General features: G+C 31.6%; 9 protein-coding genes, 1 non-coding gene and 1 pseudogene across 22 annotated transcripts; 4 read left to right on the top strand and 7 right to left on the bottom strand.

Moving 5' to 3' along the window:
• Positions 1-1,648: 1,648 nt before the first annotated feature.
• On the bottom strand, positions 1,649-7,416 carry LOC100810033 (F-box/LRR-repeat protein 3). 4 transcript variants are annotated; one of them, XM_006604735.4, is made up of 7 exons: positions 6,183-7,416; positions 4,866-4,991; positions 4,649-4,753; positions 4,148-4,547; positions 3,918-4,047; positions 3,522-3,816; positions 1,649-2,130 (listed from the first exon to the last, which is right to left on the bottom strand). In XM_006604735.4, the coding sequence occupies exons 1-7, from the start codon at positions 6,804-6,806 to the stop codon at positions 1,885-1,887; spliced, it is 1,926 nt and encodes a 641-aa protein (XP_006604798.1). In that variant the 5' UTR covers positions 6,807-7,416; the 3' UTR covers positions 1,649-1,884. The 4 variants fall into 4 exon arrangements, with proteins under 4 accessions (XP_006604798.1, XP_006604799.1, XP_040868650.1 ...); XM_006604736.4 differs by having other exon boundaries at positions 1,649-2,102; XM_041012716.1 differs by having other exon boundaries at positions 4,148-4,544.
• Positions 7,417-12,999: 5,583 nt separating this feature from the next.
• On the bottom strand, positions 13,000-13,095 carry LOC113000607 (small nucleolar RNA snoR69Y). Its single transcript, XR_003265939.1, has one exon. It is a non-coding gene; the product is annotated as a small nucleolar RNA snoR69Y (small nucleolar RNA).
• Positions 13,096-13,155: 60 nt separating this feature from the next.
• LOC102666331 (F-box protein PP2-B10-like) lies at positions 13,156-16,379 on the bottom strand (annotated as a pseudogene).
• A 955-nt stretch (positions 16,380-17,334) lies between these two features.
• LOC100809502 (F-box protein PP2-B15) lies at positions 17,335-18,608 on the bottom strand. Its single transcript, XM_003554581.5, has 3 exons — positions 18,184-18,608; positions 17,991-18,109; positions 17,335-17,907 (listed from the first exon to the last, which is right to left on the bottom strand). Exons 1-3 carry the CDS (start codon positions 18,466-18,468, stop codon positions 17,448-17,450), a joined length of 864 nt encoding a protein of 287 aa, XP_003554629.1. The 5' UTR covers positions 18,469-18,608; the 3' UTR covers positions 17,335-17,447.
• An 8,416-nt stretch (positions 18,609-27,024) lies between these two features.
• On the top strand, positions 27,025-29,652 carry LOC100800072 (cation/H(+) antiporter 15). The gene is made up of 3 exons (XM_003553662.4): positions 27,025-27,216; positions 27,308-28,312; positions 28,405-29,652. Exons 1-3 carry the CDS (start codon positions 27,025-27,027, stop codon positions 29,650-29,652), a joined length of 2,445 nt encoding a protein of 814 aa, XP_003553710.1.
• A 2,532-nt stretch (positions 29,653-32,184) lies between these two features.
• On the top strand, positions 32,185-37,954 carry LOC100305519 (uncharacterized). Of its 6 annotated transcripts, none has more exons than XM_006603556.4 (6): positions 32,185-32,413; positions 32,496-32,581; positions 34,952-35,157; positions 35,974-36,109; positions 37,244-37,397; positions 37,561-37,954. In XM_006603556.4, the coding sequence occupies exons 4-6, from the start codon at positions 36,006-36,008 to the stop codon at positions 37,681-37,683; spliced, it is 381 nt and encodes a 126-aa protein (XP_006603619.1). In that variant the 5' UTR covers positions 32,185-32,413; positions 32,496-32,581; positions 34,952-35,157; positions 35,974-36,005; the 3' UTR covers positions 37,684-37,954. The 6 variants fall into 6 exon arrangements, with proteins under 6 accessions (XP_006603619.1, XP_006603618.1, XP_006603617.1 ...); XM_006603555.4 differs by having other exon boundaries at positions 34,947-35,157; XM_006603554.4 differs by lacking the exon at positions 34,952-35,157 and adding an exon at positions 33,438-34,095.
• Positions 37,955-46,114: 8,160 nt separating this feature from the next.
• Positions 46,115-49,482, top strand: LOC100808955 (probable protein phosphatase 2C 34). Of its 4 annotated transcripts, none has more exons than XM_014772165.3 (6): positions 46,115-46,563; positions 47,440-47,747; positions 47,951-48,262; positions 48,604-48,721; positions 48,819-49,042; positions 49,169-49,482. In XM_014772165.3, the coding sequence occupies exons 2-6, from the start codon at positions 47,505-47,507 to the stop codon at positions 49,379-49,381; spliced, it is 1,110 nt and encodes a 369-aa protein (XP_014627651.1). In that variant the 5' UTR covers positions 46,115-46,563; positions 47,440-47,504; the 3' UTR covers positions 49,382-49,482. The 4 variants fall into 4 exon arrangements, with proteins under 4 accessions (XP_014627651.1, XP_003554628.1, XP_040868667.1 ...); XM_003554580.5 differs by having other exon boundaries at positions 46,117-46,384; XM_041012733.1 differs by lacking the exon at positions 46,115-46,563 and adding an exon at positions 46,652-46,959.
• An 8,924-nt stretch (positions 49,483-58,406) lies between these two features.
• Positions 58,407-67,847, top strand: LOC100808421 (topless-related protein 3). The gene is made up of 25 exons (XM_006604733.4): positions 58,407-58,757; positions 60,150-60,329; positions 60,430-60,543; positions 61,181-61,339; positions 61,688-61,862; positions 61,970-62,099; positions 62,374-62,489; positions 62,635-62,767; positions 62,851-62,960; positions 63,121-63,190; positions 63,261-63,334; positions 63,406-63,501; positions 63,582-63,674; positions 64,059-64,186; positions 64,304-64,538; positions 64,622-64,789; positions 64,878-64,961; positions 65,348-65,500; positions 65,587-65,697; positions 65,797-65,976; positions 66,062-66,190; positions 66,282-66,377; positions 66,726-66,908; positions 67,001-67,179; positions 67,310-67,847. Exons 1-25 carry the CDS (start codon positions 58,678-58,680, stop codon positions 67,524-67,526), a joined length of 3,393 nt encoding a protein of 1,130 aa, XP_006604796.1. The 5' UTR covers positions 58,407-58,677; the 3' UTR covers positions 67,527-67,847.
• Positions 67,848-83,179: 15,332 nt separating this feature from the next.
• LOC100807886 (probable protein phosphatase 2C 5) lies at positions 83,180-86,583 on the bottom strand. Of its 2 annotated transcripts, none has more exons than XM_041012727.1 (8): positions 86,361-86,583; positions 85,651-85,912; positions 84,971-85,142; positions 84,676-84,893; positions 84,491-84,598; positions 84,260-84,385; positions 83,939-84,174; positions 83,180-83,798 (listed from the first exon to the last, which is right to left on the bottom strand). In XM_041012727.1, the coding sequence occupies exons 2-8, from the start codon at positions 85,858-85,860 to the stop codon at positions 83,579-83,581; spliced, it is 1,290 nt and encodes a 429-aa protein (XP_040868661.1). In that variant the 5' UTR covers positions 85,861-85,912; positions 86,361-86,583; the 3' UTR covers positions 83,180-83,578. The 2 variants fall into 2 exon arrangements, with proteins under 2 accessions (XP_040868661.1, XP_006604795.1); XM_006604732.4 differs by having other exon boundaries at positions 85,651-85,852; positions 86,352-86,575.
• A 3,543-nt stretch (positions 86,584-90,126) lies between these two features.
• LOC100799535 (kinesin-like protein KIN-14I) lies at positions 90,127-96,170 on the bottom strand. Its single transcript, XM_003553661.5, has 19 exons — positions 95,728-96,170; positions 95,100-95,266; positions 94,855-94,998; positions 94,460-94,693; positions 94,300-94,371; positions 94,073-94,141; positions 93,893-93,970; positions 93,596-93,778; positions 93,421-93,502; positions 93,237-93,332; positions 92,955-93,131; positions 92,750-92,856; positions 92,494-92,669; positions 92,235-92,396; positions 91,835-92,088; positions 91,583-91,746; positions 91,307-91,492; positions 90,518-91,005; positions 90,127-90,414 (listed from the first exon to the last, which is right to left on the bottom strand). The coding sequence occupies exons 1-19, from the start codon at positions 95,840-95,842 to the stop codon at positions 90,291-90,293; spliced, it is 3,078 nt and encodes a 1,025-aa protein (XP_003553709.1). The 5' UTR covers positions 95,843-96,170; the 3' UTR covers positions 90,127-90,290.
• A 6,016-nt stretch (positions 96,171-102,186) lies between these two features.
• On the bottom strand, positions 102,187-106,520 carry LOC100807346 (exonuclease DPD1, chloroplastic/mitochondrial). The gene is made up of 4 exons (XM_003554577.5): positions 106,368-106,520; positions 104,622-105,255; positions 102,593-102,798; positions 102,187-102,514 (listed from the first exon to the last, which is right to left on the bottom strand). Exons 2-4 carry the CDS (start codon positions 105,188-105,190, stop codon positions 102,300-102,302), a joined length of 990 nt encoding a protein of 329 aa, XP_003554625.1. The 5' UTR covers positions 105,191-105,255; positions 106,368-106,520; the 3' UTR covers positions 102,187-102,299.
• Between the last annotated feature and the right edge of the window lie 1,438 nt (positions 106,521-107,958).

Raw genomic sequence — 107,958 nt, 5'->3', positions numbered from 1 at the left:
TCTTCCTTCTCCTTGTTTTCATTATTAGAGACTCTCACCTTTTTATTTCTCATATCCCTTCACTTTTCATCTCTTCTATTTCATCTTCCTCCTCAGCATTTTTATTTTATTTGAACGCTAACAAAGAATGGGAAATGTATTCTCTTATAAAGGATTCATATACTTTAACTCCTAAAAAATTGAAAAAAATACATTCATAATTGGAAGTTTTAACAAATACAAGGACATAATTGAACTATTTAAAAAAAATATATAAAATCTGATTGAACAACTTAATAATAAGAGGATTAAATTAAATTAGAGAATTAAAATAATAATTAAACCTATTGATAAACTACACGCACATCTTCACCATATTGATGGATGCCAAACATCAATCTATCATATGCAGTTTGTATATTATGTGTGTGTGTTTGGGTGGCCGGTGGAGATGCAATAGTGCGAAGTCCAAGGCACTTTCACTGCAAAAGCAAGGGGATTCATGCTTGTGGGAAACGAAGGTTGGTGCAAACGGATGTTAGGACCAGAAATCCAAACATCTACTACCTCTTTTGCTCCATCACTATAAAGAAACGCGACTAGTGACAATGTGGTAAAAAATTTAAGTTGGAATAAAACAAATCTGCAGTGTTTCATATAGCTTTAAGTCTGCAAGTACAATATTTCCTTGGGAGGGTAAGCGTCAACTTATATTAAAAAAAGAAAAAAAATTCCATGAATAAAATTATGATTTATAATAAATTTCAACTATTAATTAATAAAGTGTGTGTTACATAATAGGTTTCTAACATTTCTATGGTTCATTTATACTTTAATAGTCAAATTCAAATTATATTACTTGTGGATATCAAATTTTTCTAAATTTTTTTAGTAAAGATTAATCATCAGTATAATTAACAGAGATTAATCATCGTATTTTGTGCGTTTAGAAACAAGTATAGCTAGGAACAATAAGCAGGGTCTCTGCTTGTTTTGTTTGTTTCTAAACTTGCTGTATTAGTTTACTGCACTGTGATTGGGGTACCTCTTATATCCCCCGTTTTTATTTATAATAAAACTTAACTTGTTTGCTGATAAAAAAAAAATAGCAAATACTTTACACCAATAGAGGATGATGACCCATAATTATATTTACACGCCATTTTAATTATAAGTTCGCATACTAATTTTAAGAGACAAAAAATATGCATTCCAGTTCACATTGTCTTTCTCTCCTTTACTAAAAAGTTTAAAAGTGTTTAGTTATACGCTGTGCCAATACTACTTCTAAATTTTGTAATCGCGGCCAATGCCTATATATGAAAAATATTATTCTTCAACTTGATTTTATACGTCCACATTTTAAACCTCCTTTTTGCAGAAAAGACGAAATTAAATTTCTTTTTCATAAAAGGTGAGTATAGAAGGAAAATGAATTGAAAAAAAGTTTAGAAACAATCTTATTATTGTAAATATATCAGTTCCTCAAGACTCAAACATCGCATTTATTTAAACAATAATTTTCTCACCTAATTTATACAAGTAGAATACCTAATCTTAAGTTATCTACTATCAAACACGCTTTAGTTTAGATTCGATACGTGGATCGGCAAAAGTATAAGCCTTGCAAGTGTAACAGGTAAAGTTGAAATCAGATTAAATTCGAAGATAAGTAACCTTATGCTTTATTGGAGAGAATGTTAACTTTAGAAGGTGAAAAAAATACCTTCTCTAGAAATCTGTCAATGTCACCTAATTGAACTCGTATGCATCTCACTAGGGTAACAGAGTTTAAGGAAAAGAAAATGCAAGAGAAATATAAAATTTTGAATAAAAAAGATCTTAAATGAAGCAGCATCAGCTTCCAAGAAAAGAAAGTATAACTGATTAATAGCGTGGCTCAGGCTAATCCCATCTGATCTTGCACCCTCGTGCATGCATGGTCTCGAGCATTTCTGAGGAAAGCGAGAACAGGAGGGACCTCTGCAGTTTAACCTTTTTAATCCGACCACAGCAAGCTCTAAGGGCAACTTCCAATCCTTTAACACTCACTTTAGAAAGACACACCAGTTTGGCATCTTGCAGGCGTTTCAAGTTACCCATAAGCATGCACAACACCATATCTGACACAATACAATAGCTCATATTTATCTGTCATCATCACCACTATATTTAGTTAGAACATAGAATTAGAACACCTAATCTTAACGGTTATTCTATCATTACAAGCCGTTTTCATGTAAATAAACATCAATGCTTAACCTATTTGAAGAATAATTAACACATGCACTCCTACAAAATATAAGTAGAAGTTTGATTATAGAAAACAAAAGAAAATACTCAGGTGGTGTGAAGTAAAATCCGAGTATTAACAACGTATCAAATTTTCTTAAGTTCAATTTAGGTTAAACATATAATATAGCCCCTATAATTGTCACAGATTCTTAATTTGGTCCTTATATGTAAAAACTTATCAAATCTGTGTCAGTCCATTTACATGCAAAAGTTATTAATTTAGTTCCTACCCTCATACGTTGACCATTAACTCTATTACACATTCTTAATTTGATCCCTATACATGTAGTGCATTCTTAATTTAGTCCTTATACGTGTAGCACATTCTTAATTTGGTCTCTGCATATAAGGGACCAAATGTGTTACATGTATAGGAATCAAATTCAAAGTATGCTACATGTATAGGGACTAAATTAAGAATGCAAAAGGAGGTTAACAGTGACAAGGACCAAATCAGTATATAGGAACCAATTTAATAAGTTTTTACGTGTAGGGACCAAATTGAGATCCATGATACGTATAGGGACTAAATTGTGTGTTTAACCTTTAATTTACTAAGAGCACATATCACACTGTCAATTTGAAAGGAAATAAAAGATCACTGAAGCCAGTAAGAAACATCAACTTCTTTTGAAATGCAAGACTAATATGATTTCTTCTTTTCGACAAATGCTTTTCCTTTCTTCATTTGTCTAAAATAAAATCTTCTATACAACAGATATTATCTTTAACATCCACCTTTATTTGTTATTCCAAAATGGAGCTGAATAAGAGTAACATTTGTAGCAGAAACTTTAATCTAAAGAACAAAAGGTTACTAACAATACAAAAATACTATGTATATATTCTTTTTTTGTGTCCAGAGCAGAAGATAGATCAACAGGGTGACTGGAAGTACAAGAACATAAAAATCAAATTTAAATGCAGACTTACAAAAGCAAGGAAAGAGAAAACAAACAACACAATTGAAGAAGGGATTGCAGTGAGCCCAGATAAGCATCCAATCAAAGTTTCTTTGATCTTTGGAGAATTATAGTTTTAAATATGTCAATTAGATCAAGCCATACCACAGTTTATAATTGATAAAGTAACAAAGCCAGATGAGTGTCAATTATGTTCCTTGAGGAAACACTTATAATTTTCAAACAATGTTGAATTTTTAATTTAGAGACCAGACTACTCTGTTGGTCAGAATGCAGAGACTCAGAATATTAATAACTTGATTGAGTAAAAGTAGTACAACTGACCTGCCGCAGGTTTTGTGAATAAAAAGCAAGGGCCCAGAAACCTGAATCATCAATTTTTTCACAATGTTTCAAATCTAAATCTGCCAATCTCTTACAACTTATTGCAACTTCTTTTATACCAATGCTTGTGATATTTGAAAGCCCACGCAACTCCAGATCAGATAGTTCACCAAGATGGCTGATATATTCCATCCCTCTGTCTGTAATTCTATTGCAATATGACAAGTTGAGCTTTGTCAACCCCTTGCATCCACTTGTTAGCGCTGCTAGCCCATCATCTCCAATACGTACACATCTGTGATCAAAGAACAAAATGAACGAAACAGCATCACGACATTATCCATAATTTCATTGAATCATTAGCAATTAACCACGTTGACTATAAAGTTCAATTACCGATAGAGATCAAGTTCAGTCATTTTTGGGCAGTTACAAGCAATGTGTGCCAATCCTATGTCTGATATGTTTGTGCATAATCCTAACTTCAATCTTACGAGTTCTGAACATCTTGATAGATATCTTAGAGCTGCACGAAACAGAAAGTTGGAAATAAATTAATTAGAACCATTTGCAATTTTAAACAAGACGGATATATTATTTAAAAAGATAGAGATTCCATAGTTTACCTATGTCATCGATGCCAGAGCAATCAGTAAGATCAAGCTCTTTGAGAAGTGAGCAATTTAACCCAAGTTGATAAAGACAATTCTCAGTCACCATATCACAAGATTCTAGCTTCAGACAGACAAGGTCTGGACAAGAGTCTGCTATAGTAGAGATGGCTGTATCAGAGATGAACTGACAACAAGTCAAATCAAGTATCTTCAAATTGCCACAGCCAGATACTAGCTGCATAATTCCCTTGTTGGTCACCCCAACGCATTTGCTTAAACCAAGTTCCACTAACAACTTGCAATTGGTGCCAATTGTCTGGAGGATAAAGTCAGAAACTCGAACACCATCAATTCTAATTATTCTCAGCTGCTTTAAATTCTCCAAGCATTTAACAAGAGGTGCTGAAAGCTCCTATAGAAAATGCCAGAGGTGTTAGTGTATATAAAACTTATCACAATAAAACATGGTTCACATTGATATCATATACATCACAAATTATAGAATAAACTTACAAAGAGGCAATATCCCGCATCCAACTGCTCAAGACCTCCATGTCCACTAATTACAGATATTAAACCGGATGAGCTAACACAATCACACCTTGATACATCAATTGCCTGCAATGCATGGAAATATTTTATGTTTATGCTCCACAGAATCCTTGTGGTCAACTTTATTAATTTCTCAACCATTATTGCCATAGCTTACAACTTATGAGAAATAAATTACCTTAAGTAGTGGACATCCTTTTTCAAGAAACCGTAATCCAACATCATCCACTAAAGAGCAGCCCACCATAATGAAAACCTCAAGCTTTAATAGAGAAGCTATTGATCTCAAAGATTCGCTTGCTACCTAATGATGAAAGATTTTTAAATTACTTAAAAAATGTATAATTTGAAGAAGAAATAAGAACACAAATCAAATACAGTCTGTTTGTTAGCTAAGGTAATGATGTAAAACAGAAATGTCATTGAAATATGTTGTTCTTGGGAATGGTGTTGAAAACAACACCACAAACACAAGTACTGTAGTGTACTGTCCATAGTCAAGGAGCAATAGTTACAATTTATAAACATAGACTCATTTTCTATTTCATCTCCTTTCCACTCCAATTTCTTCCTATATGTCTCTCTTTTTCATCACATTACTTATGACATGTAATTTTCCCTCTTTATCTGTTTTTCTTTCTATCTCCTCTTTCTACCTCCATACATCCCAAGCAGAGTGTAGATTTATCATGAATCATCAAGGAACATGTTTTTCCTACTCTATTGATTCTGCATTGCTCTCAACTTTCGCAAACCAAAAATATAATTTCTATCTCTTCTTCAGACACCATAAGCAAGAAAGAACAAGGGAGATTCATTCAAATTGTAGTACTAACTGTTCAATGATAATGATCCAAAACCTCACACCTCAAACATCCTTATTAAAGTTCTACAAAAATCACATGAAGAATTTAGTCGGTGCTTTCCACAAAAACACTTAAGAATCAGGAATTGGATTTAAAAAAGCACTTTTCTACCATCAATAGTGACAAAGGTAGGGAATGAAGTGGTTTGCTGAAGTCACTAACCCCTGTCGTCAACTGTGTGCCCTCAACCTATTTCCAATACGAACAAAGGGTATAAAGTTTCTCACATGACTCTAATCTGTCGACCAATATGGTGTGGCATATATAACAAATAATCATTCCCCTTAAGCATGTAGTCAAAAGTACAATCTTCGGGACGGTGTGTATAGAATAACAAACAGATCTTAGCATCTCGAGAAATTGGTGTTTGAGTGCAGGCCAAGGATACTCCGAATTCACCCAAAAATAAAACTCTAACCTTCACCCATTTTTTATTCCATATCATTTTCATCCCATTTTATTTCTGTCTCTTCATTTTTAAATCACATTATTTATGACATATTACTTTCCATCTCTACCTTGGTTCTTTTCTCCCAATCTCTTCTATCCACCCCAAAATGAGATGAACGTTAATCAGCAATCAGCAATGATATACAATCCTTTATGCGAGAGAAAGCAACAAAACAAACCTTGAGATAGGACACGTCGAGAAATTTCAAGTCCAAGCACTTCTTGCAAAGAAGATCAATCCCCAGATCAGAAATCTCCAAGCACCACTTCAAACTCAGCCTCTCCAATTTGCCACACCCGACAGCAATCTTGGCCAACCCAATATCAGTAACTCCCAAACACTTATCCATGTTGAGTTCCCTCAACCTCCCGGCGCACGATAGCGCCGCGGCCTCTCTGTCCCCATACCCCCAACAATGGGACACATCCACGGCCTCCAACACGGGGCACGCGCGAATCAGCATCTCCAAGCCCACGTGGTCCAACCCGGTGGCGCGACTCAGCACGAGCCTCCTCAGTCCCCGAGTCCAACTCGCCGATCCCTGACTCAGCACAACCGACACAACCCCGTCTTCGATCCGAGGACAAAGCGACAGGTCCAGCGTCTCAATGTTGCAGAACCTCTCCAACAGCCTGAGCAGAAACTCGATTCGGAGGATCCGAATGCTCTTCCGGGTCGCCGATTCGACCCGGAGAAATTCCTTGCACACCAGCCGCCACGGTTTCCGATCCGGCCCGAGCTTCTCGAGGACCCGGATGAGCAGGTCTTCGGTCAAGAGGCAGAAAACGGATTCAGACAACATTAAGGTTTCAGAAATCTCGTAATTCCTAAGTTTTTTTTCTTAAAAAAAAAAGGTTGTTATTGTGACGTGGAATTGAAGGGAAACAGTTTAGGTGGGAACGAAGAGGAACATGAGGCGGAGGTGGAGAAGAGGGTGGTGCGTGTGTTTAGAGAGCGTGCGAAGTGGTAACCTGCAACGAGATATCTCTGGATTCATTGTTTTTTCCTTTCTCTTTTGTCTAAGTTGAGTGAAAAAAACAGAGGAGAATACAATGTGAATAGAAACAGGGAAGGGAAGGGAAAACTGAATTGATTTGTTAGATTTCAGAGGGTAGGTGAGTGTTTCACACTTTCGCTTTCTTGGGGTACGGGTCTAGGTACGGCCATGTGAATTGAGTGTTGTGTTCCTCACCCCGTTCTCCTCTCGCAACTTGTTCAATGCTGCTGCTCTTTTTTGCCATAAATGTCCTTTTTTTCTTGAAGCGGAGGGAACAACAAATTAAAGATCCAAGGCTGACAAGGGAATAATAACTAACACGAATTAGGTTGTCTTCTCGTCCTGCTCAGGACAAAACATGGACATGAGAGAAGAATGTATTTAACTCGCAATCACATGGAAGAATCATTCTTTTTCCAATTGAACAGGTCATTGACACGTTTAGCGTCATAAAAATAAGATTATTTCTTCCTACTCTTAAATATTTTTTATTTTATATTATTTTTTAGTTTTTTAATTAGAGTAAATGAATATTTTGATCAGGTAAATTGTTCATAATTTTTTTCCTTTAAAAAAATCTGATTTCATTTTTAAATATGTAAAAGATTGACAATTGCAATTTAATAATAAATTAATTTTTAAATTTTATAATTTAATATTATATTCATCCATAAAAAATAAATTTTTATGTTAAATTAATTTTTTTAATATTATAATTTATTAACAAAATGATTACACAAAACTAATGTCAAGAAGGTTAATAAATTCATGAGACATAATTGCACACCATTTGAAGCACTAAGACCCATTACATGAAGAAGTTTTTGCTACTTGTTATTATGTTTTAGTTTGTTGTTGCTGTTACAGTTTGGTTTGTTTGTTTTTAATAAGTCCTAGTATGTAGGATTTAGTTGCTTTTGAATTAGTCGAATGAATTATGCAGTTATTCATGAGATATTTCTGGTTAGATTTGTAAAGGCTATATAATAGCCTCTTTGAATTCAATAAATGTAGCAATCATATATTCATGAGATATTTTCTTGTATTCTCCTCATTACAATTATTTTAGGATAAAAATTCATTATATTTCATAAAAAAATGTTTTCACATTAATATGTCAAACTGACAAAATTTAATAAAAAAAATTGAATATACAATATGTCAATTACATTAGTTTAACTATCACATACATAATACACATAAAATTAGTATAATGATATAAAATTTCATTATAATCGCATGTGAGGAAATAATTTATTCCATTCTAAGAACAACTTTGTTCTTCTTCCTTACAATTTCTTGTAATCAAATTCTTAGTCCTATCAACTTTGCATGTTCGCTCTAAAATTAATACTTTTATCTTTTGCACAAACCTTTACGCCACTTTCTACTAAAAGATTGTTGGTGACTTGACACATTACACATCTTGAAACCTTGTTGCTTCTGCCTCCCTCTCCTTTCTTTGTCATTGTTTTTCCACATTACCCCCAATTATGCCCTAGCAATCACCAACTTTCTTTAAGGATGCTAGCTACAACATGGTGGCTTGTTGCTTTGGGATTGCTCCATTTAAGGCATGTTTTACGTCATTCAAGTTTTGCAAAGAGATCATCAATATTTGGAGCATTTGTTTTAAGTTTCATATGATTTAAAAATGGTCGTGGAGAAATTTAATTAGAGTACGTTTCCAAATTATTTTGGGGTTTAATTTGAGTTTGGCTAAAATTGGCATTGAGGGTAAATTTTTTTATTAAAAAAATGGTAAGAGAGTGGAGATAATAAATTTTCATAAAGTTTTTTACATTTAGCTCTTTAATAAGTAATTAAAATATTTATTAACAATATTGTCCCAAAATGCATCAGATCATAAATTCAAACTCCTGAATGACTATTGTACACAAGAAAAATATATTTTACTAGTTTTTTAAAATTTAATCTTGTTGTGACCATTGTATACCCAGAATATATCTATTCTAAATATGTGTTAAAATGTTAAATACATGGACTTGATTTAACTAGTTGTTAAAAATATTTCTTTATTTTTATTACATTAGAAAATAAAAAATAAACGATCATTGTTTTTAAAAAAAATATACCACCCAATATGGACTAATTCCAAAAAGTAGCGTTAATTAATAATGCAATTCAAAGGAAAATTCCGGAAAAAGAAATGGGGAATATAGGTTGGAAGTTGGAAAGTGATAAGCAGGACACCGTTGTGTAGTGTAAGGTACGGTTGCTTGGTTGGTATGGTCCAGTAAGTAGAGTAGACCGTACCTATCTATTTATTTTACTTTTTTCTGTTTGGAAATTGAAATTTGAAAGGAATCCAACGGTACACATTGACTACCTCACTAATCACTATTGCTCGTATCAGCAGTAGGGCCCGCCACGTGGTGCTTCTTTAGATGCTGCATCCCACCTCATCCACTCCATCCAACGTACTACAATTAACTCAACAGATTATATTTTTATTATACTGGTATTAGTTCCACTGCACAATATTTAAAAAGATCATGCTTCAAAATCATGTAAGTTTTGATTTTTTTTCTTAAAAATATATTTAAAATATTATAATCAATGACAAGTTTATATTTAAAATATATATATATGAATTAAGAGATATAAATGATTATGCAAGTTACATAATCGATTATATGACTGGTTGAACTTTATTTATTGAATTGGAGATATATATTTTTAAAATGGTTTCACAATTGATTATGTCTTACATTTTCAACATATTTTCATGTTTATGTATTTCACAAGGGAAATGAGGTTATATTTGGCAACAAGCAAAATCGAGTCCTCCTAGGTTTATTTTATTACATTTCAGTTTCACTCCACTTTCAATCACTTAAACCAAATATAGTTTTAAAAAAAACATGAATTTAGTCCTTATTTTAATTTAGTGACGATAAAACCTGACACTAAATTTTAAATTTAAATATGGAGAGAAAGTAAATTCACATGTTTTTAGAAGTTGATATTAAAATGCAAAGAACATAATTAAGTTTAAGTGAAAAATAAGGAGACTCAAAATATTCCATTTTCATATAAATAATTGGGTAAATAGTCACTTTTGTCCCGCAAAATAAATGCGTCTAAAAATGAAAATACAAAATTTAATTCCTGAAAGTGTAAAAAGTGCTACAAATATGTCTTGTTGTTGACTTCCTTCCGTCATCGTTAATAGAATAGTCTACGTGTTACGTAGGGACAAAGTTGTCACGCGAATGATTGTCAACGTGGATTTCCAGCATAAGGACATATTTGTCATAATATTTTTTTTAACTTTTTATCTTCGCACTCCGCTGACAAATGCGTCATTGAAAGATAAAAATGTAAGATTTAATCCTTAAAAATATAAAAAATGCGACAAATATACCCAGACGTTAATAATAAATGGTGACTAATTATTATTATTATTATGTGTTTATAATTTACTGCTCCTATTTGTTTAGTATTTATATAATATATTTTTTAAATTTCCTTTTAATATATATATTTTTATTATTTTGATTTCATTGTCAAACTTTAATATTTGCTGTTAAAAAAAACTTTATCTTATACCTCATATTTGGATTGGAAATAATATATCGAGAATTTTGAGTAGAAAAAACACAACCTGTCACGGGACTAGATTTATTTATTTTAAAAAGAGAATTTAATAAACTATTTAAAAAAACAAATCTCACAAAATTTAACTAAATAAAGCTAAATCAACTATTTTTTTTAAAAAAAAACAAATCTCACAAAATTTAAACTAGATAAAGCTAAAGTGAAATTATAAGTCTTTTTCCTTAATCAATAATATATATATATATATATATATAAGGCTTTCAATTTTTTTATATCATAATTACCATTTTAAAAAATGTAAGCCTTTTATTTCTTAAATTTTTTGTTTCTTCAATTAATTATTAATTTTTATTACATATTATGTCATAATATGTCAAATAGAATGTAAGGTCACTGCAACCCCTAAATCAGTGAAAAATACAATTCTACATCCCAAAGACAAAGAATAAACCTCTGTATTAATTTTCTTTTTTGTTTTAAAGTTAACCTATGTATTAGTTTGAGCATTATTATATTTTTATTTAAATGTATTTGGATTCTTTATTTATTAGTAACTGTTTTCATTTTATTCATATTATGTATAATACGTGTTGTCTTGAATGGAAACACATAAGGTTTATCCAAAAAATTCTTTCATATTTGAGGTGTATATATATATATATATATATATATATATATATATATATATATATATATATATATATATATTATTGATTAAAAAAAAGACTTATAATTTCACTTTAGCTTTATCTAGTTTGAATTTTGTGAGATTTGTTTTTTTTATAAAAAAAGTTGATTCAATTCTCTTTTTAAAATAAATAAATAAATAAATTTGGTTCCGTGACCGATTGTATTTTTTTACCCAAAATTCTCGACATCTTATTTTCAATCTAAATATGAGGTATAAGATAAAGTTTTTTTAATAGTAAAGATTAAAGTTTGACGAGAAAATCAAAATAATAAAAATATATACATTAAAAGGAAATTTTAAAAATATATTATATAAGTTTTAAACGAATAGGAACAGTAAATTATAAACACATAATAATAATAATAATAATTAGTCATAATTTATCATTAACGTCGGAATATATTTGTTGCACTTTTTATACAGGGACGTATTTGTCAGTAGATTGGAAAGATAAAAAGTCAAAAAAAAAATATTATAATCAAATATGCCCCTATGCTGACAATTCATGTTGACAATTATTTCAGCGACAAATTTGTTTATCTGTGTCATGTAAGTTATTTTATTAATGATAACAGAAGGGATTTAACGGCAGGACATATTCATCGCATCGACTAAATTTTGTATTTTCATTTTTTAAGATGTATTTTTCAATGAATTACATGTTAAGGATAAAATTGGTTATTTATTCTAAATAATTTGAACAATTTTTGTTACATATAATAATTTGAAGAGTAAGGTTCTCCTTCAACTTGCTTGCATTTAATTAAATACCACCGTCCTACCGTTGTCAGTTACGAACCACCGCATTTAAAATTTTCAAGTGTTTTCTTATAAAACTCTAAGTTGAATTAAAAAATATCTTAATATTTTATTGATAACAGTATCCATTGTTTAAGAAATATTTTAAGAGAAAAATATTATTTGATTAACAAAAAGATCAACAAAGTATTCTTGACAAAATTAAGAAAAGAGACTATGACACTATGTATTAAAATATAAAATAATTTTATATAATTATTCAATCATAAATTATATACAAATAATAATGATTTGTATTTGGATAACTATATAAAATTATTAAAATTATTTTACATAATACACCACAGTTAAACTCAATATTTATTTAAAATATACAGACAGTATAATTCTTTTACAGCATTATTTAACAATGAATTATTATATATTTTAAAATTATTAAATTCCGAAATAATTAGTTTTTAGAGGAATTCTGAAATAATTAATTAAAAAATACTACTAATATTTATACACAGTTGCGAATTGATGCTAAACCAAACATGCGGCCATGATTTGCGTTTGGATATTTCCAAGTTCCAAACCAAAAATAATATAAATAATGCAAATTTAATTCAAAAGACTCGTCCCATTTTTTATTATTTTTTTGGCAAATAGATGAGGTAAACCGCCCCAACTAAAAACCTCTGTAGAAACTTAAATGAGCAGAATCCGCCAAAAGGAGGAAAATTGTAAATACGATCTTCCTCCAAACATAGCTAGAGAATCCATAGACATCATCAGATTGGAACATGGCAGGCAAAATGAAACATGCGAAATGCGATAAATTAAGAAATCATTGTGACTAATCATCCTTTTTTTTATTTGAGGGAAATATATTTTAGAACAAGTTTTTTGAAGAAGTTAGAAATTGAGCCACATCCTCCTAAAACTAAAGCAGTACTGGCGGGCTAACCCTAATTGGAGAGTAGAGAGAAGCTCAGATAGAAGTGGAGGATTCTATTCCCAGACCTTAAGACAAGGCCTCATAATGAGCTGGGATTCACATTTATCATCACTGCGATTGAAAAAACCAAAGTGAACGAAGTCGACACTATCGATCGTTTTATGTACAATAAACAAGAGTCGACACGGGAGCAACACAACCCAGGATCCACGTTATGCTATGCAATTGCTAGGGTTACACTGGATAAAATATATAAACACGTTACGGGCCTCACGGCCCATATGTGGAGGCTTTTACTAACAGTTAGGTTTGGGCCTTATTTCAATTCCATCAACTATGAGCCCACCTTTGGCTTCCTTGAGGCACATTTGAATCGCTGTAGAAACTCCCCAACTCAATCTCCGACCATTCTTCATCTTCAGGTTTACAATGGCAATGATGACAAAAGGCTTTGCCATTTATTTTGCAACGTCAACGTATGTAAACAGTGCTTTGTGATTTCTGATTCCAAACCTCTACCCACACCTCTGATGGTAACGAGTACGCTCCCTACAATGTTTTTGGAGATAATATTCAACTGTTTATGCTGCCCTTGATTTCTAGCCAGCAAATCGTTCTCAGCTCAGCAGCTTCTTCAAAACTTAAGATGACACATGTATGAAGTGAAGTTGTTAAAGTACAGGAACTTTTGATTTTATTATTGGGTATGAACTGAAATTACTATTGTAAAAGGAAAAAAAATATATTTGGAAATTAGGATGATGCACAAACCTCGACTTGGATGGGTTTCCAGGACCAATACAAGGTGCTGTTTCCCCATGTAATTGAAAGCTGCCTTGCGCTCAAGAGGTAACATATTTTGCCTGTTGTTTTCTCAATAGAGAGCATCTGTTTTCGTCACCAGGAAATGTTAATACTATCATAAGTGTCACATGTTGCTCTAAAACTAAATGCTTACCTTAATTATAGTCACCAAAATAAAATTTTCTTACCTTATTGTATCCTTCCATCAGAGAGTTCTCGCTTTCATTGAAATGATGATGAATTTGGTGATTATGGTAATATTTTGTACTTGAACCCAAAAAATCATTTTTTGGATCAATAGTTTTTAATTCTTCTGAATACGTATAACTTTTGATCTTTCATGTCTAGAATTTTTTTTCTTTATCACAACAATGTATATTTTTCTTAACAATTTAAGTTTATTTTTTGCAACCTTATAATTATAAATACAATCTAAATTCAACTTAGAATGTGATTTGAGCCTCCACAGACAGTCGCGCAAATATGAATTCACTAGTTGGAAAATTCATATTTGCTCCACCGCCTGAGGATACGCAATCAACCTTAAGCTAATAAACTGTATTTAGTTGCAATTTCTACACTTTGATGCTCTCTCTCTAGATCTATGTCGTTTATCCTGCAAATGTGTGCTGCATTAATTGATTTGTTAATACAATATTACTCTCCTAGTATTATATGTCTTTTTCTATCTTACACTAATTGTCCTTTTACAAAATTAAGAAAACATTAATTATTTTTCTATAATACCCTTGCATGTTAATATCTCACTTGAGTATGTAAGTAAATTTACAATTACATTTTAACTTTTTTAATAAAGATATTTTTTTCCAAAGAAGATCATTACCATAGTAACTTGTGTAATTACTATTTTTTCAAGAATTATGTAAATAATATAAGATAACGGGAGTATAGTGTTATAGATATTCCTAAAACTCCCATTAAATGTCAGCAATTTTATTAAGAATTTGTAAATAATAGGACGTATTCTCAGAATAGGCTTTTCGGATTTTAAAAGAAAACATTAAATACAAACATAAAATATAAATTGACAATTGTTGTTACATCATTCAGTGAAGCAACAGTTATTTTTCAAAATATAATATATCAATGCTGTTTTAAAATAGTCATATTCAAATATAAATTTAAGATTTAGGTTTTTAATTTCTCAATTATTTTAAGTATGCATTTCTCTACTTAAAAGCGATGAATCATTTATAATTTTAAAATGCTTTCCACTGTTTAAAAAAGAAAAAGGAAAAAAGTTCCCACAGAGCCCCTTGCCAATGCTAGTGGTCAACTGGCCATAATTATTCATTAGCATAGTCGAGCCCAATGGAAGTTGCAAGTAAAAGGGTCCCTGTATTGTGTGTGTCAGTGGGGTAGGATGCAGTTCATTTTATCCATCATTATCATAAGTAAATGACAATTGGGATTAAGCATACGGTCGAATATTCTGGTGTACTTTTGTGCACTAGCAACGTCTTGCATGATCATGATTGCCATTTCTGAAGACTGTAGCAAATGTGTTAGGTGTTGGCAGATTTTGTAAATTCTTCAAGACAGAGTTTACATTCGACCAATTTGTGATTTTGCTTTGAGCCTTCATAATTAGCAATCATGCTTTACAACAATGCAAGGCAATCAGAAAGTGTGTTTTGGTTTCACGTTCTGGAATGTAATTCTAAGAAGTTAATAATTATAACTTCTACATTCCAAACGTGACTTTTTGCATTTCAACAAGTTTCCTAAGAAAGTGACTATTCAAGTCCTTTGATAAAACAGCAAATATTAAAATTAAAAAGACATTATAAAAATTTGCCTTGTTACCGTCGTCAACTGGTCGTGGTTTACATAACTTGACAAACAATTCTTTCTTTGAGGAACACGGCAATGATAATGGAGGAGACTAGAGAGGACCTGCAAACGTCCTGAGTGGATGTGAATGATAAAATGTTCCATATTGTGAAGAGGAACACTACCAAATCAAAATTACAGTTGCTTCCACAATTACCAAGTTCTACTATCTATATATAATTTAACAATACTCAGTGGGGACATGCATGTTCCAATGAATCATATCGCTAATATGACGACATATTTTTTGGCTCTGAATAATTATGTCAACATGGAGCCCGGACATGAGCACATCCGAGAAACTAGAACAATTCCTTAATTTGGATGTTGATGTTGAATTCAACGTGAATCTCACGGACAGACACGGAAATGACTATATTTTAATTTTAATGAAACACCAATTAATTTTGACGTTTATAATTATGTTCTTTTTGGTAAATTATGAAATTAAAAATATTATGAATACAATTTGTCATCATTTTTAATATATCCTCGGCGTAATTTGTGATAAATGTTTTTTATTATTAATTTCTTAATTAATACTTTCATGCTTAAAATTGTATTATTAAATTATGTAATTAATTTGTTGGAATACAGATATACAACACATTTTATATATGCACTCCAAAAAGTGTGGACCAATAAATTCGAAACTTCATGGCATGTAATGAATTGAGCTGGAGATCGCCGCGGTCCAAACCTCACAAAAGGAACGAAAACGCATCATGGCCAACGGAAACGCACACATCTCCTTGTAGTAGTATACAAAAGAAGAAAATTCTCTTAAAAAAAAAGTATACAAGAAAAGTCCAAACGCATCTAACATCTAAGAATATGGTTGGTTATCCCTTTAAAAAGTTTTTTTTTTTTTGTGTTAAACGTATTTTTAAAAAGTAAACTCAATTTTATAATATGTTTAGTTATTCTCAAAAATATATTTATACATAAATTGTTGTTTGAAAAATGTGTTTTTATACAAATAAGACTTGAGTTACTTTTATAAATTTAGTTTGCAAACTTAAGTTTAACTCAAACTTAAGTTTACAAACTTTAATTTAAATATGTATTAACTTGATAACAAAAATTAATATTTTCATTTCATTCTTTTATAGAAAAAAAGTGTAAAAAGAAGAAGAAAAAAATGTGATATAGAAATAAATAAACATAATATAGTTTTGGGTTCAACTTGTTCAGCATTAGATTCGAAGAGAAATGGTTCAACCTTTTGCACGTGGTATATTATACTTGGGATCATTTTCTAACACATATTTTACGTATATTTGATATTATTAAAAATTATAAAATTATGAATTAAGTACACAAAATTATTAATGAATCATCTTTTGCTTGCACTCCTAAAACATGATAACCAATAATATGATGCTTCTATTTCATTCTTTGTTTTTACAATATTTTATGTAAAAAGAACAAAAAGAAAGTGACGTAGAAATAAACAAACATATATAATATATTAACTAGTTTATTAGCGTTAGATTGGATGGAACCAAAAAGGGACTGGTTCAACATTTTGCACGTACGTGATTTGGATTGGAATCATTTTGTTTATATATACTGGTAAAAAAAAGATATTTCGTGTTTGTCCTTTTGAAAATTATTTATATATATAATTAAGTCTAATTTGTTTTAAAAGATAAGTTAAAATAAAATGTTAAACTGATTTATAATATTTGAAGATAAAAATATCGAAATCAAATAAGATTATTATTTTTTAGTTATAGATATTTGAAGTTTATTAGAAAATAGAAAATTATGAGGCAAGTACAAAAATCCATTAACGAGTCTTGCTTGCATTCATCTATGATGTTTTAGGTCTGACTTGGATGCCTTCAAGAACAAGCCCTCCTTTCAATTGATAACCCACTTCCCTGAGACTCATCTTGATCTCTTCATCTCCTTCACCACTGAAGAACTCCCCGAGCTCAATCTCCATCCACCCATCCTCTCTTTTCGATGGAAAAGGAATCCCCTCTTGAAACGCTGCGTTTCTCAATACCTCTGTTCTGTTCCCGTAAAACAGAGCCTCCATCTCACGCTTGTTCTCATCTTTATCCCCCAAATACGCCTTCCCTCTGTGCACTTTGTTTCCAACCATAACCGATACCTCCGACGGCGCAAAATCAAGCCCATAAGCTCGATGTGAAACATTCATTATCAGATAAGCCAAATATGACGTGTTTGGCGTTAGAATCCGCGTTCTGATTTTTCCTTCAACTTCTAACCAACTCACTGTTCTCAGCTCAGCCGCCTCTGCGAATCTGCAAGCAAATCAAATTTTCCCAATTAACTCAAATAAATATCTTACAAGTTACAATTTTTTTAACTAAAAAATAATAATTACCTTGATTCAGGAATTGGTTTCCAGCTCCACATCATTGGGTCGCTGCTCCATGCTATTGACAATTCCCTTGCAGATATGATATAAGATTTTTTACCCGAAGACTTTTCCAAGTTAAAGCTCTGTATAATCAAATCAGATATTAAAAAAAGATTAAACATTTCATTGATGAATTGAAAGAAGGTAGCGTAAGTACCTTGTTGCCCTGGTCAATGAGGAGGGGGTGGCAAAGTGAATAGAAGAGTTGCTTGTATGAAGAGAAACTGAGGGTGAAGGGATTCACAGCACGTGAAACAATGTCCTCGTAATCAGAGGGCAAGAAGCTTCTCCAAACGGTGTCAGAGTTGGCGCATGAGCAAAGGGAGGGGGAGACAAGTGAAACTATGCATGCCACTAAAGGTGATGTGTGTGACAAGATTTCAGAAACACAATCGTGGGGCAACGATTCTATGTTGAAGGAGCAAGATGCCATGTGGTTCATCAGATAAATTGAAGCTAGCTATGATGATGTTTGGTACAGTAAACTCTCTCACTGCGTCTTAAAAGCAGGGGATGAGACAGGGAGGTTTTCAAGAATGAAGGGTTTGTAAACAAGGGGCTTTTGTTTTCCTTTATATAACCAGGCATTTTTTTTTGCAAACGTGATGTGCGAAGCTGTGGTCAACTTTTAAAGCAACGAGACAAAGGGATTAACAAGATGGATGCCAAATGTTTCTGAGAAAAAAAGGATAAAATGGAAATTGGAAAAGCACGTAGAAACAATAATCAATTGGCCGTGGTCCAAGTCGTGCCAAAGGCAACTTGCGGCATATGTCGTCTATAATTTGGGAAAATCCTACGGAGTCACTCACTTCACAGCATTCACTAGGGCCTGCTTGAGTTGGATTTGAGTTTTTGATTTTTAATTTTTAAATTTTAAATGTAATTTTTAAATAAAATATTTTCGGTTAAAGTGGGACTAATTTTCAATACATTTTTAAATTTGTTTCTAAAAAAAAAAAATTATGTGAATTCAATTTTTAGCTTAAAAAAATATTCTTGTTATATTTGACAATGATTTTTCAACCCATTGTAATTATCACACCACCATCATTATTTTCATTCAAAGTATTACCACTATTATCACACTATTATTATTATTATTGGTACTATCTATCCCATCATTATCTTTACCTCAACTAGTTCACATCATGGTTGATGATGTTGTGATTATCACCACCTCCTTCATTATTACACTTTTAACTTCTACTATTCTAAGTTTTAATGCCAGAGGGTAAGTCTAGTAACTTTTCCCTTCTTCACGATAAATATTCACCTTCACAATTGTTTTAGATTTTGTCTATTATATATTAGAAGGACAGATTAGTATTAATATACTTTGTCTATTATGTTTAGCTATTATATTACGTTTATACTTTTGTCTATTATATTTGGCTAATGAATATTAATATAATACATTAATATCATATTATTTAACTTTTAACTTCTTATTTTTAAATTTTATGTTATTCATATTTTAAAATTGTTATCTTCGGCTTCTATAATTATTATCTGGTGTTGATTTATCAGATTACTTTTTTTAATATCATTTTTGTGTTTGGGTATGAATTTTTTTTTACAATAGTATTGTTAAAGTATATGAATTCAAGGAATTCTTCGTTCTTTGAGAAGAGAGAAATTAATAATTTTAGTTCATTTGGTTGATAGGGTCAATAATCCCTTTTTTCATTTTTTATGTATAAGAGTATAAGTTAGTTATTATTAATTTTACTTATCATGTAATATTTTTTTGCCTCTTGATATTTTTTTCTTGATTTCATTCCTGAATGTAGTAATTATCAAAGTTATATTGGTATAATTTAATATATATATATATATATATATATATATATATATTAATATTAACATTAACATTAATAATAAGCTTGATCATTCCTGTTTGTGTAGTTAGGCTCAATAGCCTACTTAAGCCTATAGGTTTATTGGCTAATTTGTTGACCTTTTATAAAACATTCCATGTAAATAAACATTTAAATCAGGTCAAACTTTTAGGTAGGCTAGGCTAAGGCTTAAAAAAAAACCTTAACAGATAAAAGTTAGACTCAAATTTGCCAAAGTGTGACTTGACCTAACATGTTTTCACCCCACATAAAATATTTAACATAGCAATATGCATACCTAAGACTAAAACCCAAAATCAATAATTAACATGAAATAATCCCACATAAGTTGATCTATATGGTTGGTGGTTTAAGTACTATTCAATTCATTTTTAGGATTATATAAATGAAAAATATTTTATCATAAAATAAGTAAATTAATTTTCAAAAAACTTTAAGTGCTTAGTAAAATTATACGTTGAAGTAATTGATAAATATAGATATGAAAAATATAGGATGATAGAAATAAATATGCTTTTATGAAATTTCTTTATAAGTTTTTAATTTATTTTGTTGATAAAAGCATATTTTGAAATATTTATAATTTCTGTTTTTTAGTTAATTTTAAAATCTTGTTTTTTTATTTGGAGACAAATGGTTTTTATTATTGGCTTAAATACAATTTTGATCTCTTATTTTTCTCAATTCATAATTCTGGTCCTTTAATTTTAAAATAAAAAAGTTATCCCCTTTTTTTAAAAAATTGTAATTTTGATCATATCATCAAAGTTTACCTTTTTTTTTCTTTTTTTTTTTGATACATCTAGACTTATAACATATTCATTTTAAAATAAAGAGAGACCAAATCTATGGATATGATAAAATAAGGCAACTAACGTCCAAGCCTTAATAATATTTTTTAGTATTCACCAAAACAAAACTATATTTTTAGTTTCAGTTATTATATTCTTTTTGAATGTGTATTATACTGTTAATCTTATTTTATATCTTAAAATATTTTCAATCAAATTTAAAATAATATAAAATCTAAACAACATACACTTAAATAGACATTGTATTTTTATTATGTTGATTATTATAATGGTTACGATATTTTGAAGTATAATGTTAACATAACAGAATAAATAATATAAATAATGTAATGGTTAACATAAACAATTTAATTTTACAAGATTATATATATTATTTTATATCCGTTAGATTCATCTAGCGGCCATCATTTACTTTGGTTTTGTTTTTTTCAAGATTTATTGTCAACCATTAGATACATGTAAGGGTCTATATTTTTGCTGGAGAGGTGCTGAGACAAACACAGCAGGAGAGGGTCCAAATCTGAAGGTCAAGGAAGCATTTCTCAAACATATTTATGCTTGTAGATTTCGAATATGATATTATACGGCCAAGGTGTAAACATTATATAAAGTACAAGAATTCTTTATTGACGAAAGGCTCCTAGGTACTTTAATGAAGCATGCAGCCACCAGGGGGAGAGGGAAGAAAAAGGGAGAAAGAAAGAAGAAGGCTTGGGCGGAGGGGGAGAGAGGGAGGTTGAGGCACCAATGGGAGCTAATTGTTATGACTACGTGTTTCCAGGCTTGAAGATAGAAGATATAAGATTGTAAATGGACAAGAAAAAAATAGATTCTAAATTAAAAGTTTTCATTAACAAAAATTAATAACTAATATTTATTCATAAAAAAAAGTGTTTACACGTGTGTTGTGTTAAGTGAGCATCTTTAAATCTTCAACTTCTTTCTCAAGCTTTATTTTGTATTTTCACAGTAAATATAATATAAAAATACTATAAATTCATCCGTTTAAATATCTATTAGATAAAAAATTTAAATGATGTTAAAATTCTATTTATTCACACAAAAAAAACAATAAAAAAAGAAAAAATCTTATAATTTTTATTGATTTAATTACAAGATATATTTCTACACAACGGTTATCAAATATTTAAAAGAAAAAAATGAATATAAGATAATTAAAGAATTTACGGAAGTAACTAAAAATTAAAGTTAACAATATTCCTTTTAAAAAAGTTAACAGTATTTGTAATTAACTTAAATATTTTCTGCCTAAGAAAAAAACTTAAATATTTTCTCATTTCTTATCTTCATACACTACTAAATATCTCTAATTCTTTAAACCTTCAAAGTTTTTATACAGGTCACTGTTTACTTCAATAGAAAGAGACAAGAATGATAATGTGTAGTAACCTCCTCCATTAAAATTTTGCTGCAAGTAACCAAGCTAGGAAAATCTGAGATAATTAAACTAAAATCTTGTTCCTTTCAAAATGCGCATTAGAAAAAAAAAATGCGACAAACCAAACACAGAATATACTTCTAGCTTTATTTTTTTATTTTTTCAGAAAAAGAACTTCTTGCTTAATATCTTACATAATAGACTTACAGTACTGTTTATATGTAATAATATAATATAATTTCTATCAAACAGGGCGTATATGCTGTAAAAAAAATTTAAACAGAGCCTGCATATGGAACAAATCTAAAGACTAATAAAATTTTGTTAGCATGCTACTTTTTTTGGTAGAAAAAGGAAAATCACCTTAAATCAACACTGATTATACTGATATTTTTCTTATTTAAAAATTGTGCTCATCTAGAGAAACTATGACTTTGTATGTTTTTTAAGAAGTTGCATATTTCCTTGCTGTGGATGAAAAATGGAACTTGGGTTTGAATCAAATACTTTTTAGTGAGCAACTTTGACAATGTTCAAACCACAAAGCGACGCATACGTTTCCCATTTTAAAGTACCATGCTTATGCTTACGGTAATTAACTTCACTCATTTGTTTATTTTGTTTCGTTATCATATTATTATATCCCGTTCTGATGACATGCATTTATATATTAATATGCAGACAACTCCAAAAGATTGGTCAGGAAGAATAAAATAGAGTTCCATACAATTGAGCCATACAATTGTTATCGTGTTGGCTTTATATAGAATACAAACTCAACTTCATGGGTTGACAATTTTTTTTGTTTTGTTTAGTTCTTATAATATATCTTAGTTTTTCTTTACTTCTTATATTTTTAAAATTGTAGTTTTAGTTTTTATTATTTTATAAATTAAATTTTTGGTCTTTATAGTATTAATATTTTTATTTTTATTCCTGTATTTTTTTTGTCGTTAGGTGTTGGTTATATACAAATCATTAGTCCAAAATTATTTTATAGAATTTCATTGACTAAATGAAATTGTCCAGGCGCAGTCGTAGCTGACAGCCCAAAAGAGAACAGGTAGCATGTTCTGCAAGCTGCAGCGTCTTATCTAATGTTGGTACCTATTTGAATTTTGACAATAGAATCTAAAGAAATTAAATTAAATAACCTAAGAAGGTTTCGGACAGTTCGATGTACTCACATATATATTTTTTTCATTTGTTATACATATACATACGTTTAATTATAATTTTCAATTGTTGGGCTTTTAATCTATAAATATTTTCTTACTTTATCTTTAAAATAAAATATCTCATTTCAAGGAAATGGAATAAGGGGTTGGGGGGATTGGTCGCTGGGGGATGTAGTTTTGCAAAGACGACAAAAAAAAAAAAAGGGTCTAAAATCTTATAGGACCAGATACACGTGACACCGGAAAAGTAAGGTTGGGTTCAACTTTGTTCAATGAAAAGTATTAAAAAAAATTGTCCAATGGATTTTTTTTAGTTAATTTTAGGTAATTAAAAATATTTATTATACTTTTTAGTTAAGTGATTTTTTTTTTATATTTTTAATTCTTAAAAATTAAATCTAAATGAATATTAACAAACTTATAAACAAATTAAAATAATTAAGCATTATTAAATTAATTAATATACTTCAAATAATTATTGTAATAATTGTAGTGTTATGGCAGAGATGAATAAAACTTACTTTTTCCCTTGTTAAAAAAATTGTAATAATTGTAGAAGAATTTACTATTTACACACACATGACGTGAGTATAATGTCATGAAAATGTTTGATTCTTTTAATTATCTGATATTTAGAATTTTTCAAAGATAAAATTTATATTATTAACTGTTGACGGTACTGACAAGTATAATACTTAATATAAATATTTTATTTTTAATATGGTATTATAATTTTTTAAGCGACTTACTTTTTTTTTGCAAATCTTTAAAAGAAAAAAATGATATTAAATAAATATTTATAGGACTAAAAAACTGTTTAATTTTTAAAAATGAATTATGACACTTTATTTATTAAAATATATACATGTTAAAAATATTGACTTGATTAATATTACATCCACCATGTTTGGATCTCGGAAGCATTTGGTTATGTGCATGATAAAAAAAAACGGTTAGGAAAATTTAAACCCGTTCTAACAAAGGTTTTTAAGACTCGTTCAATTGTACTGGCTTTATCTGATTCGAAATTAAATTTTAAATAATTAAAAGACTCAATATGTGTTAGAGGAATTTGAGTTCTACATAGACTCGTTCCAGTTTATCTGACATATAACATATTCTTTTAAAATTTTCTTATTTATACTATTAGTTTTGACACATTGGTATTATTATTGGAAAAACACGCACAACGAGAAATTAACATCTAGTAATTAAATAAAATTTAAAAACACCATCATGTAAAAAAGAAAAAATTCCCATTAGAAGAGATAATCATATTTAATGTACGACGGTGTCTTGTATGAAGGAAGAAACAAGTGGGATACAAAAAAAAAAAAAAAAAAAAATCCAACATTTTTTTATAAAAAAAAGACATGTTCCCTCTACGTGTTTTGAGTAAGCATCTTCTTCCTCTCATCTCTGTGGATCAATACTATTGTGACTTGTGAGTGCTGTCAGCTTGCTTCTATTTAAACAGGCAGTGTACGTAAGTCAGCCAAATCAACCATGAAAACATCGAAGTTGATCAATATAATTAGAGGAAGATGAACAGTGTTATGGTTCATGATCGATAGCAATGGAGGCAAACGTAGCGAAGGTGTTGATCGACTTTCACGGAGATGGGAGGAAGAATACATTTACGCAAAACAGAGGAAACGCGGGTTTCTCTTTTTTTTTTTTTTTAATGATTTTAGATTTTATTTTTGTTATTTTACATGTTAGTATTTTTATTATAAATCAATAAATCAGATGCAAAGAAAGTGACCAAGAAATGTAAACCAAACTACTTAATGAGAGTTGTTCAATTACTTTACGGTATGTTTGATTGCAAAGAAAGAAAATGAACGGAAGAATTTTTAGGTGACAAAAAAAATGAAAAATAAAATAAATATAAAGGTTGTTTGGTTGATAAAAATAGAAAAAAATATTTAAATTACATTTATTTAGCATGTAAGAAAAGAAAAACAAAACAAAAGAATTTTTATTATCATTATTATTATACTCTAAACAGCATGTATAAAAAACATAAATGTAAGAAATAGGGAACCTAATAGTTCATAAGAGATTCATAACCATTTAGTTATTATTATAATAATATATTAGTTTTAAGTTTTGCATTGCACAAAATAAATAAATAAATAAATATTTATATAATTAAAATTTATAATTTATGATAATTAAATAATTTTAAATATATAAATCATATTATAATTGAAAAGTGTAATAAATAATTTTTAAAATATTATATTCATCTATAATGAATAATTTATGTTGTAATATACTTTTGTTTTTAATTATTGATAATTTCTTTTAAAAAATATTTACATTCACAAGTTAAAACTAAAGATGATGAAAATGATAAATGGAAAGGGATAAGAAATTAAGATAAATTATTGAATAGGCATTAAAGATATAAGATGATATTAGATGCAAGTTAAGAGTATATTATAAATTTATATATATATATATATATATATGAAATTAGTTTATAATATTCAATTACAAATTGTTAACCATTCAATTAATATTAGAATTTAAAGCATAAGAGAACATATCATATGTATCACTTTATGAGAGGAAATTATTCAAATGAAAGAGAATGTAAGAGAGAGGGGAGAGTGAAGGTCAGAGAAAACATACAAATTTGGACATTTATACATATAAGGAGATAAAAAATGTGTGGGTATCTAATCAAAACATTATCTTTGTTGTTTATTTTCTCTTTTTTCTTCACAGGGAGAAGAAAGCTTCGGCCTCCATGAGAGGAAGTCTTGATTTAGGCATAAAAACCTTAATGTATATGAAAGTGCATAAAAAGGTAAATAAATAGTGTTAAATTATACAATAATACATTATATAACAAAAACTAATTAAGTTTATTTTCTTTTATCTATACCACATGTATTTTCTATTGGAGACAATCTTATCAAATCGTGTAGGATTTCTATGTTTAAGGATTTAACATGATTGTATATCCAAACTTAAACTTTAGATATTATTTAAGCTGAAATAATTTCGTATCAGTTGATAATGATTATGCTCAACTCAATTAAAAAAGAATGAAATGGGAGAAAATCAAGAAAAAATAATAAAAACAGCAATCATAAATATCTAAATTGGTAGAATGATTTTTACCAATTAATATTTTTATGCCAAGGGAGGTTGTATGTGTACAACCACGTACTTTTTATGGGTAGATAAACTGTTTAGCTGTTGTTAGTTAGAATAATGGTCCTGGAATTGTAGAGATGCCACTGTATTTGATAGGAATTTAGAATTTAAATGTTACAGTTAAAATTGTTGTATGTTATAGTTTGAGTATGCATGTCTATATGAAAGGAAGTATTAGATGTGGTTCAAATATAGAAACACCACAGATATTGGGTTGACTGATGGCAATGACATCGCATGTGAAATGATTTGGATAAAATAAAAAATAAATTGAAAAAAGGAAATTCCTGGCATTGTTCCTTTAGAATAGGGGAAAATATATAGCAACATAAGCTAGTAATAGGAAATACAACAACTTTTTGCGTGCAAAAGGGCATTACAACTAATAATAAGGTAAGTGCCACCTCAAATAGATATGTATAGCTGGAACTTGTGTTCTCCTCTATATTGTTATGATGCATACAATTAATTCAACATTTAAATCTTGGGTCTTGTTAGTGACAATTTAAAAGGGTTTTAAAGGAGAAAGAAGAAAAATTGAAAGTAGCATCTCTCTGATACAATATCAGAGGAACTATGGCGAATACGATACCAGCATGTTATGAGGTATACATAACCAATCCCAGTCGAATCTGGCGAACTGATAAAGTCCTACAAACACAGCTTCCTGTTCTCGCTTTTCAAATTGCCTTTGTCGTTGTGTTGTCTCGTATTTTCTTCATTATCTTCAAACCTCTCCATCAAACTCGTCTCATTTCACAAATCTCTGTAAGTATATATATATATAAATGAACAAGTTCTTTTGTTTATGATTTTCTCATCTATATATCATTCCAATAATATAAATTTGATTTTGTAGGTTGGTTTCCTACTAACTCCACCATTACTTGGGAGATTCACACCAATTTTTGAGTTCATATTTCCTGTAAATGGTGTCCTTAACGTTGAACTTCTTTCCCACCTTGGTCTCATATTTTATGCATTCCTTAGCGGTTTGGAGATGAACTTAGATACCATTCTACGAGTGAAAAAGAAGGCTGCTAGCATTGCGGTTGCTGGGATCGTCTTTCCGATGGTGTTGGCACCATGCTTATATGCTTTGTACCGAAAAATTTACGGTAGTAATGGAGTATTTCCCCTTGAAGAAGGTTCAGTTAATGCTTATTTACTTTGGACATTAATTCTCACCGTCACAGGTTTTCCTGTCATAGCTCACACACTTTCTGAGCTCAAGCTCATTTATACTGGTCTTGGCAAAGCTGCTTTAACAGCAGCCATGATCAGTGACACCTATGGTTGGATTCTTTTCACTTTACTGGTTCCATTTGCAATCAATGGTAAAGGAGCTATGTACACGGTGCTAAGCACCATATTATTCATTGTTGTATGCATCTTTGTGGTGCGTCCAATCATTCAACGGTTTATGGATAGCAAGACAGACAAAGATGAGTGGGAAGATAACGAATTACTATTTGTGGTGATGGGGGTTTTGGTTTGTGCAAACGTTACAGATATTCTTGGTGCACATGGCATTGTTGGGGCTTTTGTATTTGGATTGATTTTACCTCATGGGAAATTTGCCGACACGATGATGTCAATTTCAGATGATTTTACGGGAGGCTTTCTGGCGCCGCTCTTCTTTGCTGGCAATGGAATGAGACTTATCTTAACCTCAGTTTTCCAAGGAAATTGGCCCTTGACACTACTGATTATACTCTTGTTGTGTTCTCTAAAGATTTTAAGCACTTTATTCGCCACTTTCTTCTTTGGTATGCGCACTCAAGATGGTTTAGCCATAGGCTTGCTTCTCAATACCAAGGGCGCCATGGCACTGATTATGCTAAACATTGCTTGGGATAGAGCGGTATTGGTCTATTTATTTATTTATTTATTTTGATAAAATTCTTCTTTAGTTACTCGTATAATTTACAAGTTTCTTGTAATGTTTTATTGCAGATTTTTTTTGTACCTACCTATGCGGTTATTACTTCAGCTGTTCTTCTAATGACTGTAGTAGTATCTCCTGTCATCAATGCCGTCTACAGACCAAGAAAGAGATTCGAACAGAACAAGCTAAAGACTATACAAAAACTAAGAGTGGATGCGGAGCTTCGAATTCTAGCATGTGTCCACAATACTCGGCAAGCCACGAGCATGATCAGCATCATTGAAACTTTTAATGCCACTAGACTTTCCCCTATACATGTTTGTGCCATGTACCTTATTGAACTTACTGGACGTGCTGCTGCCCTTGTGGCTGCACATATAGAGAAGCCTAGTAGCCAACCCGGAGAACAAAATCTCACCAAATCACAGGCAGAGTTAGAAAGCATTGCCAATACATTTGATGCATTTGGAGAGGCATATGACGCTGTCAGAATTGAGACCTTAAATGTGGTGTCATCCTATGCAACCATTCATGAGGACATATACAACTCAGCAAATGAGAAACACACAAGCTTAATTATCCTTCCATTCCACAAACAATTAAGTTCAGAAGGTGCGCTTGAAGTAACCAATGCCGTATACAGAGATATAAACCAAAATGTAATGCAGCATGCCCCTTGCTCTGTGGGGATATTTCTTGATCGTGATTTTGGGTCAATTCCCAAAATGAACCTTCGTATTCTTATGCTCTTTGTTGGAGGCCCTGATGATCGTGAAGCCTTAGCTGTTGCATGGAGGATGGCAGGACATCCAGGAATCAAACTATCAGTGGTTCGGATTCTTTTGTTTGACGAAGCGGCAGAAGTAGATGGTTCAGTTCATGATGAAGCACGAGGGATATTGTCTTCTGTAATGGATAGTGAGAAGCAGAAAGAGTTAGATGATGAGTATATAAATTCATTCAGACTTACGGCAGTGAACAATAAGGAATCTATATCCTACTCAGAGATTGATGTCCATATTGGTGAAGATATTCCCAATATCCTTAATGAGCTAGAAAAAAATGGTTGCGATTTATACATAGTTGGACAAGGTAATTGTAGGAACTCTCGAGTCTTCTCAAATTTGCTAGAATGGTGTGAATGCTTAGAACTTGGAGTTATAGGGGATATTTTGGCGTCAAACAATTTTGGTTCGCGCTCATCTTTGCTAGTTGTTCAACAATATGGGTATGGAGGAATGGTTTTTGGAAAAAATCTCAACCAAAAGGCCACCAATAACGATGGATTTGAGTCACTTGTTGTGAAGACAGAGTAAGCATTGGGATTGGTAAGGAACAAACGTGTATATACAAGAAAGAAAGTTCCGGTTAAGTTTGCTTATGAAAATTCAATAAACTTTTGGACAATACCAGGTTTTTGTTTCATATTAGAATTAGTACCATGATTGGAAAATTAATGTAGCTGACTTTCAATTACATTTGCTCTCATGGCTCTATTTGAATGTAATCTAATAAAAACATTTGTGAACCAAAACTTACATAGCTGTTTTGGCATCATCGCAGGGCCAACCGACCACATTAACATATGAGAACTTAAAAGTTAAACAATTAAATACTTGAAGGTGTGTGCATTTTCAAAAGTTTTACAAGTGTATCTGTTGGATCCTTCATACTGTACCCACCAAGAACAACATAACTTTCAATTTTATTATAATTGACCGAGTAGCACATAATTAATATCGCATATCAGTACGCAAACCTTGAAGTCTTTTAAAAAAAAACTACACAGGCCTTGAATGCACGACCGTCATGATTTGGCAAATTTCAGTTTAACAGTTTAAATAGATATATCACACCATTACCAATCGTGGTGTGATATGTTGTGTTACGTGAGCGTGGTTGGCAAATTGAAGGTTGTGATTAATGCTTTGGGGGAAAACAAGACTACAAGAGTGTCCAGTTGAAAGAGTTTCATGTGTTCAAGTTGTTCGTGCTGAATGAAGAGAAGCAACTGGAAGATTGATGTCCTAAGGTTGAACATGACAAAGCTTCTCTAGTTCCTGAGTCAGTTGAACTTGAAAGTTGAAACACTACGCGAACTGCGAAGATCAACAATTCGATGAGGATAAGGTTCAGGTGATCAGAGAAATCAGAGAAATCAATATGCCAGAACAATTCAATATGTTTACAATTACTGTAGCTTGAAAATGAAGGGCTTGGTTCAAGTTGATTTTGTGTTGTATTATGCATGTGCATGTGATTTAATTAATGCACTAATCATACTTCTTTTCCGCTGCCTTTTTTTACTTATTTTATTGGTTAAAACATCCTATCTTTTTCCCTCCAAGGTTACAAATTATCATGATAAAACTTAGAGAATAATTCTTAAAAGAGTAAATTCCACTGGCATTTTTTTGTGTTTTTTTTTTTATCAAATTACATCCCATATTTTTTCATCTCTTTATATTACTTTTACTCCATTTTTATTGACGTTCTTAACTAACATCAATTGAAATATGTGAGTAGACAAAATTGTCTTAACATATTTGTTATACTTGTGTTTTTCTCAAATTACACTCAATACCTTTTCCTTTTTTTATATTACTTTTATCCTCATTTTCTTAATATCATGTCATTAATTAACGTCAATTGAAATATCTTGAGCAAACAAATTATCCTATCGTCCTTTGTCAAATACTTAATAACAAATAAACAATTTAACCTCTGAATGGACCTTTCTTAAGATAATAACAATTTTTTCTTTTATATTTGACTCTTACTTCATTATTGCAAACACTTGAAGAAGATGCAGATCTTAATTGAGACATTATATCAAACAATTAATCATAAAAAATAAATATTTTAAAGAAAGGAGTTAAAAACATAAATGGAGGAGCAAAATACTAAAATTTGAAGCAAAAGACTATATTCAATCAATAGGCATTGCTGAGAATATGTACAACAAAAACATAACAACCAAACGATCTAACACGCACAAAAAAAAAATTGAACTAAAAGAAGAAGAAGAAGAAGAAGAAGAAGGAAGGGTGTTAATACATGCATACTAACAAAGTGGATTCACGTCTAACATAAAATCGAATTCACGTCCAGTTAGAGAAAAATAAAAAGAAAAAGGAGTGTTAAAATATTTGTATATTGAAAATTGTGTCATGTCTTTATGGAGATAAGAGGAAGAAAATGAGAGTATTTTAGACATAAATTTTCATTAAAATTCATATGATCAGCATGTGTCTATTTGCTGTTAAATTATTAAGCGGTGTTTAGGAGGGAGAGGATATGAGTGTAATGTGAGTTAAACAATTGGGAAAATATCAGGTGTAACTTGAAAAAAAACACATGGGGGTGCGAGTGTGAGGACGAAGACGAAGATATTTTAGATATAAATTTTCATGAAAAGTTATGTGATTAACATGTGTCTAAATTTTGGTTAAATGATGTTTAGAGAGAGAGATTCTGGATGTAACCTGAGATAAAAAGATTAAGGAATTTTTTTAAGAGGGAAATGTATGTAATTTGAACAAACACAAAAATATGAATGTAACTTACTCTTTTTAAAAATATTTTTCATTAAATACATAAATTTGAATTTACAATATAGGAGTAGATATAAAAAGAATCATCATGATAATTTTAAGCTTTAAATATCTTTTTAGTTCTTTAATTTAATATTTTTTTTTAGTTTTTAATTTTTAATCATTATAAATTATATTTATCTTATTTTTCATCCTTATAATACTTAAAAATATATTTAAATATAATTTCAACTAAGAATTGTGTGGGATTTAAAATTCCACCTAAATATTTTAAAAAGGACCTAAGTTCGAGTTAGTGAAATATTCAGCCAAAAGGGTCGAAGCAAATCGTCTTATCTTCCTTTCCCTCGCCTCGCCTCGCCTCCCTTCTCAAGAGTGGAGCTCTCGTCCTGTGTATCTCACTGGAGCTCTGTGGCCCCTCTCACGGTCTTCGCTATCCAAATCTCTGAACGATTCAACGACGCCGTCTTTGAGAATCGCGATTTGACGCTTTATTACGTGATTCTCCCTCCTTTCTGCCATTGTACGTTTCTCTTTCTCAAACTCTTATGCTTTCGATTTTATTTTGGTTTAACCTAACCGCATTCTTTTCCTGGTTTCCTCAGAACTTCATTATCGGGTTTCTTCAAAGCGCAAGTTCTTTCAGCTAAACGATTGAAGGCCGTTAGCCATTAAAAAAGACCGAATCGTTGTGAGTTTTATTGTTAACGTTTCTTTGTTTGTTACATCAAAATCTTCATTGCGCAGTGGTATTTTATTTTTTCCTCGATTTGTGTGACTTTAGATTAGGAAGAATAAAGGGGATAGGAGGAAGCTTAACCTTGAATTGCAAGTTACTTAATATTTGTTCTGTTCTACTAGACAACAACCTTCCATCGTTGTGGTGCTGATTCTGTAATGTTGAATCTTTCTAAGCTCTCTCTTGTCGAGTGTTTACCTCTGTATGTGCTTAAAACTTGTTAGAATTTCAAGCATTTTAGTTTGAAGAAATTGTCTCTAAGGGAATGGAGTTGAATGATTTCCCCTAACTTAATTTGAAATCAGCTGGGGATTTTAGCCACTAAATTGGGTTGTAGGAGATATTGGTAGTGGCCTGAACTTTAGTCAATGGCTTTTCTTAAAACCTATTTAGTCCACACTGTTTGTATTGGTCCAAATTTCCCATATAGAGTACACTGTATATGACTGAAAAAACTCATCTGAGAATCTCACTTTTAAGCTAGAGATGCCATTTTTGGTTCTGTAAGTTGTACAATGGGAGGTGAAGATAAATGAATGAGAAATGATACTTGTACTATCATTTGTACAACAAAATATACAACTAAGAGAGAGAAATAGATAAAAGGGAAAAAATTGAATTTAAATTGTAATAAATGATAAGATTGAGGAGATACACACAAAATATGATGTTGAATAAATTGTTGTACAACTTGTATGTCTATCATATCTCTAAATGAATTGGTTGGTTGGAAATTTTATATACATTTCTTGATACTGGTCAAGTGTTCATTATATTAAATGTTAACAAGGAACATTTATTTGATTAGAAAAATGGGAATATTTGGGACTTGATAAGTGGAGTCTTGCATTTGATGCCAAGCATGGGAGATGTAGAGAAAGTGTGTTAGGTGAAAGGGTGAGTGTCTCAAGCAAAAAATCTTGACATTTTTGGATCAACTGGATGAGAGAATGAGGATAGTAGATGTTGGTTGCTTGCACATTGGGCCTAGCAGTACTTGTGAAGTATTGCAGGATTGCATGAGTTGAGTAGTCTTCAAGATTCACTCGAGGTTGCTTCTCTTCCGCCATGAGTGGTGTCTCCTCCAAGATAAGAGAGCAAGGAGGGAGCGAAACTGGTTGAGGTTGAAGAGAAGAAGACTCTCCTTGTCTAGCTTGCCTTTCTTGGTGCTTTTGTTTCTTCCTTTTTGAATTGTATTTTTTGCAAGTCTTTTCAATCTCCGGATCACATGGAACTGATTTCCCTCTTCAAGCTTTACCTCGCATACAAGAAACAATAGATACTAGAAGCACAAGTTAGAACAAAGAGACAAGAATTGAAAGCTAGAATTTTAAAGATAAAGAATGAAAGGCCTAAATATGGTCACACAAATGATTGGGCACGAGGAACAAAGTCTCTGACAACGGCGTCAAAAACTTGTTAACCGATTGACAAGTGAACCAAATCACGCAAGTAGTAATAAAATGGTAAGATCTAGTGTTGTGTCCATAGAGACTTCGTTTGTGCTAAATAGTTTGTGTAAACTAAGTTCTAAGCAATGGAATAAAATGAGTTGATTGACTTTTAAGATAAGAGTGCATAAATTTAAAGTTCAAGATTAAGCAAAGACATTAAAAACTGTGCAAAGTTCAACGAGGCAAAAACACAAACACTTTGAGGGCAAGAGATAACTTAGTGCTGAATTTGTAGAAATGTTGGGTGCTTGGCCTACCAAATGAACTCTTGACGTAATGTGAATGATTTTTCACCAATCAATGTTATTTCAACTATTATCTTAACCACTAATTTATTCTAATAATGATCTCTCATGTGAAAGAGCCTAAATCCATTGACTGCACTCCTAATTCCTTATAAAGTTAAACAAAGTGATTTGATTAAGAGCAAGGGTTTATAAAAAGGCTAATAAACACCATTCCATCCCTAGATATGAGTTAATTAGAAACCCCTTTTAGTTCTTAGTGTAAAAACATTTCTCAATGATCATTATTACTCTATAACATACATGCACATGGGTGATCAAACCTAGAAAGGAAACAATGATATTGAAATAACATTAAATGGATAGTTAAGATAATTACATCACAGGTTTTTTGGTATCCAAGTCCCCAACAATAGGTAAGTTAACTTCTCATAGGCATGAGAGACCCAAAACAAGAAGAAAATACAAGGGAAAATGAAGAACAATGGCACCCAAAGAGTTCTTAGTCAAAAATGCACATGCCCTAGAGTTCTCCCCCCTCTTTCCAATGAAACAATGCTTTTAAATAGGCCTAAGAGTGTTGTACTGTTGTTTTGGCATAATGGTTTGTGTGCTTAGCCCAGCTTTCGCGCTAAGCGCGCATACAAAAGCAGCACTTGGCTAAGTGACAGTACGCCGAGCATGAGGTTAGCCCAAATCTTTGGCAGTGGTTGTTCAGTGCGCATATGGTGTTGAGCACACACCAAGCTTCAAATTTGCCTCCAGATGCTTGCCATATGTCCTTCCAGGCTAGCTCTGCCGTGCTAAGCGGGCTGCCTCATCAACCCAAGTATTCTTCCTTCCTTATTGATGCATCAAGCTCTTTAAATCACAACCAAAACTACATTATTCGTAAGTTTTATTCATAGTGAACTAAGAACTAAGAAAAACTGTAAAACTTAAAAAAAGGCTCAAACTAAACATCAATTAAGGAAAATTTAAGATGAAGTGCTGCGTGAAACTAATGAAAAAGTAATGATTCACAACACTTATCATAGGGACTAAAATAAAAAATCATGATATTTTTGCGAACTAATAACTTATTTAAACCTAATAAAATTGATGGAGTAGAAAACAAACTTTGTGAAATTCTCATTGTGTGAAATGTTATACAATGCAATAAGAACATGTTTTTTTCATGATTAATTACTGCAAGAATAATTTTTATTTACAACTTGTGTCAATTAATCTCAATCCAAATTTATAGGTTAATTTAAATTAAATTATTTCATAAATATGAAATGTTATAAAAGGAAAGGAGTTATATATGTTTTCGTTCTGTCCCATAATGCTTTCTGCTGCCTATTGCACATTCAGAAATTGCTTGTCAAAAACTGTAATATCAAAAACATACACAGTGATGGAGAATAATTAATTGACTAGGAATTTCTTGAAATCATGATCAAGTATCATTCATTTGTGAAGGAAATAACTCCTTAAAATATATTATGTGACGCTGTCATATGGCACTATGTTAGAGTTAAAACCTTGTCTCGTGGTAGATGACGTGCTACAAAAGCTTTAGTAATATGAAACTTACCATTAACATGAATTTGTGGCTTGGGAAATGTCATCATTCCATATGTTATTTTTTTCCAAATTGCAGGCAAAAGTGGAAGTTTTGTTTGGTATCAGGTGATGGCATCTTTGGAAATAAAATCTGGTGCATTGGTTTCTTTACAAGACCTGCGCCCATCTTCTCCTTTTTTTAAGCAAGGTGCTTCACTCAGAATAACTGGAAAGTGAGTGCTGCCATTCTATTTCCAATGTATCTGACTTTTCTTTCAGTGAGATGCTTCACTGTTGTAGTGCCAATGTCGTATATAACATAATGTTAAAATTCCTTGCCTTTGGGTTTTGTTGCCAATCATGGTGAGTGAATATGAGTTGAAAGTTGAAATACTTCAGGGATTCAGCTAGCATTATGTTAGTTTAACCATCCATAGATCTGGTTATGCATGTATAATTTTATATGACTTCTAGTAGTGAAGGTCATGTGGATACCATTAGTAGTGATACTGTGCTTGGAAGAATTGTAAATGGCATGCTAACTCTAACAGGGTGAGCATAGCAGCAATTGGTTTTTGGCTTTGACAGAACACAAACTTTTTGGTTGTGACTTGTGATTCACTTCTTTAAATTCTGTTATTGTGTTTATTGTAATTTAATGCAATAATGTATTGTACTAACTACTAAGTACTACTAGTATTTTATTAGAATGCATCATCTATGCATTCATGGGTCAGTTTGAGAGGGGTGGCATTTATAAGTCTCTTTTATCTTCATGTAGCTGCATAATAGGAGAGTATTACTAACATATAAAATAGGTTCAAGTACATTTCTGGTTTTTCTAGTTTCACCAAAGTTTGGTTTTGGTCCTGCCAGTTCCTAATTCTTATTTCTTATTGCAATAAAGGGCACCTGTAGATTTTAAATGGTTGCAATTAAGTTCACTTGTTAGATTGCTGTTGACTTTGCCCGGTCCTTAGTCTTTATTGGTGTGATGCCTTTCTTGTTGGCGTGGCATTAAATTGATGATAAGTAATGTGACATTATCTTTTGCTGACATGGTAATCATCACTAGACTGACTGGAATTGCATCAATTTGAGAACTACTAGTATCTTCAACTGAAACTAGTGGGATTAAAACTGAATTAGTAAAAACAGAGTAATAACCATGTAAAATACTTCCTAATAATTGAAACATCCATACATATTGTAGTGATATTTAAATGCTTTATCTAATTGCCTATAACTGCTCTACTGGTACAAGCTGCTGTATGATTGCATTCTGACAGACTAAATTGCTCTATTATATATCTTTTGATGTTGGTGTTGCCCGTTATGAGTGTTGACTTATGTGTAGCCTTCCACAGGTTGCACGAATACTCTATAGAGACAGGCCTAGCAACAATTATCGATGGTGATGACATTCTAAAAGTTAGTACCAAACATCTGAGGGACCTTACTTTTCAAGTTGGCTCTGTCTACCAATTCATTGGTGAACTCCTTATCCAACCTGACAATGAGGTATGCTCTTGTCTAGAATTGGTAAAAAGGCTTATCTCTTCTCCCTGTTTTCTCTTGCAAACACTCTTAGACGCATAATTTTCTTTGTAAATACGCATTCACCCACAACATGCACAATGGTCTTAATAAGATGATTAAGAATGGTTTTTTTGTTCCTTGTTAGGGAGTTTTGCAAGCACGTGTTGGTAGAAACGTTGATGGGATTGATCTCAATCTTTATCATCAATCTCTGCTGCTTTTAAGACAGTTTCAAACCAATCATTTAAACAATCCAGCAACAATGTAGGAGTATTTGAACACAGAAGTCGTCATGCTAATATAAAAATACACTTCTCTCTGTTTTTCCCATAAAGACGGTGTTCTGCACTCTACAGTGTTCATTGTGTAAACAGAGTCTTAACAATGTTAAGATTTCATTTTATTTTATTCTCACTTTATTTGGCTGCAAATGGAACATGACATCAAAGATCTGTTAGGTATGAGTTGTGCTTAGCTGGGATGCTTTAAGGGGACATTTAGCTTTTCATGTGAAGCTATGCATCAAACTTTTGGTCTTCCTTTGTTTTGCAATCTGAAAAATGAGGTAAGGGAGGGGGAGGGATGGTGGTATATTTAAGGCAACATAGAAGATACTTTATTTAAATACATGTCAGCTGTCTCTTTTTTATGTTACACCACTATTTCAATTTTCAACTTCTGCAACATTTGTATGTTACACGGTCGTTAGGGATGGAAATGAGTCGAGCCGCTTGTCAAGGGTCTTTGGCTCAGTCTATTTAAGACTCGACTTAACTTGTTTATTATAAAGGTCGAGTTCAAGCTTCTTAAAAAGTTTTTTAGATAAAAAGGTCAAGCCAAACTATAAAAAAGCTTGTTAAGCTTGACAAATCGATTTGTTTAAGTAATAATAATAACTATTATCTATACCATTTTTATGACATTATGAATGACAGGATGAAGTGATATAAAGTGCTTAGAGAGTTTACTTGCATGTGACAAATTTTCAAAAAGAAAAAGACTAAAAGGATAATGCAATCAGATTAATACTTTCAAAGAAAAGAATGTTTTGTAAAGACATTTTCAGACAATTTAGATATTTTTATTTGACTATATTAGTATAAATCATCTCTAATCCATATATTTTTTAATATTATGCTCCTTTCATTTTCTTTTGATATACTTTGTGTTTTAATAATTTGAATTCAATATGATCTTGTTTATAAATTATTTTTGGATTTCTATTATAAGTTTCTTTTTTTAGTTAGTATTTCATTAGGTTTTAAAACAATTAATTGGTCAAAGACGTCTTGCATGCTTTTAAATAGTCTCGTAGGTCAAGTCAGACTTTTATATAAGGGAGTCGAGCCTCTAAAAAAAAATAAAGTAATGAGTCAATTTCAAGTCTTGCGTATTTAACTAAGTTGAGTTTAAGTCTGATAAAGCTTAGTTTGACTTGTTTCATTTTCACCCCTAACGGTCTTACATATTTTCATTTGTGGGAAAAATATCTATCGAGTTGGTAGGTCCCATCACTTATATTTGTGCTAGCGGTTGAGGTTTGAAGTATTTTCCATGTGCTACATTGTGATGCAAAAGGGACAACTCAACATACCAATTACCAAAAGTTTCTCAAATTACTATTATCCACCACCCATACAAAATTCTGGGTGTTGTATTTGCAAATTTATGTTGGCATGCAATGATTTGCAGATGAAGATGCATATCCATCTAGTAATGATGGAATATATGTTGGTTTTCATTCCCCACATATCACTCCATACTTATTTGATTTTGAACTTTGTTGGGCACGCGCTTGGATAATTTGTACGTCCATAGTGCTAACTAAGCACATCAATCTGTTTATATAAACACTCCACTTGTTTTAACGTAAAACTAACGTCAATTTCTTCGTCAAACTATGTGGAGCCTGCCTATCCCACTATTTGGTGTTAATTAATGTTCTGAGAATGATGTTCACGGTTCTTATTGGATTTAATGCATGGGAAAATTGAATAAATGAAGAGAGAACTATGGCTATTTGGCATTGGGCAAAAGTGGGGTCTATGCATCCGCATCCGCATCCACTGAGCCGAATAAATGATGACAAATTGAATATTGTTTGTTATGGAAACAAAGAGGCCAACAGAGGAAATTAGTAAAACGTTAGCATTGGTTTCATCGTTGACACTAGTAATGTTACATAATTGCAATATGATGGTGAGTAAACGTGTGGCCACCGAAAAGTCCATGGTCACGCGAAAATGAATTTTCTTGTATTACATTTGTAGTAGTAAAATTATACTTTTAATCTCATGTTTAAAGTTTTGATTTAATTTATCTTTTTTGACAATTTCGTCTATCTTGTTTTTTTAGTTTCATATTAGTGTTAACACATGAACATGATACATAAAGAGAACAAAAATAATTTTTTTTTAATAAATTATACATGTTTCTTTTGAGATTTAAGAAAATTTCACATGTCTTTTTTTTTTTTTTTTTAAATTCTACACATATATCTCCTGATGTTTAAAGAAATTATATGTCTCCATTTTATTTTTAAAATTTACGTGACCCTTATAAATGTTGTTTAAATATTTGACGGTAACAAATCATATACATCGATAATTTTGATTAAAAATGACTTAAGATATATTTTTCGTCCTCATAAATATGAAAATGATCGAAATCTGTCACTACAAAAAAAATAATCTATTTTTTATACTCGTAAAATTTAAATATGTTACTTTTTATTCAAAGTTAGGTTTGGATGCATTCGAACCTATATATATGTTATTATAGAAGGATCATATTATTAAACTTTTTTACATCATTTTTAATCTTTTAATAATCAAAATTATCAACGCACATGATTTAGTACTGTTAAATGTTTGGATGATATTTAAGAGGTTTGTGTACCTATTAAAATTGATTCTAAGATTCAAAATCATCATGAAAATTTTAAAAAGTAAAAATAACTATTTGTTGTTTTGACTTTCAACATAACTGATACTTCTTCGTAATTGATTCAGAACTGGTGAGTTTGTGATCCATTTCATTGTGTAAAAGGAATTATGTGTATTCATAGAAAGAAAATACTGGATAGCAATCTTATTAGCGATCAATGAATGAGTAGTTTTTATATTATTATTTTAGTTTATTTAATGATTATTTAAAATTTTTTATATATCACAGTAGTAGTTAAAAACAGTCGAGTATTTTAACAATGTTGCATACTACATGCTCTCTTTTTATTTTGTCATTGTCCTCATTTGTTTTCAATACCTAAGCACAACTGATTAGACACAGAAATTCTACCGACAGGGATGCTTAACCCATATGGCCATATAGATTATCGCAGGGATTTGGGTCCACCATATCTTTCCTGATACACTGACGCAAATAAGTGAACTTACCACTTACAAAGAGACATTGTCTGAAACATTTTGTTTAGATCATACATATTATTTGCAAAGAAACTTCTATTCAAGTTGGATAGAATTTCTATGGATCTAAAACAGTTTTTTAATATGTAATACAATTGTATACTCATAAGGTAAAATTGAGATCACTGTTTAAATTAAAATAAACTTGGACCATTTGATCCACATTGAATAAAAGCTGCAAAATCAGAGGTTATTTGAGGACATGATTGTAATTGTATAATTATATAAGAATAATCATATAATTGCCTCCTTAATTATAATAGGGAGAAAATATAATTAGAATAACCTGTTAATATAAAACTGATCACACGAGAGGTAATTTAAGTAGCAAACAAAACAAACAATTGGTTTTGCAAGATGAGAGGATAAATTTGCCAAAAAGTATTTGTAGGGAGGGACAATCTCAATAGCAAAAACTAATCTTACACCAACGAATCGAAAAAATTTAGGTAATATAAGAAAACTTTACTCTTGATTTAATTCAATAACAAAATAATGTTGAACAATGAACTTAGTTGCAAAACTAAAAATTTACATGCACATGCAATATTACTTTCAACACCATCATTATCCACTACCCTTTAAGAAGTTTATTTCGTTCATTGGAATGTAGGTGAGAGGGGACCATGAGAATTGAGATCTAGAAAACTCACCGAGCTTTCCACATTTTGCTTTGCATGAGGGTCCCATTACCTTTTTGGAGGGGTAATGTCAAAAACAACTAAGAAACCAGCATAAGAATTCGGTGCAAATTTATTTATAGTTGAGTGGGTTTATATTTTGATTTTTAACTGCAAATTGCAAGACACAACTGGAAAATTCTCACATGCCAAATGCCCAACGAATGCTAAATAACTTGACGTGTGCTACAAAGACTCAAACCTGCCCTACCCTGCCAATGTGTGTTGTTTTGTTGTTCTTGTTTTAATTTAACCTGTTTGTGTGTGTGTGGAACTTTTGGTTTGTCTTTTTGTTACCTAAAACACACCCTAATGGAATGAAGGTTGAACAAGAACAGCCATAGGATCCTTGGCATTAACTTGTACTGCACGAGGAATCACATTAGCCGTGTCTAGTAACTAGGTTAGGAAAAATAAAAAAGGTTATGCTCTGTGCTGTCCAGCCAAAAAGTAAAAGTTAATTCAGGATACAAAGTAAGTGGTGTACTTAACCGGGATAGAGAATAAAAGTATCAAACACGTTTCTGAGTGTGAAATCAGAAATGTAGAAGCAGATAGATACAGAGCTCCTGGATGGTTTTTTTTTTCCTTTTCTCATGAGGGACTTAATTGAAATTGGATTTCCAATTGAAGCAAAGGGTGGCTTTTAATTATATTTAAGGAAAGGATACTAACTTTTGTTGTCTTACTCTGCCTTTTGAAAAAACTCATACTACGGTAAGTTGGTTCTTTTTTCAGTTCAGATCCTAATCCGTGGGCGCATATTGATTATTAATTGCGCTTCGACTTATATAGAATGCGTTTATGTTTACGCCTAACAATTTCACACGCAAAGGGGAGAAACAGTAGGCGTAAACAAAATTGGTTTTCCTAACTTAAAGAAATACTAATATATTAAAAATAACGGTGTAAATGTACTTATAATATTAGCTATTAATTTTTATTTTATTTTTAATTCCTTAACTGGTAGTACTACTTTAAAGATAAAGATCAATGTTCCAGTTAAATTCTCTATCACTATTGTTCAAGTAATTAATGCGTTAATGACGTGCACTGCATTGATTATCCTTGACAGGATGACAGTAAGCATTATTCCTAGTTGAGTGAAAGAATTATTGAACTAAAAAGAGTCTAATTAACCAGTTAAAAGTTAAAACGTGTACGCCAATTATATAAACTGTGTCTCGGATTATTATGTTCAAAACTGTCTAATGCCCAGTGTTATCATGTTATATTATTGGATAATCAATGCATTGGAAGTAGGATTAGTTGATTAGTTTGTTACGGTATCAAACATTTATTAATTAAAATATCAGTTGTTTATAATTAAATAAATTTTTACTTAAATTCTTAACAATATATTTATTTATTTATACTATTAACATGATATTTTTTTTGAACAAACATTACATGCATTTATTAGTAATCATAATTCTTGACTTTATTGAAACTTTAATTTAGTACCCCATCTGTTTTATAATAATAGTAATGTAAGAAAAATAATAAATTCAAAATAATCTAGGATCACAATTATAATGATACGGAAAAATACTTGATTTTGAAAACACTCTATTTTACTTTGGATATGAAATTGGGACCAAAGATAACATTTTATCCTAAAGTGATATGACCCAATGAGAAAGAATTGGTTATAAATAGAAGTCTTAAATACCTCTTGGTTATTAAAAAAATATTCATTCCCTAATTTACAAAATATTTAATCTAATAAAATTTGAATTAAAATTTTGATGGTCTTGGAATTAAATAAAAAGAATTTATTACAATAAATATTATGGTTCTAACACACTTCCCCCTTGAAGCTAGCTTAAAGATATCTCCCATGAACATCTTGTCAATAATACTATCAAAGTGTAAGAATATCTGCAATTTGATCCCTACTTAGAATGTAAGGGATGCAAATATGATCATTTTTCTATTTTCTCCTTAATAAAGTGTTAATTAACTTCTACATGTTTGATTATCATGTACAATTAGGTTGTGAGCAATGAAAATTGTGTCTACATTGTCAAAATAAAGCTTTATTGATCCTAGACTATTATTAACTTCAAGACCCTCTAACAACTTATTAATTCTAACACTTTGTAAATATCCTGTTTCGTTGATCTAAAATTCAGCATACTGTGTGACACAAGTGAATAGACACAAGTGAATAGAGTAGTATTTGAGGGGAGATGAATTTTTCCCTTAACTAGTATTTTATTTCCTTAAAAATTAATCTCATTAATTTTTACTATAGAAATACTTTACTTTCAACAAAAAAAAATCTAAAATCCAGCATTTATATATTATAAGTCACGATATTTGATTTTACTCGATTTAAACATAATTATGAAAATATTACGTATCAGTTTAATGTTAGTATCTCCTTGCTAGAAATGACCATCACATTTTAAAAATTTAATGTAAAAAATTTGAAAATAAGTGATGCTTTATTTTTCAAAAATATAAAATAAGTACAAATAACGAGGAAATTACATGTCATAAAAAAAGAAAAATTCATAAAAATATTTTAATTATTTAATTAAGAATGATAAACAAATTTATAGTATAAAAATTAATCATCATTGTAGTGGGAAATATTTTCATATAAATATGATATTTAAAAAAGAGATATTCTTCCTCTTTGTGCAATCTACAGAACACATATATAAATAAATTAGTTGGAAGGGGAAAACATAGAAATAGAGAACATGTTGCTTTGTTCATTTTCAAGGAATATCCCTGTTGCTGTCAAGGAAGATCCCAAATCCAAAATTACAAACAAGGTTTATTATTAACTCCGGCTGTAACTCTGATTAGGATTGGAACTAAGTATACGGATGACGATTACGCATCAATATACTGTCCAAAATTCTATATCATTCTTCCTCCTGTTCTTTTCTCGACCAAATTGCACCATATTTTTCTATTGCAATAAAATAATTATTTCAGTAGTGATTTAATATCATTTATTTCATTTTCTACTAATGAAATGGTTTCCTATGATTGGCTTAACCAGTAGTCACCATTAAATTTTATTCCACTCCGGATACCATCTACTTTTTATATATTTTATATGTTGATTAATATCAATTAATCAGATGTTAATGGTAAATTAAGGTTTTTGGGTGGTATTGGTCCATATTAGGAGCCATTCAACCCTAGGGAGACGTGTGCGTGTATGAAAATTTTAACAAACATTAAGCCATCGCTGACATACTCTTTAATTTTAATTCATAATTTTACGCACGCAAATCTAGAGGATGAGGGAAAGCAGAATTTGATCTCAATAATTGCATTCAAATAAAAAGGATTTTATTATTAGTATAGCTTCTTTTTCTTTTTTAACCAATTCTTTTTGTATTATCTACTAAACAGTTTTATTTTAATTAAAAAATTAAAGTTCGTTGCTACTGAATATGATTGAGTAAATATATAATCATGGTCGCGACTCGCGAGCTACAATTTTTTTTTTTTTTAAATGAGCTGCAATAATATATGTTCAGAATTGAGAGGAAACGTTCCTTCATTTACCTGCCAATCTTATACTGTAGGATTTTGATTCATTAGAAACAATAATGCCCGAATCTGCAGAACGGTATAAGAATATTTCAATAATATAAACGTTATAAAAATGTTCAAGTTTCTTCTAAATAATTAAAAAGATTCCCACTGTTGGGGTGTCCATATTTTGTTTCAAAATCTGCATTATGCCTATCTTCCACCATGTGGGGGGGAAAAACACATGACTGAATAATTTCCTACTTACACGTACCTGGTCCAGAAAAACAGTCACATGTGTACTACATGAGGACTTTGTTGGTACAACATTATAGATTTTATATGTACATTTATATATTTTTTATCCTAATTGTATATTTATATTCTTTTATAAAAGAAATAACATTATGATATTATTGGGGGAACAAAAAAAACATTTTTTAACACTATAAAAAAATAAAAATTCAATCGTCATATGTATATTTAGGGTAAAAAAAAATAAAATTGGTAACATTCTACCCTCACCCTTTATAATAACTATCAGATATAGTAGAAGTGTAGAAATAGAACATAGCTTAATAGAGATCCATTTTCGGTAAAAGGAAAAAGGGGCTGCATAACGCTTTGGAGCCAAGAAACTTGTCTGTGACTAGATGAGGTTGAGAGAGGTGATGGATCACTCTGGAAGATTTCTTCTCTGAGTTAAACACGTTAATAAGAGTTATATTATTAGAGATACAATTTTTTATTTATTTTTCTATATGACGTTAATTATCTTATAACACATTTTTTTTCTTTCTTTTTTAGTTTTTTTCTCTCTGGTATATATATATATATATATATAAAACAATCATATTAGAGTGATGTGTATCATTATGTAAAATGACAAAGTGATCCTATTTGAACCAGGTGAATCATAACGAAAAATACTGAATATTTAAGGTAACTAGGTAAGTATATTCAGAAATTCGAGACTAATGATTAAATTAGAATAAACTATGTCAGTTGATGAACTTGGTAGTATTGTTAATTTGTTATATGTTTTTATTGAAGAAAGAAAATAGTAGTAATAGGCATAAATACAAAATTATGTGCAGAGTTAGCTGGTATTGTTTGTTTGTAAAATGTCTTTGTATTCGTCTCCTTAGGCCATAGTCATAGATAAAAAGGAAGTGAAGAGACTAGAACCAAACAAAAGAAAGGTCCATTATGGATTACTCTGATGATCTCTCTACACCTTTGCTTTCTCGAAGTCTCAGCTTGCCTTGTCGGAATTCCCTCCTGTTCCGGTCATCACACTTCTTTCTCTGGTCACTCCCTCAGATTCACCCTCTCTAGCTAGTTCCCAACAACAAACTCCAAGGTCTTCATCCTTTCATTCTTCTTTCTTTCTCACTTTCTTCTTTCAAAACTAAAAAAAAACAACCAAATGGGGAGTTTTCAAATTGAACCAGAACCTTAGCAACAACAAACTTCTCTCTTTTTTTTCCTTAGATATTTTGTTTCTGTCCTGACTTTGATGAATTTGGGTGGAGGTGTCAGGTGTGGGACAAAGTCCTCAACGTGTTTTCCCTTCTTTCATTATTATTTTGCAGAGTTAAAGCAGATTCTGGTCCTCTTTTAAAATTGTGTTTAAACATGTTCCGGTGTATATGGGTTGTGACCTGTGACATATCATGCGTCTTTGAAATTTTGTTTTTCTCAGATGTTGATATTTTATTGTTTTTTCTTTAATTAATGTGCATAATCTGTTTTTAAATTTGCTTCGGATGTTCAACAGAGCAGTATGTTTTTTTTTTTTTACATGACAATGAATCCAACTAGAAAGCAACCCAGAAAGAAAAAACAATTTTTATTTTAACTTTTATGTCCCAATTCAGTTACCAATACACAATTCGATTTTGATCTTTGCGTTTCTACATCATTAAATAAACCAATGTATGGGCATGTAATGGGACCTATATATTAAGGATCCTTACATTATTTCCTTTCTCTTTCTCTATTCATATTTACTTTGTTGTGTGCGAATATATTTTATTTTTAATTCCTCTCGGCATAGTGAATTAATTCCAGGTGCAACCCTGGAATTCAACGTGAGAATGAATATTCTTAGTTCTGCATAATCTGTAGTTTTAAGTTTAAAATTTGTCATAAATATTAAATTCTGAGATTCTCAGCTTTCTGAGTCAGAAATTGTCCTTATGTTCAGTCACGGCACCCCCAACTTGTTTCAAGTTTCAAATTTTATTTCATAAGGAAGTATATAGGAAAATGCAAAGATACAAATAAAGAAATTGAAACGGTTCCTTCCTATGGGCTGTTGTAGAAATTCTCACCTGCTTCTCATTCTTTTTGTGCCGTACATACGTGTATGTGTATATATAAGTTTAGTAATCGTTATCTAATTTCAATACGCAGGTTCCACACTACATAATACACTTTAACGGGAAAACCAGAAAAGGTGTCGTGTAGGGAATCACATTATGGGGCATTTTTCCTCAATGTTCAATGGGTTGGCACGGTCTTTTTCAATGAAGAAAGGAGGAAAAAATGGGAAATGTGGAGGGAGGGAAACTGCTGATGCAATGGCAAAGGAAGCTAAGAAGAATGACATGATGTTGTGTAGCTCAGGCATTGTTCATGTCGATGGTTCAAACAACTTTGCTTCCGTTTTCTCAAAAAGAGGCCAGAAAGGAGTGAACCAAGATTGCTGCATAGTGTGGGAGGTATGCAGATATTAGTACTGAAATATCTTTATTTTCTTTTTCATATTGTTATGGGAAGAATTTTCTTGTGTGTCATAAGAATAGTAACCTACTTCAATGAAATTCAATTCAAGCTTACTCACATGTTACTGAGTGGTTAAATGTTAACATCATTGTGGTCCCTTTGTTTATTGTGAAAGTGGATGTGTTGGTGTTGTTTATAGGAATTTGGATGCCAAGAGGACATGATATTTTGTGGGATATTTGATGGGCATGGACCATGGGGTCACTTTGTGGCCAAAAGAGTAAGAGAGTCAATGCCACCATCTTTGCTATGCAACTGGCAGGAGACACTAGCCCAAACTTCAATTGATCAGGCTATTGACGTAGAGGAAGAGAAAAGTAAACAATACAGATTCAACATATGGAAGCATTCTTACTTGAAGACTTGTGCTGCCATTGATCAAGAACTAGAGCAATATCGCAAGATAGACTCGTTTTACAGTGGAACAACTGCCCTATCAATTGTTAGACAGGTAAAAACAAAATAAAAAAAACCAAGGACAAAACTTAGATACAATTCCTTAAATGCTTTCAATGTTGATTTTTTATTAAAAAAAAGTAGAGTTTCTCGCACAACATTACATTAAATATCAACATGGATTAACAAGGTGAAACTTCAATTCTGATTGGCAAATAATTTCAAAAATACCTAAGGAATTGTATCGATGTAGTTTTCTCCTAAAAACAATCCACATTTTATAGTATTCAATGATTACTTGCAACTTCCTTAGTTAGTTTCATATTCTTAATAGACCAAGCAATGCTAGTGGAGTTGCTTTGAAAATAATCCATTACTATATTCTATGATGGCCAGGGTGAACTCATTGTCATAGCAAATGTTGGTGACTCTCGTGCTGTGTTGGCTACAACATCAGATGATGGAAGTTTAGTACCAGTTCAACTAACAATCGATTTCAAGCCCAATTTACCCCGTTAGTTTTGCTCACTGTGTTTCCATGATCTTTTGTTAATCTCTAGTACTATTTTGGCTTCTCATTGTGGTGATGTGTAACATTCAATTTCGCGCAGAGGAGGCAGAGAGAATAATTCAGTGCCAGGGGCGTGTGTTCTGCTTAGAGGACGAGCCAGGGGTGCATAGGGTGTGGTTACCGGATGAAGAGTCCCCGGGACTAGCCATGTCTAGGGCCTTTGGTGACTACTGCATCAAAGGGCATGGTCTAATTTCTGTGCCTGAGGTAACACACAGAAATATAAGTAGTAGAGACCAGTTTGTTGTGCTAGCCACTGATGGGGTATGGAGTCTTGTCCTTGAAACTTTAATTGCAACTGTTTTTTGTGTGTGTTTACAATTACATATTCTGATTGAAATTAACAGTTAGCAATATGAACACATTCTATTGGGTTAATTTGTGATGCAGGTCTGGGATGTAATCTCTAATAAAGAAGCAGTGGATATTGTATCTTCAACAGCAGATAAAGCTAAGGCAGCTAAACGTTTGGTGGAGTGTGCGGTGCATGCATGGAAACGCAAGAGACAGGGCATTGCCGTGGATGACATTTCAGCTATTTGCCTTTTCTTTCACTCTTCCCTTTCAACAGAGCAAGTTAGCCAGGTTGCCACATTAAAATAGATTATTATCGTGTAAAATGGGCTAGCCATGTCATAGTTGATGATGTTGGGTTGATGTAGCCTTTGGTCTAATTGATTAAAAGTGCATGGTAAATTTGTTTCCTCCTTAGTTATTACACTTATAGCGTGTTTGGGTAAATTATATCTACCATCAAAATCACGTCAAACAACCTAAGATACACAACGACAATAGCTTCTGCAGGAATGTGGATCGAGTTGAACGTGAGTGATGATAAAGCAAACATGTGCTTCTTTGATTAGTGTCTATTTGTTTGGTGCTAAAACTGAAGGTTACGAACACGGCAGAAGGTGATTTTTGGTAGGTGGAACTCGGACTAGAATGAAGAGTACGGTGATAATAACTTGTAAGGGTGTGTTTGGATTAATTTTATCACACAAGCCTGTATAATGGTAAAAAGGACGAAGGTTAGTAGGTTGAAAGGTGACTCGATAATTTGAAATTTGACAAATTTAATTTAATAGGATTAATCTTAGATTTTAAATATAATTAAAATGTGTTTAAATTAATTTTAACCACAGAATTTTCTTTAAAAAGTGTCACAATAAAAATAATTAAAGGTTTGGTTACTGGTTGAAAAGGGTAGTTGCTAGTTGTTGTGTCCAAAGAGATCACCCAATTCTAGCAATTTGGTTAACAATGGAAAGTGGATCTTGAAAGACCAAACAATTAAAAAATGGCACAAATGATGAATAAAACAAAACCGTTCCTTGTATATATCAATCTCATCTAGCGTGTTAAGCAAACATGCTACGGTAATATAAGTAGGTATAAGTTGTACCTCTGCAAAGTAAAGAAATTGCATTACACACAGAGCCTTCAAAACCTAACAGTTTCCAGTTATATAATATTTAAAAAAAAGGGTCTAAAATATTGTGGAACCAAGTCTTTGTGTTGATCCTCATGTTGTCTTAAATATGTCCACCTACCCCATGCAAAGACACTTACAAAAATTCCCCCGTACATAAACTATATAGAGCCAACATACATATGCATGGATTGATCTTCACAAACAAAGTAAGGGTTGAGAATACCATTAAAATAAAGATATCGAAAATTTCTTCCCCAATTCCTTCATCCATCTCCAAGAAGTTAGTTTAATTGATTCCAACAACTATTTCAAATCTACATTGTCATTGTTGAAGACAATCGCATTCCTCATATTCCAAAGAAGTCAAGCCTCGCAATCCAAACAATTCACCAATGTTGCCTGTGTTTTGAGCTTGAGATCATGGCATAATGCTGCCACCAATGGGTTATCGAATCCGCAGGGAGCACCATTGAGAAACCAATCCATTTGTACAATCCCATCCAAACCTGATACACGAACCCATAGGTGAACAAAGCATGGACAGATGTTTCAATCTCCAGGTCATGACACATAGGCCAACCAAAGCGAACTGATCAACAACTTGTGTTCCTTTGGTTTAGATTGTATTTGGACTGAATCTTATCAAGCATGACTTTCCAAACAAAGCCAGATGTTTTGGATGGAACTCCAACATTCCATAAACACTTAAAACCCTCCAAATCCAAGTTCTCTAAAGAGCTAGGTTGATGAGAAGCTAATAGCTCATAGATCTCATGAACCAAGTTTGAATCGTAGGAGCCATTTCTTCAAGTCCATCTGTCCACAATGAATTGTTTGTCAAGGAAGAGCTGGACTGTGGGGGCTAACTTGTACAAAAAGTCATGTTCCCACACAAAGAGTTCCTTCCTCCACCTAAGGTTCCAATACCATGAATCCTCCTTTATCTCACCCACCTCACATATCCACTTCCTTTTCTGAAGAGAAATAGAATAAAATATAGGGAAAACTTCCTTCAAAGGCCTCTCTCCTATCCAATAGTGTTCCCAAAACTTTGTAGACTCTCTAATACCCACAAACTTGACAATATTACTTTTAAACTGAGCCTCCTCATCCTCCCCTGAACACAAATGTCTAACATCACGCCAACACAAAGATTCCACCATTTGGGGGGGGGGGGGGGGGGGGGGGGGGGATCTTACTCAAGGGGTGCCCATAATTGGATAGGACAGGCTAAGGAGTTTTTCTCCTTCAATAGTCTCCAAACCCCATTTTCCCACTAGAGCCTTGTTAAACAAGGATATATCTCTAACACCTAACTCACCCTCTTTCTTTGATAGACGCACTCTAGACCACTTGACCTAAGAAATTTTCCTTTTTTCACCATTACCCCCCTCCCCCCAAAAAAGTTTCTTTGCAAATAAATCATCTTTTTCTTCACACTAACATGGATCTTAAAATAAGAAAGGAAGAATAAGGGTAAGAAAGAGAGTATCGACTTAAGAAGACAAATGTGGCCGCCAAAGGAAAGGAATTTAGAGCTTCGTCTAAAAAGGTTAGCTTTCAACTTATCGATCATCGAATTCCAAGTCTCTTGTCTCCTTGGATTTGCACCCACTAGAATACCCAAGAAAATAAAAGGGATATCCATTAGCTTGCAATTCAAGCAAGTTGCCAATCTACACAAGACATTTTGTTCCACTCCATCCCTAAGCTTGCTTTTAAAAAAGTTCACCTTAAGATCCGTAACAACTTCAAAGCACCTCAAAATTGCCTTTAATGTGAGGACGTTCATTAAAGTTGGTTTTCCTAGGAAGAGGGTATCATCCGCAAATTGAAGGATAGATAAAGAAAAGTCCCCTTCTCCTAAGGGAATACCTTCAAAAAAGATATTGTTTCACCGCTTCTCACATCAAGTCACCAAGACCCTCTGCCACCATGATGAAAAAGAAGAGGGCTATGGAATCCCCTTGGTAGAGACCTCTTTTACCCTTAAATTCTTCCGTAGGACTTCCATTTATCAAAATAGACTTATAAGTGAATTTCACGCAACATCTAATCCACTTAATCCATATTTCACTAAAGTTTATTCTATTCATAATATAGTTAAAAAAACTCCACCTAATGGGCCTTCTCCACCTAATCCACTCTCAATAAGATTTTCTGACATTTTTCATACATCTATCAATAATTCAAACTTCTCACATTTCAAAATTCAAACTCTCGCAAATTATTGTCGGCAGAAATTAATGCATGACATGAAATACGCCTTGCAGTTTTTGAAATGTGAAATGTTTACATGAATTTAATTCCCTCTAATCAAATGATTTTTTTTTTGGACAGGATGCGTACATGGGATCCACAACTTACTCCTTTGTTAAAAATTTAATTAATCTAAATGCCTAGTTTGAAAACTCGACACGTTGAAACTTCGGAGCTACGTTGCCTAGATATTTAAAAAATTAGTACTGTAATTATGAATATTTGGCATGATTGATGGAATTGGAATGGGAAACAGACAGACAAATGTTGATGTTAGACTGTTAGTAGATTGTTTGGGTATACAAATTATGTTTTTTTGCTACATATAAGTTGTGGAGCTCTGGGCCAGAAGAATCTGTGTATATAAAGATTAAAGGGAGAGACGTGGCCTCTTTTGATGAGTTTGGTGTTGGAAATAATCCAGCCTCGAATAGACCTGAGTGTAATAACGCCACAAATGGACTCAAAAACTATCATTGACCACAGATTCAACTGTGTTTACTTTATACTTTTTTAGCACTTAATTTGGCAGGTGAGGATTATGAATGGGTTATAGATACTGTCGGTAAATAAATTTTGTCTCTTGGTGATTGATTTAATTATACTTTTGATGTATTTGAGATAAAAATTTTATAATTAATGTGAATATTACACTTCTTCATTTTACTTTAATTTAAATATTTTATATTTTTTATCTTAATTTTCTTTTACATCTCTTTTATTTTTTTAAAAATCAATCGAATCCATAAGTTATGTTTGATTTAGGAAAAAAAAAGAATTTTTTTTGCAAATTTAATTAAAAAAATTCTTCTATGTTCATCCTCCAAGTACTTAGAGATTCAATTTTTAAGTTTGTGTAGATCGAAAAATACTTTTTTATAAGAGTTGTGAACATTTTAAATAAATGATCTTTAATTACCTTCAGTTCACTCAAAAGTGCGTCTACACATTATGATTAAGTAATAAGTAAATTTTTCTTTCTTTTCTTTAAAAATACTTAAATTATGTTATTTATTATTATAATAATTTTATTTTTCTTTTAAACCTTTTAAGGTTAGATTTTCTCTTTTATAACGATCAACATTATTAATAATTTTCTTTTAATCTTAATATATATATATATATATATATATATATATATATATTGGATTTATGAAGATAAAATTGAGATTTTAAGTTAAGTTTTAAAATGAGAGTTTTGACACAAATGACAGTTGTGGGTTTGTACATTTTTTTTAAGATTTTAATTGATACAATGACTGAAATAATCATGTAACTGACTAATTAGTTTTCAGTCAATTACGGGCAAGTTCAGAAATTAATTAACCGATCAAAACAAAGGGCCTATATTTTTGCATGAACTGGAGTTTTTGTTGATGTTATTAATTAACACAAAGTGTAATCTATTAAAATAGTGACTATGTATTCTTACACAAACATGTTTCTTTACATGATGTAAATGATTAGTTTGATAGGTGATCGATTACAACAGTAACTATGTTGCTTCCCAAAATTGATTTAAACTTAGTGTAATTGATTACGAATTATTGTAATCAATTATTAGCTCGATTCAATTTCGAAAATAAAGTTGACAATTTTGGCTTAGTTCCTCTTTGGTTTTACTATGTTCATTTAGAGGGCACAAAATTTAATCCGGCCCTAACAATCACACATACCTAATCTAAACAAACAATACATTATATATGCCAACATAAACCATAGTTTAGCATGTAATATCAAAGCTAAGATCAAAATTAAAACCTAAAGAAATATACAATCTTCAACTTCGTTGATTGTGTTCCTTTCATGTGCAACAATGTAGACAAAAGTTATTCCTCTTGCACCATGATTTTAGTGTGATCATTTGGTGGGCGACGTTCCTCGGTAAATTGTTAACCAATGGGCCCACTTGTTCAATATCCATGGTTATCTAAAATCACAACCATATGGACTTGTATTGACGTTGGATATGTCATTCATATTATGATTCTAAAAGGGTTGTGAAATCTCAACTTGTGTGTGCATGGGCATGAAAAGTAGGCACTACGTACATTCTACACAAAGAGGTCGATTACAGGTTTTTTTGTCAATGGCATTTTTTTGAGTGGTGGATTTTTCTAACACGACACTATGCCCCTAACTGAGACGTCATTTTTTTTATTTGACCTCCAAATTTTATCTTGATAAATGGGCTAAATATCGTGAGAGAATGTCCTTATTAAAATCAATATCATTTTCTTTATTTCTCATGTGACTTTCTTTGATAGGTCATTAATTATCGTATCACATCTTGCAAATACTCTTCTAAAGACATTGGGAAAAAGTTTCTTACCATTATCGAGTTCCATTCACATGAATTTTTGTGCAATCAAAACCACTTTTATTCTTGAATGGAAGAGGTTACATTTTGCATAGTATCTTAGACGAGTTTAAGGTATGAAAGACAAACTTCTTTCGTACCATACACAAGTTTTTTTTTTCTCCTCCTTCCCCTTCCCTTGTTTTTTCTATGCCGGAAAGAAGCTTCTCCTCCTTTCCCTTCCACTATTCCTCTATACCAGATCATGCACCCTCCACGCTAGCGAAATTGAAGCCAAAAAAATTCCCATACAATCGCCTTCGTATCCACTCCTCACTCTCCAAGCTCACTCTCTGGTCTTCCTTCTTCCTCTTCGTTCTATCACCATCGCCGCCCTCTGCTTCCCCCCATCGTCGCTCCCTCAACGACTCTTGGGACAGCTCTTATTGGAAAAAGTGTGTCGCCATGTCCGCCCGCCACTCTTTCCCCTCCAACCTCTCCCTCCTTGTCACTAGAGTCATTGCCTTCGTCGGCTCCCATGTCTCCCTCTCCCTCAAGCGTTGCGGCGACGACATCTTCAACCTTAACAAGGATGTAACAAGAAAAAAGAAAGAAAAATCAAAAGCAAAAAAAATATGGCAAACCAATCTCATCCATACATATTTTTAATTCATAAATCTAATGGTCAACTTTTACTCTTGCATGGTGCGAAAGAAGTTTGTCTACATGATTTGATACAATTTTCTACATCTAATAATTTATCTAATAGTTGTTGCATGTCATGCTCTAATAAAGAAAGCAAAACCCTCCATATACATTATTTATATATGTATCCAAAATATAAACTAGTTTAGAGGCGGAGACTAGGGTGTGTAAGTGAAACTCCTTACACACCGTGCAAAAGTTATCAGGATGCGATCATAACTATTAGAATTTTGTTGATTTTAAATCAATGGTTCAAAATTTTATTTCTTTTTATTTTATTTATTTTCGTTTTTCTTTCTTTTCCTAATTTACCCTTGTCTTCTCTCTTTCTCTTTCTTCCCTTTCTCTTTCTGATTCTCTCTCACTTCTCTCCGGCGGCGCTGCCCTCACCGTCAGCCTCTCTCCTCCATGTCCCACGAATCATGGCGCTTCCTTGAGAAGCTTCAACAGCGGTGGCACGCCTCCTTCTTCGATGATGAGTTTCCCGTAACGATCATTGTCGCGAGCGAGGGAGACGAGGAAAGCGGCTGCGTCGGAATGTTCGTCCAAGGAAGCGCCGGAGAGAAGAATGGCGACCTGTTCCTAGATGAGGCAGAGGATGGGCTCGTTGGCGGCGATGGGAGGGAGGCCGAGGTACTTGTCGTCGCGCTCGTCGGCGGAGGCATAGACGCGGAGGTGCGTGGGACGCTCGTAGAGGTCGTTGCTGTTCCTGGCGGCCTGGCAGAGGAGGCCCGCCAGCTTCTCAGTTTTGGATTTCAGCTCCAGACATTCCTGCCGGAAATTCTGGGCCTTTTCCGGAAGCTTCGAAACCTGATTCGCCATTTGTATTGGGCTCGCCAGGATCTCCTTGACGATGCTCGACATGTTTGCAGCAGACCCTCATTAGGTTGTTTCAGATTGATTAATGATTGGATTATATTGTTGGAGATTATTGTTCTTGTCTTAAATCAAATGTTATTATGGCATGCTTGGATTGATTCGTGGGACATGGAGGGGAGAGGCTGACGGTGAAGGTGGCGCCGCCGGAGAGAAGTGAGAGAGAATCAGAAAGACAAAGGGAAGAAAGAGAAAGAGAAAAGGCAAGGGTAAATTAGGAAAAAGAAGAAAAACGAAAATAAATAAAATAAAAAAGAAAGAAAATTTTGAACCATTGATTTAAAATCAACAAAATTTAACAGCTGTGATCACGTCGTCATAACTTTCACACGGTGCATAACAAGTTTTACTTACATACCCTAGTCTCCGCCTAGTTTAAATTATGATTGGATTTGGTCTTGTTGGATTTTTTATGGTCTTAATTTGAATGGATATAAATAGTAAAATAAAAGAGAGGGAAATTTCTATCCATTTTGTTTGAATGAATAAAAGAATAAGTAAAAAGAGATAAACACTATATGTTGAAGGCATTTTGTCTCCTGGATAAAAAATGGATAAAAATAAAAGAGCCATAAATTCACACACACTTGAATCTATTCATACAAATAACATTTTTTTAATGAATTCTACATGAACAATTTCTCCATTTCATTCTAACAAAATTAAAAGAGTAGAATGAATAATTTTCATCATTTCTTCATTTTTTAAATCTTATTTCAAGGACATAATCAGTAAAAGTTCAAACTATGCCTATATCTCTTTGAGAGAAAAGAAAATAATGAGTAAAAAATTTAAAATTAAAGTTAATTAAAAAATTGAAAAAAATGTTAAAAATATTTTTTATTGTTTTAATTATTTTTTATATTAATTTTTTATTATTTTTTTTCTTTATGCTAATTTATTTAGCATTGCAATATATTTGTTTTCATTTGAATTAGTGTTTCAGAAAAATAAAAAAGTAGATAGTATTCCTGAAATTATGTTTAGGTAGGAAGAAGAAAACAAAAAATATAACAATATATTTTTCTTTATTTAGTTAAAGAGAAAATAGAAAAAATATTGATTTTTAGAATTTTTTTCCTTTTCTAAAATTTAAATTTCAAAATTTCTACTCAGACTTTTTCTTCCCCTACCATAGTCTCTAAAGTAATTGTGATACTTGTGAGTTGATTTTAGGGTGAAAGTGCATATTTGTCGGTTATAAACGAATATTTGAATTAAAATGAAGTTTGCACAAACATCTAAATCTTTTTTTTTTTGCAAAATTGAATTTATAGACCACTAATTTTTTTTCCGAATATCATGCATTATATTTTGAATTGAAATTCATATATATTTATATATATATATATATTAAATATTTATTACAAAAATCATAAAAAATATTAAAAAATTATAAACAACATAATTTTGCATATTTTAATAAAAATATTTCTTTTTAATTTTTTAATGAATGTTTGTAGCATGTTGGTTAACATTTGCCTTTTGCAATAGATTTATCCTTTAATAAATATTTTTTCTATGAAATATTGTTTAAATGGTGTTATTGTTAAATAATGTTATTAAATTATTTTTTAATTCATGTTATTAAAACTTACCTAATATTAACATTGACTCTGGATTGGTTGCCTAATTTGTAGACCAGAAAGAGATAGCTTAAAGCCAAATCACCTGGAGCATTAAAAGAATAAAATAGTCACAAAACACGACAAATTGTAGCTGTGGTCCCCAAAATAAATACTTTTGGCGCGTGGGTATACCTTGTTGAAAAGACTCCAACTTATGGCAATAAAGAGACGAGAGACAAAGAAGAGTTGAGTTGAGTGGGTAATTAATTGCATAATTATAGCTTGAAAGGGAAAGCACAGTACTGAACAGATGGGACCTAGTGGAGGTGTGTTGCAAATATTCACCAAATTTGAATTATCAGTTTGGAATCTGCCACACTCGTCATTGCCTTATCACAAAAGGATAGCGTATTCTGATAAGTAATCGTACTTATCAAATAACTAGTTGTACTTATCTACGATGGGTCAGTAAAAAAAGATAGACCCCTCTGAACAACTCATCAAGATAGCGAGACCGAGTCTCTCCATTCTCTCTCCTCCTCTTATCAGCAGCTTTTCAAACCCTAGAATTTCTCAAACTCGGAGCTTCTGCAATCCTCAAGAACTTATAAATTCTTGAGGAATTTGAGGTTGTGGACACTCCGTGGCTTGATTTTTTCTTCTTTTTTTTCTATGGTGTATTTGCGTTTGAAGATCGGTGTTTGAAGATCGGTGTTCGAAGATCGAGATTACTGACGCGTTTCCGATTTGAGGAGCAGCTATGACTTCTTTGAGCCGAGAATTAGTATTTCTGATACTCCAATTTTTGGAGGAGGAGAAGCTGAAGGAGTCGGTGCACAAGTAAGCAATCCTTTATTTTACTTTGATGTTATTTTGTTTTTGTTTTCCTAATCTCTGCTACCTCTTTCCCTGGCAAGGTTTATCTGTGTCTTAAAATAAAAATTAATGTGTAGGAGTCAGCAATTCGTGCCACAAAATGGAGGGAAACTTTTGAAATGTTAAAATTTTACTGTTATTATTGTTAGTGGGTGGAGTGCTTGTTGAAATTGTAAGTGTCATTATAAATTAGCTGTCTGTTTATTGGGAAATTATTGTATGATATGGGATCATCCCATGTCTATGGTCTCGGTTAATCTCTGACATTACGAGATATAGTTAACAAAAATGTGCCATGTGGTTTTTGGAGATTAGCTTTGACCATGAGACACGAGGATGTCTCGGACCATATAATAATTTCTCTGGTTTATCCTAGATTTTCCAAATTAAAAACGGGCACGGAGTTAAAAAGAAACACTCTTTAAGGTTTAATTGTCACTTTTTAATTAGGGGAATGTCCGCTACAAGGGAACACGTGATTTCAATCCCTGTTTGTGTAATTGCTTTTGTCAAGGATTTAATTTGGGGTTGCAGTTTCATTGTGATCTCTAATATTGCAAGAAAATTGAGAACAAATGTAGCTAATACGGCTGCATTGGCTCCCAAAAGCTTGACATTGGCTGCTGAAGATCGATTTTAAAACCTTGCATTCAGCTTAAGCTATGGTGTTCTAGACAGTGAATTGTATTGGAAATGAAAAATTAGAGAAATGAGAGGAGGAATGTTTTCAAATTTAAGTCTTAAAGCAAATAGATATCCTGGTAATGATTTAATCCAAGAAGCTTTTAATTTGAATGTGGATAAATAATTACAGAACCACGTGACAGTGAATTATCTAGTTGACGATTGCATTATAAAAATCCTATTGTTTGTCTACTATCTAATTCTGTGTTAATATTCAATCATCCTGCTGGATTTACATGGTTACGGTTTTAAATTGTGATCTGCAATCACCATTGTGGCCGCAGTTTTTCAAAGTTTTCTGCATTCACATTGCAACCCCAATTGTGGCTACATAATTGTTGTCAATATTAAGGTTTTGGAAGTCTCTATAACCATGGTCACAACTGCAATTACCCTAAAAAGGGGAAGACAATTATATACTGCACTTCTTTTGTTGGCTGTTACTCTAGCTGGTTTTCTGAAGTGTGGAAAGTCAATGAATTACTTGAATATGAAAGCTGAACTTGTAAATATTTTCATGGTAATACTAATATGAGAGTTCCTTTCGTGTAGAAGGCTGAGATGCATTGGAATTTTGATGATAATAAAATTAATTTAAAACTCTTTCTCTTCCTTTGCTAAACATTTCCCACTTTTTACATTTTCATTGCTGCTTATTTTTTTCTGGTGCAGGCTCGAGAAAGAATCTGGGTTTTTCTTCAATATGAAGTACTTTGAGGAAAAAGTACAGGCTGGTGAATGGGAAGAAGTTGAGAAGTACTTAACAGGGTTTACCAAAGTTGATGATAACAGATACTCCATGAAAATATTCTTTGAAATCAGGAAGCAGAAATATCTAGAAGCACTTGATAGGTATCTATTAATTTGAATCTCTTTTGGATTTTCTAATTTTGTTTGTGCTTATGATGGTACTTCACATGTTGTTTTTGTCTTTGGTGCTGTTAAATTTTAGGCAAGACAAGGCAAAGGCTGTTGAGATATTAGTGGGTGATTTAAAAGTTTTCTCCACCTTCAATGAGGAACTATACAAAGAAATCACCCAGCTGTTAACTCTTAGTAATTTCAGGTAATATCTTGAACATATAGTCTAACACAATACAACATTGTTTTAGTCTCGTATCCCATCTGTTATGTTATGCTTAATTACTGTTTTATTCCTTGAATTTGGAGGTGTACTTTTTTTAATCCCTGAAATTTAAAAATGCTTCTTTTAGTCCCTGAATTTTGAAAAATTAATTTTTTTAGTCCCTGACATAATAAATTGACACTTTGTGGCGGTTTTTAAGCACTTTGTGGCGGGCTTTTTAGCACTTTGTGACAGTTTTCAAATACAAATTCAAGTGGCTAAAAAATTAAAACTAATTTAAGACAACTAAACCACCACAAAGTGTCAATTTATTATGTCAGGGACTAAAAAATGCAATTTTCAAAATTTAGGGACTAAAAATAGCATTTTTTAAATTTCAGGGACTAAAAAAAGCACACATCCCAAATTCATGAACTAAAACAGTAATTAAGCCGTTATGTTATCAGAAAAATTGAAGTCAATCTGATTTTTGATTACGTCAATATTCTTGAGTCTTCATTAAAATTCTAGAAACAAGAGAGGATGGAGATTGTGAAGAACTAAGTTTACTATATTGTGTCATGTTGACTTTTTATTGTAAGACTGTTTAGTTTTTCCTTTCAATTTCAAATGCCAGGGAGAATGAGCAGCTGTCCAAGTACGGTGACACCAAAAATGCTAGAGGAATTATGTTGATAGAGCTAAAAAAGCTCATAGAGGCAAATCCTCTTTTCCGTGACAAACTTATCTTCCCTACCCTTAGGTCATCAAGATTGCGGACATTGATCAATCAAAGGTACAGATGCTATAGTTGAAGATGAATATGCAGTTTATTATTTCTGTCATACCAAAAAAAGGGCAAGTTTAAGATTTTAATTGATTCTATTTCTCACTCTCCTCACCAGCTTTGCTGTGTTTTTAATTCATTTTTTCATAGTTAATTGGATTCTTTTTTACATGGCAAATGCAAGCAAATTGTCTGGCCTTTGCCTTCTTGAACGTACAAATATTATATCTCTTAGACTTTTGCGTATGGTTTTAATTGATTATATGTTATTTATTATTAATTTAATGTATTTGATTTTTAACTTGCTATGCCTTATCATTGCTTTTATTAACCGATTTGTGTCCCTAATCAATGCAGTTTAAATTGGCAACACCAGCTTTGCAAAAACCCTAGGCCAAATCCGGATATAAAGACTTTATTCACTGACCACACATGTACACCTCCTAATGGTCCTCTAGCACCTACACCTGTCAATCTTCCTGTTGCTGCGGTTGCAAAGCCTGCTGCTTATACTTCAATTGGTGCTCATGGTGTATGATACCTTGCATTTCAAAAAATTGGTTGCTTATATTTTTAATTAATTACAAATCTAATTTATCATGTTGATTAATTAGTATTTTGTTTATTTGTTTCATATAGCCCTTTCTGCCTGCCACAGCAACTGCTAATGCTAATGCTTTGGCTGGTTGGATGGCCAATGCCTCAGCTTCATCATCTGTCCAAGCAGCTGTTGTCACAGCATCTGCCATACCTGTCCCACAGAATCCAGGTTTAAAAAAATCGGTGGTTACCTTATTTTTGCCAATAAATCTCACCATAACTTTTATTAAATTTTACGTGTTACACACCCTAGACTTTTTCACTTGTTTAACGTCATTTGAAAATAATTATTGTAATTGGTGACCTGGCAGCTGAAATTTTATTTACTTGGCTAAGCTAGCAGGAGAGCATGCTCTTAAATTTTGCTTGGAATCTTACATATTTAGTAATTTCACAGTGCAAGAGGGTTTCATGACTTAAATGCTCCTGCCCTTTTTAAACAGTGTCTATCTTGAAGTGTCCAAGAACACCTCTGACAACTGCAGGCATGGCGGATTATCAGAATGCTGATCATGAGCAGTTAATGAAAAGACTCCGGCCTGCTCCTTCTGTAGAGGAGGTAATTTTGATAATTTTGTGTTTAATTTAAATGTTATCTGGGTATTCTTGATGCCAATGATTTTTTTGCTTCTAAGCTGAAAAGGGTTCCTGACTTTGTAATGGTTTGAGACTTGTGTCACCATGATTTATATATATTGTTTTAGGTTTCATGTCCTGCTGCTCGACCAGCCTCTTGGTCGCTGGATGATCTACCAAGAACAGTGGCTATGACATTGCATCAAGGATCCTCTGTGACAAGCATGGACTTTCATCCTTCTCACCAAACCTTACTTCTCGGTAATTTCTATAATTTTTGAATTGTGTAATATCTGACTACTAATATCCTGACATAAACATAACTACATATTTCCATTGAGCAGTTGGTTCTAATAATGGTGAAATTACACTTTGGGAGCTTGGGTTGCGAGACAGGTTGGTCTCAAAGCCATTCAAGATATGGGATATCTCAGCATGCTCATTACCATTTCAGGTTTTTAATTTCATTTTCAACAAGTTTATATACTGTACAATATTTTCTTTTCTATAATACCCTTATTTATGCTAACCAGACAATAAGTGTGTTACTATGGTGGTCATTGGTGATTAAGAATTCAAAACCTTTGGAATTTTATAGTTGGTAATTTTCACAGGCAGCTATGGTCAAAGATGCACCTATTTCTGTCAGCCGTGTCACATGGAGCCTTGATGGAAATTTTGTGGGTATGTGATGTTTTCAAAACCATTTTGAAACTGTCACAGTTAAAATATCTAACTGATTGCTTTATTATAGGTGTTGCATTTACTAAACATTTGATTCACTTGTATGCCTACACTGGATCAAATGAGTTGGCTCAGCGTATAGAGGTGAGATTATTCTTATCATAAGTAACCAAAGTTGTGATTGCAATTTGATTTACATTTTCTTGCGGATACAGGTTGATGCCCATATTGGTGGAGTTAATGACTTGGCATTTGCTCATCCGAATAAACAACTCTGTATTGTGACTTGTGGAGATGATAAGTTGATAAAGGTGCACAAATCTACTTATTGTGATTTTGGATTATGCATAAATAGTATATCTATTTAATCTGAAGAAGAAACTCTTAATAGGTCTGGGATTTAACTGGACGGAAACTATTTAACTTTGAGGGGCATGAGGCACCTGTATATTCTATCTGTCCTCATCACAAAGAGAGCATTCAGGTACAGAGATGATATGATGTGATTTGTTTTCTGTGTTTATTCTTTGGATTTTGTAAGTTATAATTTGATAGACTATCACTCTATAATTTTACCTATGTGCAGAGTGATGTGTTTTTTTATTGTGAATTTGTGATATTAGAATATTACGGGAATAACTACTTCCTTCCCCTTCCACATATTGTGATCTTGCTTTCCATCTTTCTAGTGCCAACTTCCATTCCATATTTTTAATTTTTTTTCATTATTCATTTGGTTCTAGGAAAGCCCAAGAGTGTTCCTTGTATTTACATGAGTTACACATACATATTTCAATAATTGTATTATTCTAGTAATTAATAAACACTGCCTTTAATCCTACTGAATGTTGTCATTGTAACTTTGCAGTTTGTATTTTCAACTGCCATTGATGGCAAAATAAAAGCCTGGTTATATGATAATATGGGTTCTAGGGTTGATTATGATGCCCCAGGTCATTGGTGTACTACAATGCTTTACAGTGCTGATGGAAGTAGGTAAGAAGGATTTGGGTGCGGATAAGTATTTAAGTTTCATGTTCAATGGATAATTAAGATGTATTAAATAAAACCGTATTAACATGTCTTCCTATTTGTCTTCCATTATTTCTATAGACTGTTTTCTTGCGGAACTAGTAAAGATGGAGAATCATTTCTTGTTGAATGGAATGAAAGTGAAAGAGCTATTAAGAGAACATACAATGGGTTCAGAAAGAAATCCGCTGGTGTCGTGCAGTTTGACACAACCCAAAATTGCTTTTTGGCTGCTGGTGAAGATGGCCAAATCAAATTTTGGGACATGGACAATATTAATCTTTTGACAAGCACTGACGCAGAGGGTGGACTACAGGTGGAGATAACTTTTTTAAGTCTTTTGGAATATAGCTTACACTTTATAAGACATTCCTCATATAATTGTATGAATCTATTCAGGCCCTTCCGCACTTGAGATTCAACAAGGAAGGAAATGTGCTTGCTGTTACTACTGCAGACAATGGATTCAAAATTCTTGCTAATGCCAATGGTCTTAGATCCTTGAGAACAGTTGAAACTCCAGGATTTGAAGCATTGAGGTCACCAATTGAATCTGCTGCAGTCAAGGTTGTGATATTTTCTTCACTTTTTCTTGGTTTTCGATATTTAGATCAAAGTAAATTTTTATACTGTCCATTTGGTTTGTGGCATCTAGGCATCTGGCTCTTCTGCTGTTAATGTTAGTCCTGTCAACTGTAAAGTAGAAAGGAGCTCACCAGTCAGGCCTTCTCCAATTCTTGTATGAATTTGTCCCTGCAAACTCTGTATGCCTGATTATGATATTAGCATGATGACTATGATATACTAGTCATAGCTTAACAATTAGAAATTAATATTTAAGTATTATAACTAATGCTTCATTTCTTTTAATATTTACACAAGCATGTTGGACCAGCTTGTTATTTTCTTAATTTCTCCTGGTATCCTTAATTCCACTATGACATACCCTTGCATACCGTGGAGGACTTAACATCTTTTGGACATCTTTATTATTTGATGTCTGTATTTCTTTGTGAAATTATTTGGTTTAATTAATTTTTTGAAGTTACTTTATAGTCATGAATTTATACTGCATCTTAATACTTGTTCACAACTCATTGATTGGTTATGCCGTTTTCAACGAAGAATGGAGTTGATCCCATGGGTCGAAATGTGGAGAAACCTAGAACTGTGGAAGATGGAATAGATAAAGCTAAACCATGGCAGCTGTCTGAAATTGTGGATGCTGTCCAATGTCGGTTAGTTACAACGCCTGACAGTACAGATTCTTCCAGCAAGGTTTGTTGATTTTATGAGAATGAGATTGCCATTTTCTATTGTAAACTGTGTACTGTGAACTGCTTTAACTCTAGAGTCATACATAGGTTGTTCGACTTTTATATACAAACTCTGGTGCTGGTCTTTTGGCACTTGGTTCAAATGGTGTTCAGAAGCTGTGGAAGTGGGCTCGTTGTGAACAAAATCCCAATGGGAAGGTAATGATAATCCTTCTCTTATCCTTACTCTTCTATATGCTTGTTATTACTTTTCTGCTTTCAGTTGAGAGCAGAATTCTGAAGTTTTTATGATTATAGGCAACTGCTAGTGTTGTTCCACAGCATTGGCAGCCCAACAGTGGTCTTCTTATGACTAATGATGTCACGGGTGTCAACCTTGATGAAGCTGTTCCTTGCATTGCACTCTCAAAGAACGACTCATATGTTATGTCTGCATGTGGCGGAAAGATTTCTTTGTTTAACATGATGACATTCAAGGTACATGTCCAGAGATACAAGTACAACCATTACATTCCGTTCCGCTGCTATGTTTTCTGTTTACTTATGGTTTATTTTCTATCAGGTAATGACAACATTCATGCCACCACCCCCTGCCTCTACCTTTCTGGCTTTCCACCCTCAAGATAACAACATCATAGCCATTGGGATGGAGGATTCAACAATTCACATATATAATGTTAGAGTGGATGAGGTGATTACTATCTTTAACTGTTTTTTTCATTTTAAGATTTATGTTATTATTTTTAATTTGTCTCATATTTTCTCTTGGGTGTATATTCTAGGTGAAATCTAAATTGAAGGGTCATCAAAAGCGAATTACTGGTTTAGCCTTTTCAACCTGTCTTAACATCCTGGTTTCATCTGGTGCTGATGCTCAAGTATGTCTTTTAAGCGTGTTCCTTTCATTTTAGATTTAGGGTGATTTGGAAAACCTTGTGCATAATAATTTGTTTTGGAGATCTCTGTTAGTTATCTTTCTTTGGTTTATTTGTAATTATCCAATGTTACCTTAAATTTGCTTCCCTATGTAAAGGATAACAGGGTAGCCTTGCTTGTATTTTCTAGACTATTATGAAATTAAATCACAATTTACTTCATTGAAATTATTTTACAAGAAGGTGCCGATACTTAATTTGTTGTTCAATATAATTTTTTGTTTTGTTTTGTTTCTGTGAGTATATGGTGTGCCTTCCCATAACAACTTAATTGAAATAATTTCCATACAGCTTTGTGTATGGAGCATTGATACATGGGAGAAAAGAAAATCAGTTCCCATACAACTACCCGCAGGAAAGGCTCCTGTTGGTGACACTCGTGTGCAGTTCCATTTAGACCAAATCCGGTTACTGGTAGCCCATGAGACTCAGTTGGCAATATATGATGCCTCTAAGATGGATCGCATTAGGCAGGTAAGAGGATTTTCTATCTAGTATTGGTATTGCTGCTTGTTGCTGTCAAAAATATTAAAATGGAGACATCCTTATAAATTAATTTGTTGCAGTGGGTTCCACAAGATGTTCTGGCTGCTCCCATATCATATGCAGCTTATTCCTGCAACAGTCAGTTAATTTATGCTACATTTTCTGATGGCAACACTGGGGTTTTTGATGCCGACAGCTTGAGACTAAGATGCCGTATTGCACTATCCACATACTTTTCACCTGCAGCAGCTTTAAGTGGGTAAGTTTCTGCCCAACAGATCAGACCTAAATTTTACTTTCTATTGTATTAAAAATTGAGCATTTATTCAAGGATGTAGCATTGTGAAGATTTTCGTTGGTGGTCCATATTGTGTAATACTATATTGCAGGAACCAGTCTGTTTATCCTGTTGTCGTTGCGGCTCATCCACTCGAGCCCAACCAATTTGCCGTTGGATTGACAGATGGGTCCGTGAAAGTGATAGAGCCTAGTGAATCAGAAGGTAAGTGGGGAACCAGTCCACCTATGGATAATGGAATATTGAACGGTAGGGCAGCATCATCATCTACAACAAGCAACCACACACCCGACCTGGCAAAAAGATAAGAACATTCATTGTACCATACCAGCATATTCTTTCCATCTGTAATTTGATCACCTTAGATTTTTAGATTTTGATTTCCCCCCATTTGTCCCAAATCAAGGTCTTGTCAGCGTCAGCTCGGACATAAAAATGGCAAATATAAGCTCTTGTCTTGTATACCTAAATTTGTTCTAGTCAACTCGATTACATTATTTATACTGCACTGCAGTGTACCTCTTACTTGCCAACAATGTGAATCTGTCCACTCTCCTGACATTTGTTGTATGAAATCCGTTAGTGATAGAGCGATTATATATGATGAAATAATATGACCTGACTTTTCAGAGAATTATTTGTTATTTGTGTCATGAAGAGAGAGAACGTGCGATGTTTCAGGGTTATTTGTTATTTGTGAGGGAGAGCGTGTGATGAAGAGGGAGAAGCAGCTGTGCTAGGGTAGTTTTAGAGAATTTCAACGTAGACACTTGCATTATGGATCGGGTAAGTCATCTCTCGATATTCCTCATGATTCATGACACTCGGGACCCTGAAACATTTTAGTACAATAATCATAATTCAAAAACTTGCTTCGCACATTGTTGTTGGCCTGTTTTTGAAGAGGGTATAGGCTCTGATACTCCTTAGAATTCCATCACAACTTAGAGGAACGATATTCTTGCTGGTCGCTTGTGTTTTGGTTTTGGCAAGCATCGAGGCCTAATCCTTGGTAGTGGGCCTCAAATGGTGCGTCATTCCAATTCACGGGAACTCTATGGGAGGCCCATGGGCTAGTCCATCTTGTTGCCACAATCCTCATTGCTTTTGTGGGGTAGCTCCCTCCTTTCGTTGTAGTGTTCTTGAACACCCTGATTGGGGTGTCATCCAAAAAAAAACTGTGACATTTCATCAAAGAAAGGTTATTAGGCAAGGAAAATAAAAAAAGAACAGTGATTATATAGTTACACACACTAATTGATTTTGGCTCCAGAGAAGCGTGTAATTATGAAAATCTGTAGTGGGATCAAACCAAAGAAAGATTTGTTGCTCCCTGCCACCTTGACCTTTTGTGAAAATGTTTGTATGCAGTAAATAAGGTCGATCCTTATTATTCCCATCCAAAAATTCAAAGTCAATTTCATCTTGACCACCATCGCTACCTGATTGCAACTGCAGTAAATGATTGAGGAAATTTAACACTATATATAAAATAGTCGAGGAAATTAACACTATATTATATATATATATAGGTCTGAGTTAAGCTGAACTTCTTTACTTTGGTCAAGAATACGTATATTTTCTGGGGCCCATAAAGGAGGATAGTTTTTCTCAAAAGGAACATATTCATTATAAGCGCCATTGAGGTGCAATGAAGTGAGAAGGAAAAACAACAAAAGAAAATATGAATTACAATTCTTCATGAGAAAATATGAACTAGAATTCTCTGCTTTGGTTTCTCTTTAGTGTTGTGGTTGTTTATATTTTAAGACGGGTCTATTTAAGACAGAAACACACAAATATAATCAACATTTCTTACAGATAATTATGCTGGATTTGTGTGGAATTGAAATTTGCGTGATATTGTTTAGAGTGGAAGACACAAATATAAGGAACATTTCTTACAGGTAATTATGCTGGATTTTTGTGGAATTAATTGTGTATGATAAAATTATGAATTTCCTTTCCTTTCGTAGGTTTTTGTTCTTTCGGCTCAAATTCATCTTCACTTTTTTTCGGTGACATAATTTAAGTCCCAGCATCCTTTTTTTCTTTCCTCACAGGTTGCTCTAAGTTACTTTTATTAGTAACAATAAGCAGACAAAGAGCTGCGTTAAACAGATATTGTTTACTATTACTGCAATTAGAGTGTAAGCGGAACCAATGTTGTTGTGACTCCGGGTTATATAACGAAATGGCGAATGAAGCAAGAAACTACAAAGTAGGATCTTATTTTTACTTCACGTTACCCACTTTTTACTAATTTCTTTCTTTCTTTTTTTTCTTTTTCCAGTTTTGTGACACAACGAAATAAAATGTTATAATTTAATTTAAGGCAGCGTATCAAATAAGAACATTTCTTATAATGAAAAATAAGAACTAGAAATATAGACCATTAAATGTTATTTAAATGACTAAGATTTAAAAAAATACACTTAAATTTTTTAAGTGATTATGTAATAAAAAATCACGCAATAAATTTTAATACTAACAATCAATGTATAATTATATGATTGAGATTTAAAAATTTTACATTTTTTACCTTTAATATATATTTCATTTTGCTAGACCTAACTCTTCTTGGTATATATTATTTATCTGGGTACCTATGATAAAAAATTTTATTTCTTTATTATAATATTTATTAATTACATATAATATATAATATAATTTATATATTCAATTTTGGCTATTAGATACTTAATTAAATGGATAAAAATTTGATAAATTTTAGTTTCATAGCTCGAGAGATAGTCTTTTTTTTACCAACTTTCAGCCCTCTCCCTATGGTCGAGATACTAGTAACCTCCGCGGAGGCCACATTCAGCATATTAACAAGTTTTACATGTTCTTATTGATAAATTTTTTAATATAATTTAATTTAAAAGATAAAAAAAACAAGTTGAAATTTTTGAATAAAATAATTATTTAAATAGAAATCTCCAAAATTGATCAAATCAAAATCATAAAAAATTGATGCAGTTTGATTCAATTTTTGCATAAAAAATTATTCAAACTAAACATAAAAAATATGTTAATTTGAATTTAACATGTTGTTTAAAATCTTATAAATTTATAAAATTCTGTTGAATCTTATGAGTTTATATGTTATAAATTTATTAAAATTTAAACTATAAAATCTTAATGATAAAAGTCTTGTAAAAAAATTTTAAAAGTCAATATATTCTTACCCAATCTTTTAAAAGTATTTTTTTGATATGAAAATAACTTTTTAAAATCATAATCCAATGTAACTCCTAATTTTTTTTAACGCTTCTTAATTGTTACGAAAATCCTTTTATGGCCTGTTGGGTCGTACTAGTGTACTACTACACCGGATTTAAATATTGCATGTAGACGTAATTTCATGACACGTGTGTGCATCATGGAAGATTGTCATTGATTGTGTTACTCAAGTCACGGATGTTCTCCTAACCATCCTTATAGTAGCTTGCATGCATGCTTCATATGATTCAACATTTCTTTACTTTTTCGTCGAGGGTACAGATTAAAGATGTGAATGATACTTTCTGCAAGAAGCTTTCAATTAATTCATCTCTTTTTAAAATAATATTAATTATATTAAATCTATTAATCAATTGTAATATCATTTTAAAAATATTTTTTTTAATTTTTAATCCATTTAATTATTTTTTTATTAATGTTTGAATAGAGAATAATTAAATAAAAATATATAAGAAAAAAATAATTAATACATTTAAAAATTAAAAAATAATTTTATTAAAATAGAACAATCTTATTATTAAGCGGGAAGGGAGTGTGTTAATGAGGTATGATTAGATAATATTTTAAAAATACATGTTTGTTAATATATTTGTACTTGAAAAATAAGGTTGTGTAGGTTAGTAAATATATGTTTGTGGAATTTGTTAACATATATATTCTTATTTTTTAATATGAATATATTAGTAAATTATAATCAAATAATATTTTTAAATATATCAATAATGTAACTTATTAATATATTCATACTAAAAAAATAAGAGTGCATATTAACACATCTATATATATATATATATATATATATATATATATATATATATATATATATATATATATATATTACTTGTTATTTTTTAAGATAAAATTATTTATATTTATACAGCTGTTTATTCCTACACATATTTATATTAATTCCTATTCCCTCATTTATATACTTATCAAAAGGAGAGAAACTAATCATATGATATGTGAAAGTCAAAATAATAAATGAGATTGGAAATAAATGACAAAATAAGAATTGTAAATAATTTTATGTATTATGATAAATAAAGATACAGAATTAATTATGTACTGTTTAATAAAAAAATATTCATTTTCCTTAATTTATGTAGTATGGTACAACGTACAAATAAAAAAATAAAGAATATAATTTTAAAAATTAATGGTAAAACTAAAAGGGCTAATGTCCACCTTATCCCGGCCGCTCTACATCCCTCCATGTAAATAAAAGAAGATAAGATTCAATAAAGATTATTGCATTTAATCATTATGACTTTTTTTTTTTTTTTTACCTTAGCTGGCATCTTCACATTTGAGTTTAATATTATACATTTAATTCTCTAATTTCATTGGAGTTTGGATTAAATTTTCGAATTTGTGCTGCTATATATGAGGAGGTAAAACTGTGGGTAATGGGCATATCCGATATGAGGGTGGAACTTATGGGTAGCCAGGTGATTTTAATTCTTAGATTAGAATGAAAAATTAAGATTAAAATATTTTAAATTTAAATTTAAATTTTATTTAATTATAAAATTTTTATAAAATTTATAAAAAAAATTAAATATCTTAAAGATTTAATTCATCATGTCTTGAAATATACTTCAAACTTATCATTAGACCATCATCACCATGGTAATTATTTCTATCATAAGCATGATCGTCAATCACTGTTATTATCATTAATATGATTGTTGTTGTCATCGTTTAACATATAAATCTTATGAAAATTTTATGTTTAAATAAAGTTTTAATCTGAAATTAAATAAAATATTTTAAATTCAAATTAAAAACTTATTTAATCATAATTTTTTAAAGATTTATCAAACAAAAAATTAAATATCTTAAAGATGTAATTTACATCAAGATCTTCACCGCAACTATTATCATAGCTGTTGCAACCACCACTTTTATCACTGTGATTATCGTCATTACCATCGTCGATATCACTACTAACATGATTGTCATTGCTGTCATTCACCATCACTAGTGATAGCGGTGCTATGTTCGTGGTGGCAACAATTCACGATTATGATTATGATAATGATTGCGATGACGATCATGACAATGATGGTGGTCATGATGATAATAGATTTGAGATGTTTTAAGACGTCATAAATTAATTTTTATGATATTTAATTTTTTGTTTGATAAATCTTACTTTATATTTTAATCTAACGATTGAGATTAATTATTTTCACATAAAATAATTATTTTCATGTGATAGTAGTTGAGAAATTCCAAAGTATGACCTCTCTCCTCTTCCTCTATCCTTCTCTAATCAGTAGAATGATCTTAATTATATTCCCATGCTGACTGGATATTATTGGCGCATAATTTAGTAGAAGAAACTAGCTTTTTTTTTTTTTTTCTGGAAAATATATCTATATTTAATGCATGTTTAACTACGTTTTGAAAAAAATTGTTTCAAAATTATTTTTAAATATATCTGAGGGGAAAAAATGCTATAGTGGGTTACAGCAGATTTGACGACAGGTGGTCGATCAAGATTCGTTCTTTAAGAATATTAAGACTTTTTGATATTTGTTGAAGATAACGCACCAATATTACTATGGGTACGGCCACGTCTTCAACATATGAAGCAGAACATTGTTTAGGTAAATTTTAAAATCCTTAATATCCAATTTAGAAACTTAAGTGGTTTGTCATTTCGTACTTTAGTACTGTTATAAACAGCTAATTATTGGAAGACCACTTCTGGAAATGGGAGCACCTTAAAGAGGCAAGTTGCACCCCATAGTGGGTCTGGTGTGCCATTTAACTCAAAACACTCATAATCATATATAATTGACTAAAATATTTCATGTACTACTTAGCAAGTGATTATGTTTTAATTAAACATTTAATTAAATTCGGAATCAGTGTTATACGCAACACTTCTAATAACTATCCTTGAAATGTTCAATAAGTATATATATAATAATATTACAGCCTGGGTTTCTAAATGATACTAGCCAAGTTGATCGTGGAATCAATTGTGTTTGGATGAATCTCCATTACAGGAAAGATACAAACATAAAAATCTTATATTTGTTTGGTTGACAAAAAAAAATTAATTATACCAAATCCCAATTCAACATTTATAAGAGTGAGACTAATAACTTCTATCCTTCCGGCCACTATTTTTATTTGATACATCATATATTTGATTAATTATGTTGATTTTTTGGAGAAAAAAAAAACTGAGTTTGAAAAATTATGTAAATGTTAACTATTGTATTTAAGTAATAGTGATTCAGTACATCGTAAAGTAAAAATTTGTCCATTATTTTTCTTTCTTACCTTTCATTTTTTATACTAAAATATATTTTTCCTACTCATAAATTAAAAATATTCAAATTTTGTTTCTATAAAACTTTTAGTATTTTTTTCTCTCATAAAATTAAATATTTTAAATTTTGTCTTGAAACTAGATTTGAATAAATTTAAACCTATATAAGGATTTTTAAGAGTTAAAAATTATTACAAATTACAAAATAATCACCACAGAATATAATTTGTGAAATTTCTTTTTTATAATTTGTGATGATATTTAACTCTTAAAAATTCAACCACCACTAATTGAATAATGTAACTAGGTTTGGATATCCAAACTTAATTTTAGATCAAAATTTGATACAAGGAGAAAAAATATACTAAATTTTTTACAGAAAAAAACCCTAATATTTTTAGTTATATAAGAAGTAAAAATATATTTTAATCTTTCTTGTTTTTTTCTTTATTTCAAATATACACTTTGAACCTCATAAAAAATACAATTTGAAAAGTCCATTATAAAAATGTTTGATTTGGGTCATAAAAACTCTTGAGCCCAAAAGAGAAATGCGTCATTTGGTAGTATAAATAGGTCACATGCTTGTGCATTAATCCTTACATTCCCAATCAGAGATAAATCTTCCTAGCTAGTTCCATATTCAAACAAAGATGATAGCCTTTCTACTCTTTCTACTAACTAGTCTTGGTCTAGTAATCAATGCATCAACCTTTAGTGCTTGTTCGAATTGTGGAGACTTTGTAGTCCCATACCCACTCAGCACTAACGAGGACTGTGGAGACAATAGGTACAAAGTCTACTGCAACGATGGAAATTTAGAGTTCTTGTCAGCAACAGGGACTTACTATAAGATCCTTAGAATTGACCCAAGTGCTAACAAGCTTGTCATTAGCCCACCTCCTATACTGAAAAACACTTGTTATTCTTCTGATCTCTATATGGGAGGCTTGTTGCTTGATGAAAGCTTGCCCTTCAATATATCTACACAAAACACGGTCATGTTGTTTAATTGCTCTTATAATATCCTTCAGTCTCCATTGAATTGTTCTTCAAATAGTATTTGCAGGCAATTTGAGGAAAAGGTGGAAGAAGGAACTGGGTGTATGGACACCCTTTGTTGCCATTACTTAAAGGACTCAGCCATGAATTCCCACAAGATTAGGGTAAAGGTTGGGAGTTGCACTGCTTATACTTGTTTGGTTGGTTTCAAGCCTAATGACCAACTTGAAACTTGGAATTATGGGATTGAGCTACAATGGTTGTCTCCCAATTGACTAATTAGATGCATGGTGTTGTATTGAAACAACAACGTCCCTTTTGTGTGATGCTTTGGTTGCCTATAACCAAGAGAAACTTGCAATAGTAGTGTGAGTTTGTTGCTTTTGAAGCTTTTTTGTATGTTAGAAGAGCAAGTCACATTGTCAAGTGTATGCTCTTATTGCAAATCACCGTTCATTTTGTGCTAAGTTATCTTGTTATGCTCCTTAGTTTTGCCTTTGGTTTTAAATCTCAAATTTGCTTGTTTGCTTTGTTCGGGTTCTCATTTGAATAAAGATAGGCTTCCATTTCTTGCTCTAACTACAACAAAAATTGTTCATTTCATTATATTTCTTGTTATGTTGATTGTTGATATTGTAACACATTTTAGTAATTGATCTTTTGATCATCAGTCACAACCTGCGTCATTGGAGAGAACATTCAACATTTTCAAAACAATATAGAGATAACAATGAGAGACCTTGTCAGGGCTTAGAAGGACACTGGTTGGAGTTGTTTTATGACAAGAAAGTTTCATGTGGTGTATGGAAGAAAGAGAACTCAAAAACCTAGTTATGCAGAACTAACAAATTCAAATAAAGTGCCCAACAACCAAGGTGGATGTTTAACACGAGAGCAACCCTATTTACATGCACGATAACAATAAATAGGAGCATAGACAATATATCTATTTTGGTAGTTGTGGATAATTAATGGTGGAAATACGTCAAGTAATTTGTTGAGAGTCTACAACCTAGACCTACTAAAGTATGCTCAACTTGACTCATTTATTAAAAAGGTCTAATTTTTTTAAAAAGAAATATTTAAATAAAAAGGTTAAACTTTCAAATCTTAAAAAAATTATTAAACTTGATAAACTGATATATATATATATATATATATATATATATATATATATATATAGTAATATAAAAATGTATATTTATTAATAAGTCTGATTAAGTTTTTAAACTAACAGGCTTATAAACTAAACTAGCTAGATTTTTATACAGGTCAAATTAGATCTTTAAAAAAAAGTTACAATAAATAAATAAATTTAATATAAACTTTAACATTTTGACAAAAGTCATATCCCAGACCTATTAAAATTTCACCTGACCTATTTTTATACTATACTAGTAATATGAACTAGTGAAGACAAATGATCGAATAGAGTGAATCTCCAAATTAATCTAATGGCAACTTAAATTAATTCCCGATCAGATAGGTCGTGTAATTTAATTTTTTCAGATCATGGATCATTTTCCACGTCCGCTAGTGCTGGTGGGAATCCCCTGTTCTAGTACTCAGTGCTAGTTGAAAATAATTACCCACGTGTTTTTTGTTTTCACTAAAAAAGGCGAACCATTTGCTGGCCACATAACTCGATCGATTTCAGACATTCTCTTACATAGAATAGAGACAGGGATTAACTTCATAAATAAGTTTTTATATTTATTCTGTTTAATAACTTTTAATAAAATGCAAAATTTATAAATTTAACCGCTGGATTTATATATAATGAGATTTATTAATTATGCATATAATTTTTTTCCTAATTAAATTGAATATTTAAAGTTATGCTATCTTACCATCAACATTTATTTATATTTTGAAAAATATATTGTATGTAAAAATAAAGTTGATTGATGAAATATCAAATAATATTTTAAACTATACAGAATTTTGTATATTTAATCTACTTAATCTAATCTCTTAAACAAATAGTTGGATTCATGAAATTCAATGTTCATAAAAAATTAATAAATGGAGTAAGTTTTGTTTTTTTTTTTTTTTTTGAAAGGGTTGAGTAAGTTATATATATGAGGTGGGATAAATTTACAAAAAAAAATTAAGTTGTTTACATTTACCCTCTTAATAATTTTTTATTTATGGATGCATTTTTTATAAATTAAATATTCATAAATTTTATAATTAACATTTACTTATATTTATAAAAATGTTTTGTACCATAAAATATAGTTAATTGATGAAATGTTAAATAATTTTTAAATTATATGAAATTTTATTTATTTGATCTACTTAATATGAACTCTTAAACCAACCGTTAGATTTGTACCAAAAAAATTAGGTTAAAGGATTATGGAATTATCTTACGTTTAAAATTTTAGATGACTTTAGTACGTAAAAAAAATGTATTTATCACTTTTAGGAGAAAGAGTTTTGTTAACATTAGCATTTAGACTTAATGCTATGTAATTAAAAGTGAAAAAAAAATTATTGAGAAAAAACACTTATTACATTAAAAATATAAAGTACAAGGGTATGTCTCATTTGGTAAAAATTATGATATTAGACACGATAATATGATAAGTGTTATGCATACGTTATTTATATATTGAAATCACATAGCAATTGACTCATTTTCTTTTCTTTTATTGCTACTTTTGTGTTAAAACAACATGAACTTAACTTCTTCTAAGTTTTTATACAAAAGATGCTATAGTTAATGATTTTATAATATTTTTTGTTGTATTTTTATAGAGATGAAGCACAGGCATGTAAGAGGATTGAAGAACTGAAGTGTCACGCTCAGCACAATATTTTCGCTTAGTGAGTCAGAATCGCTTAGCCTAAGCAAGTCCGCTTAGTGTAAGAAGTCACATTGGAAGACAACTATCATGAGCAAACGTGCATCTTGCGGCTTAGCGCATGACCACTTAATCCAGTTGGACATGCGCGCTTGGCGCGAACATCGCGCTCAACGCACAAGGAAGTTCTGATTAGCCAATCAAGTGGTGTAGATATAAAAAGTGAAGAAAATTTTCAAACTTCCTGAACGACGAAGAAAGACAAAGCAAGGACGACAAAGGAAAGCAAAGAAGCCTTGGAAGTCATTGTTGAAGGAAATCACTTTCTGGAGCTTTAGCCGATCCGTTTCACTCCACTTTCTTCCATTTCATTCCACTTTTTATATTTGTAAGTTTCTCATGACAATGAGAAGCTAAAATCGCTCATTGTTAAAAGTACTGCAAATCAAACTCTCTTTAATGTAATGATTCTAAAAAATCACATTAGTTTATATTTATACCTAATTAATAAACAAGATTTAATTTAAGTCACAAATTACTTAAACATTATTTATATATATATATATATATTAGTCGATTTAATTGTTACTACTAGGCTTTTGTTACATATCTCCCACTACATTTAAATTCTCATTATATATGTTAGCTGTAACAACTTTATGAAAAATCAATTTTATTAATATTATATATTTTGAATTCACACTGTAAGAATCCTATTATGTCATATATTTTTAATTAAATTCATATTTGTCATTAACAAATCTAAAATGTTGCTGCAAAAATAATTTTTACCAGCAAAATATTGTCATTACAGGTTGCTGCCTGAACAACTATTGCAACGACATTTAGTATCGCTGCCACCAACGTTTTAACAACGATTACTATCACTGTTATTTTATACATTTTTTTATTGTCTTAAGTAATTTGTAGTAATTACTGAAGTCATTGTCATATTTTACATATCTTAATGTGAATGTCGCTGTGAGAGACATAAATAACTTTACAATAAGACGTTTTTTTACACTCTTAGTTACTTAAAATCAATAATAATAGTAAGAACTAATATTAATAAAACCTTTGTCAGTTACTTAGCTTTATTTGTATTGTTCTTTTCATTTCATTCTTCATAAAAAAAAAAAAAAAAACGTTGTGAAAATATTTTTTTATACGATTTCTTTTAATAACCTTTTTACGTGAAAAACAATTATTTGTTTCTCTATTTATAAATATTTAAATTTTTTAAAAAGGTCCCACTTATTATAAAACATTTTATTTATTATTTGCTATATTTCATAAATGTCTGTATATAGTTATTATAAACTTAATAACTAAGAAACATTGGGTTGATAGGAAGGAGAAAACAGTACATTTTTATCACGGTAGATACTTGTGACGTGTTTATAGAATATTAGTATTACAGACTAGATTTAAAATATTACTCCTCAAACTTAAATCACAAATTATATAGCTCAATTTTGCTTCTACTCAATTATTATACTCTAGCACCTTGAGCCCCCAAACATCTCGTGAGGGAGGGATGCTCATCAAATGAGGTTTTTAGATGCTTTTAGGAGGATACAATCCTAGGCCCATGATGCTAAAATCATTATTTAACTTACATTACGACTTAAACTTTTAATTTAATAAACAACTTTTTAAATGCCTTTAAGGTAGACTTTAGTGAAGGAATATTAGGAAAGTGACATTAGAGTAAATTCTTTGTAAGATGTTAATTGGTTTGTGAATAAAAGTCAAAATATTTATTTACACTTTTATTTAATTTTAGTTTTTTTATTTATTTCTATTACCGTCATATATCATTATTATATTATATGATTGTCCATGTTGTCATCACCATCATATTTATATTTTATTATTATTATTATTATTATTATTATTATTATTATTATTACAACCAAGGTCACCACAATTAGTACCAAAGCTATTTTGATAGTTCACTTATAGTACTTTTTTATTCCAATTAAATGTTTTTAAAAATAGATTATAGATAAAAATATTTTATTTAAATCAAATGTAAATATACTACTTTACTAAAAATAAATACTATTCATAAAACTGCTAAATTACATCTAACACATTTATAACATTTTTAAAAAATTCTACTCTTAAAAAAATTTATTCTCATAAAAGTACTTAATTTGAAAATAAAATATTATCTTTTACCAAGCTTCATCTAAATTAAATCTTTAATATTGTGTTTGTTCTACAAATTTTAATTTGTTTTTATCTATAGCGTTCGTTACAAATTTTCTTACAAAGTATGAGTATCTTGTTCTTCAAGTTGAGATTTTTACTGGACCACTTATGCGATAATTTAGTTTATAATTTACATGTTGATTAATCATTTCCCCTTTTCACACGAATTTTATATTACTTCCGTACAATTTTTGTGTGAATAAAATAACATACAGATATATGCATACAGATATATCATGTTTAATTCTACATATAATTAAACTAATTACTATTTTTCCTCAATATAATAAGATAAAAATTACAAACAATTTTAATAAAATAAGAAAAATAATTATTTTAAATTTATGTGTATGGTATAGATAAAAAAATTAATAATGAAAGTAAAATTTAAAAGGTTAGGAGCTAAAGTCCCCTTTATCTCACTCAGGCGATTAGGTACATTCCTTCCGTGAATGAATTGGTAGATCCTGTAGTGGATCACAGATTCGGCAGTATTCTTAAAGAATATAGGACGACGCGTGATATTTATTGATTATACTTATACACCAATAAAGCTATGGGGGTACGGCAATATCTTCTATGTGTGAACCGAAACACTACTTAGCCAAAACTTTAAGGCCCTAATATCCTATTTAGAAACTTAACTAGTTTGTCTTTTACTACTTTACTGTTATAAATAGTATTATTAGGAGGCCACTCCTGTAAATGGGAACACCTTAAAGAGGCAAGATGCACCACACACATATATATATAGTGGGTGTGGTGTGCCATTTTATAATTATATAGATTAAAACACTCATAATCATAATTGACTAAAATATTTCATGTGATTATACTTTAAACATACGAACCAAAATTTTATGCAACACCTGTCTTAACAACTGTCATTGAAAAGTTCAAAAAATATATAATAATATTACAGACTAGATTTATAAATGATAGTAACCAAGTTGAATCAGTTGATCCTCGTATCACTTGTGTTTGACAAAACTCCATTACAGGAAAGGTGTAAAGATAAGAATCGAGCATTGATATTTGGCCTCTCAATTTTGGGGTGGATTGTGATGAAAAAAAAGTCAGGAATAGAGAAAAAAGAATAAAAAAATAGAGAGAAAATAATAGATGTAATAAATGATATAATAAATAGAAGGAGCCATGTATAATTAAAAAGGAAGAGAAAGTGAATGTGAAGATGATAGGTTTTTTTTCAGAATTTCCGGCCTCACTATTTTTATTTGATATATATTTCTCCACTTTGTGCAATGTAAATCCCTGCAAAAAGTATGATTTATATATTCTTAACACTTGATAAAATTATTTTGTTCGTGCCTGGTGGCTAACTCCTGTTTGACGTTTTATGCCACTAATGTCAGATATGATACAATATTTGGAAATAGGACACATTAAAATTATCGCATTTGGGCTAGTCAATGGTTGTGTCATGTTGGTTACATAGTTTTTAATTTCAGATTAAACAACTGGCAAGTATTTCAAACACAATACTTGATGAAAGATTATTTTCATAATATAAAATAAAATATAAAAACATAAGCATTTGAAATTTTTGGTTTAAAAAAATAAAAAAAATTATCGTATTTAATAGAAAAAAAATTTAATGACAATTTAGAAATATCATAATATGTCAAATTTCATTGAAAAAATTTAAGAATTAATTAAAACGAGTGAAAAATTGAATAAATGATTAAAGAGGAAAAAATTAATTTGATATGGTAGCTTAAAAAACAAGTGTCTTAAAATAAGAAGATACATAGTTAAGTGCGAAAAAATATGTATAAATTATTTTTATATTATAAAATATTATTATTTATTAAAAGAATTTAACTTAATTGATTAAGTAATATGTGTAAGTTGTTGTAAATTTTATATTTGTCTTTAATTTTTATAGATAAAAAAATATTTATTTAACTTTTTAAATACAGATAAGTATCATAAATATAAAATTTAATTTTTCTTTTATCTATTGTAACAAAAATATTAAATTTAATTTTTTATTACCAAAAAAATTAAGAGGTGTATTGGATTAAAATTTTAAAAGATTATTTTAACATAAAAAAATCTTGTATATTTTAAAGATTATGTAGGAATACTATGACTTATCAAATTTTTTTACAAGACTTTTATGATAATTTGTATTTTAATGAATTTATATCATAAGAATTTATAGGATTTAGAAGATGTTTATAGATTTATAAGATTGAAAAGGATTCCCTGAATTTTTAAAAACACATTCAAAATCACAAAAGTTAATGAAAAAATAATAAGAAATGATAAGATTGGATAAAAAAATAAAACCAAAATAATTTTTTAATAGCTATATTATTCTATCTTCATATCCTCCTATATTAACATTTCTTACAATAACATCTTCTCATTCTCACTTTTAGATTTGAACTATACATTTAAAATTATATGTTTGTTTTCTATTTTTTTTAATTACTACAATTATTTCATAATAAATATAATGATATGTTTAAATGAGATGCAATAATAAACATATACTAAAAGAGAATAGTGGAGATGAAAAATTGATATGAATAACGAAATTAAGGATGATAATCACACAAATATTATGTCAAACAAGTTATGGGCATACTCAATTTAGTTTTAGCACATAAAAATGAAAATTAATTTAATTTAGAAAATAAAAGAAAAGGTGCAGAGATGAAAAGTATATTTGATATTTCTCTTATTAAAAAAAATAAAAAAAATATATGACACATACATTTTAAAAAATTATATATATATATATATATATGTGTGTGTGTGTGTGTGTGTGAGAGAGAGAGAGATGAGAGAAAAAGAAATATGTTAACCAATAAACAAAGAAAGAAAAAATCTAATAAAATTTCAAAGATTTTTGTGAAATTGTTTAACATATATTTTATACTAAAAAGTATGATAAAATTTATTGAAATTCTTAAAAAACAATTCATCAAAATCTATATATTTTTAATACTAAAACACTTTTTATAAGTTATAAAAAGTCATAATTAAATACTACTGAATTTTATTAGTTTCTTTAAAAACTTTAAAAGTCTCAATTGAATAACACAAAACTTATTTATAGTATTTAAAATTTTTGATTAAATACCACAGATTTTTTTAGAAAAAAAGACTTTTAAAATCCTAATCCAATAAAACCCTAACTAATTAGTTATAAATTATAAAATACACTGGATAATGGATGGGATATACTCATAAGTAGCACTTAGTTAGTGGTATCCATAGATAATTTTTTACGAGGGGCAAAACGTAGATAATTTTCTAAGTGCGACGGGCTCGTTTAAGGTTAACCCTTAATCCGTGATTTATCCTACTTCATTAGTGAGAGACAGTGTTCACAAGAATCTTCTTACTCATCGAATTCACAGAGACATTCGAGACATGTAGTTGTATTTGTATAACATAAGTTTAAAAGATACAGATGCATTTGGGCTGTGTAGCATTGAAGCACTCTCAAAACAGAGGCAGCCACAAAAGCTTCAGTTTACTTACAAATACAAGCCGTTAGCAGATTTCACTAGAATTTTTTTCTACCAGACACAACTTTCTTGTTTGTTCTGTCAGTCAGTCCAACTTCCAACAGCTGAGCACAAGCCAGAATCAAACTTGCAGCAACCTCCAAAACACCTACTAGCCCTATCTCAATTCTCAACCTCATTTCTTACACATCTATGGCAATAACCACCGAAAATGTAAAGTCAAGCATGCTCACACTGCCAGGGAAAAATTATACTAATATTTACTATGCTACTACTGTAATACTAGATAATCATTATGCTGTAACGGTGGGTCTGCTAGGCTTTTTTCCTTCCATGGCATCCTTCTTCTTCCAACAGTTTGTGCAGAGGAATGGGCCTTCCCATGGATTAGATGCAGGAGAGAAAAAAGGCCCAGAGTTCATTGATAAACCATCACCAGGGGGTTGGTCCATTTGGCAAACCGCACAACGGAAAATACCAGAATTCTTGTTAAGCGGGAAATCCTTACCTAGCCTGCATTTTAAGAAAATATAGAATTTAAGAAATTGCCCAAGCATATACACCCAAATGCAAGAGAAATCATTCAATTCCAGTCACTTGTTCAGTTAAGTTGCTATTGCATTTCAAGAGATAGGTAAAGGCTCGAAACTCACCTTTCTGTAAGCATTGCAGAACCCTCTTCAAATAACTCCTCCACAACACCAACTGCAGAAAGCTTATTGGTAGCTTTGTTCATAGAGTTCTCAGATTTCTTTCCAAAAAATAGAAGCGAAGTTAGCATATTATGTTTCTTTCTTGGAATTGGTGGTAATACAGGGAGGTCCGAAGGAATAATATCTACAACAAGGCAAGTTGTATCATCCTTGAGGCCTCTTGACCTTAGAGCTTCCTGGAAAAAAAGAACAAAACAATGAATGTACTAAATCACGAACATCCATTCCTAGCACGGGAAGAATGCCAGAACTAATCATCACCTTAACCACTAGTTTTGCAGCAAGCTCTGCAGGTAGACCCCGACAAGACTTAGCAGCCATATCAGATGATAAAGCATCCCAAATACCATCAGAAGCTATAATAAGCCTTCCACCAGCATTTGAAAGCTGAGAAATCAATAGACAAATGTTTAAGAGCAGTGAAACTTAGAACTAAAAGCTTTCACATAAACAGGCCACCAAACAAAAAACATAATAATGAAACCAGCTCACCTTCACTTGCTTAACATGTGGTATTGGCACAATAAATTCTCCCACGTCTGTGTCACCTATAGATCTAGATAGGCACAATCCACCTGGCCAGCAGCGAAGAGGCCCAACCTATAAACATAAAGCAAACCAAAACTACTAAGTTTAAGCAATCTTTATTAGAAAGCACAATGGTGATTGCATCATACCTCATTGCCTCCAAATACATTGAGTCTTCCTACTTCACCACCGCTGGCAGTAACGCGCTCCCTCTCTTCTGCATTCTCTTCCAGCCTGTGATCAACTGTCAAGAGAGAAACAACACCTCCCTGAGTATCTAATATGCAGCGGGAATCTCCCACAGATGCAACAGTGATAGTCCATCCATCAACCAAAACAAATGTAGCTGTTGTTCCAGAAGTTTCCCCTGCAGATGAAATTAAAACATCAGCTTAAGCACACACAGAAGATCTGTGAGGCAAGCAAAGAATATTTTGTATGTACCCTTTTGCTGAAACTCTATGTCAGTCTTCACAAAACCAACAACCAGAGCACGAGGAAGAGCCTGAAGCCAAGCATCCCTGCTAATATCTTGAGGTATTGCACTCAAAACATTACTTAGCAAGTTTTCCTTCGCAAAAATAGCAGCTGATATACCGTTATGCCCATCAAAGACCTGCCAATCAAGAATTCCTTATGAATATCACAACCATTGTGGGAATAAATTGACGCTCCATTTGATCACTGAGAAATGCAACAAAGAGAAAAAAAATGCACTTCAATTCCCATTAGAAACCTACTAACCCTGAGAAACCACCATGCAAAACTAACTACCAACTCAGTCTTAGGTCTTGTTAGGTAAATTTCTTCATAAGCACTTATAAAAGAAAATAAAATAAAATAAAAAACAAAATGAATCAAACTTCTTTCTTAAGTTAAAATCAACTTATGAAAGAACTGCTATAAGTTGATTTTAATTTATGAGACAAGTTTAATTTATTTTACCTACTTCTCTTCTCCTATAAGTTATGAAGAAATTTATCTACATAGGACCTTAGATTTAGATCATATTCTCATTTCCTAATAGTATTCAAATTTTCTTTCAGACAGTTCCTTAAAGTCTAATAAAACGATATTAATAAACTTAAGTAAATATAGGCGTAAACCAAGAAGAAAAATAATACCGCAAAGACAGAAAACGCCGTTGATGCATCCCCGGGAACCCTGAGGCAATCTGTCTTGATCAGAAAGTAATCTTCTCCTTTCTTGGCCAATCCAGCTTGTCCATACTTCACAAAAGGTTTTTCAACTTTTCCATTTCGAAGCTCACGACCAATCAGAGTCCCCAATGGAACCGGCGCTGACTTCGCCCTCGATAGTTCTATCCTACTCATTTTATCTCAGTTCAGAATTCAACATTTCCAGAACCGCAGCAAGAAAACATACCTATTCGAAGAAAAATTAATAAAAATCCAAAAGACTAGCTGTCATCTACTAGATCTACGTGTGACACATCAGTCAACGTGACTTATTTATATCCAAAATAAGATCTAGCATGAAGCAATTAATCTAGAAGAACGGATCGAATAAGCATTACCGTGAAACAAACCAAAGCCTAAGTTTCAGACAAAAAATAAATAAAAATAAAGCTACTTTAATCCGGAAAAGTGAAATATCAAAATCACCGCCAAAGGAATTAATTACGAGCCAATATATCAGCAATTACGATAATGCAGTTCAAAGAGAAACATTTCGTCGGTAGGCAAAAGAGGGGAAAAAAACCGATTCACACAAAACATTGAACAATTTAATCGAGAAATGGAAAATTGAGGAAAAGCTAAAGAGAGGTGAAAATGCAGTAGATCGAGGAACGAGAACGAAGTACATTGCACACCGGCAAAAGCAGGGGCACTAGCGGTCCGATTGTGGAAGAGGGGGAGACGGCATTTTGGGAAGAGAGCTTGAGATCAAATGGCGATAAACCCTAGAGAAGAGAGAAGAAGAGACAATGAGAGTGGCAGTGACGGAGAAGAAGAGAGCCTTGCTTTGCTCCGTGACTGTGATTTGATTGGTAGAGAGAGAGAACGCGCAAAAAGGAGGTCCTTTTTGGTTTCTTGGGTACAGGAAGGAATCCTCATAATGACTTTTTTGTCCTAATCTTCCTTGTAAATTGTAACACACGGAACGGAAAGGACAAGGGCTAATCCTGTTTTTTTGACAATTACACACCCAACTCCCCTTTAAAAATAAAATAAACAGATTTTTTTATTTTTACCGTGTTACATGTTGAAATTTATTTATAGATTTTGTAGCTGACTAAATTTTACTGAAATTTTATTTCAGTCATTTGAATTTTGTTTCCCTTGGATGGCCGTTATATTTGTAACCCGGTTCTTAAAAACATTGTTTGAAAAAATTAAAAATATTATTTTTATTAAAGTATAATGAGTAAGCCTCAACTTGGTCACTAAACTTGGTCAGCATTGTGATTGTAGTTTCTGAATTTAATTAAACAAAAAAAGTAGTCTTTAGATATGTAATTTTATTACTTAAAAAATATGTAATTTTGTCATTCAAATGAATCATTTCATTAAGTCTTTTTTACTAATTTTAACAAAGTATTTATGTGTATTAAAAAAAACATTTACTTGAGAAATAGTCTCCAAATCTATATTTCATCATTCACATTCATCCATATATTATCTCATGTTTATTATCTTTAGGGTTGTGCACTTTTACAACTATCGTGTCTCTACATTGTATTATTATAACTACTTCTATCCGAGGACTCAAAAAGCTTTAGAATTGAAGGAACTTCTCTAACTAAAACAATGAAGCAATTTTAAAATCCAACTTAGGAGTTTTCTCATCCTCATGGGTGACAACGATCTCTATTGACGCGTGACAAGGAACTTTACCATGCAATTCCACTTTTTGAAGTTCGAGTAGGATTTGAGGTCAAAGAAATAAGTGGATGAAGAGCGGAATGTGTCAAAATCTTGTAAGGTAGGTTTAAAATTTTGTTTGTTGTTTCAATTGGGGAAATCCCTTAAGTTCTAAAGCTTTTAGCCTTCAAAGGCATAGATAGTAATCATAAGCAATGCAAAATGAAAGCTTGACAAATATGAAAATTCTTAACTCGTTCTTGTTGACTAGGACACGAAGGTCATTCCCTATGTGTATCCCCAATGCACTTAAGGTGCCAAATAGGAAATTTGGCTAACATGACAAACACGAGTTAATGTGAAAATGAAATATATATTCAAAGGATTTAAAAATATATATATATCAAATTCGGGGGCTAATATGACCGTGAATGCCAAAACTAGGGATTAGCATGACAACATATACCAAATTTTATTTTAGGACTAAATTAAAGTTCTGCGACTTTTACATCTATCCTTAAATTTTTCCCAAAAGTCCATACACATTTGGATTGTACAAACATGACATGTGGAGTGCACTAAGGTTCCATGTTTGTATGACTTAGAATGCTTTGTTAAAGTTAAAATAAAAAAACTTAACGAAGAACTAATAAGAATGACCCATTATAGACTCAAGGCCATTTTTTAAATTTAGTGTGTAAATTAACAGCGTTTGCCAGATTCAAGGACCAAGTTGGAAGTGTACTCAAAATATAATATTTAATACTAGATTTACACTGACAATTAATTAAAACATCATTTTTTATAATACTTTTAAGACAAAAATTATAAAACTCAACTAACTTATCAATATGGTGCATGTTTGATGTGAGAAAATCAAAGGTACACAATAATCATTGAGTAATAATATTATGGTATTCATATGGAATATAGTTTATAATTATCAATTTATCATAATTTTAATAGATTTGCATTCTCACTTAATCATTTATTAGATAAATTTAATTGATAATTCATATATTCTTTAATCACTTTTCCTTTTCACACTATTTTATATACTTTCATACAAACAATTATAACAGAGACTATGTTCAGATAATATATACTAATCAATTCTATCTCACAAAACCATAATAATATTATAAAAATATAAATAATTATTTGTTGTTTTGCCTTCACGATGAAAAATGAATGGATTATCTATCACCATAAAATTAAAGGGCAACCAATTTAAATACAGAATCCTTTTTTAGGAAGATTTGATTTTCAATTTGAAATCCCTTATTTTACTCTAAATTAATAGCATTATATATATATATATATATATATATATATATATTAAGTTTTCAATTTCATACAAACATAGAAAATCTTATTTCTTTTTCATTTCTTTTCTTTTGAGTTTTTTTTTATTTTCTATAAATTATATTTGAAATAGTGGTAAAATATCAAAATTAAAATGGTCTTTTATGCATATTTTTTTTTCAATTATTGGTTGATTATTGATTTGCATAAACATTATTTGTGGTTGGTACAATACATAACATTTTACCTTTCAAAATGCAATTGCTCTCCAATGTTAATAAATGTTTATTCTCTTTAATTGTTACTTGTTTGACTAATTGTACACTATTCCATTTTCTATTCAACATATAATTAACCTACCACATGCTTTGTTTTGATTCCACTCTCCCGTAGTCCCGTTTAACTTCTCTCTCTCTCTCTTTTTTTAATACAGTTATTATTTATATTTTGGAATATTTATTTATTGCAGTTTTTGTGTAATGGAACAAGTATCATCTTATAATGCTTATCAAGTGTATAGGGTCCCTGGTGCTTAATCATGCTGTAAACCTTCCTACTAAAGCAAATTTAAAAAATTACAAAACCATTTTATGCTAAGTGGACTACTAAAAGTCATCCAAACTGGTAAAATTGCTTTTTTTTATTTAAATTTTAAAAATTAAAACTTCTAATTTTTTAATTTTAAAATTAATTAACGAAAGTCTTAATCAAAACTGTCCATTAATTTAAATTTTAAGAATTTACCAAAATTATCAACTAAAACTTTACAGTTTTTTAATTTTAAAAAACTATGAATTTGTTAAATATTTTTTAACTTGAGCAATCTACCAATATGTTAATTTTTAAAAATAAACCAATTTATTACTGTTTATTTTTTAAATTGTAAAATCCTATCAATTTGTTAATTAAACCAACATAAACTAAACTATTTCTATTTAAAAAATATTTTTTAATTTAAAATTTTAAACTATCCCACTATTCTCATTTTAGCTTTTTTTTAAAAAAGAAATTACTATTTTTTTTAAAACTGTCAATTTTATTTTATTTTAAAATTCAAACTACTCCAATTTTCCATTGGCTTTTTTACGCTGTCCAATTTTTTATTTTAATTTTAATAAACTAAGAATTAACTATAAATCAAAATTTTAAAATAATTGTTGGAAGATTCATATTTGTTAATGATTGTATTGGATAGAGTAGATTTGTAACTCTTTTAAGCATCAGCATGTTAACTAACTATTGTAATAGATTTAGAAAGAACAATATTTTTATAAATTTATGATTTCATACCATCCCACTATTTTATAAACTTTTTCTTAAATAAATCAGTATTACTTAAATATTACCTTATTTTGTTTTTAAAATTCCAAACTATCTCACTACTTCCTTTAATTATTTCTATTTTGAAAAACATGAAATGTGTTTTTTTAAATAAACATGAAAATTATTTTTCCAACAATAAAATAAATATACGATAATGCCTATGTTTTTTTCTTTTTAATTTATACAAAATATAATATAATATAATAAAAATACGGACACACAACCATTGTCACTAATGTTGATTTAGCCGGGTAAAAATGTTATCGAAGGCAGTGAAGCAAGAAAATCAGGAAAGCCTTGGAAGAGCATTCTCACTTGGCATTCCCAATCCTTCTCTTTACATCAATAGACCCAGGAGTCTTTCTTGCTGGAGTAACTAGGGTTGGTTGTTTCCTTGATGGCACGGGAATGGGGATTAATGATGGGATCATGCTCCTATTTGCATAGAAGATTGTAGGAAAGACAAAAAACAAACATAGTTAATATCTTTGGCAACATAAAGTAACTAACATAAACTCTAATTAAGAGGGCCAATTACCTGGCTTCTAGGCTCTTTGTTGGTCTGAGATTAATTGGTTTCTTCCTTGCTTTAATGCCTAATCCGCTTGAAACGGTGATTGGTTTAGGTATATGTGCTGGCCAATGCAAGTCTGATTCTGAAGAATCACTAGTTGCAATCTCAAGCTCATCAGATTCATCTGTGATGGCCATATCAAACAATTCTTGGTTATCCTTTCTATGCAAGGAGTGGTCCATGCATATTTTAGAAGGCTCTGAGAGAAAAGTGGGACTTAACATTGGAGAAGATTGTTTGCTTTCTGTTTCCCACTGCCCCACGAGACTATCATCACTAGTTAAGCTGTCATTTCTGTTTATCGAAATCTTATCAACCCAATCCCCAGAAATTGATTCTTTGTCATCCTCCTTTCTATGACTTCTAACGGGTGGCCACGGAGGTGAATTCTTACGCATGTCATGGAGATCTAGGCTTCGTCTTTTCAACTTTGATGCAGCATTTTTCTGGCCCTACAAAAAACATTATACATGCATGCCAATGATTAATTTATATTATTATTTAGTAGTATTAATGTATTATACATCATACCATACGCATGTCTAGTGTATTTTCAAATTACTTTGACTGAGAAATTGTTGTGGTAAAGGATCACGGGTCTTAACCAATCTTCTAGTGACATGTAATTAATTTTTTTTTCATGATTTGAAATTTTGGTTACATGTTAGGTAGAGATTGATTGAGATCACATGATTATGGACCATCTAATAATTTATCATTTGAAGGGATTAAAGTAAATAACATGTTACTTACATTCAGGCTACTAGAATCATCTTTTGGTAGCTTACGGGCACCACCTATCAAACTACGTTGCATAGGAGGAGAAGATGCATATGATTTCAATTTGGGTATTTCATGACTGCTACTATTGGCAGATTGTTGGAAGTGTTCTGCTTCTCCTCCCTCCTTTCTCGCTAAGGCTGCCTTCAAACTAGCAATCTGGCAAACATGATAGTACAGAAATACTCAAACACACTGAACATTGTATTTGAAGATACAATGATAAAAACAATAAATAAATGTAAGAACCTGTTCTTTAAGCTCTTTCACATCTGAGTTATCTTTATTAACTCGCGCAGCACCGAGTTCAACAGTGGAGACTCGTTCAGCGAATTTGAGTGTGCTAAGTGTTTCTCCAAGAGCTTCTGGCTCCGGACTTATATGAACAAACATGAGAGTCTTTGCTTGCCCTCCTGAGATACAGAAAGCACTTCACTAATAACCAAAAGGAGAAAAACTTTTGCAGTATGTGGTCAAACAAATATTTAAGAGACATCATACCAAGAGAATCCTGAAGCAGCTGAGTAAGTTTGCTGTTCCTGTAGGGAACATGTGCATTCTTTTGGGCAAGGGAAGAAATGACATCTCCCAAGGCAGAAAGTGACTTGTTGATATGTTGAGCCTCCTTCATTCTATCCCCTGTGGCCTCTGTTTTATCAGCTCTTTCACTTCCTGCCAGGTCAACTAGATGCATACTACCACGAATAGTACTTCCTGATGTCAGGTTCTTTCCTTGAACATGAACTGTTAGGCAGCTGGAATAATATACCATAACTAGTTAGTAATATAGTACCAAATAATATGATGATATAAATGGTCAATGTAGCTAAGTGAGAAAGTACTTGAATGTGTACATACGCTAAAGTCTAAAACTAACCACAACAATCATGGAATTAATTACCTGTGAGAGCGACTACTACGATCATTCATGGCAGTAGAACCAACAGCACGATTCTTCTGTCCCAAGTTCATCAAATTTATGACATCAGAAGTGCATGAAACCGGAACAAGGTCGGCATCTGGCACATTGATGCCATTATGAGAACTGTTACGAATTTCTAATGTATGCAGGTGTTAAGGATTACATTAAGGGACAAGAGAATCAACAATTGAATATTGCATTTAGATAACACTATTAGTCTATATTAAAGAAAGGATATCTTTTAGCACCATCTGTAGTAAGTAGGTCTCTGACTTGCTCATTGTAAATTTCAAGCATCTGAACAGAGATTTCATAAGAAATGGTGTCTTTCCTCTGCTCTGAGAGATAGAAAAGATCTTTCAGCGCACGGTAGTTGACACCTATAGTTTCCTCGTTAATATCATCTGGTCCAGACTGCATCAATACGTAGTTGCATTAACTAATGAAGTTGTTTACAAGTGAGGGGTATAAACAAGGTTGTTTAAATATGTTACCATAGTGAATGTTTTTCCTGATCCTGTTTGACCATAGGCAAATATGCAGACATTGTAACCATCCAGAACAGAACGAATCAGAGGTTGTGTGTCTGCGAATACTTCCCCTGCAAGAAAATCGTAAAGATCAACAACGATGAAAATTGAAAACACACTAAGTAGCAACAATTTTAAAGGAAGGACAAACTAAGAGTCTAAGATCAACCTTGGGTTGCAGAAGGACCAAATACTCTATTGAAATTAAATGTTTTCTTCCCCTCTTTGCCGTATTTGGAAGGTGTTATGATCGAGATACTTCCCTCTTCCACGTTACCGACGGAGCTATAATGGCTCAGTTGCCCACCCAAGAAGGGTCGAACTCTACAGTACACCCTAATATTTCCTACCAAAATGCAAAAAATTTGGCCATTCAATCATTTAGAACATGAACAATCCAGGAGCAAAATTATATATATAAACATAAAAACTCTTGAGCATTAGAATTCACCTTTCAAATCCTGCACTATATTGTATAGCTTGCGGTTTTCGTCAAGAACTTTATGATATCCTGAAGCAGCAGAAGCTAGGCTATGCAGGTGCTTACCTATTAAGGTGGCAAAGCAAGTAGATTAGATAATTGATATTTTTGTCAAATATTGACTTAGAGGAATTTCTTTCGTTATTAAACTTACTTAGATTAATGATCTCTTTCTGATGTTCATTTTGCATGAATTGCATCCCTAATTTTGTTTGATGGACGATGCTTTTCAATTCCTGGAGAATGTTAACATCAAATTAGTTAGTTAGTTTACCTCGTTAATTCCTGAACAATGTCAAAATCAGATTTTTGTATATGTTGAAAATTACCTGGATGCTTCTATTTTGTGTTTCGACAATGTTTTGCTGCTTCAAAATCAAAATCTGGCGGCTTGAGTCTTCACGCTTGTTGTACTTCTCTTCATAATTTTCCTCTTGCTTATCTTGTATGTTTTGTTCATCTTGTAAGTCATGTTCATCTTGTTCGTCCTGTTCATCTTCCTTTTCTTCCATCTAAATAATCCCTCAGACAAAAAAAGTCAAGCAGTTGAGATTGTGATTATGATCAATCTAAACAATTCATCAAAAACTTGCAATACAGAATTATTTTTGGAATATGAATTGTACCCTTTCATTAATTGAAGCAGCTTCTGAAATTGAACATTCTGTTTCAGACGGTGCTTTATCTCCTTGAGTTGTTTTACACTGTCATAGTTAAAATTTTGACATTAAATTCACAAAGATTAAGTAATATGAATTTTTTTGCCACCAAGTATGAAGTTGAACATTGCTAAAAGAGACACAAACCATTTCCTGTCGGATTTGCATGTGATGCTCAAACTCCTCCATGACTTTGCTAAGCAGGGATTCCACTACCTGTTATAACAAAAGATGTCATATAATTAGTGTAAGAGGTATAAAAATAAAACCAAAGAAAAACGAAAAGTTCTGGATAAATTCATCGAAGAAAATTTGCTACATACATAATGGTGTAATGTACTTGTGTTATCTATTAAAAAATTAATAGGCCTTACAGTGGGAATTTCTTCTGGTTTCTTGTCAGACAAATATTGACGAACTAGTGAATTTAAGGAAGAAACAGAACCCTGCGGATACCAATTCAAAAAGCTTAGCCATACGACCCTCACCATCTTGACAAAAAGTAAAAAATTATAAACAATAAAGCTCCCTAACCCTTTCATTTAGATCATGCCCGGGATCACTCATATAACCATCTCTGTCCCCTGATGGCATAGTCCACATAGACTTCATAAATGGTTCCGAGTTTTTCCTCAAAAGTGTTTTACCAGTGGTAGGTGGCTTTGCAACCCCGCTATATTTCGACGACCCATTTCCTCCTCCAAATTTCCTTTCAGCATGGGATTTGAGCGCTAAAACACAATTCACTATCCTTGAAGACTTTCCTCCCTGTAAATACAACACATGGAAGGAAAACAAAAAAAGAATGTTAAATCAAAATAACAATTACTTTACACTATAGTAATAATAACAATGTCAATGACATTGATCTCAATCTAATGAGTCCATCAAAGTGCTAACAGAAAGTTCTAAGTCTTGCCAATAATCACCTGTTCCAAATCAGAAGCTTCAAAGGAAGGAAGCCCCATTTCCTCCACAGCCACAAGAAAATTCCTTACATTTTCAAAGTATTGATACACAGACAGTGCTGCCCCATCAGGAATAATAACAGAATCACAGGGGCCTTCAACTACCTAACAACATAGGTCCAAATGTCAAAGGAAAGTAAATACTTAAGGAGACAAGACAACATTAAGCCAAAAAACAAACACATATAAATATAATACAATAATACCTTGGACACTGCTCCAGGTTGAATTTTGTTAAGAACATTGCATAGAATAATCCCACTACGCAACCCAATCCTGAAGTCTTCTTCAGAAGGCTCGGCCGGCAAGTCTTTCCCTCCAACAACTCCAACTGTCTTCCGCAGCCACCCAGCTGCTTCATACCTTCTCAAGGCTGTAACACGAGACACGTAATCCATGTTATTCTTTCTTGAAGATCATTCAGATTTTCAATGTTTCATGCAATTATTAATGGACAAAACTTAGATGTGGTTCTTAAGTACTTTTGTTATTGTTCTTCAATCATAATTGGAGTTTGATTGCAGAACAACACACTACAAGCATTAAGAACTGCATCTAAGTTTTGTCCATTATAAATTTGTCTTTCCATCATTCTAGAAACAATCAATATCCTTTGTTGAAGCCAAAAGAATATAGTTTTCAACAAAACAAGTGTCAATTATGGGTTGAAACTTGAAACCAACATTCTTGGCCAAGAAAAAAGAAAAAGAAAAACAACATTAGCAATGAGTTTCACACACACACAAAATGAAATTGATTTACATAATGATATTCTTAAAGTAAAAAAAAAATGGAATTGATGCGTAAAGAATGGAGAGAAAGGATGATATATACAAGCTTCTTCAGCTTTTCTTGATGCCAAGTTGACGTCCAACCGGCCACCATGTTGTTGAAGAACATCTTTCACCACAGAAGCAAGAGAGAAGGTTAAAACTGGTTCTGCTGCCATAACTTGGCCTCAAGAAACTCAAAAAAAAAAGGACCAAGCAGATGGCAGACCCAGAAATGAATTGAAATTCTATATATTAACCAAAACAAAATAACTCAAAACTCGTATGAAAAAGCCCGAGTCTTGAGGAGAATGATACAGAATTCTTAGCTATGAAGGAAAAAAGTCTAGCTGAATTCTCAAAGGAAGACAAAATGAATGAATCTATAGACACTGTGAATCTGACAAGAGATTCAAGATGAAGTAGAACAATCACAGAGAATGTGAAGGAATTGAAGAAAGCAAAGAGAAAGAAAATGGCTTTGGAATTTCTGGTCCTTTCTCTCGCTTTCTCTTGGTTCTCTGGTCTTTCTCCCTCTAGTTTCCTGTCTATATTGACGTAGAAAAGCTAACACCGAACCTGGTTCCGAGCCTCTCGCTATGTCTCTTGTTGGTTTATATTTACCGGGTGATAAAAGACAACAGTTTTTAGTTTATATATGCTCTTCAATTTTGTGAAACTTTATCTATTTCCTATCTTTGATTATACTAATGGTGGTATAATGTATTAGTACTGACTGAGACTATGCACATAAATTGTAGAAAGTGTTTAAATAAAATAATTGAATATAAAACTATTATTGAATAATGTTTTAATAGATTGAGTAACTTCGACGAACAGTAAAATGAATTTCTGAAATAAGTTATAAAATGAGAAACTAATTAAAGGCTATTTATAGAAGTAACTATTTCACATTCTTTCTCTTTTTACGGAGACAATTTAGTGCTGAAAACAAATTTAGTTTTAATTATGGGTTTCTTGTCCCCCTCCTTCTCCCGACGGATGGGAGGTATGTCAGTACGATTGTAAATCTGTTCAATGTATTTAATGTAATGTAAAATTTTCTGTTTAGGTGAACGTGCTTATCTTTAGTTTGCTGTCATAACAAAATAGAATTTATTTTACATGAGATAAAAAAATTAGGTTCTGGATCTTACAAGTTACAACTAAAACTTTTTTATTTCTTTTAACTGACATGTTTGCAATGAGATGAAACTATATTTAGCAATAAATACTGTACCAATTTGATTAAACAAGTTCTTTATTGGCAGACAAAAAACAAGAGTTTAACAATTTTTTGATAGATCATCAGTAACAGTCTAATTGAATCCAAGTAATATATATGATCTTTACTAAAAAAAATTATCTGTGTCGGATTGAGTTCCTACAAAGTAAAGGGAATACAATAAACACTTACACCAAATAGATATTATCATTAAATATTTTTCTATATACAAATTGGTTCCATTTATAAATTATCTCAAGTCATTTAGTGAATGGATATAACCTTTTGAAAAGAGACATTTTATGTTAGTAATTAAAAAGATATAAAACCCTTCAAAAAGATATTTCTTTTCATAAAAACATACATTTTTATGAAATGATATAACCTTTCATATTTGCACATTTTCATGGGAAGATATAAAAAGATACAAACTGTCATTAATTTTCAAAATCTCTCAAATTAATGATTGAAAATTATGATAAATTCTAATACATATATACAAAATTTAAAGTTTATTTAGAGATGACAAATCCCTCTGTATTTGAGTTGAATAGGACGTCTTAATTGAATTTTTCATCATCTAGTTAGCTAACTTGGGAAAATGGTCTATGGGTATGTTGATTTCCATTTTGGAGTGCTATCCATTGCCGTATTAATCATAGCCATAAACTTTCATGGTAACTCTACGACTACATAGAATGGATGTTATTTTACTGATTTATTGCTCTAGACTATTTGAATAGTTCACACTTCTAACAATTTTGTATGTCAGTAAAAAGCAGAAGTGTCTTTGAGAATGGATACCGATATTGATTTGTGCAAGATAATTAACCATGTCCGGGACATTATTCTAAGAAATACATGAGGAATAACTTTTTTAAAAAATAATTTTCTTGGTGAGAGGGAATTGAACAATCGTGAATGGCATACAAGGTTTATGCACGCATCCATTATCAAAAGCTGGACCAATTGCTTGGTGTATTTACTAATCTAGCAATTCATTTTATCATTCATTAAACACTCCAGCTCCTCACACATCAATACAAGTAAAGCCTTGAACATGTTGTCATCATTAGGTTTTAAAGAATTTGGATACATTGTAAACGAAATCTAACATAAAATTAATGAATCATTTTGAGACCACCCACCCACAGTTGCCCGCCATAACAATGTATAAGTAGTTAGAATAACTTTCTGTACATTCATTAATTTGTCGGTTTCCCAACATAATCTAATTTTCTCTTTATAAATGGTTATCAAATGGACGTGTCAACATGAACCTATATATATATATATATATATATATATATATATATATATATATATATATATATATAAACCATGTATAGGGGCCTCGTATATGGATTCTTTCTGTTTCCTGCACTCTCCCTTTTGTAGATTCAATTAATTTTTTTTTAATAGGTTGGAAGTGATATGCTTCAACATTTATATTAAAAGCTTCAACTTTTCTGTCATGAGAAAGGCATCAAGAGCACATGAGTTACTTTGTGTCAGCTTATATTTTGGTCACCATGGACCATGGTTTCTAGTTCAACTTTTAAAGAGTTAATGTCTAAGCATCAGGAGCCTCTAATCCCCAACAGGCCTTGCTTCCTAAGCTATGGAATTGTTTTATGCATTATTTGTAAAGCACGAACATTCAGAAGACGAGCACACATGCAATGTTGTAAGACAACTAAAGTAGTGACTAGCATTAGCAATTTGTAATTTAGCTCCTAAATATAATTTTGTTTTCTGATACTCATCCTCAATTTTTTGGAAGGACTGAAAGTGAATGGAAAGAAAACACACATAATTATGTCTTTTTCTTTGTTTTGTTAAAGATAACATGAAAGGAAAATTTGATTCAAAAAATAAAAATTTAAATTTTTCTTTCCTTTTTGCTTTTCCTCCAATTTAAATTCAGAATTTTCTTTTCTCCTTCATTTTCTTTTCTCTCTACCAATCATATTAGAGACCAAGCAAACAGCAAGAAAAGGTCGAGGGGGGAAGGAATAAGCACTATGCTTTACAGATTGTCGCCATAGCCTAAACTATAGGTCCCAACTCTAGCCAAGATTGAAAAAGGTTGGGCTCATCACATGATAATATAAGCACATCGTATAGAAAACATCCATTGAGATTAGAGAGAAGAACCAAAGCATTTTCTTTTCAATCATTCGCTAAGGCATGATTTGTTTGTGGAAAATTATGCATAGACATTTTTATGCCATTAGATACTTAGAGAGAGAAATAAGAAAATAATGTAAATATGATAAGTGATATAATATGATAAACAAAAACAGATAAAAAGAAATGAACAGTGTTAATTAGATATATACTTATCATTACTCTTTCTAATGAATTATAAAGGAGTGAAATGCAAGGAACCGAAATAGGATAGATAAAAATCATTTACACTTGTTTAGTAGAAGAGTAATTATTGAGAGAGAAAAAAGTAACTTATCTGTGTCCACACACAAATAATTTTCTTCCGTCATAGGCGTAAAATGTTGCATAAAAGGAACCAGTTTTTTTCTTAAATATAAATAAAAATGTTGTAACATAAATATATAATTAATTTTATATTATTAAAGTATCATTTATTTGTTTCCAACAATTTTTCCACTCATTAAAATAAGTAAAGTCTGTAAAAAAAAGTAAACAGAAAATTTTCAATTTTTTATTTTTATCTATTTAAATAATTTTCACTCTGCTTTCTTTTATTTTTATTCTTCTCACTTTTTTCTCTCAATTTCACTTTTAAGTTTTAACCCAAATATATGATAAAATAGTATCAAAGTCACACACAACATCTACAAAAGAAGATAAGTTTAATACTATTTTACAAGAAAATAAAGTCCAACCAACATAATTCATGTTTATAAATTTGGTAAAGCTATAGAAGAGTATACTCTTTTAGAAATGTGTGTTTTTACAACAATTACCTTACGACGGTTCTTTCGGAATCGCCTTAGAAAACGAGTTAGTGGCATTTTTGTAATTATCTTACTGAAAAAAATCTTTTACGACGCACATTCTAAGATGGTTATTGAAAACCGTCTTAGAATGTGTGTTGGTCATAAAAATTAAGATGGGTTTTATTAAAAAACCGTTGTTATCTCAATTGAATTTAAAAGCCCTATATATGAGTGGTCCACGTGCAGCCAACAAAATTAGCCTCTGTCAACAAGTTTGTCTCTTGAACTTTCGTGGTCGCCCTCCGTCAACAAGTTTGCTTTCCCTCAATGAAGAGCTCCCTCGCGTGTGAAGCCCTTCGTCGAAGCGCTTAGTTCCCCTCAATGAAGCCCTCCCTCGTGCATCATCTCTCTCTCACTCGCAACATCGTCTCTCTCATTGGGTAGAAACCCTAAGTCCTAATCCCGCGAAGGATCAAAAGCAGAGGCTCCACATTCAGTCCTTGACCAACCCCTTCTTCTTGGGCTCCAACTATAACCAGCTTGAACCAATCCAAACCTCACTTTCTCCTCGGTTTTTTCGGAGATAGCATACGCGTTGAACAACATGCCTGATAGCATGCTTCCGTTTAGTGATAGAGTGGCAAGTACTAATATGATTTTTTTTTAATTCTCTGGTATTGGCCTATGATCAGGATTTTGTCAAGAGCTTTTTTCATCAAAATATTGGTGGAGAAGATGTCAAGGTTCTTTATTTCTTCATATCTTCTACTCATCTTTAAGTAAGCAAGGATATATATTTCTTTTAGTATTTCTTTTGTTACACATTAGAATGGTATGAATGAATGATTTTTATAATATACTTAGAGACAAAAAGAATTTTCTTACACATCAATTAGTTGAATGGTCACACGTTTTTATCAATTATTACATGACACTTAAGTAGCAGTGCATTGGTGTTAATCATTGTAATATAGCTGATATGGAGATGACTACAAAAAATGAAATTATTTTCTTAAAAAAATAAAACATTCTAAGACGATCTTGAGCAGGAATCTGTCTTAGAAAATCGTCGTTGTAGACGTCCACACTTTCTATGATATCTGATACGACGACGATCGATAATCGATGTTGTAAGTTACAAATAATTAATGTAGTACGCTTTTATTGTAGTAGTGGTATTTAACCTACACTAAGAGAAATAACTCCCTTAATGTGTGTTTGGATAAAATGTTACAAAAATATGTTTACAGAAATATTATCATCCTTAATTTTACTTTCAATTTACTTTTATTCGTTAGATTTATGTAGAAACTTATGCACCACATTTCCAACTTAAATCCAAACACAAACTTTATTACTTTTGTCCTAAACGTACCTTTAATGGAATGAACAGATTTCCAAACGTAGCCATAATAAGCTTACGAGATGCACACTGAAAACCCATAATTCAAAATACAAAATCAGGAGGTTTAACTTAACAGCTATCGCAATGGCTATTCCGTCAATTCACAGGAGCACCATTTCCCTCCAAAGTCCAAAGCTCGCGCTATGCTTCAAAGACGTGGTTCGGAGACTTGCCTACCTAACAGCTTCGGATAAAAACAAAATTTTTAATTTATTTTGATCTTGAGATAAAATCAGCTGTAAGAAATACTGTACAGTACATGTTTTCATGTGGGCCCAAATAACATAACGCCGCCGGCGTTCAATAGTAATTGTTGCCGGCCCAATAAGAATTTGGATTTATTATATTAACACTGGATCCATAATAATGAGCCAGCAACTTTTTGATTTCTACATGTGAATGGTCGATTTTAGTATTTTTTTTTGGTAATGATGGTCGATTTTGTATGAAATGAAATTAATAGTAATGATGGTAAAAAAAAATAATGGTAACGACTAATAATAATCTATAAAACTTTCTGCTTCAGAAGTTCATTATTATTATTTTTAAGGAGGAAGCCTGAGTTCCATAAAAAAAATTCATACAGTTAAAAAAAAAAAAAAAGGCTGAGTTCCATAAAAGAAACTAATATTAACATCTACAAAAAGAAATTTCTCACCTAATCAATATTTTAACTGACAGCTTTCGTAGCTCAGTTGGTTAGAGCACCCGTTTAGTAAGCGGGAGACCATTGGCCTCGAGCACCGAGATGGGCACTCTACCATTTAGATTTTATTTTGATATTCGTTCCTCGTTCTTTATAGAAAACTTTATACTACTTGATAATATCTCTTTTTCCCCGCGTTTTTATAAAATTATCAGACAAACCCTTCAGTCTTTACCGGGATGCTTTCCACTAAAACCAAATCAGAAATTCTCACACTGAAGTAAAAGCTCAGAACTTGGTACATATTACATAATTGTAAGATTTTATTGAGAACAACCCGTTTCTTTTCTACTTCAACTAAAAATTTAGAGTTCAAATTTTCGTTACAAAATAATTCTTTTGTCACAACATCAATGCAAAATACAGTCAGAAAACTAGTCTAGTTCTTCTTTTTATTCTTAGAGTTGATAATATCTGATTCTGTGAATGATTTTTTGACAAGGTCAGATAGGGTCAACTTCAGATCAGAGGTCAACCTGGAAAGAATCAAGGACAATGCGTTCACATCTACCATAGCCCTGTGAGCTGATCCATCCACTTTAATTCCGTAGAGGTCACGAAGGGCAGCTAGGGATGTTGAAGAAAGTGTTGTTCCTGTTGACATTGCAGAAAGTTAAGGTTTTCACACGAAAACAAGTATTTGTGTGTTACGAGAAGCAGAGAGAAAGAGACCTCCGGACTTGATTAGTTCACGGGCTAAAGGAAGGGTGTCCAAAAACAACCAATTAGGAGGAATCTCTACAGAATAACGTCGTAACTCATTAATGATGAAGGGCACGTCAAAACAGCGAGCATTATGAGCTACAAATATAACATCTCCCCCAGGCTTCTCACGACTTCGAACGTATTGCAATAAAATGGGAATTAGGTCCTCCATCCTGCAGAAAATTCCCAAGAGCACAAAAATACTCAATAGCTACCCTCGAAAAATTACAAGTGTCAATAGATTCAATCATCAATGTCAATAACAAATCAGTTCAAAATCAAATGGTAAACGTGATAATTACTAGAAAATATGATGTAAACAACTCAGATTAATAGCATATAGAACATATAAAACCAGAAACTTGAAATAAAATTCAAAAACTGCATCTGAATATGTTACGATTGTTGAAACTCAACTTCCCCTTATCAGTCTGTTTATTGATAGTGAGAATCTTTCCTAATTGGAAAATAACAAAATCATGCATTTTATAGCTAGTGGATGAATAGAATTTTAGTATATTCAGAAATTAACAAATTTATACAAACCATTAATTATGTAAATGAGGGCGAGCCCTAGTGCAGCGGTAAAATTGTGCCTTGGTGACTTGTTGGTCATGGACTCGAATCCGGAAACAGCCTCTTTGCATATGCAAGGGTAAGGCTGCGTACAACATCCCTCCCCCATACCTTCGCATAGCGAAGAGCCTCTGGGCAATGGGGTACGAAGAAGAAAAAATTAATTATGTAAATATTTTGAAGTAAATCTACAGACCATAAGGTGGTACCCAGACAAGTTGGGTCATAGATTCTTATGTCCATCATGATGAGTATATTTCTACCCCTTTTATCCTCAAGTTGTTGTGAACATGTGATGTGACACAACAAACTCCTCATAAAATCAAACATAATAATGTGAACTTTCCTTTATTATTTCCATAACTAAAATCCACTCATTATATATAACGAACATATAGTATCCGCTTCAACCTTAGTACATGGTTAGTAAAATCTTCTTCAACAACTGCTGTAGCTCTCTTGTCGGTTTAAACCATAGATTCTTGCCCAGTCATGCTCTTTAGACATATACCTCAACAAGGAGAAAAACAGAGGTGCCACTAACCTCTATTTATTGAACTGATAAGAAGACATGAAGAACTTCAGGACAATTCTACACCCATTTCATAGTGAAAGATGAATAATAGGACCTTGGAAGGAAAGGCTTAAAAAATGTGCAATGATCCAATAACCACCCAAACATACTCCTATGAAAGGCATTTCCAATAAGATAAATATGGGGTGATTTAATATGCTGCTTCTCCAGTCTACAACCCAGTTTCTCAGGTTTCAGCTGTTTTTTTTCAGTCTGGATGCTTGCTAGACAGGAATACAATTTACTAGTTTTTTATATGAAATTATCATAGGCATGAAATAGGAGGAAGTATATGATAACAAATCAAAATTGAAGAGCTTAACTTTTTAACTCCCCAAGTAAACTAGAGAACTAAACTGTTGTCACAAATGGTCATACTATGACCCTAAGAAGACTAGGAATTAAAAGAAAACAAAAACACATCTCTCAATCTGTGATAGGAACCCCTTTCAGTAAAATGTAAACTCTGTATTTGCAAATGAAACTAACAAGGAAGAAACAAGAAGAGCTAAACGAAAGCTCCCAAGAGGCTTGGCTCCCAAAACTATCAATCATATACACATGACCCTATTCTTTCTCTCCTCTCTACATATATCAGACCTCTCTCCTTCTCTCTATAACTAATTTCCCTCCATTGGGCTCAATTTCTTGGTTCCTAACATTCTGCCTAGTTTCTTTTGGGGGTGGGGGTGGGGGTGGTCTTTTCCGAGGCATTGCTTCATCCATTGGGTGTGAGACTAATCTATGAGGCTGTGTTGTAAAGACACGATGGAATACTTTTGTGTAGCAAAGGTAAGCATAATCCTAGGACCCAAGATATACAAGAGCTATAAAAGTTTAGGTTACCTTGGAACACCAGGTTTGTTGACCATATGAGTAGTAATGCCATGAATATGTGAATTAGGAACTTTGCATTGAGGGTTTACAAGAGTCTGAAAAGTGCTGTTCTCGCCACCCTGAAGATCTCGAAGTGCAATTTCAATGATTCTTTCATTCTCTCTGCTAAACCCTGTGGTCTCGATATCAAAAACAATAACAGTATAGCTCGACAAGTCTTTATTCTCAGCAATCTCTTGTTGTATGTCACAATACTGAATTTCTTGGGATTTATCTAGCTGTGTTTTATTTACATTTACTGTAGCATTTGCTAAAATGGTTTCACTCAAAATCTCATGCTTGATACTTTTTGATTTGGTGCTCCCCTTGCCTTCTATATTTGTAGTTATAGGTCTTGTCCACTTCTTTCTCTGTCCTCCCTGAAGACCATAAATTCTAGAACCAAGCAGCCTGACGTTAGAATTGTTTCCACAAGTTGTACTGAAACTGTGGAAGGTTTCACCCCAGCAATTAGCTAAGCTTTGTATTCTAAATCTAGGTACATGCAACAATGAAAAAATCATGGAGCCTGTCTTCATTTGAATTCAATTATGACGAGTTATTTGATCAAGAATTCTTCATCCAATGAGTCAGCAGCTACAACCTGAAAGTAAATAAAACAAAAAAAAAGAAGGTAAAAGACAAGCTAAGAAAAAAACTCTAGAAGCAAGAATTAGCATACAAGTCTGATATTATAATGCTAAATCCAGAATAACAGCATGCCATAAATATATAGTTGGTAGTTATATCTTGCAAACTTTTGAAGGATTAAGAAACATATCATATTAAAACGGACAATTCAGGGGATGGACCAATGAATTTATCCAAAATAATTTCATGCTAAGAATGACAAGTTGACAACTAGACCCTGTTCAAACCCCATATACAATTATATATCAAATCCCAAGTCATTATGAAACTGAACAAAGAATTACAGAAAAGCATTGACCAAGCAACCACCACGGACTAAATGCATTACAAATTTACAATGATATATGGCTTTTTCCACACAGGGCCAGCAACAAAATCCCACAGAAAAAATAGAAGATGTTATTCCTTAAGAACAAAATAGGTGAACTGAAAAAATGAATTGAAGTGATTTCACGGGAAAAACTCTCACAGGTTTATCATTATCGTCACATGAATTCATTATTCCAGAAGGATTACAATTCTGACTTAAAAAGAAAAGCACTCCAGCATCAATTTATAAAACAAAACGCATACACTTGTAACCGTAGGCGAACTGCGGCGAGGTAACAATCCGTTTTATCAATATGATATGAATAACTGCAATAATGTTCAACTCTCTAGCAAAAATAATGATCGGGAAGCTTACATTATAGTATCAATTAAACCTATTATTGAAACAGACCAATCAATTTGACAAGGCTTTATGAGATGGAAATCATGGGATACACTAATTAAATCAACCAGCCTCGTACAATCTTAAACTAACAGATAAAAACAGGAATTGTTTATCCAATAATATCTTAAGCAAGCAAACAAAAAAAGGCAAGACATTTTCTGCGGTTCATAATCTCAAACAACAGGCAGATAGTGCCACGAGTAAGTGGATACAAAATGCCATCCGTTTCAATAAAATACTACCAATTTGTTTTCTGAAATATTTTCTAAGCAATTTGAACAAAGATAAACATTTTCCAAAAGGTGGTGAAGGATTGGAAATGATTCAAAGGTGAAAAGAAAATGAGTTACCTGAAAGAGGGTGTGATTGAAACTGAAGAAGAAAACCATTTGGAGGAAATAGGTAGTTATAGTGTATGAGAGAGATGTTGGGATCGTGCTCCGTTCAACAACAACGTAAGTTACGGATCGCCTATTGTTTCACTCTAACTGTACTCAACTTCCCTCTCTCTCTCTCTCTTTATATTGTCCTACTACTGGGTCATGTGTGATGCAGGGTAAAATTAAATTTAAAAAAAAAACATTATACTACATGTTAATTTGTGTTTGTAAATTAAATTAATAATTAGTAATTGGAAAATAAAATATTTATAAATAAATATAAATTATTAAAATAAAGTGAAAATGTATTAATAAATAAAACATAAATGTGAGAATTTATAAAAAATATGTTTAAATTCTTGTAATAAATAAAATTTAAAAGTAATTTTCACTTGGGCCTACTCAGGTGTTGAGATTGTATTATTGTTGAAACTTCAATGGATGCAAAACTAAAACCACTCGTTTCCTGAAACGAATAATTAACAACCATAAAAATGTATTTTACTAAATATTTTTAATTAATTGCTTAAAAACAATGTTTATATTTTGAATATAGAACTATTTTTTTCTTCTTTTTTTTTTTACTTTCTTAACACACTCGTTGACATTTAATTAAAAAAATAGAAAAAATTGACTTCAGTGTGTTGCATTATTCAAGATAATTTTATAATTGTCTAAATACTATATTGTAGCTAAGCAAATAGGGCGGCGGATTATGAAGATAAGTGGAGGATGGAAATTGAAGTGTGGTTGTTCTCTTTCATTCCGGTTTAAGTAAAAGATGTGTATACTTTAAAACTGTTTTGGTCTCATAGGATCTATTGGTAAGAAATCATGTGCGTTTCTTCTGAAAAAAGAATCATGTGAGAATATGCGTTGCTTGAGATGGTTGTTGATGTTTGTTGCTTTACAAAGTGTTGCTAACAAACTTCTTTCTACTTTTCTACAATATCCCTTCCAAATGTGGGCATTAAACAGACCGCAGGAGTGGCTTCAGACCCTGCAGAGCCAGAAAATTCAGCTAGTTGGGCGGGAAAAAACACTTTTGGGCCCGATATGTGTTTGTGACCTATGGTTGCTTCATTCCTTTTTTATTTTTGAGCCTGATATTCGACCCACATTAATGTGGATTGCAAGGCTATAATGGACCAGATCAACAAAAAATACAGATATAATTGAGACCTAATAATGAAACCCAAGCACGGTGAAAGGCCAATTTCATGGGCTTTTAACAGGTTTTTGCGTGCTTAATTTGCATTGGACCGTGATTGAATATAGCTAAAAATTTTGAGTTAAAATCTTACATTTCATCCAACAGGACTATTCCAATTCATTTTATCAGCTTTAGAGATAATATCCATACCACACTAATAAGCAAGTTCCTTCTAATTTTAAGCATAAGAATAACTAACTTTATCTCTAATTTTAATATAAGAATAAAGTGCTTTGTTTCTTACATGATAATCTACCAACAAATAACTAACATTTAACTCTAATTTTAATAAAATACAAACGGTTTATTATCTCATTAATGTCTCATTAACAATTCTAATATTACTTT

This window comes from Glycine max, chromosome 19 (assembly GCF_000004515.6).
Source record: "Glycine max cultivar Williams 82 chromosome 19, Glycine_max_v4.0, whole genome shotgun sequence".
NCBI classification, from domain to species: domain Eukaryota; kingdom Viridiplantae; phylum Streptophyta; class Magnoliopsida; order Fabales; family Fabaceae; genus Glycine; species Glycine max.
This window is presented reverse-complemented; position numbering and strand designations above follow the sequence as displayed.

Coding starts and splice junctions, on each gene's coding strand:
- LOC100809502 (XM_003554581.5), bottom strand. CDS start 18,468: ATGAACCACATGGCATCTTGCTCCTTCAACATAGAATCGTTGCCCCAC. Junction 18,110..18,183: donor TCATTGACCAGGGCAACAAG/GTACTTACGCTA, acceptor TTGATTATACAG/AGCTTTAACTTGGAAAAGTC. Junction 17,908..17,990: donor AAACCAATTCCTGAATCAAG/GTAATTATTATT, acceptor ATTTGCTTGCAG/ATTCGCAGAGGCGGCTGAGC.
- LOC100800072 (XM_003553662.4), top strand. CDS start 27,025: ATGGCGAATACGATACCAGCATGTTATGAGGTATACATAACCAATCCC. Junction 27,217..27,307: donor GTCTCATTTCACAAATCTCT/GTAAGTATATAT, acceptor TTGATTTTGTAG/GTTGGTTTCCTACTAACTCC. Junction 28,313..28,404: donor ACATTGCTTGGGATAGAGCG/GTATTGGTCTAT, acceptor GTTTTATTGCAG/ATTTTTTTTGTACCTACCTA.
- LOC100305519 (XM_006603557.4), top strand. CDS start 36,006: ATGGCATCTTTGGAAATAAAATCTGGTGCATTGGTTTCTTTACAAGAC. Junction 36,110..37,243: donor TCACTCAGAATAACTGGAAA/GTGAGTGCTGCC, acceptor AGCCTTCCACAG/GTTGCACGAATACTCTATAG. Junction 37,398..37,560: donor TTATCCAACCTGACAATGAG/GTATGCTCTTGT, acceptor GTTCCTTGTTAG/GGAGTTTTGCAAGCACGTGT.
- LOC100808955 (XM_014772165.3), top strand. CDS start 47,505: ATGGGGCATTTTTCCTCAATGTTCAATGGGTTGGCACGGTCTTTTTCA. Junction 47,748..47,950: donor ATTGCTGCATAGTGTGGGAG/GTATGCAGATAT, acceptor TGTTGTTTATAG/GAATTTGGATGCCAAGAGGA. Junction 49,043..49,168: donor TTGTGCTAGCCACTGATGGG/GTATGGAGTCTT, acceptor TTTGTGATGCAG/GTCTGGGATGTAATCTCTAA.
- LOC100808421 (XM_006604733.4), top strand. CDS start 58,678: ATGACTTCTTTGAGCCGAGAATTAGTATTTCTGATACTCCAATTTTTG. Junction 62,490..62,634: donor CTGCTCCTTCTGTAGAGGAG/GTAATTTTGATA, acceptor ATATTGTTTTAG/GTTTCATGTCCTGCTGCTCG. Junction 64,539..64,621: donor ACGCAGAGGGTGGACTACAG/GTGGAGATAACT, acceptor GAATCTATTCAG/GCCCTTCCGCACTTGAGATT.
- LOC100799535 (XM_003553661.5), bottom strand. CDS start 95,842: ATGGCAGCAGAACCAGTTTTAACCTTCTCTCTTGCTTCTGTGGTGAAA. Junction 92,670..92,749: donor CAGGAAAAACATTCACTATG/GTAACATATTTA, acceptor GTATTGATGCAG/TCTGGACCAGATGATATTAA. Junction 90,415..90,517: donor ACAAAGAGCCTAGAAGCCAG/GTAATTGGCCCT, acceptor CTATGCAAATAG/GAGCATGATCCCATCATTAA.
- LOC100807886 (XM_041012727.1), bottom strand. CDS start 85,860: ATGAGTAGGATAGAACTATCGAGGGCGAAGTCAGCGCCGGTTCCATTG. Junction 84,894..84,970: donor CATAGAGTTTCAGCAAAAGG/GTACATACAAAA, acceptor TTTCATCTGCAG/GGGAAACTTCTGGAACAACA. Junction 84,599..84,675: donor ATGTATTTGGAGGCAATGAG/GTATGATGCAAT, acceptor TTATGTTTATAG/GTTGGGCCTCTTCGCTGCTG.
- LOC100807346 (XM_003554577.5), bottom strand. CDS start 105,190: ATGAAGACAGGCTCCATGATTTTTTCATTGTTGCATGTACCTAGATTT. Junction 102,799..104,621: donor AACAAACCTGGTGTTCCAAG/GTAACCTAAACT, acceptor AATTTTCTGCAG/GATGGAGGACCTAATTCCCA. Junction 102,515..102,592: donor TGAACTAATCAAGTCCGGAG/GTCTCTTTCTCT, acceptor CAATGTCAACAG/GAACAACACTTTCTTCAACA.
- LOC100810033 (XM_006604735.4), bottom strand. CDS start 6,806: ATGTTGTCTGAATCCGTTTTCTGCCTCTTGACCGAAGACCTGCTCATC. Junction 4,992..6,182: donor TCGACGTGTCCTATCTCAAG/GTTTGTTTTGTT, acceptor TTTCATCATTAG/GTAGCAAGCGAATCTTTGAG. Junction 4,048..4,147: donor CTCTGGCATCGATGACATAG/GTAAACTATGGA, acceptor TGTTTCGTGCAG/CTCTAAGATATCTATCAAGA.